Source organism: Stomoxys calcitrans, chromosome 2 (assembly GCF_963082655.1).
Source record: "Stomoxys calcitrans chromosome 2, idStoCalc2.1, whole genome shotgun sequence".
In the NCBI taxonomy this organism is placed as follows: Eukaryota; Metazoa; Arthropoda; class Insecta; order Diptera; family Muscidae; genus Stomoxys; species Stomoxys calcitrans.
The window spans coordinates 221,004,178-221,148,356 of NC_081553.1; the positions used below are offsets into that span (position 1 = coordinate 221,004,178).

The 144,179-nt window shown below is 36.3% G+C and overlaps 7 protein-coding genes and 2 long non-coding RNA genes across 15 annotated transcripts in view; 5 read left to right on the forward strand and 4 right to left on the reverse strand.

The window, feature by feature from the left end:
• Nucleotides 1–10,969: 10,969 nt before the first annotated feature.
• On the reverse strand, nt 10,970–29,784 carry LOC106088300 (E3 ubiquitin-protein ligase Godzilla). Of its 5 annotated transcripts, none has more exons than XM_013253744.2 (10): nt 29,476–29,784; nt 19,654–20,057; nt 19,407–19,571; nt 19,159–19,328; nt 15,745–15,842; nt 15,472–15,665; nt 15,208–15,400; nt 14,825–15,136; nt 12,844–12,967; nt 10,970–12,771 (listed from the first exon to the last, which is right to left on the reverse strand). In XM_013253744.2, exons 3-10 carry the CDS (start codon nt 19,536–19,538, stop codon nt 12,267–12,269), a joined length of 1,728 nt encoding a protein of 575 aa, XP_013109198.2. In that variant the 5' UTR covers nt 19,539–19,571; nt 19,654–20,057; nt 29,476–29,784; the 3' UTR covers nt 10,970–12,266. The 5 variants fall into 5 exon arrangements, with proteins under 5 accessions (XP_013109198.2, XP_013109201.2, XP_013109197.2 ...); XM_013253747.2 differs by having other exon boundaries at nt 19,413–19,571; nt 29,326–29,784; XM_013253743.2 differs by having other exon boundaries at nt 29,326–29,784.
• A 1,796-nt stretch (nt 29,785–31,580) lies between these two features.
• On the forward strand, nt 31,581–33,584 carry LOC106088285 (seipin). Its single transcript, XM_013253720.2, has 4 exons — nt 31,581–31,680; nt 31,822–32,497; nt 32,568–33,007; nt 33,076–33,584. The coding sequence occupies exons 2-4, from the start codon at nt 32,214–32,216 to the stop codon at nt 33,438–33,440; spliced, it is 1,089 nt and encodes a 362-aa protein (XP_013109174.1). The 5' UTR covers nt 31,581–31,680; nt 31,822–32,213; the 3' UTR covers nt 33,441–33,584.
• A 918-nt stretch (nt 33,585–34,502) lies between these two features.
• Nucleotides 34,503–36,097, reverse strand: LOC106088305 (alcohol dehydrogenase class-3). The gene is made up of 4 exons (XM_013253755.2): nt 35,953–36,097; nt 35,390–35,854; nt 35,245–35,331; nt 34,503–35,189 (listed from the first exon to the last, which is right to left on the reverse strand). Exons 1-4 carry the CDS (start codon nt 35,968–35,970, stop codon nt 34,623–34,625), a joined length of 1,137 nt encoding a protein of 378 aa, XP_013109209.1. The 5' UTR covers nt 35,971–36,097; the 3' UTR covers nt 34,503–34,622.
• A 1,442-nt stretch (nt 36,098–37,539) lies between these two features.
• On the reverse strand, nt 37,540–42,167 carry LOC106088302 (SWI/SNF complex subunit SMARCC2). 2 transcript variants are annotated; one of them, XM_013253748.2, is made up of 7 exons: nt 41,937–42,167; nt 41,672–41,797; nt 40,674–41,592; nt 39,275–40,609; nt 38,978–39,094; nt 38,239–38,901; nt 37,540–38,178 (listed from the first exon to the last, which is right to left on the reverse strand). In XM_013253748.2, exons 1-7 carry the CDS (start codon nt 42,051–42,053, stop codon nt 37,955–37,957), a joined length of 3,501 nt encoding a protein of 1,166 aa, XP_013109202.2. In that variant the 5' UTR covers nt 42,054–42,167; the 3' UTR covers nt 37,540–37,954. The 2 variants fall into 2 exon arrangements, with proteins under 2 accessions (XP_013109202.2, XP_013109203.2); XM_013253749.2 differs by lacking the exon at nt 38,978–39,094.
• Nucleotides 42,168–43,615: 1,448 nt separating this feature from the next.
• On the forward strand, nt 43,616–63,303 carry LOC106088296 (TATA-binding protein-associated factor 172). 2 transcript variants are annotated; one of them, XM_059361360.1, is made up of 12 exons: nt 43,616–44,204; nt 49,727–49,886; nt 53,940–54,076; nt 54,269–55,176; nt 55,244–55,437; nt 55,507–56,051; nt 56,130–57,074; nt 57,161–57,650; nt 57,721–58,314; nt 60,732–62,200; nt 62,273–62,513; nt 62,591–63,303. In XM_059361360.1, exons 3-12 carry the CDS (start codon nt 54,066–54,068, stop codon nt 63,041–63,043), a joined length of 5,850 nt encoding a protein of 1,949 aa, XP_059217343.1. In that variant the 5' UTR covers nt 43,616–44,204; nt 49,727–49,886; nt 53,940–54,065; the 3' UTR covers nt 63,044–63,303. The 2 variants fall into 2 exon arrangements, with proteins under 2 accessions (XP_059217343.1, XP_013109188.2); XM_013253734.2 differs by lacking the exon at nt 49,727–49,886.
• A 10,517-nt stretch (nt 63,304–73,820) lies between these two features.
• LOC106088287 (uncharacterized) lies at nt 73,821–75,331 on the forward strand. Its single transcript, XM_013253722.2, has 2 exons — nt 73,821–74,030; nt 74,445–75,331. Exons 1-2 carry the CDS (start codon nt 73,860–73,862, stop codon nt 74,973–74,975), a joined length of 702 nt encoding a protein of 233 aa, XP_013109176.2. The 5' UTR covers nt 73,821–73,859; the 3' UTR covers nt 74,976–75,331.
• Nucleotides 75,332–76,417: 1,086 nt separating this feature from the next.
• LOC131995217 (uncharacterized) lies at nt 76,418–77,451 on the forward strand. Its single transcript, XR_009397278.1, has 2 exons — nt 76,418–77,015; nt 77,084–77,451. It is a non-coding gene; the product is annotated as an uncharacterized LOC131995217 (long non-coding RNA).
• A 325-nt stretch (nt 77,452–77,776) lies between these two features.
• LOC131995216 (uncharacterized) lies at nt 77,777–81,724 on the forward strand. The gene is made up of 3 exons (XR_009397277.1): nt 77,777–78,107; nt 78,382–78,473; nt 78,536–81,724. It is a non-coding gene; the product is annotated as an uncharacterized LOC131995216 (long non-coding RNA).
• A 9,491-nt stretch (nt 81,725–91,215) lies between these two features.
• The window catches only part of LOC106088288 (putative transcription factor capicua), a 75,129-nt gene continuing 22,165 nt past the window's right edge, over nt 91,216–144,179 (reverse strand). The window contains exons 4-22 of the mRNA XM_013253723.2: nt 116,484–117,580; nt 114,815–115,475; nt 114,099–114,245; nt 112,647–113,881; nt 112,428–112,558; nt 109,264–111,026; nt 108,569–109,201; nt 108,285–108,500; nt 108,047–108,221; nt 106,918–107,301; nt 104,308–104,462; nt 100,690–100,810; nt 100,399–100,617; nt 99,962–100,334; nt 99,721–99,896; nt 99,552–99,647; nt 99,301–99,485; nt 99,012–99,222; nt 91,216–95,777 (exon numbers count right to left, since the gene is read on the reverse strand). Of these exons, the coding sequence (XP_013109177.2) occupies nt 95,731–95,777; nt 99,012–99,222; nt 99,301–99,485; nt 99,552–99,647; nt 99,721–99,896; nt 99,962–100,334; nt 100,399–100,617; nt 100,690–100,810; nt 104,308–104,462; nt 106,918–107,301; nt 108,047–108,221; nt 108,285–108,500; nt 108,569–109,201; nt 109,264–111,026; nt 112,428–112,558; nt 112,647–113,881; nt 114,099–114,245; nt 114,815–115,475; nt 116,484–117,193 (7,638 nt within the window). The 5' untranslated portion in view covers nt 117,194–117,580 and the 3' untranslated portion in view covers nt 91,216–95,730. The remainder of the gene's footprint in view (nt 95,778–99,011; nt 99,223–99,300; nt 99,486–99,551; nt 99,648–99,720; nt 99,897–99,961; nt 100,335–100,398; nt 100,618–100,689; nt 100,811–104,307; nt 104,463–106,917; nt 107,302–108,046; nt 108,222–108,284; nt 108,501–108,568; nt 109,202–109,263; nt 111,027–112,427; nt 112,559–112,646; nt 113,882–114,098; nt 114,246–114,814; nt 115,476–116,483; nt 117,581–144,179) is intronic.

Below are 144,179 nucleotides of genomic sequence, written 5' to 3' on the forward strand. Positions count from 1 at the left end.
AGTCGAACTTTTTATTTCGTACGAAATTTTTTGACAAAGGTATAGCCCATTGAAAATTTCGATTTTCGAAAAATTAAAAATTTTGTGGATTTGCATTCCAGTGTGTAGTTTATGCCTCAATTACCCGATTTAAAGCGAAAACTGCGTTGTTTTCGTTGAAAAACTGGCAAAAAATATTTTTACTAAAATTTTACTCCGAAAATGCTATAACTCTCCAAAAACCTTGAATTTCGAAAATGTAAAGGCAGTCCGCATATCAGGACATAACGAGGAATCATTTTCGTTTACAAATATCTGGGAAGTCGAACTTTTTATTTCGTACGAAATTTTTTGACAAGGGTATAGCCCATTGAAAATTTCGATTTTCGAAAAATTACAAATATTGCGGATTTGCATTCCAGTGTGTAGTTTATGCCTCAATTACCCGATTTAAAGCGAAAACTGCGTTGTTTTCGTTGAAAAACTGGCAAAAAATATTTTTACTAGAATTTTACTCCGAAAATGCCATAACTCGCCCAAAACTTCGAATTTGGAAAATGTAAAGGCAGTCCGCATATCAGGACATAACGAGGAATCATTTTCTATTAAAAATATCTGGGAAGTCGAACTTTTGATTTCGTACGAAAATTTTTGACAAGGGTATAGCCCATTGAATATTTCGATTTTCGAAAAATTAAAAATTTTGAGGATTTGCATTCCAGTGTGTAGTTTATGCCTCAATTACCCGATTTATACCGAAAACTGCGTTGTTTTAGTTGAAAAACTGGCAAAAAATATTTTTACTAAAATTTTACTCCGAAAATCCTATAACTCGCCAAAAACCTTGAATTTCGAAAATGTAAAGGCAGTCCGCACATCAGGAGATAACGAGGAATCATTTGCTTTTACAAATATCTGGGAAGTCGAACTTTTTATTTCGTACGAAATTTTTTGACAAGGGTATAGCCCATTGAAAATTTCGATTTTCGAAAATATAAAAATTTTGTGGATTTGCATTCCACTGTGTAGTTTATGCCTCAATTACCCGATTTAAAGCGAAAACTAAGTTGTTTTAGTTGAAAAACTGGCAAAAAAATATGTTGACTAAAATATTACTCCGAAAATGCTATAACTCGTCAAAAACCTTGAATTTCGAAAATGTAAAGGCAGTCCGCATATTAGGAGGTAACGAGGAATCATTTTCGTTTACAAATATCTGGGAAGTCGAACTTTTGATTTCGTACGAAAATTTTTGACAAGGGTTTAGCCCATTGAATATTTCGATTTTCGAAAAATTAAAAATTTTGAGGATTTGCATTCCAGTGTGTAGTTTATGCCTCAATTACCCGATTTATACCGAAAACTGCGTTGTTTTAGTTGAAAAACTGGCAAAAAATATTTTTACTAAAATTTTACTCCGAAAATCCTATAACTCGCCAAAAACCTTGAATTTCGAAAATGTAAAGGCAGTCCGCACATCAGGAGATAACGAGGAATCATTTTCTTTTACAAATATCTGGGAAGTCGAACTTTTTATTTCGTACGAAATTTTTTGACAAGGGTATAGCCCATTGAAAATTTCGATTTTCGAAAAATTAAAAATTTTGTGGATTTGCATTCCAGTGTGTAGTTTATGCCTCAATTACCCGATTTAAAGCGAAAACTGCGTTGTTTTCGTTGAAAAACTGGCAAAAAATATTTTTACTAAAATTTTACTCCGAAAATGCTATAACTCTCCAAAAACCTTGAATTTCGAAAATGTAAAGGCAGTCCGCATATCAGGACATAACGAGGAATCATTTTCTATTAAAAATATCTGGGAAGTCGAGCTTTTTATTTCTTACGAAATTTTTTGACAAGGGTATAGCCCATTGAAAATTTCAATTTTCGAAAAATTAAAAATTTTGTGGATTTGCATTCCACTGTGTAGTTTATACCTCAATTACCCGATTTAAAGCGAAAACTAAGTTGTTTTAGTTGAAAAACTGGCAAAAAAATATGTTGACTAAAATATTACTCGGAAAATGCTATAACTCGTCAAAAACCTTGAATTTCGAAAATGTAAAGGCAGTCCGCATATCAGGAGGTAACGAGGAATCATTTTCGTTTACAAATATCTGGGAAGTCGAACTTTTTATTTCGTACGAAATTTTTTGACAAGGGTATAGCCCATTGAAAAATTCGATTTTCGAAAAATTACAAATATTGCGGATTTGCATTCCAGTGTGTAGTTTATGCCTCAATTACCCGATTTAAAGCGAAAACTGCGTTGTTTTCGTTGAAAAACTGGCAAAAAATATTTTTACTAGAATTTTACTCCAAAATGCCATAACTCGCCCAAAACTTCGAATTTCGAAAATGTAAAGGCAGTCCGCATATCAGGAGATAGCGGGGAATCATTTTCTATTAAAAATATCTGGGAAGTCGAACTTTTGATTTCGTACGAAAATTTTTGACAAGGGTATAGCCCATTGAATATTTCGATTTTCGAAAAATTAAAAATTTTGAGGATTTGCATTCCAGTGTGTAGTTTATGCCTCAATTACCCGATTTATACCGAAAACTGCGTTGTTTTAGTTGAAAAACTGGCAAAAAATATTTTTACTAAAATTTTACTCCGAAAATCCTATAACTCGCCAAAAACCTTGAATTTCGAAAATGTAAAGGCAGTCCGCACATCAGGAGATAACGAGGAATCATTTTCTTTTACAAATATCTGGGAAGTCGAACTTTTTATTTCGTACGAAATTTTTTGACAAGGGTATAGCCCATTGAAAATTTCGATTTTCGAAAAATTAAAAATTTTGTGGATTTGCATTCCAGTGTGTAGTTTATGCCTCAATTACCCGATTTAAAGCGAAAACTGCGTTGTTTTCGTTGAAAAACTGGCAAAAAATATTTTTACTAAAATTTTACTCCGAAAATGCTATAACTCTCCAAAAACCTTGAATTTCGAAAATGTAAAGGCAGTCCGCATATCAAGACATAACGAGGAATCATTTTCTATTAAAAATATCTGGGAAGTCGAGCTTTTTATTTCTTACGAAATTTTTTGACAAGGGTATAGCCCATTGAAAATTTCAATTTTCGAAAAATTAAAAATTTTGTGGATTTGCATTCCACTGTGTAGTTTATGCCTCAATTACCCGATTTAAAGCGAAAACTAAGTTGTTTTAGTTGAAAAACTGGCAAAAAAATATGTTGACTAAAATATTACTCCGAAAATGCTATAACTCGTCAAAAACCTTGAATTTCGAAAATGTAAAGGCAGTCCGCATATCAGGAGGTAACGAGGAATCATTTTCGTTTACAAATATCTAGGAAGTCGAACTTTTTATTTCGTACGAAATCTTTTGACAAGGGTATAGCCCATTGAAAAATTCGATTTTCGAAAAATGACAAATATTGCGGATTTGCATTCCAGTGTGTAGTTTATGCCTCAATTACCCGATTTAAAGCGAAAACTGCGTTGTTTTCGTTGAAAAACTGGCAAAAAATATTTTTACTAGAATTTTACTCCAAAATGCCATAACTCGCCCAAAACTTCGAATTTCGAAAATGTAAAGGCAGTCCGCATATCAGGAGATAGCGAGGAATCATTTTCTATTAAAAATATCTGGGAAGTCGAACTTTTGATTTCGTACGAAAATTTTTGACAAGGGTATAGCCCATTGAATATTTCGATTTTCGAAAAATTAAAAATTTTGAGGATTTGCATTCCAGTGTGTAGTTTATGCCTCAATTACCCGATTTATACCGAAAACTGCGTTGTTTTAGTTGAAAAACTGGCAAAAAATATTTTTACTAAAATTTTACTCCGAAAATCCTATAACTCGCCAAAAACCTTGAATTTCGAAAATGTAAAGGCAGTCCGCACATCAGGAGATAACGAGGAATCATTTTCTTTTACAAATATCTGGGAAGTCGAACTTTTTATTTCGTACGAAATTTTTTGACAAGGGTAAAGCCCATTGAAAATTTTGATTTTCGAGAAATTTAAAATTTTGTGGATTTGCATTCCAGTGTGTAGTTTATGCCTCAATTACCCGATTTAAAGCGAAAACTGCGTTGTTTTCGTTGAAAAACTGGCAAAAAATATTTTTACTAAAATTTTACTCCGAAAATGCTATAACTCTCCAAAAACCTTGAATTTCGAAAATGTAAAGGCAGTCCGCATATCAGGACATAACGAGGAATCATTTTCTATTAAAAATATCTGGGAAGTCGAGCTTTTTATTTCTTACGAAATTTTTTGACAAGGGTATAGCCCATTGAAAATTTCGATTTTCGAAAAATTAAAAATTTTGTGGATTTGCATTCCACTGTGTAGTTTATGCCTCAATTACCCGATTTAAAGCGAAAACTAAGTTGTTTTAGTTGAAAAACTGGCAAAAAAATATGTTGACTAAAATATTACTCCGAAAATGCTATAACTCGTCAAAAACCTTGAATTTCGAAAATGTAAAGGCAGTCCGCATATCAGGAGGTAACGAGGAATCATTTTCGTTTACAAATATCTGGGAAGTCGAACTTTTTATTTCGTACGAAATTTTTTGACAAGGGTATAGCCCATTGAAAAATTCGATTTTCGAAAAATTACAAATATTGCGGATTTGCATTCCAGTGTGTAGTTTATGCCTCAATTACCCGATTTAAAGCGAAAACTGCGTTGTTTTCGTTGAAAAACTGGCAAAAAATATTTTTACTAGAATTTTACTCCAAAATGCCATAACTCGCCCAAAACTTCGAATTTCGAAAATGTAAAGGCAGTCCGCATATCAGGAGATAGCGAGGAATCATTTTCTATTAAAAATATCTGGGAAGTCGAACTTTTGATTTCGTACGAAAATTTTTGACAAGGGTATAGCCCATTGAATATTTCGATTTTCGAAAAATTAAAAATTTTGAGGATTTGCATTCCAGTGTGTAGTTTATGCCTCAATTACCCGATTTATACCGAAAACTGCGTTGTTTTAGTTGAAAAACTGGCAAAAAATATTTTTACTAAAATTTTACTCCGAAAATGCTATAACTCGCCAAAAACCTTGAATTTCGAAAATGTAAAGGCAGTCCGCACATCAGGAGATAACGAGGAATCATTTTCTTTTACAAATATCTGGGAAGTCGAACTTTTTATTTCGTACGAAATTTTTTGACAAGGGTATAGCCCATTGAAAATTTCGATTTTCGAAAAATTAAAAATTTTGTGGATTTGCATTCCAGTGTGTAGTTTATGCCTCAATTACCCGATTTAAAGCGAAAACTGCGTTGTTTTCGTTGAAAAACTGGCAAAAAATATTTTTACTAAAATTTTACTCCGAAAATGCTATAACTCTCCAAAAACCTTGAATTTCGAAAATGTAAAGGCAGTCCGCATATCAGGACATAACGAGGAATCATTTTCTATTAAAAATATCTGGGAAGTCGAGCTTTTTATTTCTTACGAAATTTTTTGACAAGGGTATAGCCCATTGAAAATTTCAATTTTCGAAAAATTAAAAATTTTGTGGATTTGCATTCCACTGTGTAGTTTATGCCTCAATTACCCGATTTAAAGCGAAAACTAAGTTGTTTTAGTTGAAAAACTGGCAAAAAAATATGTTGACTAAAATATTACTCCGAAAATGCTATAACTCGTCAAAAACCTTGAATTTCGAAAATGTAAAGGCAGTCCGCATATCAGGAGGTAACGAGGAATCATTTTCGTTTACAAATATCTGGGAAGTCGAACTTTTTATTTCGTACGAAATTTTTTGACAAGGGTATAGCCCATTGAAAAATTCGATTTTCGAAAAATTACAAATATTGCGGATTTGCATTCCAGTGTGTAGTTTATGCCTCAATTACCCGATTTAAAGCGAAAACTGCGTTGTTTTCGTTGAAAAACTGGCAAAAAATATTTTTACTAGAATTTTACTCCAAAATGCCATAACTCGCCCAAAACTTCGAATTTCGAAAATGTAAAGGCAGTCCGCATATCAGGAGATAGCGAGGAATCATTTTCTATTAAAAATATCTGGGAAGTCGAACTTTTGATTTCGTACGAAAATTTTTGACAAGGGTATAGCCCATTGAATATTTCGATTTTCGAAAAATTAAAAATTTTGAGGATTTGCATTCCAGTGTGTAGTTTATGCCTCAATTACCCGATTTATACCGAAAACTGCGTTGTTTTAGTTGAAAAACTGGCAAAAAATATTTTTACTAAAATTTTACTCCGAAAATCCTATAACTCGCCAAAAACCTTGAATTTCGAAAATGTAAAGGCAGTCCGCACATCAGGAGATAACGAGGAATCATTTGCTTTTACAAATATCTGGGAAGTCGAACTTTTTATTTCGTACGAAATTTTTTGACAAGGGTATAGCCCATTGAAAATTTCGATTTTCGAAAATATAAAAATTTTGTGGATTTGCATTCCAGTGTGTAGTTTATGCCTCAATTACCCGATTTAAAGCGAAAACTGCGTTGTTTTCGTTGAAAAACTGGCAAAAAATATTTTTACTAAAATTTTACTCCGAAAATGCTATAACTCTCCAAAAACCTTGAATTTCGAAAATGTAAAGGCAGTCCGCATATCAGGACATAACGAGGAATCATTTTCTATTAAAAATATCTGGGAAGTCGAGCTTTTTATTTCTTACGAAATTTTTTGACGAGGGTATAGCCCCAGGATTCACTAATAGAAGGTTAGGTCACATGCAAAAACACAAAGTGGATAGGCCCCATAAACATCATTAAGGATGTCAAATCTGACGATTGAAAATGTCATCATATAGGAGAAAACGTAAACAAAGAATGAATGTAAAAAGAGAACAAGTTGACATCCTCAATGCCAAGTACTGCCAAATATTAAAAAAAAAGTATATCGGCTGATCGCTTGGCTTAACCTTATTCAGTGAATCCTGGTATAGCCCATTGAAAATTTCAATTTTCGAAAAATTAAAAATTTTGTGGATTTGCATTCCACTGTGTAGTTTATGCCTCAATTACCCGATTTAAAGCGAAAACTAAGTTGTTTTAGTTGAAAAACTGGCAAAAAAATATGTTGACTAAAATATTACTCCGAAAATGCTATAACTCGTCAAAAACCTTGAATTTCGAAAATGTAAAGGCAGTCCGCATATCAGGAGGTAACGAGGAATCATTTTCGTTTACAAATATCTAGGAAGTCGAACTTTTTATTTCGTACGAAATTTTTTGACAAGGGTATAGCCCATTGAAAAATTCGATTTTCGAAAAATTACAAATATTGCGGATTTGCATTCCAGTGTGTAGTTTATGCCTCAATTACCCGATTTAAAGCGAAAACTGCGTTGTTTTCGTTGAAAAACTGGCAAAAAATATTTTTACTAGAATTTTACTCCAAAATGCCATAACTCGCCCAAAACTTCGAATTTCGAAAATGTAAAGGCAGTCCGCATATCAGGAGATAGCGAGGAATCATTTTCTATTAAAAATATCTGGGAAGTCGAACTTTTGATTTCGTACGAAAATTTTTGACAAGGGTATAGCCCATTGAATATTTCGATTTTCGAAAAATTACAAATATTGCGGATTTGCATTCCAGTGTGTAGTTTATGCCTTAATTACCCGATTTATACCGAAAACTGGGTTGTTTTAGTTGAAAAACTGGCAAAAAATATTTTTACTAAAATTTTACTCCGAAAATGCTATAACTCGCCAAAAACCTTGAATTTCGAAAATGTAAAGGCAGTCCGCATATCAGGAGATAACGAGGAATCATTTTCTTTTACAAATATCTGGGAAGTCGAACTTTTTATTTCGTACGAAATTTTTTGACAAGGGTATAGCCCATTGAAAATTTCGATTTTCGAAAAATTACAAATATTGCGGATTTGCATTCCAGTGTGTAGTTTATGCCTCAATTACCCGATTTAAAGCGAAAACTGCGTTGTTTTTGTTGAAAATCTGGCAAAAAATATTTTTACTAGAATTTTACTCCAAAATGCCATAACTCGCCCAAAACTTCGAATTTCGAAAATGTAAAGGCAGTCCGCATATCAGGACATAACGAGGAATCATTTTCTATTAAAAATATCTGGGAAGTCGAACTTTTGATTTCGTACGAAAATTTTTGACAAGGGTATACATTGAATATTTCGATTTTCGAAAAATTAAAAATTTTGAGGATTTGCATTCCAGTGTGTAGTTTATGCCTCAATTACCCGACTTAGATCGAAAACTGCGTTGTTTTCGTTGAAAAAATGGCATAAACTATTTTTACTAGAATTTTACTCCGAAAATTCCATAACTCGCCGAAAACTTCGAATTTCGAAAATATAAAGGCAGTCCGCATATCAGGACATAACGAGGAATCATTTTCTTTTACAAATATCTAGGAAGTCGAACTTTTGATTTTGTTCGAAAATTTTTGACAAGGGCATAGCCCATTAAAAATTTCGATTTTCGAAAAATTAAAAATTTTGTGGATTTGCATTCCAGTGTGTAGTTTATGCCTCAATTACCCGACTTAAAGCGAAAACTGCGTTGTTTTCGTTGAAAAACTGGCAAAAAATATTTTTACTAGAATTTTTCTCCGAAAATGCCATAACTCGCCCAAAACTTCGAATTTGGAAAATGTAAAGGCAGTCCGCATATCAGGTGATAACGAGGAATAATTTTCTATTAAAAATATCTGGGAAGTCGAACTTTTGATTTTGTTCGAAATTTTTTGAGAAGGGTATAGCCCATTGAATATTTCGATTTTCGAAAATTTCAAAATTTTGCTGATTTGCATTCCATTGTATAGTTTATACCTCAATTATCCAAATTAAAATGTAAACTGCTTTGTTATCGTTGAAAAACTGGCAAAAAATGTTTTTACTAGAATTTTACTCCGAAAATGTCATAACTCGCCAAAAACCTTGAATTTCGAAAATGTAAAGTCAGTCCGCATATCAGGAAATAACGAGGAATCATTTTCTGTTACAAATATCTGGGAAGTCGAACTTTTGATTTCGTACGAAAATTTTTGACAAGGGTACGGCCCATATAAAATTTCGATTTTCGAAAAATTAAAAATTTTGTGGATTTTCGTTGAAAAACTGGCAAAAAATATTTTTATTAGAATTTTACTCCGACAAAGGTATAACTCGCCAAAAACCTTGAATTTCGAAAATATAAAGGCAATCCGCATATCAGGACATAACGAGGAATCATTTTCTTTTACAAATATCTGGGAAGTCGAACTTTTGATTTCGTTCGAAAATTTTTGACAAGAGTATAGCTCATTGAAAATTTCGATTTTCGAAAAATTAAAAATTTTGTGGATTTGCATTCCACTGTGTAGTTTATGCCTCAATTACCCGACTTGAAGCGAAAACTCCGTTGTTTTCGTTGAAAAATTGGCAAAAAAATACTTTTACTAGCATTTTACTCCGAAAATGCTATAACTCACCAAAAACCTTGAATTTCGAATATATAAAGGCAGTCCGCATATCAGGACATAACGAGGAATCATTTTCTATTAAAAATATCTGGGAAGTCGAACTTTTGATTTTGTATGAAAATTTTTGACAAGGGTATAGCCCATTGAAAATTTCGATTTTCGAAAATTTTAAATTTTGAGGATTTGCATTCCAGTGTGTAGTTGATGCCTTAATTACCCGACTTAAAGCGAAAACTTAGTTGCGATTTTCCAAAATTTAAAAATTTGCATTCCAGTGTATAGGTTATACCTCAATTATGCAACTTAAAACGTAAACTGCTTTGTTTTCGCTAAAAAACTGGCAAAAAAATCAAAAAATATTTTTCCTAGAATTTTACTCCGAAAATCTCATAACTCGCCCAAAACTTCGAATTTCAAAAGTGTAAAGGTAGTCCCCATTTCGGAAGATGACAAGCAAATATTCTATGTTAAAAATTTCAGAGAAGTCGAACTTTTTATTTTTAATGACAATTTTTGACAAGGTTATAGCCCATTAAAAATTTAGATTTTCGAAAATTTCAAAATTTTGCTGATTTGCATTCTATTGTGTAGTTTATACCTCAATTATCCAAATTAAAATGTAAACTGCTTTGTTATCGTTGAAAAACTGTCAAAAAATTTTTGTACCAGAATTTTACTCCGAAAATGTCATAACTCGCCCAAAACTTCGAATTTAAAAAAAAAAATTTAGGGGCAGTCCGCATGACAGAAGATAACGAGGAATTATTTTCTGTTACAAAAAATCTGGGAATTGTAACTTTTTATTTCGTACGAAAAAGTTTGACAAGGGTATAGCCCATTGAAAATGAAGATTTTAATATTTTGGGGATTTCCATTCCAGTGTGTAGTTTATGCCTCAATTATCCAACTTTAAATGTAAACTGCTTTATGTATTTATTTTCGTTGAAAAACTGGCAAAAAAATCAAAAGAAATTTTCTTGGAATTTTACTCCGAAAATGCCATAATCGCCCAAGACTTTGAATTTCGAAAATGTAAAGACAGTCTGTATATTGGGATATCACGAAAATGTTCTAAATATTTCTGCATTGAGACAGTTCGAAACACTTGAGGTCTAGAACAAGAATTATTCGATAAGTTCAATCGTCAGATGAGTAGTGCCAAGATCGTGGGCTCACACAATCTTGTCACATCGAAAAAATCTTGCAAATAATTGTAGAACTTTTGAACGGATAGAGATATGTAGAGGAATCACAGCCAATTTTAGATGCCTTTATTTTAATTATTGTTCTATTTTACGTAATAAATACCTAATTTCTTGAAAATAGGTGAAAATTGGTTGTTTACGATAGGTGAATTGCTGCAAAAACATGCACATTTTTATTCGAAGTTTCGAATAGAAATAATCGATAAGGAATGCCATCATCAAAAACGCCAAACTCGATCGTCATAAGTCGATTACGGATGCGATAATCAGGACCAAGGGCTCTGGTGGCTATCGAACGGTTAATCCGAGCACGCTACCATTTCGGGAACGGGGCGTTACACACACACACACACAAAAATAACAACCATTGTAATTGTAATTTAATTTCGTTTCGTTTTTTTTTTCCTTTAATTCATATCATCATAATACATGTATATATTTATATATTGTAGATAGGGTTGCTTAACAATTAAAAATAATAAAATTATATATAAAGGTACTTAGTTAAAAACGCACACAAACACACACATGCCAATGAAATTGCAATTGAATGGATCTTAAAGAGCCATGGCTGAATTGTTGTCCTTCTGCTTTATGTTGTTTTATTATTTTCCATTTTTCTAATATTTTTGGTACAAAAATTTAAGGGCATATAACAAAGAGAGGGAGTGAGTAGGGGAGAGTATAGATCGATTTCATTTTTCATATGGTAAAAAAATGAGGTTAATAAACTAATCAAAAAAAGAAGTTGTTAACTGCTACAAGCAATACAAATAAAAATGAGTAAAAGTAAAATTTTAACAAAATAAAAAAAAATGGTAATAATTATAAGAAAACAAAAATTAAATTTTAACAATGAAAAACGATTGTACAGAGTTATAAAAATGTCTATACTAATATTAGTATTTGATTTCTTTTGTTTTGTTTACTTTCTTTTCTTTTTATAAATTATAATACGTTACATATACAGTTTTTGTTTTTGTTTGTTTTTTTTTATAAAAATTTTACTTTCATGTAACTGGTAGTGGTGGCCGGCCCTAAGGACTTTTCTCCATCATCATCATTATTCATTGATGTTCTGCATAATCCCTTTGGTTGAAGGGGAGACAGGCAGGACTTTTGCTCATTAGGTGTATAACAAAACCATTTCTAATAAAAAAAAAACTCCTAGCTGTATGTATGTATATGAGGAAATGTAAGACTTACACAAGCTTAAAATTTAATTTTGTTGTTTTCTTTTTAGTTATAGACTTATTAATTTTTGTTGTTGTTGTTATTTAAAGGTAAGCTATTATTTTATTTCGTTTTTTTTTTTTTAATTTAAATCCTTATATCGGTTTTAAATAAATCACAATTATTATTTTTGTTTTTCTGTTTTAATCAAGGAGGAGTAACAGGAAGGAAGAAGTTTTCCCTAACATTAAAACATAAAAAAAAGAAAAGTTAATATAAAATTTTCGTAAGAGTTGCTCTTCTGTTCGAAAACACCACACTCTAGGAAAGAGGAGTCTGAAAACGAGTCAAGCTGGCAAACTGACGGAGTGTCTGACTGGCTAGGTGATTGCACTTGACTAAAAATATGCCCAAATCCTTTTCCAAAATACAAGTGCAGTTCTCTCCCTTGAGTGGATAATCATCAGCATGATCATCAGTTAGTATCATTATTATCATTACCAAAACCTGTTTGGTTCGCTTGTTGTTGTCGGCTTAGCATTTGTTGTGTTCAGTGTGTCATTTGTATTGACGGGTAGAGCGGCCACCGCCAAACCCCCTTGTGTGGGAGTTTGTAGAAAAACTGGGTCCGATTCGGCGGCAACCGCAGCCACAACTTTGTTTTTGCTATCTATATTCATTTGCTGTGAGGGTTGTGTGTTAGATTGTTGGTCCGGTGTTGAATTTGATACCACAGCAGCTGCTACTGCTGCTGCCGGTTCATATATACATTGCAAGGGGGCATCATCATCTTCATCGTCATCTTTAAAGGAGCCGCTTAAATTCGGATTTAAAACATTATTCGAAGAATGCTGTGCTGTTGCTCTTAATATGGAAGTTGGTGTGGAACTTGCAATGGCCGCTGCATCAGCAGGATTTTCCGCAGCTATAACATCAGTTAAGATATCCTCTTGATAAGGTGGAGCAGCAATACTTATTGTGGTAGGTCGACGTGAAATCCATCTAAGTGGGAAGAGAAGAGAAGAAGAAAGTTTTTTCAAAATAGAAAAATAAAAACAAAATTGAAATGATTACCTGAAAACTGGCCAATACCACAAAGAACTTCTGCGTTCCCCATTATTGAGTTGCTCCTCCCAATGGGGTGGCAAATTAGGTGTGCGATCAAAGGGATTTATGCGTCGGGCAGGTGATGAGAGCACTAGAAGAAAATAAAAATGGGTGGATTAGTTAAAGAATGTACCAAATAACCAAGCATTCACATGGCCAGATACGGAATGACAATGAATGGGGGAAAGAAAGAGAAAGAGGTAGAGAGAGTGAAAGAAAGAGAGAGAGGGAGAGGACACCACGCGGCTTGAAACTCTGGGCTACAATTTGCTTATTTACAGTTATCGCCTCGTCTTCTCACAAATCGGATCTGCCCATAGGATTTTCGTCGCCCTGACGATCGTTTCGTTATTCCACTGGGTTACAATGCGGATCATGCCATTCTCAGAGAAGGCGTTAATCTTCTTCTTACACTCCAAGATTGTTCATGACTTTACCATCCTGGTTGTTATTGTCCTTATAATAACAACCCTGATCGACCGGATCTCCGACTGCAGGACCGTATTTTGGTCAGGTAGTCTTAAACAGATCTCAGTCCCTGGGTTCTCAATGTAGACCCCCAGGCCCACTCTGTTTTCTAGCTTGATCCATTCGTGTAATATGATCTTCCAGATGACAATACCAGGGTTCCGTCATTCGAAGACATTCTCCCATAGCCTCAAGGCTCATAGTCGCATTGACTATGTCAATGGGTCGGATATCTAGAATAGTCTCCAGTGCCCTAGTGGGCGTGGTCCTCATCGCTCCGCCTATGTCAAGACAACATGTTCTCTGAACCTATTGTATGATGCTTATGTTCCACTTTTTCTCCATAGCAGTGCACCAAACTACTGCTGCGTAAGTAAATATTGGTCTTATCACGCTTCTGTAGAGCCAGTGGACTATCCTCGAATTCAGGCGCCATTTTGAGCCCGTCTACAGAGTGCCGAACATTATTGAGCCGTCTCGGTAGGCTCCTGAATGTGTCATTTCCAATTATCCAATTTCTATCCAAGATCACTCCAAAGTATTTGACTTGTCAGATATCGAAATCGTTTTATTGAGGAAACGTGTGTCAAATTGGCCCACCTTTGTTGTTGTTATTGTCGCAGACACATTTTCATGTGATCCTCGTCAAGCTCCTGTAAGTAAGGAACATTGGTTATTTAATGACGCCAATAACTCGCCTTGTCATATCAAGCATCATATGCACTCAGTATTTGTGCAAGAGCCGGTACCGCCCGGCCTCTCACTGTGACTCTCCGTTCAATACCGCTGATTGTCCTCGACTGCCGTTGCAGCAACTCCGTTTGCAGCAGTCGTGTGTTAATAATTTTTTTTCTCGTGATCGTGAAGAAAAAATTACTCACGTTCACATTTCTAGTCGAGAATCTTAAAGCCTTCAAGATCGCGACGAACCTCAGCGTAAAGAGACTTCACCTGTCCATGAATCTGTGTTATCCCCGAATTCATAAAAACTCAAGAAAAACCTCTGCCCTTAAGTCCATCCCACATTTACACATCCATATACGCCTAAGTTCAAAAGAAGGATGAAAATAAACTCTCTCTCTCTCTCTCTTCCTTTCTCTCTATTCTTTTCACTTTATCCCTTTCTCTCTCTCTCTCTCTCCCTTTCTCTCTCTCTCACTCTCTCTTCCTTCTTGAGTCTCTTCCTCTCCCTCTCTCTCTTTCTTTCACTCTCCCTACCTTCCTCTTTCTCTTCCTTTCCCCCTTCCTCACTTCCCCTCTCTCCACCCCTCCCTATCCTTCCTTCCTCCCACTCCATTATGAGGGCGCAGACACCGCAAAAAGTTTTTCTGATTTTCTTCCCAATGTTCGAACTCAGGCCTTCAACGTCATAGACGGAAATGCTAACCTCTGTGACACGGTAGCTTCCGCAAACTCAAAATATTTATAAAAATGTCTCAGTTCAAGTATGACATTTTATATACCATAACCAGAAACTTACTATTTTCATCATCGGAAGTCACATCGCCACCAGCACTGGCACCGGTTTCAACACCACCACTACCACGTTGGAAGGTGCCATGTCTAGTGGTGGGGGCTGATGAACGAGTCGATGTTATTGTAGCACTTGAAGTATTTTGTGATGATTGCAACAATGGGGCTGTATCATCATCAGTATCTACCATACTATCCAATGAAGACTGTCGATTCCGTTGTGATCGGGCTTCGCCTTTCGTAAAAACCCGACGCTTGCAAATGGGACACTCGCGTTTATTTTCGGTTAGCCAAACATCAATGCAATCGCTGTGATAAGCTAGAACGAAACAAAGTATTGTTCAAAAAAATAAGACCAAATTACAAACAATGTTTATTGCAAACACTTACGATGTTTGCATGGTAAAACTCTTAGCTTGTCACCCTCGGCAAACGTTTCTATGCATATGACACAAGTATCATAGGCAATATTACTATTCTTGGTGTATTTGATGATGGGCAACTTTTTCAGCATTCTCTTCGGCAAACGATAACGCCTCAGGCGTCTTTCCTCTCTAATGCATTTATAAATCATATAAAATATCTTTAAATACAAAAAAATAAATACCATATAAATCAAATTATTCTCAAATACTTTTCCTCCCCCCTCATTACCATTATCAAAAAGCATATTCCAATTAATATAGAAAATGGTAAAATTAATTGGGTGTTGATATTGAAAGGCAGCTCATCGTTTATGACTAAAACAATTTCTGGTGTATAGAACGATTTCAGTGTCATGCCAGTAGTATGGCCCACAAACACAGATGGTATCATAATCCCACTGGAATTTTGCGCAGACATGTGTTCTATTTTGATAAAAGAAGAGGCAATTATTTATTATTAAATAATTCATTGATCAAGGCGGTTGCCGGTTGTCACTCCTACCCAAATCATCGCCCTCATTGTTGTAGATAATTGCAGCATCAAAATGGGCAGCTTGTGCATAGCGAACTTTAAGCTCAAAAGTGCAATCCTCGCCACCTCTGAAAAGAATATATAAAATTAAATACATGAGTGATCAAAAAAACAAATGATCGTTTAAAAAATATTTGGGAAAGTCTGGCAAAATAGAACACTACATATGTATCCAGTCATGTCTGTTTATTTTTCATGCGGTGGCAACGCCGTTTGCTAACCTATTAAAACAATTTGAGTAAAAAGTGAAAATGTTTATAAAGTGTGCACAAAAATATGTGGCGTTGCCATTTAATAAACTTAGTAAAGATTTGGACACGCTTGTTTCAAATTATTGGTTAAATGCTTTTGTATGTCATTCACAATAGATGTATGTGCTTGTATCTTCAGTTGGCCACACTTATCGTCAGGCAGTCAAAAACAGATCTCAATGTTGACCCCCAGACCCACTTTGTTCTTTAGCTTTGAGTTCCGTCAATCCCAAGCCTTGCCGTTGGCAGCAGTGCCTTGCACTCGTTTTCATTTTCTACATAATTTTGTTTGTTACAGTGCCATTAAATCACAGCAACTAGAAGTCCTTTCTACAACCCATTGGGTATGTTTTAAGGTCTAAGTCGATGTGCCTGTTGCTGCTGACGTCCAGCTTCCATGATGTGTAAGATCGAACTTTTGTCGCTATGGTTAGGCGGGTGCGAACCTTTATCGCAGGATTGATCATCGAATCAACACACAGATGAATGCGTTTTTTCTACACCGAAAGAAAATTTGATACGTATGTTATCAATGATATTGATAGTAAAGACTCGCAATACCTTATGGTATTTATAATGATTTACATAATGCATTGTGAAAAACACACGGTGGAGGCTATGGACAGGTAGCTGCCCTTGCCCTCAAAAACGAAGAAACAGTAAACGGTCTGCTCTCATGTTGACGACCACCGAAAACAAAATGAGACATATGAAATGGGAATTTGCACCTGGAATGTCCGAACACTATACAAAGAAGGTGTAGTATATGCTTTGACGAATGTATTGGATAAGAACAAGGTTAACGTTATCGCCTTGCCGGAAGTGCGATGAATTAGGAGAGGAGTCTCATCAGCAACGGAAGGTGACGCGTTTTAAAATAGCTGTCAACATACGGCTATGGATTTGTGGTTAGTTGGAGACTCACCTCATCTCCAGATTTACTCCGCTGTAAATCTGCTACGATAAATTCATGTCAGGATAGGAAATTTAACCTTCAGGAGGGAACATCCAATAAAAGTATGATGAAGCTAATTGATTGCACCGCGGTAAATAAGAGATGGTAGTTAGCAGCTACAGGCTACAAGGTTAACCCCCTGATTAAACAAGGGAAACCATGTTGAAATAGGAAATCTGTTGTTGTTGTACACTATATCTATTATAAATCTACATTAACCATTTGCAAAAATAATAATAGAGAAAACTTCCATACAGAAATACCAATGAATAATACCTTAAACTGTGATTGCAGAAAACAGGTTTTAAATAATTTAAAAAAATATGAATGGCTAAAAATAACCTAAAATTAAATTAGGATGTTAATTTTAAATACTGCAAACAAACAGAGATAACACTGATGTTAATTCCAGTTTACTGATAATGAGACCAGGCGCCGAATTACCGCATACATTTTCGAGTGCGCTTGCGTATTAAATAAAATTTTGTATTTAATATCAAATTGTTTATAAACTATGAGCGATTCTTAAATTTCAAAGAATCACGTTCAATAAAGAAATAGATAATTCACAATAGACAGATTTCGAACTATTTTACTCCTTCACGTATGCGGTAATTCGGCCCCTGCCATTCCCAGCTGCATGGTGTTGCCATATGGCAACGTAAAACATAAGCAGCTTCTAACTGTAAAATTTCAGCGGTTTGTCGTTACTGTGAATGGATGAAATGTTTTTGAAAAGTGAGTATAGGAGCTTCTCACAAGTGGTCGTTTGAATGGTTCTCATAAAAAATAGTTCGAAAAATTTAGTTGTAATTAAAATCAAGCAAAAATTGACAAATTAGCAAGTGGTAATTGGTTACTGTCCACATTATTTTGATTTGCATACACAAATAATGCAAAATTGTGTTTTATGAAAATATTTGAAGTTTTTTTTAAACTATAATTAATAAATTTGAGTTTTAAAGTCTTTTTCGAGCCGGTGAAACTGACATCTTCTTAAAAAAACTTTATTCCTAGCAGTCTCGGTGTTGTCATTCATGGCAACATGATTATTCTCACTTCCAAGAACACCTACGTTGAATGAAACTTTTTTAGAATTTTTTTACATCCAAATAATAAATATTGAATAACATGATTAAAATATTCAGTAGAAACATAGTTTTTTGGACCACCCGCCGCGATGATTTCTTTAGAGCATTAGAAATTTCGTTCCGGTATATAGGACCGATCGCCGCGGAAGCATCATAGGTACTCAGTATTTAAGCAGGAGCCGGTGCCGACCGGCCTCTCACTGTGACTCTCCACTCGATACCGCTGATTGTCCGCTACTGCAATTACAGCTACTCCGTATGGAGCAGTCCACTATCCGCATGAGTTTTTTTAACATATAATTATTGAAACACAATTACTGATGGTTATGTGTACATGTGTCGCATATACTGTTATTTTCACTTTCACAATGAGCATGCATTATGATTTGCGATTGTTTACATGGCGAAGGATGCGAACAATCCATTTCCCCATGGAATACAAACAAATTATGCTATTAGTTTCTTAATATGAGTTATATGTTGATCTGACCAAAACAGTTTCTAATTTTATCTCTGTTTAAACCAATAAAAATTTGTACTTTTATCTTTACAACAAAAGGCAATTAGAATAACTATGGACCCCACACAGACTGGAACTTTGAGCTCTGATTTGGTCATATGTAGTTATCACGAGAAACTCAGCTGAGCGTCCACAGGTTCAGATAGTGGGATGCTTCGTATACGTAGTATTTACTACTGCAGTCGCAGATACTCTGCGGTATCGAGTGGAGAGTCTCAATGAGAGGCCGGGCGGCACCAGTTCTTGCTTAAATACCAAGTGCCTATGATGCTCGATATGAGAAGCGAGTTTTTTGGCGCCTTTAGAGAACCAATGCTCATCATATTCCCGCAGCGATATGTCCTATGGACCGGAACGAGCATACTCATATTTAGAAGTTTGACGAGGATCGCCATCTCCACATGCAATGTGGCTATCACAACAACATTAGAATAGATCTTGAGCTCAAAATAACGAAGGTGCTGCTTGTGTATGTATATATGCAATAATCCAATTTAACTTTAATTTTTAAACAACTTTTCCTTCTTCTTTTCATTGCTAAGCTTTTTATTGACCTTTTAAACATACCTTTGTATAATTGCCGCAAATTTAGCTGTACCAGGGTAATTGGACCTGGGTGGCGGAGCGATTTTGTTACAAGCGTTTATTGGTTCTGCAGGTATAGCAAATACTTTTATACCTGTTGCCGATAGACTAGGACCAAATTGAGCCGGCATATCATTGTATTCCTCAATGAGCTAGCGAAATCACAAGAGAAAGAAAAAAAGGAGTTAGAACAAAAACTCTTTTATGGATGAGAATTGAGATAAATTTACAAAAACCTGATTCGTAATACGCCGATACACCAGAATGTGACCATCAACTTGAGGCAAAAGCCCCAAAATGTAAAGGCAGACAATAAGATGTGTCAATAGAAGCAAATTGAAGGAACATCTTTTTTGCTCCATTATAGAAACGGGATGGTTGTTGGGCAACAATCACTAAAAATAAATAAAACCAAATATTCACTACAATTGTAGGTTGTTGGATTACTAAAGAGTAATAAATTAAGAATCTACTTACAATGTGCACTACTGCACTTTTTGGGCCTAGGAGGGGGATATTGTTTAACAATACAACTTGTACTCCTACACTTATGTATGGTGCACCGCCTTGCTGCTGTCGTATGTCGTATCGGGGGTATGTCGATTTGTTTTCCTCTCTTATTGTTATTCTTTTGACATGAATATTTTCTGTTTATTCACTGTCGAACTTAGTCAGTCCCATACAAACGAAAGAAAGAACAAATTTTTAAAGTGGATCAAATATTTGCTGTCGCTCTCGAAGCTGATGTTGCTGATACTGCTGTTGCGGCTTCTGCTGGTGCTGCTGCTGATCTTCTTGCTGATGAGGTTTGATAACAGATTTCCTATTTACAAGTAGCATTTGTATGCCCATGAATTTTCAATGTTTGTAATGCTATAAAACTGTAAAGACAAAGAGAACAGGATTTTTTTATTATTTTGTTTTGCCATAACCAATATAAAGTGATATAAATTTAATAAATTAATTTGCAAAATTGATTTGTGCTCGAATACATTGTGTGGGTACGTGCGTGTATGTGTGTGTAAATAAGAGTGTGAAAACAAATTTTAATGGGACTCTTGAAAATTAAATCCAATTTTGATTGTATGAAGAAGGGGGACTCTTGAGTTTATGTTATTTATTTCTAGTCGCATACGGACTTCGTCGATAAAAGGTCTGATTTTATTTTTTCACATATGGTAGTTTACTTTTTTAAAGTTTTCTAAGTCCTATAAGGTACCTATCGACAATTTATTTTATTCTAACGGTTATCTTACCGTTATTACCTATGGTGTATCCTCCAAAGAGAATTGGAATAACAGAGAAATTTTTGTGCTGTCAAAATTTGGCAGCAAATGTCGAGTTTATAGGTGTCGGTAATTTTTTTATTTCAAAGCAGCAGCTCTGCCAAAAAAAATAAAAAATTCAAATTTACAGCAATAAGGATTGAAATAAAAGAAAGAAAGATACAACTATGCAAGCTATGACTGTCGAAATTCTATAAGCGTGCATTACGACATAGTTTCCATCGCGGGCAAGGAAATTATACATATTTAGAAAATACAAACGACGCAAACTGCATGACATAGAGAGCGGATTTCTGCTTGCGGCATGTTGTTAGCTTATCTATATTCACAAGCGCCACCAACCAGTCTGTGTGCGAAGTTCAAATTCTTTATCTATATATAATTTATTTATGTGAACAGGTGCATAGATCTGTAAATGAGAATTATCTAAGAACATGCCGCAAGCAGAATTCTGCTCTCAACGGCATGCAGAGTGCGTCGGTTGCATTTTCTAAATATGGCAAGGCGACGCGAATAGCGAACGCGAACAGCCGTTAACAGCAGGCCAGGTTTGACGGTATTAAGATGACATATTTTTGCATTCTCTTTGTTGTTATCTTGCACACGTATACGCACACGCACACAAATTTCTTTGCGTGTGTTGGACAAAATACGATCAGCTTGATGACAAGATGGCAGATTGCACCATACGATTTGTGGTTGTTGTACAAATGAGACCACCTTCAATTGTTTCCTTTCCCAAGAAGGAAACTATGGCGTTATAGACGTATATAGGGTTTCGGCAGTCGTAAATAAAATAATTACCGACACCTATAAGCTTGACATTTGCTGTTAAATTTTGAGAGCACAAAGTTTCTCTGTTATTTCAATCCCCTTTGTTTCGGATGTGTGTCAGTCCTACCTACGTTAAAGTTTTTTTTTCCCCTTATACTATGTTCATATTTTTCCTTTATAATCATCTGAAAACGACTCGTTTTTCCTTTACAATTTATAAGGACAAAACGACTCGTTTGCCACGAAACCGAGTCATTCAAAGCATGTGAGCCCAAACAAATGCCGCCTAAATTGTGCTAAATAAACACAGCCCTGAATAATGCCAAAAAGTAAAAATATATTTTTTCCAAAAAATTATAAAATCAACAACATTTTACAGATAAAGCAAGAAAAAATAAATGTTAACAATAGTGCCCCATTACATTTATGTTGTAGGGTGAAAAAGTTTAATTTCCAAAACAACTTAACTAGTGCGAACAGTTGGCATAAGCAAAACAAGTCAATGTAGACATGACATTAAAGTGAAGATGAATTTTTTATAATTTTTTGGTTTGGTTTTTTTTTTATTTTTGCTTAACCTTTTATTATTGTGCCATGTTGCTGAACTAATAACATATTGTAGGGACCTTTACATTTGTTAATACTTGACATTAAAGCTACCAGCTGCACTATTTTATAGTAACAACTTTACAAATGGCAACACCTAATGACATATTTATTAACAATTTCTATGTAATTAAAAACCAATGGAAAAGATAATCTAATACAATGTATATATGTATATGTAAATTTAATTAACTGAACAATATGATGCTTCATTTGTGGTGACAAATCAAACTGTACCATCATCATTATATCATGTATTACACTCATACTCATTCACAATTCCATATGGGATGTTTTCAATTATTATCATATGTGAGACGTAACAAGCCCATTTTCTTCAAAGAGTTCAATAACATTTCAAACATTCGAACGCAACGTTTTGTCAATAACGTTGCGTTCGAGGGGAAAAAAGGAAAAACAGAATGAATAAAAAAAAGACTTTTGTTTAAAACCAACTTTAATTCATTGTTTTGAATAAAGAAATAATGCGACTCAGTCAGAGAGACAAACTCAGAATTGTAAATTATAATAACGGAAGTTGATAAATTTGCACAAAAAGTAATTAAAATAAAACAAAAAAACACGTCATAGAAAAGCGGAGAGAGAGAGAGAACCAAAGTTGTAATGCTAATACAAAATGTTTAACTGCAAACAATAACGACACTAATTTGATTAATAAATTAGTACGCATTAAGCGAACTAGGTACTACAATGGGTGGACAGCAATGACTAATGACAGGCCAGACGACTCAAATTGAATGCATTTTTCTCCAAGTCCACATACATGCATGTCCAAATACAAATTTCGTATTTAAATCTATTTAATTTCGTGTTTTTTTTTCGAAAGCTAAGAGTAACAAAGGTTGGATTCAATCTGTACATACATACATATTAAATATTTTTAATAGTCAAAAATTTTGTTAATGAAAAAATTTCTAATACCGAAATGCAAAAATACCAACAAATTTATATTTCTTGCAATACGCTTACTTTTTTTTGTTATACCCATTACTATAGTTTGAGGGGTATATTCATTCTGTCGTCCCGTTTGCGAAATATCGAAATATCGATTTTTCATTCATTCATTCATTTTATTAATTAAACATCGCCCACACGGGCTTTACATTGATAGATTTGAAAATTTTCAAGTTTTCATAATACAAAAATCAATATTAAAATCTAATATAACACTATCACTAAAATAAATGACTAACAAATTTTCTGAGTGTAAAAAAAATTGTTATTTAAAATAATTGGTAACATAGTCTAACGCACAATTATTCGTTCAAACACCAAGAAAAAGCAGCAAATGTGCGATATCATTAGTGATGAAAACGAAACGAATTCAATTGAGTTGTCTATAAGAAATGTTGGATTAGCTTAGACTTAAAAGTTTGTTGACATACTGAGATCTTTTTAAGACTAATAGGACGAGTATTCCATAGCCTTAACAACTGTATTACAAATGATCATTCAAATGCAACATTGAATCTTTCAATACGAATTTGATAATTTCGGGTTGAATGCAAGAATTGAAAGTAAGGAAGAAGGTAACTGGGTTCACGGTACTTAAGGATATTGAAGAAAAAGCAGAGACATCTAATATTGAAAAAGTGCTCAAAAGTACATCCAAGTAATTGTTTCGCAAAGTATTCGTAGTTTCGTCTACAACGACGACCGTAAACAAACCGTAGTATGCTATGGGAACACTTTTGAAGCCTAAGCAGATTAGTCCTATTGATTTCGGATTATACCTCAGCACCATACAATATATGAGGCATCAGCAACGAATGAGCCAGCATATATTTTATTTGTGTGGGTAAAAAATAACATTCAAATTGTAGAGCTTTTTAGGTATAAAGTTTAGTTTGGAGCAGATATGTGCAATGTGCAAGGAAAATACAATATAAGAATCCATTACAAAGCCCAATGAGGTCATAGTATCAGTCGATGTGACAACATTGTTTTGAACAATAATATTTTGAGGAGAGTATTGATGACGTGAGCTATTGAATACCACGCATATTGTTTTACCAATGTTAATTGTTATGTTATTCGACCGAGCCCATTGACAAACTCGTCCTATATCTTCATCAAGGTTCGAGATGCAACTTTCTAACGTACCAGAGTCAGTTGTACTTAATAACTGAAAATCATCGGCATATATTGCTAAGTCTACATGTTGTATAGAGCATAAACCAAACAGGTCCCAAAACAGAACCTTGGGGTACACCAATAGAAATAGAATTAACATTAGAAACACGATCATGACAGGCTGCATACTGCGAGCGATTTGACAGTCTACAAGAGGTACGTGACAAATTAAAATTGTTAAAGGGTTTAAAAAACAATGTCATGGTCAACAGAACCGAAAACAGAGATTGCCTTTATCAAAAGTACGTCTGATCTCATCAGTAAGTTTGACCATAAGAGATGTGGTACTGTAGTGTTATCTAAAACCCGATTGACAATGGTCAATCAATGAAAAACGATTAAGATGATCCACAAGTTGATCCCTTATTATTATTTCAAATGTCTTCGATAATGCTGGATGACTGGAAATTGGACGATAATCAGAACAACTTTCACCGTTAGTGTCTTTTTTCCGTAAGGGAGTAACTCCAGCTAATTTCCTGTTGCATGGAAATTAGCTAGAGACATCATCATTAGGAAAGTATTAAAAATGTTTGTATATGCTGCTGAATATAAGATAAGATTAACTGAATAAATCGGTTCCCAAAGCATTCGACTTAATGCGTCCGGATATATATTTCTAAAGTTAAGGGTGCTGTTACGGCTATCAGAGTTATTACTAGTCAGGTACGTAGTTAGAAGCAGAAGAAGTAAAATAATTATTCAACAAACTAGAATCTATATCACAGTTGCTATCACATATAACCGAATCAAGACTTCCGGTAGAGCGTATTTTAGACCACAATTCTATCGAATCTGTGGAACCATATGAGCGTTAAACCTTCTTGCAGTACAACGAGCCATAGCCTTGTATCTCTTATACCGCGAATCATTACTGGCAGAGGGTTCTTCAATAGATGCGTGATATGCCAAATCTCTGTTAAGGGTAGCTAGCCGCACATCATTATTATTGTACCATTCTGGTTTGCCATATCTACTTATTTTCGTTTTCTCAGAAACATGACTGTTCCAATCCTACAAAGTATATATGTATATTTTGTCTGTTTTATTTGATAAGCGGACGGGTAAGTGCATTGCATTTATCGTTTACCTACACCAACAGACAGTAGATGCATATAGATAAATTATATAAAGATGAAGAATTTGAACTTCACACATGGACAGGTTGGTGGCGCTTGTGAATATAGATAAATGTAATTATCTAAGAATGTGCGAAGTTCAAATTCTTTATCTATATATAATTTATCTATGATGTAGAACATCTCTCTTCAGGATCGCCATGATAGATATATATGCAGTACAACGAAAATAGCGAGAAATGTTCTGGACTGGAACCGCAAGGGAGGGGACGCCCGAAAAACACATGGATCCGCTGTCCGCTGGAATCAAGTCAAGGCTTTGGCCAACAATAGAGCACGATGCAGAGGTGATGACCTTTGTTCACACTGAAAAGTTTACTATTGGCCATATTTTATTGCAATATATTTAATATACTCCAATTGAAAATAAAGGACATACATATATATGCAACGAAAATTGTATGGAAATGACATCTATCCATTTCTATTTATTTTATTTTTCTTCAAAGCAAGCAGTTCTGCCGAAAAAAATTAAAAAATCAAACTTACAGCAAAAAGAAAAGAAAGAAATGAATGAAAGATACACATGTTGGAAGCTAAGACTGCATAACGCCATAGTTTCCTTCACGGAAACGGTGATAATAAATACATATTTAGAAAATTCAAACGACGCACACTGCATGCCATTGAGAGCAGAAATCTGCTTGTGGCTTGTCTTTAGATAGTTATTATTTAACTATATTTACAAGCGCCACCAATCAAACTTTGGGCGAAGATCAATTTCTTTTTCTATATATAATTTATCTATGAGAACATCTGCCTTCAGGATTGCCATATGTCTTTCACAGTTAAGTATGGCCACTTCCAGAAATACCACTATTGTGAATGGCAAAATAAGATTAAAACTAATTATTTCTGAAATTGCGTGCACAAATCTTAATAAATATTATTTAACATCTATGCCCGCACGTGTTTTTCAAAATTTTATTTATAAATTTTACATGTTTGTTCACTTTTTCCCCCTATGGTTTGACAGATTGACAAATGGCGTTACCAGTTCATTATATACAAAAAGACTTCACATACTTATTATTGCCCTTTACGGCTTGTCTTTCCAATACTAAAATAAAACAAAGTTGTTATTTACCATCGGCAATAAATAGACAGGACTACGACGAAGCTACTTTGTTACCATTTTTCTCCATATAAAATAAGCAAGAAAATCAAACGATGTCGGTGTGTCTGTCCGTCCGTCTGGTGTAATTAGGGTGATCAATAAACCGGCTTTTTGATAAAAACAAATTTCGTACTCTTCGAAAAATGGTATTCGATTTAAATTTTTGAAAAGTTTAACCCTTTTAAAATTCTGCAAACTAACCTTTAGATAAAATAAAAAAAAATCGAACTGCTCATTTTTATTACAGTTTCTGGACAACAATAAAAGATACGTTTTTTTTTTTTGTTTCTTTCTCTTTCCAGACGAGCTAAATGATCCGAGTTTTTCTTTGCCAATGGAAAAGGAAAGCCAGAGATAGCAACACACACCAAACACTATGGGACGCGTTTCGTCTTTGGTTAGAAGACTTTTCAACCATGTTTGGTGTGATGGCTTCAAAGGCCGTGCGCTGGTATGTTGTATTTTAAACGTATTAATTGCTGAAACGCATCTACAATATGATACAACTACCACATTAACCACGCTCGACAACCCTGTCTATTATGTCTATGTGTAATGACAGACTTTTTTTCTGTGACAATTACACAACTTCCGTGGTACACGTGATTCTGTGCTTCGTTTGGAAGTTGTATTAATGGCTTCGAACGCCAGACAACGGCAACGGCTCTCGCTCTTGCTCCGTGTGCCCGTTTATTTGACCTACGTGTGAATATTTGTCGTTGCTATTTATAAAATCGAACTCGAGGTGTTTTTATGGTGTATATATTTGATTATTTATTCAATATATCGTCCTGCCCATTGAAGACATACCTTATCATTGATCCCACTCATTTATTTGTGAGAAGTTTGCCCATGCTCATATGGATGCTATATTCAATCCAGGACTGATGTTTAAGATCATAGTATTGGGTTGCCCAAAAAGTAATTGCGGATTTTTCATATAGTCGGCGTTTCCCAGCTTGTGACTTTGTAATCGATTCTTTCTTCTGTCAGTTATCAGCTGTTACTTTTAGCTTGCTTTTAAAAAAAAGTGTAAAAAAAGTATATTTGATTAAAGTTCATTCTAAGTTTTATTAAAAATGCATTTACTTTCTTTAAAAAATCCGCAATTGCTTTTTGGGCAACCCAAAAGAAGTAATTGTGCAAATTTCGAATAAGAATTGCGGTAAAAAACCATATCGAGGGCTATATACAAATCTGAAACCATATGGCCATTTCCAATCCTACGCCATACATCCAAAAAAGGAGGTGTACAAAATTTTAAGTTGGTAGTTTCACCCGTTCGGCCGCTATCTTTATTTCGACGGACGGACGGACAAGGATCGATCGATTCAAAATGTTAAGATGATAAAGAATATATGTAAATACGAATGTATATAGTTTATGAAGTCGCAGATCAATATTGCAAGGTTTTAACAAAAGAATGACTGGGTGAGTATACCCCCATCCTGTGGTGAAGGTCATAAATTCACCTGAACTTACAGGCAATGAATATCCAAAACTTGCATGCAGTATAGCTAAATAATGTTTACATCAGGGTACACTAAAAAATGTAATGTCAATTGCCCAATAACAAACATATATATCTATGCCCAACTTAAGGCGCTATTACACGGCATGTGTAATTGAAAAATTACATGTGCTATTTTGAAATGTGATTTCCATATGTTAGTTTCGTTTCTGTCACACGACATGTACGACTCTACATGTGTTCAAATTGGCAATGTCATAAACAAATGTTGAAATTGAAATTACTTTCTTCCAGTATGACACTTCTACTGTATATGGCAAATACTTTTGTGACTAAAAGTAAATGGCATGATTTAATTTAAATAAGTTGAAACCCAAGCTTAAACTACGCTTTCATTTCCATGTCTATACACCACGAGACCTCATAAGACCAAATTTTATTCAAAAACGTTTATCGATAGTATAGCTCTACTCAATATCTTGCACGACTCTTGTTTTGATATTTGATTAAGAAATGGGGTCTGGCAATTAATCGGACAGACAACTCAATTCCATAAAAAAAAAAAATTTCAGACTATTTGTGTGCTTCTTTAATTATCAAAAAAAAAAAAACAAATTTGTTAAATAAATTATCACAGCTTGGCAAAAAGATATACAAATAAACAATTGCAGTTTGGTAAAAAAAAAAAAAATAAAGAAATAAAAATATTTTCTAAGGGCCATGGCAATCTTATCACCACTGGGAGCAATTGAGATTTTGATTGATTTTTTTCGTACAATTTTTAATAAATATTTATAAACCTAAGGATTATATCTTCCACCGCTGTCTTGTATACTATATGCAAAAAGCACTATTTATAATGTCATCACGAAGATAATGATTGAATGTTTGTTTACTGTGCCCTCTCAACAACCACCAGCAAAATGGCATGACGCATGCATGCAGTTCTTAAAAAAACAAATGGGGTAATGAATAGCACCGCCAGCCAGCAGGGGCTGCAGTGAAGGAGACAATTGTTCTACGTCTTGAATGCATTCGGAGGCAACAGCCGTTAACTAAAAGGAATAAACAGGTGTTTGTTTCGATTAAATTTAAATTGCATTAATGAGGGACAATTAAAGGTCACGGTACAAAAGAAATTACAAATACATAATCTCTTCTCGCAAATGGGGTGGTAAGGTTGATGAGCGCATTCAACCCAGACCTTGAAATGAAGGTAGAAAAAAGCATAAGCAAGGTTGAATTTGAGCCAACCAACAGGAAAACTTTTGGTATAAAAAAAAACTTCATTTTTCGAGTTAGCTTGTTGACTTATAATAATAACAATGGTTCTCATATTACTTAAAAATCAGAAAATGTGCAAACCATCGTTGTCTATGTTTTTGTTGTTTTTGGTGAGTGTGTGTGTGTTTTTTTTTTGTGGGGCTCAGGGGGGTGGCGATTTTGTGTTTATCAAAACACAATACAATAACACCATAAGAATAGCAGGAGGTATAATAGGAAGTGGGTGGTGAAATTTTATTGATATTCTCATTTCGTATAGTACCTTCTTTCTTCTTCTTCTCCACCCACTGCTCCTATCAACTTAGGTAAGGTACTTACATGAAGAAATCCCTCCTAACTATAGTAATATGTGATGGTCTGTCCTTCTTTTTGCTGCTGGTATATTGAAAACAGCAACAATCATGAGGCTTTTTTCTACCAATTTATTCACAAAATACCGAAAAATGTAACAACAATTGTTTTCCTTACTTTTTGTTTCGTTTCGTTCTTTGCTTTTATTTTTGCTATGTTTTTGGTGTGTTTTTAGTTTTTTTTTCACAGGGGTCTTTTGTCTTCCATCACAACTATTGCGTTTAATTTGTGTGGTCCAACTTCGAGGGCATTTTGTGGTTGTTTCGGAGTACTTCTTTTAAACACACTTAGCTTTCGGGGCTAAATATTAGTTGCTATATCATTTTTACAACATAATTTCGTTTATTCTAGGCAAAAATTGTAAAATATCCGCACAGGAAAAAATTCAATTCAATTCAGTCGACTTTCGACTAATCGATTTTTATGTTCGATAAGTCGAAGTCGACTTTTAGAGGCAAGAGCAAGGTTAGCATGCTAACCTATTACCATGGCGAAACAATTAAAGGTGGTCTCATTTGTACAACAACCATAAACCATATGGTGCAATCCGCCATCTTGTCATCAAGCTGATGGACGTTTTGCCAACACACTCAAAGAAATTTGTGTGCGTGTGTGTCTGCGAGTGCGTACATGAGCAGAAAATATGCGATAAAGAAGAGAAAAACAAAGAGAATGCAAACCAATTTTTTTCATCTTAGTACGGCCAATCTGGCCGGCTGTTAACAGCTGTTCGCGTGAGACCACCTTTTTAAATCGGTCTTGACATATGACGATGAAGGCCTATACCGCAATAATGGTACAATGGAGAGGTAGTGTCATTAGCACAGCATGGCGAAATAATTAAAGATGGTGTCATTTGTACAACAACCACAAATTATATGGTGTAATCCGCCATCTTGCCATCAAACTGATCGACGTAATTTAATACAAACAAATTTGTGTGCTTGTGTGTTTACGTGCGAGAGAAGATAACAACAAAGATAATGCAAAAATCTTAATACCGTCAAACCGGCCAGTTATTAACAGCTGTTCGAATCTTCTAAATCAGCTTTGATATTTTAAGAAAATACTCTAAAACCATCGTAATTTCTTTATCTATTTTGTTAAAGTAAAAATCAAATAATTGTCAGTCGTTTAGTTAACGAATTTCTATTCGCTAGCGAAAACAGCTGATTTTAACAATATCGATTATCGTTAAAAGTGGCTACTGAATACCAAATTCGTTAACTTTTTTGTTATCGCTTTCTTACTATACGATTTTCGATAAAAAACACTTTTCTGAATTTCACTACTGACCTGACCTAAAGTTACCAACGATAACTCTCAAGATGGCAGTAATACAGGGTGACACTAACACAAAAAATTTAGCATGGACGGAAATGATCAACAGTTTATAGCTAACCGTAGTATATTTTTTGTGATGCTGATGACGCTACCTCTTCATCAGGGTTCACTAAAGAAGATTTGCTCATTTGCCTTGCTGATTGAATTGTCCAATTCCAGAGTTGTATCCAAATCCCACTCGAACGTCAAATGCTTATTTTGGATTTAAAATTTGTTCACATTTTTTTCCATTTTTCGCATTTTATGGCTAGTTTTTCGCAGCATTTTTTTCGTGATTATTTTTTTAGGATAATAGATTTTGAAGCAACAAAACGTGCTGATTACATTCAGTAGAGCATTCCCTCATTACTTATAAAAAAATTATCTTAAAAGTCAAGGCGGAATCAAAAATGTGGTCTCATGCGAACAGCTGACCAGGCTAGAGAGTATTAAGACGTCAGAGTTTTATTTGCATTCTCTTTGTTGTTATCTTCTCTCTCGCATATTCTATGCTCATGTACGAACACAAATTTCTTTGTGTGTGTTGGCTAAACTTCGATCTGTTTGATGACAAGGTGGTGGATTGCACCATATGATTTGTGGTTGTTGTACAAAATAGACCACCTTTAATTGTTTCGCAATTCTTAAAAGTATTATTGAGATTTTTGTAGTGTTTCGAAAAAGTAACCATGAAAATATGTGTTTTCAAGTGTGAAAAAACGAATATAGTACCAACCTTTAATTGTTCTAATTTATAATATACACGTTTATAACCATAACCACGGTTGTATCGCTGATTTCATTGATGTTGGGCAAGTGATCCAACCTTAATTCAAACATGCTCTTAATTGTACCATTCCTTATACGTTTTTTATATGGAATTTGACAGATTTCGCATAAAAAGAGGAACTGAATATCAATCCTGAGTGGTTGAGCCATGTGCATCTCTCACGTTCACTTTTATAAAATGTTACTGGGAATATTTTACCGAGAAATAGGGTAAGCGAATCTTTTTTATTATATAAACTTTTTTATTATATTTATGAAAATAAGGCAGATAACATCCTTATTTTCATATCCACTTAAATACCATTGTTGTTTATACCAAGTTTATGAGACGTTCCACCTTAATATGCACAGTTAGTCATTGGTTTGCAATATCAGAGAAAATAAAGATAAACACTGATAGTGCAATGAAAAGGTTTGGGATCAAGGTTCAAGCCTTTTACACATCTGGTCATCGCTCAACACAAGTCGGGACTTGTCTTTCCAATGTTCAACACAAAATAATGCTGCTACAAGTCATAATTGCTACCTTTATCACAAGAAAGCATCACAACTCACTTTATGCGATTATATAGAAGGCAAAAGCAATTTAATCGTGTTCACTGATAAGGCTAAAACCAACATTCACTGCGATTGAAATAATAAGACGGCTGTCCCGCCAACACCCAATGCAGTTAGCATTTCTGGATGAGTGAGTGAGTGACCTGTCCTATCCGGCCGGTGATTTAATTGTTGGCGAGTTCAAAATGAACCTTCTTCTGCGCTTTGTGGTATTTTGTTGTGATCCTTTGGGTCTTTGGAGACGATGGCTTATACGCCCCGTGCTTAATACGGGCAAGCAGGTCTATGATCGTTTCAAAGAGAAAGCTGATAAAAAGGTGGACTCAGCTCGAGAATTGGTGTTGCGTATTGGATTGGTGGCCTTTGTCGTTGCGCTGATAATATGGGCAGCTGTCTTTATGTACGCCACGTTCTACTATGTCTATATGCCGGCTATTTCACATACTAGACCAGTGCACATGCAATTCAAGTTGGTATTTTTGGTAACACTCAAGCTGTGATGATATCAATTGATTTTTTTTTATTTTATTGTTATACAGAACTTGCCTTGATACTAGTGCCCCTTGTACCTTTCCCCATGCTCATGTGTCATTGACGAAAAAACAGCAGTTGCTAATGGTGGGCCAGGCTTATCGTGTCATTGTACAAATCGATATGCCGGAGTCACCTCAAAATTTAGATCTTGGTATGTTTATGGTGTGTGGAGAAATGCGTGATATTGAGTCCATGTTGAGGGGACACTCTTGCCGTTCGGCCATGATGCGATATCGTTCACCTCTAATACGCACCTTAACCACATGGGCCCTAAGTCCCCTCTATGTGGTGGGGTTAAAGGAGGAATTTCAAAGGGTTTCTGTAGAGATATTTTCGCAATATTTGGAACAGAAGCATCATCCCATCACCGATGTCTATATAGAACTACAATCTCAAAAGATACAATTTTACACGGTCTCGTTGCATATAGTGGCCGATTTTACTGGTAAGTTTCAAATTTTAATTTTTTCAACTTCATTTTGTTTTTCATGTACAATTTTGTTTTTTGCCTAGGTCTACGCTATATAATGCACAACTGGCCCTTGATGTCGGCCATGATAGCCATTAGCACAAATCTTTTCTTTATTTTGGTGGTATTTTTACTTAGCTGGTATCATTGGTCCAATGCCACTTGGATAATTAATTTACAAAAGAAATATGATCGTTTCACCCAGAAGGTGCAGCAGTCCACCGGTCTAGCTGCACTGCGAACACGTAAATATTCAGGGCCAGGTCTACAGGATGATGAGGAATTGAGCTTTCTCAACGATGATAAGTCGAAAGATGATTCCGAAGAAATTGATGATATTGGTGGCGGTAAGCAACAACTGCAACTTCGCCAAAGAAAACGAACTGAAGAAAAAGCTTCAAATTTGTAAAATGCTTAATTTTTTGAGAACAAAACTATGAAGTGGCCATTTTTGTGTATATATTTTTTTAATAGATTATAAGCTAGCAAGTAAAGAGCACAATTTTTATTGTATTCAAAATACGAAATGAAATATAGCGAATTTATTATGCAATACTTATTTTTGTATGGGCCGTGTATCAAATGACTTTCACTGTGTGGTGTTCATTGCTGTCACAAGAAGCTTAGCTGCAAGCTACTGTGCGCATCCATAGGTTGCGGATAGTGGAAAGCTCCATGCGAAGTAGCTGTAGCGGCAGTCGCGGACAATCAGCGGTATCGAGCGGAAGGTCTTAGTGAGAGGTCGGGCGGCACCGATTCTTGCACAAATACTGAGTGCCTATAATACTCGATATGACAAGGCGGGTTATTGGCGGCTTTAAGTAACCAATGGCTACCCTGTTCCCGCGGCGATCGGTCCTTTGGACCGGAACGGGCTTGCTCACCTACAGGAGCATGACGAGGATCGCTACCTCCACATGAAAATGTGGTTACAACAACAACCGTAAGGTGCAAGCGGGAACGAGGGAAAATCAGAAACAAAGGCTCAAGAAAAAAACAAGTGGTACAAGAAGGTAACAAGGTGGACCGGGCTGAAAATTTTAACCTGTGATTGTACCGTCCAGCCAGCCAATTAAGGCATCTACTGAACTCCAGAATGACAAGAAGACGAAGTGTCTGGAGGGAATCCAGGCAATGAAGGTGTTTACCAGTCATTCTGGATCTTCTTGCAACTACGTGTGTCAGGGTCACAATAGGTGCTCTACCGTCTCCAACTGCATATAGTCATAGCACACTCTCTAGAAGTCTGTCTATCCCTGCGTCCATTACGACGCTAAAGACTCAACATTGACCAGCCAGAACTCCATCAATAGTACGAAGTTATGCTTCCTCAGCCACAGGTTTATAAAAAAACAGACCAACTTATCTTGGAACGTGTTCATCATCCGCTTATAGTTAAATAATTTAATGAACAATTAGACTGCGTTGTCACAACACAACAGATGAGGCATTAATGGCTAACATTTGCAAGTTAGTGTTTTATAACTTTTTATTGTATAAAATTGTACGCTTCCATGGAAAATCATACAAATGTATTTATGGGCATATATTTTGTTTCTTAGATGAGGCATCTACATTCCTGGGAGAAAAATTAAAAATTAACAACGCTACGCAAACTTTTACCTTCATGCATTAGATCAAAAGCATCGTTAATTTTTTCCAAACCCATTGTATGAGTAACAAATTCATCGATTAACAACTCCTTGCGCATATATTCATCCACTAGCTTGGGAACATCGGTACCGCTCTTCCAACCACCAAAAGCTGTGCCTTTCCAGGTGCGTCCCACTACCAATTGGAAGGGCCTAGTGGAGATTTCTTGGCCTGCTGCAGCCACACCTATAATAACAGAAGTTCCCCAACCCTTGTGGGTAGATTCTAAAGCTGCACGCATAGTATTGACGTTTCCAATGCACTCGAAGGTGTAGTCAAAACCACCATCCATTAAGTCGATAAGATAGTTTTGAATGGGGCCTTTGCTTTCGACATCTTTGGGATTAACGAAATCGGTGACGCCAAACTTTTTGGCCAATTCAAATTTGGAGGAATTAATGTCTATGCCATAAATCTTAGAGGCACCGGCTTTTTTGCAACCCAAAGCGGTGGCCAGTCCCACAGCACCTAAGCCCCAAATAGCACAAGTGCTGCCGGGTGTGACCTGTAGCACAAATATATTTTTATATAAATTTAACTAAACATCTATTGCTTAGTACCTTAGCTGTGTTGAGAGCAGCTCCATAGCCAGTGGGAATGCCGCAGCCTAGTAAACAAACCTTATCCAAGGGGGCATTCTCATCGACCTATAATGAAGAAAATTAGCCATAAAAAATCAAGATGGTAAGTAAGTTGGTTGTTAACCTTAGCCAGGGATATATCAGCTACTACTGTATATTCCGAAAATGTCGATGTTCCCATGAAATGGTATAACATTTTACCCTTACAACTGAAACGTGAAGTACCATCAGGCATCAAACCTTGACCTTGGGTAACACGTATCTTCTGGCACAGATTTGTCTTTCCCGATTTACAAAATTTGCACTCATCACATTGGGGAATGTATGTGGGTATGACATGATCTCCGGGCTTAAATTTCGTAACACCTTCGCCCACACTTTCAACAACGCCAGCGCCCTCATGACCTAGTATCACAGGAAATACTCCCTCTGGGTCGAAACCTCCGAGTGTATAGGCATCGGTGTGGCAAACTCCAGTGGCAGTGATCTTAACACGTACTTCATGAGCTTTGGGTGGAGCCACTTCGATTTCTTCAATTGCCAAAGGTTTTTTGGCTTCCCAAGCCACAGCTGCTTTGCATTTAATAACCTAGACATTTAAAAACACATAGTTACATACAAAGCAATTGTGTTGATACGAAAGCTAACATGGAGATAATCAAATAATTTGCTAATTTGCCAACTAACCTGTCCGGCAGTTGCCATTTTTTGTGCGATAGGTAATCTGTGTGCCGATGCCGAGAAAAGAAAGAAAACCGCAATAGTTGCTCTTATCGAGGAAAAAGCGACGATGACTTTGATCCCGCTTCCCGGTCCAAAACATGTGTTTTTGTTTGTGCTTGCCAGATGGTTCGTTTAAAACATGCATAAAAAAATAATCGGGAATTTAATATTTGGGGAAAAAAGCTTTCCGCAAAAAAAACTTGTAAAATTTGACAAAATTTTCTATACAAGTAAAACTGTAACAAAATTTTCTATGGAAATAAAATTTTGACAAAACCAAGATCTATAGAAATAAATTTTGGAAAATTTACTATAAAAATAAAATTTTGGCAATACGCGTAAAGAAAAAAATATTGAAAGAAAAAAAAATTCCATATAAAAAAATAAAATTAGCTGTACTTTTCTCAATGCATGTGTTTTTATGTAATGGCAGATTGTCTACACAATTACACTACTCCCATGGTATAAACATGATTCTGTTCATCTAATATGGCCGATGGGTAATTCTAACCAAATTACAAAACCCGTCCCCTAGTGATTGGTGTGTGTTGCGTTCGATCTCTGGCTTTCCTTTTTCATTTGCAAAAAAATCTGCGATCATTGAGCTCGCCTCGAAAAAGAAACAAACTAATTTTTTGCTGCAGCTGAACTTTAAAAATACTAATATTGAATGAAACTGACAAAAATTTCCAAGTTTATACTAAATTTTACTTCGTGGTTTTGTCTTCTGTAGTCGAGTTGCAATCCACAGTCGAACCATAAATGTAATAGTAACTCAAAGTTTTTTTAAGATATTTACCATTTGTTTGTGTAAATGGTACACAGAGTCTACCGAAATATTCGATAAAAATAAAAGAAAAAATATAAATTATTTGTCTTAATGGACCTATGGCCGAAACTGTACAACAAAAGTGCAGAATTTTAAAAAAAGGTCAACAATATCCAAACTTAATAAAATTTCGACAAAATTTTCTGCAGAAATAAAAATTTGACAAAATTTTCTATAAAAATAAAATTATTACAAAACTTTCTATAGATATAAGTTCATAACAAAATCTGCTCTCGTTTTAAAATTTTGTCAATTTTTTTCTATAGAAATAAAATTTTTGACACAAAGCTTTCTAAGAAAAAATTGTAGACAAAATTAAAAAAAAAATATATATATATAAACAAAATTTGTCGAAATTTATCTATGGAAAATATGTAGAGATAAAATTTGACAATGTTTTCTGCAGAAAAAGAATATATAGAAATAAAATTTTCTATTAAAATGTATACACATTATACATACACATTTTCTATCGAAAAATTTTGACACAACTTTTTTTTTTGGGAAAATTTCTGAAAAAAACTTTAAAGGGAAACATTTCGAAAAACTTTTCTGTAAAAAAAAAATTTACAACATTTTTACAAATGTTAAAAAAATATTTTTTCATACTGGAGTTAAAAAATCTTACATTTGATGGCAGTTTCCAACTCTTCCTTTATTGTCACCTTTTTTCTTTTTGTTTCATTTTACTTCTGAATTCTGAAATTAAAGATGTAAAAAAATAATTTTTAATTTTTTTTACTTACGTACAAGTAGCCGAATATGTTTATTTAAAAAGAATCTTACGAAAATGCTGTACGATATATGTGAATGTATCAGCGATAATGATTTCTTCCTATAATTGTCTCGTGATCGTGATAAATATAAATGTATGTATGTATTATTTTTCACCAAAGTCTAAATTGTTTGAACTTTGCTCAATCGCTGTCTGACACAGCTTATAATTCGTATTATGATAGAGTGGGAGGAAACATTTAGGAAAAGCATCATGAAAAAAAAGAAATTGAAAAAAAAACATTTTTTACAAATCTGAAAAGGAAAATCTAGGTCTTCTAAAAATTAAATACTAAAAATCTTATGGTAGGGTTTGGAGGTGCTAATAGAGAATATTGAAAATATCTGAGATTGGAGATATATTTAAGCAGGCGGTACTCCTCCTGCAGGTCCTGGCCCCACTGTTGCTGGGGGAATGTTTGCTGTGGCCGCAGGAGGACCTCCAGCTACGTTTGGAGGTATAGGTGCACCACTTGATGGATTCGTGGCAGCAAGAGTTTGGCCCGGGGCTGATGTGGCACTCGCGGCTTCCGAAACACCGGTTGCAGGGGGTACTGACGAGGGTGGAACGGTTGCCGGTGTTGTGTCTGGTAAATATAGAAATTTTGCTTGTGAAAAGTGTATGTAAAATGAATAAGGTAATTTACCCATGGGTGTAGTTGTAGGAGCAACAACTGGGGCTGATGTAGCGGCAGCGGTTGTTGCACTTGTCCCAACCGCACTTGGTGGAGCTGCGGCCGATTGTGCTCCAGTTAGGTTAGCAGCAGAACCAGCAGTCGCAGGGGTTCCGGGCAAGCTTGGAGTAACAGCACTAGATGCATTACCACCTGTCGCTGTTGTACCTGCGGTTGATGCCGCCGCTGCATTTGGTGGCGCAGTGCCACCTTGCCACTGTTGTTCCTGTTGCAGACGATGGTGTGCCTGTTGCCTAGCTCTAAATTCTGCAGCTTTCAATTGCTCCAGATGAAATTGTTGGCGCTCCGTGATTAACTGTTGTCGTTGGTATTCCAAACCCTCTCGTTCACGTTCCATAGTAGTTTCCAGTTCCTCAAAATGCCGCAATTTAATTTCGAGTTTCTTCATTTGGGTCTCCACCAAAAGCGCCACAAGAGACTTTATTTTGCGTTCTTCTAAAGCTGCCAAATGTTTGGCCTTGACGGCTGCCGAGGCCAGAGCAGCAGCTGCTGCTGTTTGAACGTTTGTTTCGTTAAAAACTTGTTTTGTTGTATCCAACTCTTTGGAGGCAGAGCTGTCGCCGGAGCCACGCTCCGCCGAAGGATCTTCAGGTTTAACATCGGCACCAGAGCCATCTATGTGATGTAAAAAAGAAAATAAAACGCTTTAGCATTCTCTCAATATCACAGTCATATAAAATTTGTATATTACTATCTTCTTTTTTATCGCTTTCATTCTCAGTTTTGTCTTTTTCTTTTTCATTTTCACTATCATCTTTTTTATCTTTGTCTTTACTAGTATCCTCAGTGGACTTGGTGGGATCTTTTTCTGCATGCAGGAGTAAAAAAATAGCGGCAATGGGGGATATGCAACAAAACATAAACAAAAGTATAATAAAAAAACCAAAAGAAAAGCGATTAGGGGTTGGCCAAACGGAAAAGGAAAGAAATCATTAATAATTAAATTATGACAAATTATAGATCTAGCAAAATATGGCATGGGACGTACCATCTTTCTTGGAAACATCTTTCATTTCTTCATCGCTAGAAGCAGCTGGGGCCGTTGCTTGCACAGCTCCAGGTGCGGTGGCCGTATTTGGATCCTCCTCTTCTTTATCTGTTCCCGTGCCTGCAATTCCACTATTCGCCAATCCATATGATGGATCAAACTTGCCGCCAGCTGAAGCCTTCTCTACATTTTTCATATGATTATCCATTATTGTAGCCGGAACCTCATCCTTTATTGCAGCAAATTCTTCCATAGCTGCTTTAGCTGCTGCTGCAGCCACCCGTGGGTCAACGACAGAGGCTAAGAATGCCACAGTAGACATAATTGGATTGCCTGATTTACTAAAGGGTATGGGTTGGCATCCGAGAGGACCCAAAAATCCTCCATCATCCTCCAAATACGGATCTTCAATGGGCAAGCGCAGAAAATGTAATATACATTCATCCTGTGTGCGGGTACCCACGTGTTCGCAAACCTTGTTCCAATCATCTTTGTGCAATTCCAAACCTTCGAGTAGCAAAAGAGTCTCTTGATCTGTCCATTCGCGTGACAAACTAGCTGCGGTACGATTTTTCATGGCAGCCGGTTTCTTGGCATACTGATCCAACTTCAGACCAAATTGACCTGAACCAGTTGAGGATCCATTCTCAATGGGCTCTGTTTTTATACCAACAGGCGGGGCCTTGTCCAAGGATTCTTCTTTTATTTCCTTGCTTACTGCTCCGCCGGATGGTTTTTTATCCAAATCCAAGAGGGTTTTGGCAGCCGATGGTTGTGGAGTTTTTTGAGGATTCAAAGACTGTATACCCGAGGGTGTGTCCGAAAGTATGTGGAAATGCGACGTAGGGGGAGGACCCATTGGTGTGGGGCGTAATTCTGCATCGATTTGATAATTAATCAAACCCCATTGCTCAAGAAACGCATGCACTCGCATAATAGCACAAACATCACCTGCCAAATTGCGACGGCAGGCAGTGCTGGTTAAATACTCTGTGGGGTTCAGACGATAGGTATCAATCATAAAATTTCTGTACGCCATATATATTTCAGGGGTTTTGGATTTGTTTTTCGAGTTGAAGAACTCGGGCATTGCACGTTTTTCGATGACATGTATAGAGTTGTAGTCAAACCATGCCGAATATGAAGGTACAATAATGTGATGGGTTTGCTCGGTGACATTGTCTTCCATGTCTTCTTTGGCAGAAGATGAAAACTCCTGTGTATTGCTGTTGTCACTTGTTTTGCCAGTTTGGGAATTTTCACCATCGCAGGCAGACATAGCCTGGGTACCACTTCCACCAGTCATTTCATCGTCCAAGTCGGTCAATGTACCGCCTTTAGAAAAAAAGGAATCAAAACACATTATCACACTCAATCTAATAACACATTTTTTTCTTACCTTTTATTGGAATCATGTCATTATCCCCTCTTGATTTATTTCCCGGCGCCGGACTGGCTGTGGACTGCAAAGATGATGTCTTAATCACCTCCTGTAGATTTGTTTCGGCTGGAGGATCATCCATGTCTCGTGTTAAATCTTCGTCCTCCTCGTCATTTCGTGATTTCTTATGCAACACAGCAGGTGAACGTTTTCTTTTTCCCGACTTTGATGAAGAGCCAGGAGAAGGGGAACGTCTGCGCTTTTGTTTGGCTGCAGCCGGTGTAGCACTAGCCGATTTCTTCTTCTCGTCCACTCCACCCGACATTATATCATCGATGGACAGACGCAGCTTGTGAGTTTTCTTTTTACCCATTTCATCAACTTCATAGTCCTCTTCGGCCATCCACTCATTGTATTGCTCCAAATCGTTAATCCATGATGCCGACACCCGCCATCGTTCAGCTGGCGATTCGGGATTCTCGAGCACGCTATCCGGTAGTTCTAAGGTATTTGGTGTCCATGTATCATAGGACTCGGGAAAATAGTACCAATGCATCATAACATGGTTGCCGCGTTTAAATATGGGGCGGGCATATTCGTCCGGATGTGGATCTACTTCAGGATATATTATATGAGTAGCTTCTTCTTCATCCGAGACAATTTCCACACGGCGAGTTGCCAAAATCTCCCTTAAACGTGTCGCCAACTGCTTATCGACTTCGGGGCGTATGTAGATGAAGGGGGTACGATAGAGTTCTGCCTCTACCAAAGCCTGTTCTATGTCAATCAGCAGTTGAATATTAGGATCCTTTCGTGTTGGATTCTTACCCACAGAAAAATCAAATTTCTTTCCCCTTTGTTCGGCACGAAAACGAAACATGGTGGAAAATATAACGCAGAGGCCACCATTGGGCTTGAAATCCAAAAAGAAACGCATCTGCAAGAAAGAAAATTCATGGATAAATATAATATTCAAAATTATTCTCGCTGCACACAAAACAAAACGCACTACTTACCGGTATACGAGTCGCTGGAGGTTCCGGCGAATTTTTGCCCAACTTTGCTTCCACATACTGCAAGAACTGCACCAGCAACTGCGACAATGATTCTTTGGTGATTGGCTCATTACTACCAGCTAAATACTAAAGAAATAAAATTATTTTTAGTTTGGCAAACTTATCTTCAGATTCGTAATAGCGCCATTTTTCAATGCCTATCCAATCACATCCTCTTTGTGTGGCGAATTCACTATTTTTTGTTTTTGTTGTCGGCTATACTTACTTTTTTACAATTTTTCTGCAGCCACTGTCTTATCGTTTCAAAGCCCTGTAGCGACTCGGCTGAATTGAAAAAGTCTATATTAGGACTTCCGTCCTTCTTGGGACCCAAAGTACACATATTTTCCTATTGAATACAATCTATTTTCTACACAAATTAACAAATTAATTCTTCACACACAAAATTACTTTTCTGTACCAGAAACGACGCACGGATAGAGAGCTGCCACATTACAGAGAATGTGTAAAGTAATCGATTGTAGTGAACTCGGTACTTGGTTGTCAATGCGAAAAAGAGAAATAAGAAAAAGACAAGCAAAAGAAAAAAACTGTAGATGTCGCTTTTTTGTTCGTCATTTATGTTTTATATATGAAAGCATTGTATTTATTTTTGGATCATGTTTTGGCAAGTTATTCTTTGTAGAATACATTTATTATAATTTACGTAAATATCGACCGATATTCACTAACATGTGTTCCCATTTTCTTCGTCACCAATTTTTCTAATGCTTTTTGACAGACATACGGGCGAAAAGTACACAAAAAAAAATTGGAAAAAAATTTTTGATAAATTTTTGTTTTGTGTCCACTCTTATTCATTTTCTATTTAAATGCATTGTCTAACCACATTGATAACGCAATTTGTTGCCCTGTTTTGTATAAGGATGACATACATCTAGTTTCCCGCAATCTTTCCTATCTCGATATGGAGAATGGTGGCAATCTTAAAACCCGTTTACACTGCTCTTTAAATCCAGATTCAATAGCTCGATTGTCTGTTTTCCCTTTATAAAAACAGCTGACGAGAGCCTTAGATCCGGATTTAATGAGCAGGGGTTTTACATTAGCAAGAGTTTTTTACATTAGCAAAAGTCAATTCATGGCTGAGCGACAAGGTTATGGTGTTTGGGTCTCTTAGTCGTACTAATGCGGAATTGGACATACATATCGATGGTACTAGAGTATTAATGGTCGATAACATGACATGTTTGGAAGTAGTACTTGATAGGAAATTAGATTTTTCATGCCACAATTTTGTGTCTCTTTTCCGCACAGTGGCTCGCTAAGGCAGTTTCTTGTGTCGCATAATTGTTTCTTGACCCTAAATCCGATTTGTGTCCAGATATTCTAGTTTTTAATTTATTTTTATTTGTCCGACGTAATATTGCTCACGGTTGTCCGTTTCATTTCCTGAGCAACTAATTTTATAAATAACATTCGATCTCTCCATTTTATCAATTTTGCTTTTCGTATTTGAAAGCACCGATTTTAACACGTTTGGCAGTTTTTGAGCTATTTTATATTTTTGTCTATTCTATATATTGCAGAGTTTTTTATTCTTTCCGATATGCCCGATATGTATATAATCGATTTATACGTTGTTGTTGATTCCCCGTTTAAATTAATTAAGACCCACCAATGCATTGCAATAATAATATGCGATCAAGTCACAATTCAACGTTCAACCATAAATCAACATTTCGAGTTTTAAACAAATTTAAGAAAATTACCCCATAATTGAATATTTTTTTGTTCCAATTAGATATCATTGGATTTCACGATGATTAATTTTTCGAAATAAAAGCCGTTAGTGTTTAGTTTGTCACATCAGCTGACATATTTGTCTGTTAACAATATGGCAAGTCCACAGAAACGCCATAAATTGACTGGCATTCTTGGATTGCTTGTCAGTATAAATTTGAGAGTATCGCGACGATGGCTTTCCCTGAGAAATTTGAAAATTCTAATCGAAGTGAATTGAAATTAAATCGGTGTGCTAAGCCTTATGTGAAATTAAAAAATATTCAATAATTTTGTGTGTACATCTCCAAAGTAGGCAGGAACAACACCACACTAGTGTCTAGCCTCTAATTTGCAACGCAACGCAAAGCAAAAATGTGATTGTGGAAAAATCAATTCGTTGGCAGAATTTGGAAATTGTGTGTGACATATACAAGAAAAAGAAATACTCCACAATTCCGCAGCGGCAAAATCGTGTGTTTTTCATAAATCTCCCTAAAAGAAATATATATGAAAAAGAAGAAAAGATGTATATATAACTTGCTTCTTATCAAATAGAAAAAAGTATTGAGTTCAAGTGGCTGAAAAAAAGTAAAAGTACACATAAAATCTAACAATTGCAAGCAATTGTACACCGAAGCAGCACACCAATACACACGCAACAAAGTGCTAGATTGTACCATTGCACCTACATACCATACAAAGAAAAGCTGAATCTACGAGAATTTTTAAGGATAGACCAGCACATAGAGTAAGTATTGCAAATAGTTTTTCCATCCGAAAAGGATTGCAGCAAGCACAGCCCATTATCGTTATCTCAGACATATCTATGAGGCGTTGGAAAAATGTTTTTGTAGTGGTGAAAAAGAAGACAAATAGTTGTGTACGTGTGTTTGTTATGCGAGTGTGTCAAGCATCGCCTTTGTGGTGAACAGTATTGCCAGATTCGCCAACTTCTGCAATGTTCTAAGAACATAGACAACATAACCGGGCAACCGGTTTATAGCAACTCGTTTGTGTACAACCTAATTTGAGGCGTAAATTGTATGTTAGCAACTATCTTATTAAGACTGGTACTATGTTTGTTTTTTACCGTTGAAACCCCATTTGATTATTTTTTGAAACATTACACAAACAACAATGATATAATAACAAATTTATTAAAATTGTATCATAAGTAATGAGGGAATGAATGAAATCAACAAGTTTTCTGCTTTAAAATCTGTTATCTAAAAAAAGTAAACGGCAAAAGAATCGCGAAAAGCGAATATAGTACCAGCCTTTACTTGTAATAGTTTGTTACACTCAGCTCGAATTTGCAATTTACCCACGAACATTAATCCATTAATAACAGGGTTACCATTAAGTAACAGGGTTACAAAAATGTAGCTAACTTTAAACTGAAGCTTCAGTTTTCTTCTAACCAGATGAATTCGGAGCCATTTAAAAATTATTAAAAAAAAAGTACGAGAGAATAAAAACAAAAATCCCTGATGATACTATTGGGTTGCCCAAAAAGTAAATGCTGATTTTTTAAAAGAAAGTAAATGCATTTTTAATAAATCTTAGAATGAACTTTAATCAAATATACTTTTTTACACTTTTTTTCTAAAGCAAGCTAAAAGTAACAGCTGATAACTGACAGAAGAAAGAATGCAATTACAGAGTCACAAGCTGTGAAAAAATTTGTCAACGCCGACTATATGAAAAATCCGCAATTACTTTTTGGGCAACCCAATATATTCGTTTTCCACAGTTGCAACACACACATTTTTCACGGTTACTTTTTTGAAAATCTACCAAAATCTCAAAACATACTGAAACTCAATCAAATCAGCAAGTTTTTTTCCTTCAAAATCGTAATCGTACGTAATTGCCTTTGATAATTTGATAGTAGAACAGTAGTGTCGTAAATAAAAAAATTATATAAATGTAGGTTTCAAGCTTGGCAGTCGAATTGGACTTATGAGATACCAAAAAATTGGGTTGCCCATTGCATTTTTAATAAAACTTAGAATGAACTTTAATCAAATATACTTTTTTTACACTTTTTTTCTAAAGCAACCTAAAAGTAACAGCTGATAACTGACAGAAGAAAGAATGCAATTACAGAGTCACAAGCTGTGAAAAAATTTGTCAACGCCGACTATATGAAAAATCCGCAATTACTTTTTGGGCAACCCAATATAAACGAATAAGGAATAATTTGTAGTGTTAAAAAAATGTAACCGTGAAAAATATGTGTTTTCACCTTTGAAAAACTAATATAGTAGCTGCATCAATTTCAAACTTTAAGCTAATTCAGAATGCAATGGTTGAAAAATGTACCACCCAAACTTACTTTGGCCTGTTATAGCAAGGTAACGATAATAGCCCGGTCCAGATTTGATAATCCTTAGAGTATAAATGATTTGCTCTAAATAGGGCTTTATTTAAATAAAAAGCAAGTTTATGTTGGCATTAAATGGCATGTAGTTTAAACAATGTATGTCCTTTATATGAAACAAATAATTGTTGTTATCATTCTTTTAAATCGAAACTTGTTTTTCTAAAATTCTACGAGTGGTGCTTTGGCAATAGGTTTATTTTTTATTATTAAAACCTAACAACAATATTTTTTCTTTATTACTTTCCCGCTTGCAATGCATTTGATATTGAGGGCACGCATTCTGCTGATAAGAGGATTAAAAACGTTTGTTTGGCGACAAGTCAATATGCACATATACATGTATATTTATATATGTGGGTTTCACGTTTATGGTAGTTCTACGAACATGAATAGTACCATGTTCTTTGGAAAATGCATACACTTAAGCAAACAAGACTGTTTATAGATTTCCCATCGAAGGAGGCGCAAAGCAAATCTAGAGGGTAGATATATTATCAATATTTGATATACCCTGGACGAAAATTTAAATGCTTTTAGCTTGGTATAACCCTCCAAACATTTTCGAGTTCATTTCTTACTCCTTCTCTGAATTGGCACTTTTTTGGTAATTTGTAGAAATTTCATGACTTAAAAGAACAAAATACATTTCTTTCGCCATTCTATCATTCATGTTTCGCTAAATTGTTTCACATCATCGATTTTTATGTTATTGCTTGTGACGTTAACTCAAAAATCCCTACACACATGTGAATGTATAACCCCGTTTACACTGTTTTTTAAATCCGGATTTATTGACTCGATCATCTGTTTTCCCTCTATAAAATCAGCTCACAAGAGCCTTAAATCCGATTTTAATGAGCAGTGTAAACGGGGTTTATGTTTGCTTAAGGTGCCATCACACGACATGTTCTTGTCTTATGACACGTAAAATTTTGCTATTGTCAAAATTGAATACAAGTGTGGTACGAATAAAATTAACACATTAAAATCACTTTTCAAAATAGCACTGTGATTTTTCGGTTAAAGGGTGCTTTATTCCTTCTGACAAAAACATAAAGAGATATGCTGTTTTTGTTGTAAGTTTAATGAAAGCAACCCCAAATTAAATTGTTTTTACATTTTAACAATTTGTAGCCATAAAATATCAGTGTTTGCTCGCATTTTTAGGTTATGTCATACAAAAATTATATACGAGTGTGATAACAAAAATTATGAATCGTATGTTAGGGTTGATATTCTATTCTGCTTTCGGAATAGTCGCGGAAATTTTAAAATTTTTTAATGTTTTTGTTTTCATACCAAAACACGTTTTTTATCTGCACTTTTCGTTTTCTCTATTTAATTTAGTTTTTTTTCGCATATAAATAAGAAAAATTAGCCATTGGGACCAATAAAACATTGGAGTTTGACAGCATTCCGCCTGAAAATCTTAACAGAATACTTAGCTTAAGTAGTCAATTTTGACACACAATGAAATACCAATGATACATAAAAAGTGGCATAAGACAAGAACATGTATTGGGTTGCCCAAAAAGTAATTGCGGATTTTTTAAAAGAAAGTAAATGCATTTTTAATGAAACTTATAATGAACTTTTATCAAATATAATTTTTTTACAATTTTTTTCTAAAGCAAGCTAAAAGTAACAGCTGATAACTGACAGAAGAAAGAATGCAATTACAGAGTCACAAGCTGTGAAAAAATTTGTCAACGCCGACTATATGAAAAATCCGCAATTACTTTTTGGGCAGCCCAATAGTTTTATAGAGCCTTTAGCCTTCTGTATTCAAGTAAGGCATGCAGCACAGAGCGAGTGCATACGCCTCGCAATCGGGAGGTTGGCTGTTCAAATCCCAGTCGGGTTGAACTCATTGCGAAAAAAAATTTGAACATTAAGACCGACAAGAAAAGAGAAGTAAATAAAGAAATAGAAATAAAAATATATAAAGATGATCGTCGTCCTAACATCCGAAAAAAACAGACGAATCAAATTTTCTCGTTGGTATATATCGCCAAATTGCATGTTTTCTCCAGTACCGAGACCCTAATTAGATTTATAAATGATATCGCCTGAGATCGTTTCCACTTTCTTGAGTGCAGATTAAGTGACTCGTACGATAGAAAATGTTTGCAGGGAATTGGTATCGGTTGTTTCAAGAAGAACGGTTTATGTGGAGCAGTGATGGACACAATAACACTGTTGAAACGACCAAGCTGTATTTGTGTGAGTATCATCAAACAGCAACTAAATGAAAAAGCTTTAAAATAGAGACAGTCGAACGAAGTCACACTAAGCTGTTTACACTGTCTGTGTGCTGCTTTTCGTTTTGTATTTCGGATGTGTACACTGCCCATACATGTTTTTGAGTATCACACTGCGACTTCTAGTGATTAAAGGCTAGTACTATGTGAACTTTTCACAGTTGAAAACATTTCTCTTGGCAACTAATGTTTCGATAATTAACAAAAATCTCAATGATAACACGATCTCCCTTATTGCCGTTGGCGATGGCGTAGTTTAATGGCGAAATTTTTACAAAATGGTATTTTCGTTGTCGAAGACGAAAATTTGGCATAACAAAATAGAATTCTACTGTCATTTTTGACGAAAACGAACGATATATAAGGTAGTTATCAAAAGAGTATGGAACCTACTTTTACATCATTTTTGTTTTATTTATCACATTATTTTTCTATTATCAAACTGTCGAAGGTGAATAAGCTACAGAATTTTAGGGGAATAATGGTTAATACTTTTATTAAATTTTTTTCATAAATCATGAGGGAATATCCTTCTGACTATAAACATATATTTTTTTTCTTTCAAAATCTTTCGTAATCGTGAAAATATTTGAAACTATAAAAACGAGTTAGGTTGGGCCGGCCCGATTTTTTTATAAAGTCTACCATGAATCGCAGTTCTTTGCATGGTTTTTCTTTATAGGTATACTCTCAAAAAGAATGATGGGAGTTCATAAAAAATCCCCATTGACTTGTAATATGCTAAGAAAAGAGTTGTAGCCACATTTGCATGTGGAGGTGGCGTTCCTCGTCAAGCTCTTATAGGCGAGCAAGTTTGTTCCGGTCTATTGGTTAATAAATGCGGCCATTGGTTAATAAATGCGTCAATATCTCTACTTTTCGTATCGAGCATCATAGGTACTCAGTATTTAAGAAAAAGCCGGTGCCACCCGTCCTCTGACTGAGACTCTCCACTCGATGACGCTAATTGTCCGCGACTGCAGTTGCAGCTACTCCATATGAAGCATAACAAGCGACTTTAATTTGGCGGCCTTCTCGGATATAGAAGGGCCTTTTAGTAACGTGGAGTTGGGGTCCTTACATCCGCGGGCCATGTGAGGTCGTGTCCTGTCGGGAGATACTGCCCTCAGATTGTGCTGGGTCCTGAGCCATCAAGTGGTGGCGGAAAAAAAGGCATCTGACGGGCCGGCCAGGATTGATTCGCGGAAGTATTTTGTCCGTGCCTCGTTTCTTCTCAATAAGATCTCTACAGTCTTTCGGCCTCTAATGATTCTGCACATTGGTCTCAGCACAAGATTTTCGTTTATCTCTCTTTCTTTGTCTTCAGACGCATGGGCATGTCTATGTGCCAGAGCAATCCCCCCCTACTTTCATCCTTCTCTCTGTAACGAACACAATGGACCAAAGATCTCAGAGTGAAGCGGTTGGCAACTGCGGCCTTATGGTAAATACATGTTGTGATAACGCCTTAAGCAATTTTTAAAATGACCCAGTTATTTACATTACCTTGTTAAATGCACCATGTGTCCGTTACCATCCTTTCAACCTGTCAAAGGTTAACAATCAAAAACGTAAAATAACTTTCCTTATAACGGTTAAATTGCGAATTTTTTTTCGTTTTAGATAATGGATTTTGAGCAAAAAACTTGCTGATTTAATTCAGTAGGACATTTCCCAACAACTTATGAAACATTGAAATTTTGCATTGTTGCAAAAAAGTTATAGCGTGCAAAAGTCAGCTGATTTTATAGAGGAAAAGCAGATGATTGAGTCATTAAAACAGGTAAACGTACCTTAATACTCGAGCCAACATAAAATAAACATTGCTGCGACTTAAAGTGAGCCACTGTAGATTAGTATGACCACATACAAATACATACATACATTTAAATGTATTTATATCTGTTGTTTAAGTGTTCATTTGACCACAACAAAAAAAAAATAATTATAATTTAAAAGTTCCATATTTTTCCATATTTACGAATACTTTCAAGATAATGAGATTTTAATGCATGTAAAAAAAAGGTCGACATTTTTTTGGAAAATTTGCTTTGATGTTTTTCCAAATTGTGAAACATTTACCAGAATTTTCTTTGCAACAAAAAAAATATTGGTAATTGAATCTAAAAAAAGAAGAAGAATTAAACATTTTTGCTTAGATTGTTAAAGGGGATGGACATTTTTTCTTAAGTAGAGGAGGGATTTTTATTTCTATTTGTTCTGGGCAAGTCACCGCTAGCAGTTATATAACTGAACAAAAGCCTAGAGCCACGGATATGTATATGTAACAATATCAAACACTCAAGGAAGTTAAATATAGTCGATCTATAGATCTAGTCGATCCATAGAGCTTATCGTCCATGACAATGCGAATAATACGATCCAGCACATGGTGCTGGCAACTGATGTTTTTTCAATCCCATGGCAGCCGGTTGTACGTAGCGGATTGACCCGATGAAGTCCTTTATCCCGTGCCGAGCTTACCAAGTACTGCTTCGCCCGACCAACTTCCTTGTATATAGCCTTGTGGCCTTGACTGACATGGGATAAGGATTTCAATGCCCACAGCGAAAAGCTGGCAGACCGTTGCTAATCCGTGGGACTATAGCTTTGAGCCCCAGTGTATAATACACTGCTACAACAACAACAATAGCTTTGAGCTTGTAACGAGGCGTTTTGCAATGCCTGTTGGGTTATGCTTCTTTTTCCTCCTTTTTCACCCTAATGTACATCTTATATATAGAAATCAATTTATGTTTGTTTGTTTGTACGTATTTTCCGTATAGACTCAAAAGCGGCTGAACCGATTTTCTTAAAATTTCCACAGATAGGTGCATAATGATTCCGTCGTGAAAATAGGGTACTAAATTTTTTGATATCTGAAGAAACGCTTATTTTCAGAAACGCCAGATCTCGGAGATGGGTGGTGCGATTTTGGCACGCCGTTAAGACTCGCCTATAAAAGGAAGGCCCCTTATAATTGAGCTTAAACTTGAATCGGACTGCACTCATTGATATGTCAGAAGTTTGCCCCTGTTCCTTAGTGGGATGTTCATGGGCAAAATTTGCATTTAATCACAACAGTATGGACTCAAATGAAAGGTATTTAAGATTAAAAAAAATGTATCAGATATCTTATTTTCGGACCAAGTGTTTGAGGGAAGTACTTGCCGATGAAGATCCGGGTCAATCCGGAGCGTACAACCGGCTGCCATATTATTGACTGCAGGCAAGTATTTTCAGGGCTTCGTTTCTACTTCTGGATTTGTCACGAAATTGCTAAGAATTTCCACTTGAAACCACTGATTATCCGCGACTGCGGTTGAAGCTACACCGTATAAATACGAAGCATTCCACTATCCGCAACCTGTAGCTCTCAGCTAAGCTTCCCATGATAACAACGAGCAATAAACAAATCGGAGCTGAAAGTTTTATCGTGTGTGGTGCTCAAAGTTATCCCTTGATTAAATACTGATGTTCGATATGACAAGGCGAGTTATTGGCGCCTTTAAAAACCAATGGCCGTTACATTTCCACGGCGATGGTGCTTTTTCACCTATAGCAGCTTGACGAGGATCGATACTTCCACATGTAAATATGTGGCCACTACAACAACTTAAGCGGCAGACTGAGGAGATAACTACCGCAAAATTTTTTTTTATGTTATGTCAACGCATTTGCTTAATAGGGGAATATACTATCATCACTGACCTAGTAAATTTCTTATGGTTATTAAACTTTAAGTACCTATGTTCATAAATATATTGGGTTGCCCAAAAAGTAATTGCGGATTTTTTAAAAGAAAGTAAATGCATTTTTAATAAAACTTAGAATGAACTTTAATCAAATATATTTTTTTTACACTTTTTTCTAAAGCAAGCTAAAAGTAACAGCTGATAACTGACAGAAGAAAGAATGCAATTACAAAGTCACAAGCTGTGAACAAATTTGTCAACGCCGACTATATGAAAAATCCGCAATTACTTTTTGGGCAACCCAATATTTTTGTGTATTACAGCTGGGGAGCCAATTTTCCTACTTGTAAATTTGTATACCCTCTACCATAGAATGGGGGTATACTAATTTCGTCGTTCTGTTTGTGACACCTAGAAATATGCCTCTTAGACTTCATAATGTATATATATTCTTGATCGGCATGATTTAGCCACGTCCGTCCGTCCGTCTGTCTGTCGTAAGCACGCTAGCTTTCGAAGGATTAAAGCTAGGCGATTGAAATTTCGCATAAATACTTTTTATTAGTGTAGGTCGGTTGGGATTGTAAACGGGCCAATTCGGTCCATGTTTTGATATTGTTGCCATATAAGCCGATCTTGGGTCTTGACTTTTTGAGCCTCTAGAGGGCGCAATTCTCGTTCGATTTGATTGAAATTTTGCACGTGGTGTTTTGGTAACGTTTGCAATAACGTTGCTCATTATGGTTCATAGCGGTTCATAACCTGATATAGCTGCCATATAAACCGATCTTGAGTCTTGACTTCTTCAGCTTTTAGAGGGCGCACTTCTTATCCGATTAGGCACTAATTTTGCACGTGGTGTTTTGATATCACTTCCAATGACTGTGCTAAGTATGGTTCAATTCGGTCTAAAACCTGGTATAGCTGCCACTTCTTGAACCGCTAGAGGGAGCAATTCTCATCCGATTTGGTTGAAATTTTGTATGAGGCGTTTTGTTATGACTTCTAACAACTGTATTAAGTATGTTGCAAATCAGTGCATAACCTGATATGGCAGCCATATAAACGGATCTGGGATCTTGACTTCTTGAGCCTCTAGAGGTCGCAATTCTCATCCGATTTGGCTGAAATTTTGTTCAACGGCTTCTCGCATGACCTTCAACATTCGTGTCTAATATTGTCTGAATCGATACTGCTCCCATATAAACCGTTCTCCCGATTTTGCTCCTTGAACCCCTACAAGGCGCAATTCTTATTCGTATGGACTGAAATACAAAAAATGACTTCTACAATGTTCAGCATTCAATAGTTTGCATAAAGCATTGTTTGCCTAAAAAGAGATTCCGCGCAATGAACTGGACAAACCCGACCGACTAATGGTGGAGGGTATATAAGATTCGGCCAGGCCGAACTAAGCACGCATGTTTGTTTTAATTAGATTTTATTTTTTACCGTTTTCCATATCGTATAGATAATTTTACTCAGATAGCTTGTCTTGTAATACAGTTATTTGGCCGTAAAAATTTTTGATTTATAATGGAAGAAATAATAAAATAATAAATACTAAGCTATACGCTAGTGGCCTCCTTAATTGGATGTGCCTGGAAAATTCGCATTATTTAGATAGTTTGCTTTAACACCCAATCTTCATTGCTCAAAATGTCAATCCTTTCAAAAGGCTTGTCAAAGAGCAATGAAGAGTTTTTTGGTGTCAAAGTCCTGTTAACCTTAGTCATCGTGATTACCAAGGCAACGACCTTAAGGCACCAACAATTGCAGTTGTACTTTACATGTATTCAAGCATTGTGGTGGCATCACCCTCGCACAGCTGTAGGCTCTAATAGTACAGACACAATTTTTGTTGTTGTTGTTGGTAGCTGATAAATTAAAGTGCATTTAGAGGAGCGAGAAAAAAGTACATCAACAAAAGAATAATAGATTTAATAATTCCCAATACTTAGCCTGAACCCATTAAATTGTTCGAGAGAGTTTAAAAGAAAATTTCCATGACAATTTTTAAAAGCATCTGTCTTCTGTCCCAATTTAGTTTTAATCAACCAAACACCAGTCAGCCTTCTTTTGCCTTGTAGTCGTCATTCACACAGTGCATTCATAAGCTTTTTCATTTCTATCTATTCCAGGCGCAATTATTCTGCCGGACGTCATCAAAAGCAACTATAACAAGATATAGGCGGCGACTGGTATAGGCTGCAGCTGCTGTTATTTGCTAGTGTACTTGGGTTAGGAGGGTGCAACGGATAACAGCAATGACATCAAGGTGAGTCTACGCCGTCACACTTTGCAGCGGCAGCAGCAGCAGTAGCTGGTAGCTGGTAGCAACAACAGCAAATACGCTTTAAATGTTTGCAACTGTTTAAATATAAATAATTATATTGGGTTTTCTCTTCTCTGTCATTGGAACTCCACCATGTTAATCATTATACACTGTGTTCTTGCTTTTGCATTGTAGACTTGATCGTCTGTTCATTTTATTGGAATCGGGTTCATCGGCCGTAACACGAAAGGCTGCTGCCAAACAAATTGGTGAAATTCAAAAGTTATATCCTCAAGAGTTGCACACTTTGCTTAATCGTCTCATTGGCTATTTGCATAGTTCGTCATGGGACACACGCATTGCAGCCGCTCAAGCTGTGGAAGCCATACTCAGCAATGTGCCCGAATGGCGGCCCGAATTGTATGCAGCGCCAATAAAGAAGGAAATCAAAAAGGAGGAGACGGCTGCAGATGAAGAGAGCAGTTGTCATTCTAATGCTTCTTCCACAACAACAGCAACCTCGGTTTCGGTCAATAGTGATTTGTACAAGGAGCGTTATCTATCATTTGCCGAATTCAATCTAGAGCAAGTGCTAAAGAAGGGAGCCAGGCTTATAGGCTCAGAGGGTTTGGAATTTGATTTTAATGAAGAAGCCCTAGTGGGGCGTGGGGAGGCCGCTGGCCTAGGCGGAGCGGATAATGCCGCCGAGCGTTTGAGTCGCCAAAGAGCTTTGCTAAACGAAAAGTTGGGCTTGACGCAAGCCTCTAAATTGGGAGTTAATTTAACAGATTTAATTTCCGATGAAGATATGATGCGTAGTGGCAGCAATTACAACATAAATGAGGAAAAAGTCCCAGTCGAGCATATACTCAATATCAAGCCCAATGTGAATTTGATGCCCACCAATGGCCAACAATTAAGTTGTCGCGAAATGAATCGGGCCAAAAGAAAGGCCAGGCAAAATGCGGCCTCTATGTCGTCGGCAAGCGGTGTTATGCCAGCCTCAGCATCCTGCTCAAATGGCTCTGCCGAAGAACCGGAAAAGAAGAAACTTAAAACAGCGGGTGAGGGTCAGAGGCAGGATATTTTCTACAGTTTGAATGGTAAGTTAGCAATAAAAAACAACAAAAGTAAGGGACCTAACAACAATTTTTCTTCTTAACCCCACAGATCCTGTGCCCGATGCCACAGGTTCTTGGATAGATGCCACACATTGGCCTCTGGAGAATTTTTGTGCCCGCCTTTATGTGGATTTGTTTAATGCCAAATGGGAGGTGCGTCATGGAGCCGCAACGGCATTGAGGGAACTCATTAACAAGCAGGCAATGGGAGCTGGGAAAAGTATGAATATGACCAGAGAAGAGGTTTGTGAAAAACTGTGCCCCTAACAATAATGAAAGCCATATTTAATGCCTCCTTTTTCTTTTAAGCAGATGCAGCACTATCATAACCTATGGCTAGAGGATGCTGCACTACGACTACTTTGTGTTCTCTGCCTAGATCGCTTTGGTGATTTCATTTCCGATCAAGTGGTGGCACCTGTGCGTGAGACTTGTGCCCAAGTTTTGGGAACAATTGTCAAAGAAATGGAAGCCAATAAAGTCCATGAAATTGTCTACATTCTACGCACCCTATTGAAACAAAGCGAATGGGAGGTACGCCATGGTGGTCTATTGGGCATGAAATATGTGTTTGTAGTACGCGAAGATTTGCTGCAGATCTATCTGCCGCAAACCATCAATGATATTTTATTGGGCCTATTCGATAGCGTCGATGATGTGGGTGCTGTTGCTGCCTCCACCCTTATACCGGTGGCCACATGGTTGCCCAAACTGTTAAATGCCACTCAGGTCTCATCGATTGTCAAGATGTTATGGGATTTGCTGCTGGACCAAGATGAATTGACTTCAGCCAGTAATAACTTTATGGGTCTTCTATCTGCCATACTATGTCTGCCGAATGCTTCTTCCTGGATTCAGTAGGTCAACTTTGGCGTAAACTATGATAAAATAGTGATCATTCTTTTCTTTCCTTTATTTCTTTTCTTTAAACATAGAATGGAACCCATGTCTACCTTGATACCTCGCCTATGGCCATTTCTCTCGCACAGCACCAGTTCGGTGCGCAAATCCACTTTAGTAACTCTACAAACATTGACCAAGAACACCTTAAACGAAAAGTCCGCTGTAATACAAGCCGAAACTACGGTCATAATGAAAACTCCCAACTCACCAGCGTCCGCTCCCAATACACAGCTGAGTTTTGATTCCAAGAGCCTTAGGCTTAATTTTGGAGTCATTGAATGGGATTGGAAGCTATTGCAGGAAGCCTTGCGGCATGTTTATCAACGTATTCTAGTCGAGCCTTTGGCTGAAATTCAAGAAATGGCCAAATTAGTGTGGCTTAATTTAATAGTAAATGCCGATTTGGGAGCTTTGCTGCATGCCGCCTGCCCATATGTATCCTCATGGATTTGTTTGGCCATGCAACCGCCGCGTTTGGCCTTTGATCCTTCCATACTTATTCAAGCTGCATCATCGCATGCGACAACAACATTGGATGGCAATACCCCAGCGCAACGTAGACGCCATCATCGGCTGGCCGATGATTTGGGGGGATCCAACGCTTTGGCAATACAAAAACTATATTTGGGTGGTTCGGAATCAACACCCATAGAGGTAAGGGAAAAAAACTATGTGCGAGCACGTGTGACAGCCTCTCGCGTTTTGGGTTCCCTTTCGCATTATCTGGTGCAACCGGCCCCAGGAGTAGTTTATTCACCAGAGACTGAAAGCAGTCCCATGGATTGCTATGCCAAAGTTTTATTGGGTCATTTGAAATCGCGTTCGGCCGTACAGCGTCTGGTCTGCAGTCTCATTATAGCCTTTTGGGCTAAAAGTGACCCTAAGGTATGCCCTGGTCCCCTGGAATTGCAAGAAAAATTGCGTAGTTGCGTCATGGAATATATTTACTATGAAGAAGTAGCTGTATCCCTTACAAGGTGGGTGGCTTTGAGTCTGAACTCTGCTATTGAAACGTGATAAAAAATTTTGTTGTTTTTTTTTTGTTTTTTTTTTCGCTTTGCAGACTGCATCAAGAGACCCAAGACTTTATAGCCACTCTAAAACAATACAAAATTCCCATACATGATTTTGATCACGCCAAAGTCTTGAATTTGGATCAAATAGAAGCTGTAGCCACCACACTAACAGCTGATCTACGCAACCACCCGTTAAAACCGAAGATTCTGGAAATGTTGGAGGATCGACGCAAGGGTCTGCAAAGTGCCTATCAGCAAACCTCCAGCGAACAAGCCAAATACAATATCAGTACACAAGCTGCCTTGGCGGGAGCCATAGTATGCCTGAAATGTTTGCCCGAAAAGCTGAACCCCGTGGTCAAACCTATGATGGAGTCCATAAAAAGGGAGGAGAGTGTGTTGCTGCAAGAACTGTCATGTGAATTTCTAGTGGAATTTATGGATCAAGTTTGTGATCGAGAACCTAGTCCGAATAGTAAACTGCTGAACAATCTGTGTGCCCTACTTAAAAGCGACAATGAATTTACACCAAAAATTGTATGACTAACAAAAACACGACGTTTCCAGTTGTCCCATTACAAACATAATTTTTTTTAATTATCTATAGGTCGGTGCTCCAGTGGCGCTGTATAAGACTCCCGCAATAAATTCTGCAAGTGACAGCGATTCCTCGGTTTATTATGGCATTTTAACGCTAAGTTTACAGCAAAATATGAATGCCAATGGCAGATCATCCAGCTCTTCCGGTAATTCTAGTGGTGCTGGAACACCTAGCACATCCAGAGGTCCTGGTAGACCTTCGTTAAGTGAAACATTGGCTGCTGCCGCCGCTGCTGCCCAGGCAGCTGAAGCTGGCACCAAGTCCATAGCCAATGAGTTGGAACTAAAAAGAAATCGCATACAACGCATTGGTTCATCGTGTGCCATTATAAAACTATGCCAACACTTTGGCAATCAACTAATGGAGAAAGTTCCCGTCTTCGAACAATTGATATATAAAAAGATCATGCAATTTATGGCGGCCTTTCCCAAAACGGAAATCCTAAGCAATATCATCATAGATGTGGGACAAACAAATGATTTGATGACTTCGTTGCAGCTACTGGAAACGGCCGCACCTTACATCCATGATGATCTGCATGAGAAATTGTTTGAACTATTGCCTGCATTGGGGAATCTAATAGCGCATCCTTTTAAAGCGGTGAGTAATGGGTGGAATTCTTTGTCGACATTTTTAGGTTAGTTGCAAAAAAAAAAACGCGCCTATTAATAGGTTTATAGGTGTGCCCTTCAAGGTGTATGATAAGCTTTGGGTACTTGTTGTTGTTCAGGGTAATCATGTATTATATGTATAGGATATACTGACATCATTAAAAATTAAATTGGATCAAGACTATTCTACTACACTTGTCAGTCTTGAGAAAGTTTTTCACCGAAGTCGCTGGTGGGGAAGATTTAAGTATATCTTAATGAGCAGTGGTGGGACGGGGCAGAATTTAACAACACTGATATAAAGTGTGTCCGTGTACTCAAAAATTTCTGCAAGTTGTTACTTGGAAGTCCTTCGCGTATTGTGCGTGAGAGCTAATGTTGAGAGTTTGGGTAATTGACAGCTTCCAAATTTCTACTGAAGTTTTTTCCCCAGCAGAAATTTCTGGGAAAAAATCATCAAGTTGGCATTTGCAATCTCAATTACCAAACTCTCAAAATTTAGCTTGCTCTCATACACTCCTCCCATCACTTCTGCTGGCAAATAAAGTACGCGAACAACTTCCAGTAACAATTTGTGCAAATTTGGAGAAATTTTTGAGTACACGAATAGACTTAAATATGTTCGTTCCGTTTTTTTAGTGGAGAAAACAGCTGACTCGAAAGAGTGAAGCAAAGAAAACCATTCGTTTAATCGATTCCGGATGAGGGGCAGTCTAGAGCCAGAAATGATCCTTGGTCGATCCCTGTACATAGTACAGGCTGCAGCTCGAATCGGTAGTCTGTCGGATGGCTTTTGTTATCCCTGAAAAGTTGGGACTATTTGCGATGTATTGCCAGAATCAGAATACAAAGGGACTGGTCCTTAAAATACACATGTACGAATTTTTTATGTCGACTCACGTTCGCGCAGGCTCACAAGACAAAGATTTTACTCACGAAAATATCAAGACTAACGAAAAACTTAGGAATCAAGGTTGAAAAAATATTTTTTCATGAAGCGAATAATAGTGTTTTTTTGCAAACTCCTGCGAAAAGAAGGCGAAGAAGTTGTACTCTGATAGTTGTGGGGAAAGTGGCAAACAAAATTATATTGGTAACCCTTAAAACCATTATGGCTACGATTGCCGGCTTCTTTTTTTGTTTTATTGGTTTAAATGTTCAGATTTTTTTTTAAATTCATATAGAATATATAGAAATAAAGAAAACAATAAGTGCAGATAAATAAAAACGTGTTTTGGTAAGGAAACAAAAATATTTGATTGCTGTCAAATTTCACTCGCGAAACAATTAAACATTTTTAGTGCCTTTTCTGAAAGCAGAATAGAATACCAACCCTAAAACCTAGTACTACTTCGACTTTTCACCCGAACAACTGTCAAAACTCACCTTAAAAAAATGGTGACGAAGTAATTCGAACACATTCCGTAGAAGTGGTATTGAATTCTTTTAGCAAAATACCAGCGACATGTCGCTGCGCCAACACAAATTTCGCTTCAATTTTGTTGTGTGGCATTGTTTGACTTTTGATTGTGTTATGTCGTCCAATAGAATGCGGCATATTTCGCCCAAAATCAATAGGCAATTTCGCAGGAATGGAGTTAGTACTAGACTTAAGTCGTGATATCTCGTGGTTCGTGATTTTTTCGTGATTCACGCTCATGCGCGGAGAATTTCAATTCAATCAAGCTCACCACGATCACATGATAAGATTTGGTTCTCACTCACGAATCAAGTGACTCACGCGTGACACGATTACTCACGTGCATACCGCTAGTGCAAACAATCCTCTAGGTGATAGACGGAGTCCGGAAGACTGCTCAAAGTGGTAGATCCTTAAGATGTCGGTATAACTTTAGGTCTCAAGAAAGACGGAATTCCCTGTAAAAGATAAGTTCAGAGCCAGAAGAAGAAAATTGTAGCGTCTGTAAGTGAGATAAAACCTCCAGAAGACGGAACCACTGCGACTGGGTGGCAATCTTCTTCAAGCTTCTTTAGGTGAGCAGTCTCGTTGCGGTCTATAGGACCGATCGCCGTGGGAACATGATTGCCATTGGTTATTTAACGGCGCCAATAACTCGCCTTGTCGTATCGAACACTCAGTGTTTAGGGAAAAGCCGATGGCGCTAGGCCTCTCACACTGATCCTTCACTCGATAACGTTGATTATCCGCGACTGCAGTTACAGCTATTCCGTATGGAGCATTCCACTATCCGCAACGTGTGGACGCGCCCGGTATTTCCCGGCTAAGCTTCTCGTGATAACGAAGAACACTACACAGTTATACCGTGCAGGGAAGTTCAGAATCTGGGTTAGGATTATCGGCAGCATAAAAAATCACAAAAGGGGCAAAAAATACAAGAATTCATACTCAACCTCTCATTGTATTTTTGTTTTCACCATTTTCAGGTTCGTCATATGGCTGCTCGTTGTGTGGCCACCCTAGCTTCCTTGGATCCTTGCCGCATTATGGATTTTGTGGTCAATCATATCATGATACTATTGCCGAAAGTCGAAAATGTCATTGAACGTCAGGGTGCCATTGAAACCATTGAACGTGTTGTGGAAAAGCTACAAATCAAAATCGTTCCCTATATAGTGTTGTTGGTGGTACCGCTTTTAGGCGCCATGAGTGATACCAATGAAAGTGTGCGTTTACTGTCCACCCATTGCTTTGCCACGCTCATTCAATTGATGCCATTGGACTCTGTAGCCCAAGGCAATGGGATAAAGCATGAAATTAAGTCGGCTGATTTACAAGCTCGCAAAACCAGAGATCGAGAATTTTTGGATTACCTTTTTCAACCAAAGACCATACCCGATTACAGGGTGCCAGTGCAGATAAATGTGGAATTAAGATCCTATCAGCAGGCGGGCATAAATTGGCTATGGTTTCTTAACAAATACAATCTGCATGGCATACTGTGCGATGACATGGGTTTGGGTAAAACCCTACAAACGATTTGCATATTGGCCGGTGATCATTATCAGCGTTATGTGGACAAAGCAACGCCATTGCCCAGTTTAGTCATATGTCCTCCCACCTTGACCGGCCATTGGGTCTATGAGGTTGAGAAGTTTCTAAAAGATCCAAAAATTCTCATACCGCTGCATTATGTGGGTTTGCCTGTTTGCAGGGAAAAGTTGCGTTCTTTGATTGGCACAAAATCGAATCTGGTGGTGGCCTCCTACGATACCATACGCAAAGACATAGACTTCTTTAGCAGCGTACACTGGAACTACTGTGTATTGGATGAGGGTCATATTATTAAGAATGGCAAAACAAAGAGTTCCAAAGCCATAAAAATGCTTAAGGCCAATCATCGCCTTATACTGTCAGGAACACCCATACAAAATAACGTCTTGGAGTTGTGGTCCCTATTCGATTTTCTCATGCCCGGCTTCCTGGGCACAGAAAAACAATTTGTGGCCCGCTATTCTCGTCCCATATTTGCTTCACGTGATGCCAAAAGCTCACCCAAAGAACAAGAGGCGGGAGTCTTGGCCATGGAGGCTTTACATCGTCAAGTTTTGCCATTCCTTTTGCGTCGTGTGAAAGAGGATGTGCTAAAGGATTTGCCACCAAAAATTACCCAAGATTTGCTGTGCGAATTGAGCCCGCTACAGGAGAGGCTGTATGAGGACTTCAGTCGGGCTCATCTTAATCCAGAAATAAAAGACTGTCTCGAGAATGGGGGAGATTTCAATACAAAAACCCACATATTCCACGCTTTGCGCTATTTACAAAATGTCTGTAATCATCCAAAACTAGTCTTGATACCAAAGCATCCTGAATATTTACGGATAACACAAGAATTGCAACTACAACAAAGTTCACTCAATGACATTGAACATTCGGCTAAATTACCAGCTTTAAAGTGAGTATGGCAAGGGGGCAACCTGGATGTATGCTTAAAATTATTTTGTTGTTATCATTCTGCTATTTTTAGACAACTTTTACTGGACTGCGGCATTGGTGTTCAGACCGAGTCTGTTTCCCAGCATCGCGCCTTAATCTTCTGCCAGTTGAAAGCCATGTTGGACATTGTGGAAAAGGATTTGTTGAAGAAACATTTGCCTACGGCCACATATTTGCGTTTGGATGGCAGTGTACCAGCCTCCATGCGTCAAGATATTGTAAACAATTTTAATACAGATCCCAGCATAGATGTTTTGCTGTTGACCACCCAGGTAGGCTTACAATATAACATATATCTATATGGCTGGGCATTCATCATTGTTGTTGTTGTCTTGTTTCCCAATTTCAGGTTGGTGGCTTGGGTCTGAACCTTACAGGCGCTGATACCGTCATCTTTGTGGAACACGATTGGAATCCCATGAAAGATCTGCAAGCCATGGATCGTGCCCACCGCATTGGCCAAAGGAAGGTGGTTAATGTCTATCGTCTTATAACTCGCAAGTCTCTCGAAGAGAAAATCATGTGTTTGCAAAAGTTTAAGATGCTCACCGCCAATACTGTGGTCAGCTCTGAAAATGCCAGCCTCGACACCATGGGCACTGGTCAAATTTTCGATTTGTTCAACTTGAATGAACGCAACAAAGCCAACGAAAGTAAAAAGACCACCGCTTCAACTTCGTCTTCTGCAACGGGGCAATTTAGCATGAATGCCATCATTGAAAATCTTCCCGAGCTATGGTCTGAACACCAATACGATGAGGAGTATGATATGTCGAATTTTGTACAAGCTCTCAAAAAATAACATCGCTTTGCTATTGCATCACAGCCCATCGTAGAGTTGTTTACATAGCGTTTTGTTTTATTATTATTTTTTCTATTGAAAAACTATTTTTTTTTTCGATTTTTACCAGTTTATTTTTGTAATATACAAACGTACGTATAATAAATAGTTTTTAAGCATCGAGTAGAATTCTTTTTGAAACTTGTTTAAGAATGGCTTTACCTTTTGCTGTATACCGTCACCCGCCAAATAATAAAGAAAACTTTCGTAAAGAAAAATAATTCAAAATTTTCTTGTAGCTGTGATGCGGTTTCTGGGAGAATTTTGAGTTAAGAACAAAATGTTTTTTCATAAAAAGTGCCGAGCTTTGAGAGTGACTTGACAGTGACTACCTATCTTTCAGAATGCGGTTCATTGATTCTAGTGTCACTAGAATTGGAGCGACAAATCGCATCATGCCCGTCTGCGAGTTCCGCTGCCTGTGCTGGGAAATAAGGCCTCGCATTTGACAGAAAACTGCATGAGACCACAAATTTGGCACTCAATAGCCACAAAGCTATTGTCTGTATCACATGACACATTAAAACAAAGTTAGCTAGAAACACGCGCAAATACAAAAGAGGAAGGGATGCGCAAACGTTTTTTGGATGAGATTTTCAATTTGGTCGACGGACATCGTGTGTTGTTTGCAAATGAATACCACTCAGATGAGTGCCATATGAAGCCAAAGCAAGCAGAGGAATGAGACATCAAGTTTTATTAACCGTTGTTTTTTTGCGCTTGCTTTTTTATTTTTGGATCAGAATTACTTTTATCAGTGACGTATGTACTGTCTGTCTCCGTTTTTTTCAAAAGTGATTGACTTTACTTCCATTTTTATACCCTCCACCATAGGATGGGGGTATACTAATTTCGTCATTCTATTTGTAACACCTCGAAATATGCGTCTAAGACCCCATAAAGTATATATGTTATTGATCGTCATGACATTTTAAGTCGATTTAGCCAAGTCCGTCCGTCCGTCTGTCTGTCCAAAGCACGCTAACTATAGAAGGAGTAAAGCTAGCCACTTGAAATTTTGCAAAAATAATTTTTATTAGTGTAAGTCCGTTGGGATTGTAGATGGGTCAAATCGGTGCATGTTTTAATATAGCTGCCATATAAACCGATCTTGGATCTTGACTTCTTGAACCCCTTGACGTCGTTTTTCTCGTCCCATTTGACTGAAATTTTGCACGTGGTGTTTTGGTGTCACTTTCAACAACTGTGCTAAGTATGGTTCAAATCGGTTCATAACCTGATATAGCTGCCTTTTAAACCGATCTTGGGTCTTGACTTCTTCAACTTTTAGAGGTCTTATCCGATTTGGCTGAAATTTTGCACGAGGTGTTTTGTTATGTCTTGCAACAACAGTGCTAAGTATGGTTCTAATCGGTTCATAAGCCGGTATAGCTGCCATATAAACCGATCTTGACTTCTTGAGCCGCTAGAGGGCACAATTTTCATCCGATTTGGCTGAAATTTTGCACGAGGTGTTTTGTTATGTCCTGATACAACTGTGCTTAGTCTGGCGCAAATCGGTACATAACCTGACAGCTGCCGTTTAAATCGATCTGATATCTTGACTTTCTGAGCCTCTAGAGGGCGCAATTCTCACCCGATTTGGCAGAAATTTTGTACAAAGACTTTTATGTTTTAATCGTTGAGAGTCGTAAGCGTCAACAACGATTGCTAGTATAAGGCCAAGGAGGATTAAAAAGGTGGTATCACGCGGCCAGCTTTGACGGCATTAGGATGACAGGATTTTGTTTGCATTCTCTTTGTTGTTATCTTCTTTCTCGCATATTCTTTGCTCATGTACGCACACGTATACACACACGCACACAAATGTATTTGTGTGTGTTGGCAAAACGTCGATCAGCTTGATGAAAAGATGGCGGATTGCACCATATGATTTGTGGTTGTTGACAAATAAGACCACCCTTAACTGTTTCGCCATGGTATAAGGAGGAGAATTTTTTTAATTTAAGAACGCTAATGTCTAAGTCGATCGTAATTTATTTATTTTTATTTATTTATTTATTTATTCGCATCTTTGCAACACTAAGCCTATTTGGCCAAAAATTCGCATTGCATATGTAACAATATGCCCAAGTACAAAAATAAAACTTAACTCTCACTAAAATCTAAATTATGAACTATTCTTATTTGATTACAAAAAAAAAAGAAATGGTTATTATAGGCTCCCCAGCCAATTAAAAACAAAACAGGAATAATGAAAAGCATCTAATCCTATGATGTTAGCAACAACATTCATGAAAGAGGAAAAAAAAAAAAAAAAATACTACAAGCGTAGAAAATGGCACATGTTCAGAAGCGGCAGCAAAAGCATATGGAAAAAGAAAAAAATAAGTCAATTAAAAAAGGGGCAAAAAGCAGAAATCAGGATTCCTCAAAGTTAAAGTAACCTGTAATTTTCAATCGAAAAGCATTGTTTGAATGAGAAAAAATTCTCAAATCAATAGGTAAAAAATTCCAGCACCGAGCAATACGTACAGCGAAAGACTTTTCGTATGAAGAACATGATATCCTAGCAATAACAATTTGAGTATTTCTAACCGAACGGGAGAAGGTAAATAAATCGCGTAAAGGAAAAGGTACACCATTTTTAATTATTTTATGAAACAACAGCAGGTTAGTACAATTGATATAGTTCTCGAAGGAAACACCAAGAAACTCTCTGACGAATTCTGTTACATGTTCACGCCTGCGGACACTAAATACAAATCGAACAATGATATTAATAATACGCCTTAACCTCTGAATGTTGCCTATGGTAGTACCAGACACAACCTCAAGACCATATCTAATAGAAGGCATTAACAATGCATGGGCCAATCGTTTTCTAACCCATAGAGGCAAATAAATGTTTGTAGAATATATCCTACGCAGGGTATAGTACACTCTACTATGTACATGGTCAATATGAGCCCCAAAATTTAGATTCTTATCAAGTACCAACCCAAGACACTTAAGCTCATCCACAAAGCTAACCTCATCATATCCCAACAAAAGATGAAAATCAAACACATTATTTCCAAACAACAAGGCTTTAGTCTTTAACGGGTTAATTGTGAAGGCATTAGTACTGGTCCATCGACAAACTTGACCCAAACAACGATTAATTCCAATCTCCAAAGCATCAGGACAATCACGTTGGCCATTAAAAAGAAGTAGAACATCATCTGCATATAAGAAAACTGTGCAAATAGATAGATCTAAGCATTCAGGTAAATCATTTATGTATAGAAGAAATAGCAAGGGCCCCAAGACCGAACCTTGGGGAACACCAGAGGCCAGAGGAAGAATAGAGGAAACATTGCCATTCAAGCTAACAAATTGAGACCTACCACCTAAGTAGGATAAAATAAGTCTGCATGCAGAATAAGAAAAATTGAATTTTGAACAAAGTTTCTCTACTAAAATCTTGTAAGATATGGAATTAAATGCCTTAGTCAAATCAAGGGAAACCAAAACACTAAATCTATCCAAATTGTTATTCATTCTTATAGAGTCCGTAAGCTGAAGGAGTAAAGTGGTTGTACTATGGCCTTTACGAAATCCATGCTGGTTTTGAAAAATTCTATTTGTAAATTGTAAAAGAATCTGATCTTTCATAATATGTTCGCAAACCTTCGACAAAACAGGCAGAATGGAAATAGGTCTCAGATCTTCCAGGCTATTGACCGAAGCTCTCTTCGGAATAGGAACTACACGAGCTGTTTTCCATGCAGTAGGAAAAACAGAGGAAGTCAGAATTGCATTTACCAAATCCAATATGACACCAGATAGATGAGGAAAAAGAATATTTAAGAACTGCACAGAAACTCCATCAACTCCAATTGCTTTCGACTTAATCTTAGATATAGCAACAGCAATATCATCAATACCAATGCAATCAAAAGAAAATCCATCTTCACTAAAAGAAAAAGTATTGATATCAATAATATCATGCAAATTAGATTGCGCGCCATGCGCAAAGAATTCATTGACGTCATCTATGTCGCCATTGTACACGAAAGCATCATCACCAATGCAACCAGAACCACGAAGCACTTTCCATAAACCATCCGCATTAAGCCCACCGAAACGTCTTACAAAATACTTCCGTCTCTCTCTCCGAATAAGAGATTTAGTTTTATTTCTATATCTGCAAAAAGTTCGCCAGTTTTCTGGTGTTCAGTTCAATTGGTACTCAGAGTAAGCCATATCCCTCAGAGACTTAGTGAAAACAATATCGTTGGAGTTCATCCACTCATCACCAAACAAAACGACTCTTTTCCTCAAAACAGGAACAAAAGAAAAAAGACTTTCAAATAGGTTTGTCAGAATAGTACACTTTTCATTTACATCTGAAGACATGTACATATCAGAGAAATTAAAACTGTCCAAAAAATTAAGAACTCCAGACATATCAATGTTATTGTAGTCATAAAATTCCACAAAGGGATCTGTCCTACTCATGCGAAAATCAAAAGCCGCAAATATCAATGCATGGCGAGAAATCGCAGGGCATTGAACCTGGTCCGATAAATGTTCACTTAAATTAGAACTCAGGAGCATAAAGTCTAACAAGGTTGTGGTGCCATGCACTGCATCAAAGTGTGTGGGCCTAGAATTGTGCAAAACGGATAAACATAATCTACAGCAGGTCGAACGAACTAAAGAAGAAGAAGAAATATTGAACAAGTTGCAATTGAAGTCACCAACAACTATTATATTGGAAAACTGTATGAAAAGATCACGATGAGTTTCCTCAAACGTGGCAAAATCACCTGGAGGAGGCAGGTATACAACCCCAAATAATATCTTAGCCGAACCAGAATAAAGTTCAATAAAGAGAGACTCACACATCCCCAAAATGGAACTTTTAAAAACCAACTTATGTTTAAGGTTCGATGAAATATATATGCCTACGCCACCGCCCCTAGAATTCTTGCGGTCATTTCTATGTAAAGTATATCCTGGAACATTAACAGAGCGTGAAGAAACAGGGGATTTAAGCCAGGTCTCAGAAATTCCTACAACATCAAGCTTAGATTCATATAAAATCGATTTAAGTTCATCAAATTTAGATGAGTAAGCTGAAGGTCTCATGCTCTGGCAATTTAAATGGGCTACATTTAATTTGTCATTACATTCTCTCAATATTGAGTTTATAAAATTGTTGTTGCTAACAACAGGACCAAGGTTTAAGTTAGAAGACATCAAAGGTATAAGAATCTTCTGTTGCGGGGAGCCAAAAATTGAGAAATATTAGTAAACTAGGTCTATTTGTAATCATAACGAAGAAAATCCTAAAACCCATATAATATATTAAATTTAAATTCATATAATATATTAAATTCAAATTACTGCTAAGCAGCTGATCATTATAAATTATGAGATCCATAAAAAAAACTAACAAATTATTTGTTATATACATACATAATCAATCGAAGTATTTACACATTTGTTCAGAAATAGAGAAAAAAAAAAATACAAAAATATTCAAATTATTCAAAAATTTTCGAAAATAGAAAAATTTACCAAAAAAATTGTTAATCAAATCTCTAAGAATTACAATAAACGTACGTGTAGAACGGATTATGATGTTTCGCCACCAGACGACTCAAGAAGCGCAACGCACTCATCAACACCACGAATAACTTCGCTTCCATCATGTAACGATAACTTGACCCTCAAATTGTCACCGTGCAAGATTCTGTATTTAACAGCCAGTTGTTTTCGAAGTAGTTGCTTGCAAATCATGTTGAAGTGGCTTGCTGCAGGAGAATAGTGATCGTTTAAATATACCCGGCGTTCAACATCATTGCCAGCACCATTAAAAAAGTCACACACCCTCAACGACCGTGTTTTCCAGTATTCGCTCATAATAGCATCTCGAATCATTACATTATTTAATTTAAGCAGAATAAACTTTCGGTTACTTATGTAGCAAACATGGTTTATGTCTTGCTTAGTAATGTCAACCTTGAAGAAAGCACCTAATGAGACAACAGTGCCAACTAAATCAGTAATTCCACCGGGTAGGCCACCAATGATTATGTCCCCACGATTAAGACGTCGATGTAACATGTTATTTTCCATTTCCAACTTGGAAATCCTAAGAGATGTTGAAGTTTCCACAGATATTATTTTTTTATTACATTCAACAATGTCTGCTCTAATGCCACTCATACATGTAGACATCTCTGTTTTTATATCATCCAAAGCATCTTTAATCGCCATTTGGTCACTATTATTCTTTGTGATGAAATCATCCAGCTTTCTTTCTAAACTGCATATGTCAGTAAAAAAACCATTTGTGCCAATATTATTTTCACACGAGTTACATATAAAGGCGCTTGATTTCACAGACCTCAGCGCAAGTAAATCTTTCTCCGATAGTTTGACGCAGTTGGCATGGAACCAGCGGGAGCACAGTCTGCACATCACACTCCCAGATTTATTTATTGGCTCCTCGCAGCAACCACATTTTAGAGATTTGTTTCCCGGCATAGCTCAGAAATAATAAAGCAGCAAACACAACAGCAACAACAACAGCACGCAAAGAGGAAAACAAAAATATCAAAATATCCAGTTAGGAATTCAGCAATAGCAATGCAATAACAACGGCAACGATGGTTATGCAACTCAACACCAGCTTGGGAGAATATGATTCTCTGTAGATTCGGCCAATTTACAGGAAAACTTGATAAAATTCCAAAAGCCTGCAGTTTGTTTAATGTAAAGCGCGAAAAAATACTTCAACTGAAGAACAGTATAATAGAGAATTTTAAAAAGAATGATCAGCTGTCAAACGCACACTTCTACTCAGGCATAGGGTTGCCAAACTTAATTTATAAAAAATTTTACACTAAAATGTTCATAAAAGGGGTACAACATCTAATAAATACGAGATGAAATTTGTTTCGATTCGAAAGCGCATTCGATCACGTATGCGGTAATTCGGCCCCTGATCTGGGCATCTTGAATAAACGCGCAAACCGCTTACTAACGTCAAGCGCTGACAATACAGGTCTATGCTGCACGGAAGAAAACCAGTTCTCAAACTTTACCTCGTCTGAGATTCTTTTACAACACATTGTACCCACGACATCCTGTATCGCGATGGCAAGCGTTGCCGTCTATTGATTTCTCGACTCATGAAATCCATCATTTCGCGATCTTGCCTCGCAGACCGTTGCAACTGGAACGCAATACTCGGGGTAATATGCTGCTGGTGCACGAAAGTTTACGAATTTGGTATTCAATAGCCACTTTTAACGATAATCGACATCGTTAAAATCAGCTGTTTTCGGTAACGAATAGAAATTCGTTAACTAAACGACGGACAATGTTTTGGTGTTTACTTTAACGAAATAAATAAAGATAAATATTTACGATGGCTTTAGAGTGTTTTTCTCTGGTTTTTTCTTAAAACATTTCGGATATTTGTAAGTTCAATCAATTAATAATCACGCTATCTCGTGTTTCTTTATATGAAACAAAATGTCAGCAAAAGTTTTATACAAATAAATTGGTATTAATAGCACTTTTTCTAAATAATTGTATACATTCTATTTAGATTTGTGACGTTTTTAATTTAATAAAAGAAGAATTTCAGGATATGAGAAGAATTATTTATTGTTTTTGTCGATTCCTCTTTGTGTTTTTCTTTTTTTCGGGTAGAGTTGCCAGAGAGCATAAATAGATAACGATTTCTGTTAACGAGGAATTCGAGAATTATATATTCGTTAGTGCAAACGATTTTCTTTGTCGACAAACTTAATTAAGATGTTCGTTATAAGTTACGGAATTGCGGCACAGAAGTACTTACTCACTTAAATTTGCTATGACAGAACATCTGTCCCAATAGCCGAACTTAGAATAGCGTTCCAAGCGAACCGAACTTCTGCGATCTTTCTAAAATCTCTGACACCAAGTTTCGAGGTGTCTCCCACTACTTGATCTTTCCATCATGATTGCCTTCAAAAACGTCTTCGCTGGAGCTTCTCCATTCATTCTGACAAACATGGCCTAGCCAACGCAGCCGTTGTATTTTGATACGTGTAACTATGCTGTCGTCGTCATACAGCTCGTGATTCATACGACGCATATATTCTCCAATAACGAAAACTGGAGCCTAATTTTCGCATCCGTTGTTGACCGATTTTTTGTTCGAAGATTAATTCCGTTCCGTAAGACCAAATTGGATCATGGGTATGGCGAAACATTTAAAGGTGGTCTCATTTGTGCAACAACCACAAATCATATGGTGCAATCCGCCATATTGTCATCAAGCTAACACACATAAAAAAAATTGTGTGCGTGTGTGTATACATGTGCGTACATGAGCAAAGAGTATGCGAGAAATACCACAACATCAAAGAGAATGGAAACAAAAATTTTGATCTTAATACAAACCTGACCGGCTGCTAATAGCTGTTCGCGTGAGATCACCTTTTTAAATCCGTCTTGAAACCTCCTCCGCGGGGAGGTGTGTGTCCACATTTGAAATGAAGGAGCATTCCAAAATTATGTGGCCTAATCTAAACTTGAAGAGGTCTACTGCTTTACTGTCGCTGGCAAGAACAGACGTCTCAGTGATTGTGTCCGTCATGACAGATCACTGTCTGATCGGAAAACATGCTGACAGACTGAAACCGAAGCCGTGAGGACGTCGAGGAAGAAGATACTATTGAACATCTGTTGTATGTGAGTGTCCCGCACCGGCAGTCAGAAGGAGTTCCACTTAAGGTTCTCATTTCTTTAAAAACTTGTATGATTTAGGGGATCTGAACAAGTTGTTGGTCTTTTCAAAGCGTTCTGGATGCTCATACGGTATCACAATAGACGAAAATGTCTAAGTGAGTCTGCCACATTAACTTAACCTAGCTTTTCCATTGAAACTTGTTATTCATGCCTTTGACCTATCATATTTCAATCCTTTTTTCTTTTACATAATACACCCAGAATCTGTTTTGTTGTCCAATTCAATTATGTGTAACGTTGGTAAGGTAAAGTATGATGATGAAGGTTACCATTTGATAACCATATAATCCGAATTCTATCTTTATTGAAGCTTTATTGCCCTAATGTTTGTATGGTGACAACATGAATCAGTTCTCACAAAAACAATAAAAAAATCTTATGTACGAAAACAAGAATAAGGCGTTATTATGGCGAATTTTCTTATTGCTGATAATTCCTTTATCACATGCAACGGGAGGGTGGGTCATCATTAAGGCAAGGCTTTGGTTTAGTGCCTTGATTTTTGTTTATGCAGAATAATATGTTGGATGTTAGGGTGTATCGGTCAGAGAACAGAATGAAAGCATTAATTGTTGTTGTTGTCGTAGCCACATACTTGTATGTAGCGATCCTTTTTCCTACATTTTGTAATACCGTTACATTTCAAGCAACCATATGAAAGGTGATGCAATAAAATGCAGAAAACATTTACACTATTCTCTCAATATTAAATGCATTTGGGAGTGTTAGGTGAGATTAACCGAAGGCATGCAATGCAATGCATGCTCTCTTTTTGAATTGTGTTATTTGTTGTTGTTTTGAAATTATATGTGTACACAGCCGAGTACAATTTTTTCTCGCGAAGTCCACTATCTGTCAACGAGTTTTGGTTGTGTGTGACTGTTATAGTTAAGAACCATGACACACACACAAACAACGAAAAAGGGCGCGAATTAGTGAGAGTTGCACTAATCACTGATTTTGACAGATAGTGCACTTAATATTTTGTTGTTGGGCAACAGCCACTACCTTTAAATAAATATATTTATCTTGCTTTTTCCTGCACTTTGTAATACCTTGTAATTTCAAGCAACCACATGAAAGGTGATGCAATAAAATACAGAAAACATTTACACAATTCGCTCAATATTAAATTCATTTGTGATTGTTAGGTGTGTTATTTGTTGTTGTTTTGATGTTTTTGTGGTGGCGACAATATGCAATATTTTTGTGAATGGACTTACTTGCAGGTAATCAGCAGCAGCATTAAAACCGTTCTCCGGTATCAATCGAAGAATTTGAACACATTTTCAAATAATCGGGTGTGTTATGAAACTCACTTTAGCTAGTGAAACGAAAACTGTCACTGAGTTGTTCCGCGGCCTTTTTCTCCCCTAGAAAATGAAAAACATATGTAAACCCAAATAAACACTTAATTGTTGGTATTTTTATTATTTGTTTTTTTATATTTCAGTCTGCAAATTTAATGGCTCTGCAGAAAAATCATGTGCCCCTTTTTCGAACGGGAATTCGAAAAATTGATTTTCTTCCGCTATCACAGAACAGGTAATTTTGGCAGCGAGAAAGTGAAAGTGAGATGAAACACAGAGCACACTCGAATATGTCGGCTCATTGAAACAAGCGAAAAGTATCTGGGAATGTGAAGTAAAAATCTGGCAAGCACATCGGGTTCATTTATGTATATAACGGAGGGATGCTCCACCGCCAAGCTTCAAGGAGCGGGCCTATAATCCGAATGGTAGAAAATGGATTTCGAACGAAGGCTATTTGTGTATAGTCTAAGAATTTCGCATATAAATGTAGGTGCAAGTAAATAGAAAAACACACTCGTCGATTAGACATTTTTACTTGCTATAAAATGTATATCTTAAGTTAACATCGAAACGCCCTAGTATTGCAATATAAATTTTTATGAAATTATGATTGAAGAAAACAACGCCTTGGAGTGGTATAAAAGTATGACAATATCCGCAATTTTCATCATTCGAAATTATATTCAAGAAAGTAGAAAGTTGAGACTATGAAGTTGCTTGCGATATCAATCATAGTTGCCGTTAGTCTAACTAATGTCGACTACACAACGGGTCATGGCATGATGTTGTCTCCTCCGGGAAGATCTTCGCGCTGGCGTTATGACTCTTCGGCTATACCAAATTATAACGACAATGCCAACTATTGTGGAGGATTTAGTGTAAGTAGAATGTAAAAAAAAGAAATCTTGTTCAAAGAAATATAAAATGGTGCAGAATTTGAAGGCTATTCAGAGATTTAGATATGAGATGTTCATTGCAAGGACATTCCATTTATGGGTTAACATGGCCTCCACACGCAGTTACCAATTCCCGCAAGAAATTTATAAGCGAATACTAATGAGTAAAATCGAATCGCCCAGCCCTTATCCACTATGGGGGATAATGGAAGGGAACATCATTAATAGCAAGGCCAAAATTGGTTCAAGCCGAAATAAAAATTTCCACTTATTTTTTTTTTTAATTTCAATTTACCCCTTTTTTCTCCACTTTATTTTTTTAATTTCAATTTATTCCCTTTCTCCACTTTAATTTTTTTTTAATTTCAATTTTTTCCCTTTTCTTCCTCCAAAAAGGTTCATCATGGCCAAAATGGCGGCAAGTGCGGTTTGTGTGGAGATAATTATGCCGATCCAACTCCACGTGAAAACGAACTGGGTGGCAAATATGGTGGCAGTGGTGTCATCGTCCAAACTTTTGAGAATACATACACAGCTGTGATTGGCTTCCAAATTACAGCCAATCATATGGGTCATCTTACATACAGCCTTTGCAATTTGGATGAATTCAAATCCGAGTCCGAGGAGTGTTTCGCCAAATATCCCTTAAAGTTTGCCGATGGCAGTGATAAGTTCTATGTGGGTAAAACCCTTGGCAGGGTCGAGGCCACTGTGGTATTGCCACCCGGTGTAAGCTGCAATCATTGTGTCCTACGTGGAACCTATACGGCTGGCAATAACTGGGGCATTTGTGAGGATGGTACTGGTGCCATGGGTTGTGGCATTCAGGAGACATTCAAATCATGTGCCGATGTTCGTGTTGTGGCTCCCGGTGCTAAGAGAGCCAATGTGGAAGATTCTTTAGACATGGCAGTTCCCGATGCTTAGTTCTCAAAATTGAGACAAATTCTAACTGACTTTTGATTAAATTATTCGAGAATAAAAAAAATAAAGCTTCATAATCGATGTTCATGGTAGTATTACGAGGTAGTGTCATTAGCACAACAACAAAAAACTACCACCAACGGAACTACCTTGAGTGGCAAATGCCGTAAATTGAAATGTCAAAGTGGTCTTAGAAATAAACATTGTTTTACAACTTCAAATGTGTTTATATTTGTATTTTCATCCTTATAACACTGTTTTGTTGCTAATGTGTCGAATATCGGATCAAATAGAAAAATTAGAAAAAATCACAGCTGTGCTATGAAGCATTTGATATTTAGATGTACAGGAAAATCAGAACAAAAATAAAAAAAATTGTACTCAGCTGTTCGCATGACTTCAACTTATAAGTGTATCCTTATACATGTTGAACAAAGTTCTTTGATTTGAACACTAACAAATTTCAATGGTAACAAAAAAAATTTATCATAATTGTTTCATAAGTTATGGGGAATGTCCTACAGAATGAAATTCGCAAGTTTTTTCACAGTAAAAATATCCCGATTGATACGGTGTTGGCAAACAAACTGTATGCGATTTAATAAAAACTAAAGAAACAGTTTTAAAACTAGAAGTGAATCTATAGATGGTTTGAAAAAAAGACATACACTAAAAAATTCTAAAAATCCAAATATTGATTTCGCAATATACGAATGGTTTTGTCAAGAAAGAGAACCCCCAATTTCAGGTTAGTTGACTAAAATTTAACAAATTTATTGCCTGACATAAAATTTCATTGTGAATTTAAGATGAAATAATAACTTAAAAGTCGAAATATTTTCATGAAAAACGACAACGTAAATTCGTGACAGGAAAAAGAATGCGCTGATTATGAATTAACCACTCTGTTTGTAGAAGATTTATGCGAATATATTGAAAGTTGTTGCATTCCGCCTTCAACGGCGCTATGGTGGAGTCCAGCTAGCTATCGGGTCTCAAGGAGGTTCCAACCCTTCCACCATTAGCCCAGGAGGATGAACCAATAAATAAGAAAAATTGTAGGAAATCTAATAAACACATAACAAAACAAAAAAAAACGCTAACACACCGTACACTGATAACAAGGGAACTTGATGTACCTGCTCCCACACATTGCCCGCCCAACCTTGACCCTTTAGTCCAAAAGAATATAATTTAAAAAGGGCCCCTGTTTCCACACACACTTACCTTATGACAACATACACCCTACTTCCCTCTCTAACGAAACAAAATTAGCACATCATGATTAGATTTTCACATAGACATAAAATTTTTACATTTGGTTTTATTTATAAAAGTCCTTAAATAGCCTAACATTAACACATTACAATAAACCTTTCCCCTTTTTTTTTTTTTTTTTTTTTTACAAAATAACACACACAAAAAAAAATATATATAACCTAGAAGCTTCTAACACCAGCAGATCTTTACTCTATCTTTTGTGAGCCATTTGGCACGAATTCACATTAAATAAAAATCATATAGACACTTGGAGCCTTTTGATTTTCACTCCAAAGCACACAAAAAAAAACTAACAAATTCCTAATTGAGAGAGCTCTCTAAATTGGTATCATAAAAATCATATCACATCAAACTTTCAATTTTGGCCTATATGGTTTCCTTGTAAACCCTGCGCTCACCAACAATTTAACATTTCTGGCATTAAACACTTTTACACGCATAAATACTTAAAACTAGTAACTACAAACATAAGACATTATAAAACACCACCAAACATCACAAACATACACTTAACCCAAGGTCTAAGGTTTTTTTTTTTTTTTTCAATTTAAGGCAATTTTTTTTCTTTTTAGTGGATTTAAAGAATATACTTTTTTTGTTTTTTTTTTTTCTTTTGGTTTATGACAATTATTCTTTTGCTGGCTTTAGTAAATATTTCATTGGTATTCTATCTCATTCCAGCGCTTTTCGCCCGGTGGGTTCTCTGCCTAGGCCGCTGGCGCATGTGTGCAGCAATTGCCCGAACACAATTTTTCCGCCACGGTAAGTTGATTACGTCTAATTTTACCTGAACTTCCACTCAAATGGGTTTTCGTCTATTCAACCTTTAGGATCCGAACTTGGACGTTTTGGTCATATATAGCCTGCCTTAATGATTGCCAGATGATGGACCGAACCCTGGAGCAGTCGCAACCACGACAGGGGACAGATGATTCCAATTTTCCTCCCTATCAAACTACGCTGGCCATTTACTCCCGACAAGACTTTACGTTGAACCTCACAGATGTGGTTTCTTCCTGAGGGCGCTTTAATTGATAACAAAGGGACATAGATAACATTGCTGAGTTGTACCCAATTAACCTCTTAAATGTATAAGAACACTCACTTTATAAGTTTTCGCCCACAATTTAATAAAAAAAAAACACACACACAGAGGCACAAAGTTCAGCTTCAATATATGTCATTCCAAACACCACAATTGATTGTAACCGTTTTTCTATGTTCCGGACAGCAAAAAAAAACACAATGCTACCACAGAGCTGCGAGGGCTGGATATGAAACAATGGCCGTCTTTTCTCCTACCGTTCCTTTTTATAGCCTCAGACGACTCTATTTTCCCGCGCATTTTCATAGCTTTCCATTATAGTCATTGTTATTAGGCATCTTCTTATTAGTTCCTAATTCTATTTTCCTAATGACATTCACTAATGCTCAGTGCTGCTCAATAACGTATAAACGCCTTTCATTTAGGCCAGCCCACCAATCTTCGCCTTGACAGGCGCCAATGCGCAAGCATTACATTTGAGATTACAACTCATCGTAGTATTTCCTGTCACATCATATCATTCTGACTCAAGCATCAACACATCCATCACCCTCCTTAACACAAGCCACGCCACTTTACAGCTCGTGGTCGCAAAACAAAAAAAACTTCGCACCTTTTCTCTCCCCGGGACTAGGAAAGCTTCAAGGGCTGGAGTGCAATCCTCGTGTCGTAGACATACCCAGCACAAAGAGTTCCCACATTCATCTGTGACATACATTGGTCAGAGGATGACGCAAAAAAAAAACAAAAATAGTACAGCAATAATTGCCCCGTAATAGCATTACAAATATAGTGCGGATTGTTATTGGGTAAGTCTTCAAACCTATGAATTAGTCATATGGTTATATTTTGTTCCCTTTCTCCAATGAATTTTGGATCATCATCAATATTATTCGAGCAAAACAACTCATAGAGAATCGAATAACTTCTACGCTAAAACCATATTCGGATACGTCACGTACTAATTGTACCTTAACTGATTCACTAGTAGTTTAAAAGTCACTATAAACAGCTGTCCCTCTTCTAGACCCCATCTCGTATTACACTTTGTTTACATTAATTTCTTCCTCTTCTCGTTAATAGCACCCGAGTTTGACTTGAGGTACATACATTATCCTGACCTTTTTCCCTATTGTCCCTGGTCATAGCGACATAAACGATCTTCCAATCGAGAGGTAAGTACGAGGGCGTTATGAAAGCTATGACGTCGCTGTCTTAATGCATCATACTATTCCAGGTCACCCTATCAATATTGACGAGGCATTTCGGAATCTACTTTGTCCGCCGCAACAAAGTAAAAATCTGTCAACTAAACAAATTTATAACTCTGACGAAAAATATCATTTTTGGAAGTGTTTGCCTCAGAATTCACTGGTCACTGGTAAAGAACTATCCATCGATGGGTACAAAGCATCCAAAGAGAAAATAACTTTGCTTTGCTTGGTAATGCTGCTGAGACACACAGCTGCAAACAGATGGTAATAGGAATAAGTGTCAATCCAAGTGTATTAAAACATGTTTATAAATCAAATAAGAGAGCCTGGGTAATACAAGAATTTTTCCTCGAGGGGTTCAACAACAATTTTGTGCCAGAAGTAAGAGAAAATCTACAAAACATTGGCTTTGATAGGAACTGCAAGGTGCTTTTGCTTGTAGATAATTGTCCAGCTCACCCAGATGTAACTGTTCTGAAATTTGAAAACGTTGCAGTAAAATTTTTGCTTAATTCAACCTATGTATCAAGGGGTAAACCGAAGCTTCAAATGCAATTACCGAAAATCAATTATCCAAAAATTTTTGACTGCAGACATGATTTCGCCAAGTCTTTGAATATTAATGGCTGGTACTATATTCGTTTTTCAAGGTTACTTTTTTGAAACACTACAAAACTCTCGATCATAACACAACACTTTTATGAATGAGCGAATGTCATACTGAATGAAATCAGCAAGTTGTTTTGCTTCAAAATCTGTTACCTAAAAAAAGTAATCGTGAAAAAATTTCACTTAAGCAAATATAGTACTACCCTTAAGACAGCTTTGTGGACAGCGGCTCTATCTTGGGACAAGGTAACAGCACAAGTGTTACACAATATTTGGAACAACCTGCTGTCCCAAGATGACGAAAATGCAAACCATGCCGCAGTTGTACAATCAGACATTGTAATACCGCCTGGATGTTCTATTGATGACCTCTCAACGTGGATCGGATGTGATGATGAGGTCACATCCTGTGCTATTTTATCTGATGCCGAAATAATACGTATGGCAAATCAAAGCGAAGATTACGCAACTGATGGGGATTCCGTAGTGTCAGACGAAGGAAATTCAAAAGACCCAGAAAAACCCACATTGGCACATGCAATAGAGGAATGCAGTGTTCTTTTGAAATTTCTTGAAAACAATAGAATTCCAGAATTTTCAGAGCCAGATGCTGCATTACATCGCATACAAACAAAAAATACACAATAAAAAATACAATACTTTAAATAATTATATAAAATCCCGTTTACACTGCTTATTAAATCCGATCATCTGATCATGGCTCGATCATCTGTTTTCCCTTTATAACATCAGCTGAGGAGAGCCTTAAATCCGGATTTAATGAGCAGTGTTAGCGGGGCTTAACTTAAAGTATTGTAAATTTTGTCCATAAACAAATTTTGCCCAAACTTCTCACATATCAATGAGTGCAGTCCGATTCAAGTTTAAGCTCAATGATAAAGGACTTCCTTTTTATAGCCGAGTCCGAACGGCGTGCCGCAGTGCGACACCTCTTAGGAGAGAAGATTTACATGCCATAGTACCTCACAAATGTTGCCAGCATTAGGAGGGGAAAACCACCGCTGATAATTTTTTCTGATGGTCTCGTCCGGAGTGGCTTCCACTTAAAGTATAAATTAACTTATGGTATATATTTTTTAAAACGCTATCTATATACCCTTGTATGTATATAACCTCATAGAACTATTAATTGTGTTTTTTGATTTTCCTGAGAGCCGGATAATTAAGGTTCAAATGTAGTTGTGTGTGCGTGTGTACACACAACAAAGAAAATTTTGTTGTTCGGCATGTTGCAACAATTAAAGGTGGTCTCATTTGTACAACCACAATCATTTGGTGCAATCCGTTATATTGTCATCATGCTGATCGCCGTTTTGCAAACACACGCATACAAATCTGTGTGCGTTTGACTATACGTGTGTGTACATGTTAAGTCCATAAAGTCTGCGTTCATGTGACAATTTCTTTTTTAATGATTAAAAAACAACATAAAAAAATAAATAAAGTTAAGTTTTTTTGTAGATGTTGTTTCTTTATATTTCTTAAATTAGAAAACAAAAACAAAAATACAAGTTTGCTTTTGCTTTTTTGTTCTAACGGTACTTTTGTCTTATAAGAAGAAATTATGACAACCAAAAAGTCTGCGTTCACTTTGTTTACTTCAAAAGTACCGTTACTTTTTATGATGCTTGTTCTTATTTTTGATCAGCTTCAGTTCATTATCTTAACAAGTAAAAGTTACACGTGTTTTTTTTAATTAATAAATTTGGAAACTAAAGGAAAGGAAATATGCATATCTGAAAGAAAAATAATTATTAAACTGTGGAAAGAAGGACAAAGCTTTAGAAATATTGGTGGAACAGATGGAAGACATATTCTTCTGTCCAGCGGGTAATTAATAATTACAAAGAAACCGGCATTATAACTTCAAAGCCTCGGCCTGGGCGTCCAAAAAAAATTATCCGTTAGAGAAGAGCGCAAAGTGATTAATATGGCAAGCAACAACCCTCGTATAACATCAACCAAAATTGGTGAAAATGTTTAAAAAAAGCACCTGTGCCGAAGTTGCCAGAAAAATATTACATAGAGCTGGATTTCATGGAAGAGTTTCTCAAAGAAAGCCGTATATTTCAGCCATTAACAGACCAAAGTGAATTGCATTCGCTAATACTTTCAACAATAAGCCTCCTGAATTCTGGAAACAAATTATTTTCTCCGACGAGAGCAAATTCTGTATTTTTGGCATTAAAGGTCGGGAAATAGTGTGGCGCAAGTGCGGGACTGAGCTGGAAAAACAAAATTTAGTTGGAATGGTGAAGCACGGTGGTGGTGGAGTTATGGTGTGGGGGTGTTAAATGTTGTCTCATGCAAACAGCTGCCAGCCAGATTTGACGTTATTAAAATGCCAGATTTTTGTTTGCATGATACATATGTACTGTTGCAACACCAACCCAATTTCCTTCTGTTTGAGTAAAACCAATTGTATATGCATAAAACATTATTTATATATTTATCTGTATATATATATATATATTTATTTAGATTTCTTATTTTTTCGGGTTTCACATATGTATGTCAATAATTTTATTATTCTTTATTTATGTATGAAAGTATGTATTCATGTTGTATATAAACGATTGTTTACATTTGTTGTCATTCTTTAGAAATAAATAATTAAATTTTTTTTATTGTTTTCCTTATGTATTGGGTTAATTGAAATCGGATATTTTCCTATTACGGGTTTAAGAATGTGATGATGGATTTGAGTTTATCGTTTGACTGTAACTTGATCGAGAGTGCATTTAAATTGTTTTAAATGAAATATTTTCTTTTGTAATATAATTTGTGGAGGTAACTAAAAGTTTAGAGATATACTCGTATGGTGAGGTGAAAATTTTTGCCATGAGAATGATATAAGCAAATGTATGTATTGGGTAGAACTTCCGAAAAAAGTGAAAATTTTGTCAAATATCGAAGTAACTTGAAAATGAACCTAGTGAGTCTAGTCGGCATTGTAAAAAAAACTTTAAAAAGATGGTGGAAAAGTAGATGTGCATATGTAACTTGCAGTTGTATTAATTCTGTGTCAATCAAAACAGTGGCTCTACTCACTGAAGCATCTGTTTTTCTATTATGAAATCAGCCATTTTTGACATAAAGCCTAGTACCATGATATAATTACCAGGTAGTGTAGCGTAAGCAGTTGAGTAAAATTTTTTCTCGCGAAGTGCACTATCTTTCAACGAGTTTTGGTTGTGTGTGTGTGCATTCTCGTTAAGAACCATAACACACACAAACAACTAAAAATGGCGCGAACTAGTAACATACTCAAAATCAGAGTTGCACTAATGACTGATTTTGACAGATAGTGCACTCATAATTTTTTTGTTGGGCAACTGCCACTACCTGTAAATGGACATATCTTGCCTAGTACTGACTTCATTCACAGCGAAAATGCTAATTAAATTATTGCAAAATTCAACGGATTCTTTTCTTTGTCAGAACACAGACAAAAGCCAAACAACAACACACAACAAAGACAACAGTTTAGAAGCAGTGTTGATTCGGCCCACTTCGTGATCACTTAATAACATTTGCAATTAAAATTGTGGGAAAATTATCCTGATGGAGCGACATGTCGCTACTATTTTGCTTGTACAACTCAGTACCATCATCACGCACCATTTTTTATAGTGCGTTTTGACGGGTTCGTATGAAAAGTCAAAGTCAGTATTAGGCTTTCCAAGCGAATGAAAGTGGCACAATATTAAACCCGGTTTACACTGCTCTTTAAATCCGGACTTAATGGCTCGATCATCTGTTTTCCCTTTATAAAATCATCTGACGCGAGCCTTAAATCCGAATTTAATGAGCAGTGTAAACGGGGTTTTAGTAGTAAAGCCTTTTATATGAAAATCAGATAATTTTTTGGAGGACTAACAACTTAAAACAGATGTATAGTAGGTTTATTTGACAGTTCTCTAAAGGAAATCTGTCAAATAGCCTACTTTAACGCTACTTCTAGTTTTGTGAAAATGGGTAATCATCTCTACAAAATGCGTATTTTTAGCAATCTTAAGATTGAATGAGTCCAAAAACATTGTATGCAAATAGCCAGCTGTAGTGCAATGTTGTGTGGCTTTTGTAAACATTCAATGGGATGAATGGAACACAGGTTCGATATTCGGCAGCACACAAAAACTTTTTCCAGTCTTTTAAAAAATTACACTAGACGTTGTCGGAATGTGAACGGGTGTAGACGTTCCATTCATAAAAACTATTGATGGTTGAACTGATAACATCTGAGTGTTGATTCACTTTTATAAACAAATGCGGCCACAAAACTCAGTGAGTTATCGTTATGTTTTACCAATTTTCAAGCTTTGGCCCAGCTCTGATTTGGAAAATGTTTTTATTCACTTCGATCTTTGACTAACGCTATTAACCTTGTATTTATAAATATTTGAAATGGCAAAATTCTCTTTCATAATTTTTTTTATTCAATATATTTTATTATAATTATAAATTCGCTACTTTTACATACCTTTTTTACTTTTGTATGTTTCATTTTGTATTTAGTATTTACATTTTGTTTATATGTCATATATATTTATTTTTTTTATTGGCCGATTTAAAAAAAAGAAGAATCTCAAATTTCATTCATCTAAAATAAAAAGGAGCCCGATGAATATTATGCGTGAAGAACCCATTATTGAATAATATCCTGTGGGTCGTTCACATAAGGGTTTTTTATGCCAACTTGCCAATTCTCACAATGATTGTCAACCACGCATGTAGTTCACAATCGACCACTTCGTTGAGTTTAGGAGATTAAACTTAAAAAGCTCATTTAAGAGGAAGGGGTGATAGAACATATCAAATGACTTTATTAGTTCCATAACTAAAAGGCACTGTCCATTTACAGTTACTTTTCTTATTCAAACAATTTGGATACATGCTGGGTCGTCTTGGTACAATCACTGGGAGCGAGGGACAGTAAAGAACATTCACAATGCCCATAACTAAAACACATGAAATGATAATAAGATAGTTTGATGAATGACAACTCGAATTATGTAGAGAAAACAAACTGCACAGCAAGGCATCGCTCCGATGTTATGGATATCGCAAATTTTGCCCATGAACATTTCACTAAGGAACAGGGGCAAACTTCTCACATATCAATGAGTGCTGTCCGATTCATGTTTAAGCTCAATGGTAAGGGGCCTCCTTTTTGTAGCCGACACAGTGCGACACCTCCTTGGAGAGAAGTTTTACATGGTATAGTACCTCACAAATGTTGCCAGCATTAGGAGGGGAAAACCACCGCTTAAATTTTTTTCTAATGGTCTCGCCAAGATTCGAACCCAGGCGTTCAGCGTCATAGGCGGACATGCTAACCTCTGCGCTATTGTATTCTACGTTACAAATATGCCTGAAAGGCCATCGACCCTGTGGTCGGTCGCGCATAGGACCATTTGTGGAGCTACTTAACATAGTAATGGGGATGGCCAAAAAGGAGTCGGTTGCGAAACGATAGTTTGTACATGTACATGTACTTTACTAAAGGATAACCGAGATGCTTCTTTTTGATAAGAGGTCAGTGAGCACTATTACAGAAGTTATAAACGGGCACAATGCGAAAGGTCATATGGCGGCGTACATGAAAATTTCGCAAAATTATTATTGCAGTTTGCCCCTATTCCTTTATTGAATGTTGAATGTGTTTTCAATTATTACAAAAATGCAATAGCTTGAAGGGAAACATTGTACATGTCCGTGTCTACAGAGGTACAAGCTCTTCATCTTGCTGCAGAGATCTCTTCAAATAGAATGAGAGATGGAAGTATATATCTCTCGGCCATGCAAATAAATATGGGCGTGTCGGATAGGCGCCTACATATACTCCCTACACTCTTTTGAAATATCTTCGTCTACCTATCTCTTTTTCGCTCACAAACTCTCGCTACAAGAAGTTTCTATAACAAAATTGTACATACCTCAGGATGGCTGACATGATAACATCAGCAGAGACACTAGTGATCACAATAGTGGTTATCAAAATGTCACTAAAATTATATTTCGGTGAACGACTTATAAGGCTGCTTAAGACATGACAGCTCAAAAGAGAAAGGGCAAACCCGAGAGTCTAAATGGTTTTCATAACAATACAGAATATTAGCACAAGGTGTCTCAGCAGACAACATAAGCCCATGCTAAACGATTTTGTTGAAATGCAATCGGCCTGTTACTCTGGTCTAAAGTGGGTTATATATTATAGTTGTTATATAACAATTGATTTTTTGTGTAATATTTTGGTTTTTTGTTTTATTTAACTATCAAAACCGTTTGGGTTTGTTTGTTTTTTTATTATACTACAATTTAGCATAGATTTTGTTGTTGTGGTTGTTGTTTTGAAAAAATATTTTTCATTTTCATTAACATTAATTTTTTATCTTCTGATTTTTGTTTTTCTTATTAAAAGCACTTAAAATTATATTTAAAATATTTTGTGTGTATCTGAGTGTGTTTGTGTTTTATAAACATTTCACATTTGTGTAAATGTCGGATTAATATTCAATTGTACATTCATCAATAAATTTAAATTCTTATAATTAAATCATTTATTTATCCATCAATCACAGTGTCCTATGACGACAACTGCCTTCTGTCGAGTCACATGTCACTTTACCATTGTCTAATTTTGTAAGGGATTCCTTTAAAATAGCGTTTTCTTTTTTTTTTTGAATAATTCCTTTTAATAAAGTTGATTTTGTTTGTAGTTTAGTACCTGAATTTTAGAATTTTGTTTTTGAGTCCGAAACACTTGATTTTTAATTGTTTTTTCTTCTTGTTTTTTTAGGGGGTTTCCTTATATGATTTGCCAAAAATTTTGTTTATAAATTTTCACTATTTCGTTCAAACAAAAAAAGTTGTGAATGTTGTATCTTAAAACTTATATTTGAATATATATGTATATATGAACTTACGTGCACACGTGTATGTGTATATGATTAGCAGTTTTATTTAACTTCTTCAATTATAAAATATATATTTTTAATATTTATTCATATTGTTGTTTCACTTACTTTTTTTTACTGTAAATTTGTGTTTGTCCGTGTGAAGGTGTTTTCTGTTTAAATGATTGGCACATAATATTTGATGAAAATTATGTAATATGTTTATGTGAGTTTGTGTATGTATTTATCATTTATTTGTTTTCTATAATTAAATGAGAGAAGTTGTATATTAAATAATAATTTTATGAAATCATTACACTTGAAGATTCTGTAAATTGTTTGACTGATTATTTCTTTGTGTGAGAAAAGTCCACTATATGTCATAAGGACCCTTCACACAATGATACCTTTTCAAACTATACATTGTAATGGTAGCATCACACTTGCAGATAAATCTATTAAAATTTTCTCAAACAAAAATTACATTTACATTCCTCGTTGCCCTCGAAGTTAAGCTGAGTATTATGTTCAGTTTTTTAGGCGGAATGCTGTCAAACTCCATTTAAAAAAACGAAACGCTGAAGAAAAATAGGTGAAAAAGTAGTACTCTGTTTATAGTGAGGAAAATGGCAAAAATAAATTTTAATGGCAACGCTTGACATCATTTTTGTTTTATTGGTTTCAATGGTTCGTATTTTCTTTTTGTTATTTTATTTATTTGCGAAAAAAAATAATAAAACCTTTAGAGTTGGTATTCTATTCTGCTTTCGGAATAGCCGTTGAAATTTTCAATTGTTTCGCGAGCAAAATTTGACTGCAATCCAATGTTTTTGCTTCCATAACAAAACACGTTTCTTTATCTGCACTTATTGTTTTCGCTATTTTATATACTTTTTCTCACACAAATAAAGAAAAACAAACTGCTAAAACCAATAAAAAACAAAAATGATGCCGGCAATAGTTTTGTGTTGCCACTATAGTAGTTTTTTGCCAGTTTCCTCGCTATAAGCAGAGTACTTTTCCGCCTATTTTCAGCCAACGTTTTTTTATATGGAGTTTGACAGCATTCCGTCTGAAAAGCTGAACAGAATACTCTGCTATGTACTTAATCTTGCATTTCAATTGTGGTTATTGTATTGGTAAAGAAGCCAGTCTCAGCGACTGGGGACTCCTCCCTATTTTGGAGTCATCAGTGAAGTAGGTCTTATCGTCCTCGAATACAGCATACTCTCCCAAATGTTGTTTCTTCGTATTGCCAGATTGCCAAAACAGCATTATCGACATCAATCAATCAAAATTAACACACGTAAAACGAACTTTAATGGTTCGATTAGGTATGAAAAGTGTTAAACAGCGTTTTACGTAGACAAATTTACTTAGCGAATGACAACTTTCAATTTTTCAGCAACCACTTTTTTGTATGTATATGCTCTTTTGTTTTTGTAGGTTCAAAATCATTGAAAAAAAAAGCAAACGGCCATATAAAATGAACTTCTACATGATATGAAATTCAAAAAATAACAACAGAAGAAAATAGTTCAACAGAGGTTTAAATTAAAAATAAATTTTTATTCTTAAAATTTCCTAACTTTAAGAAATTTTTGTGTTGATTTATTTATTCAGGCCTATTCTGAATAACAATTCCCTGTGAGTTTATTCCCTACTCCCTTTTCCCCTATTCTGAATAACAATTTACTGGGAGTTTTTTTCCCAAATCCCTTTTTTCCAAACAAACTTCGAAAAAGGGAAATATCTCCCAGGGAAAAAAGTAGCTATTCTGAATCGATATAAAAGGGAGAATGAGACGATTAAACTTGGGAAAAATTCCCCCAAACAAATGAAAGGGAGTTAGGATAAAAAATTATGAATTTTATTGTTTTGTTGTTGGTTTAACCAGCTTAGATCAATGTGTTTTTATTTCTTGTTTCTATTTTAAAACAAAACAAAACAACAAAAACACTTTAAAGAGTCTCAACGTTTGTGGTATGTTAAATGTATCAAGGGGCGGGCGCAATGATCGCGATTTCGGCCTTTGCCAGGGGACTGGTCAGACTGCTATGCCACCAAAAAATTACATGCCTCCACCTACACACAAATTAAAATATCAGTCAAAGGGAATTTCGAAAATTCGAAATTCCCTCTCTCAAAATTTTCCTCCCCCATTTTACAGAATAGTTCCCAGGGAGTTTTCAGAATTGGGTTGATTTTTTACATTAATATTTGTTCTGCACTTCCGAAACTCTGTTATCACCAACCAGGAATGCCAACTTAGTGCTTTAAGCAGATTTAGTGCTTTGTAAGTCACCAAATATACGAAAAGTTACCACCAATTGCCAAACGAAAAAATGCACTTAGTGCACGCTTTTTGCATTTCTAGTTAGGCTTTTTATACTTTTTGTAAATTTGAATTTTTTTGGTCGGTTTATGTCATGGGGAGCTTAATACTATCATATTTCATTTAACATAAATTTTGTCACAAACATTCCATTGAGGCATAGGAAATATCTATTTCTTCATATCAATGGGTGCAGTCCGATTAAAGTTTTAAACTAATGATCAGCGACCACATTTGGTTGAGTTTGAATCAAGGCAGATTTAAAAAAGTTGGTCTCACGCGAACAGCTGTTAACAACCGGCCAGTTTTGACGGTATTAAGATGACAGATTTTTGTTTGCATTCTGTTTTTTTATCTTCTTTCTCGCATATTCTGTGCTCATGTATACATATACGCCCACAAATTTGTGTGTGTGTGTTGGCAAAACGTCGATTAGCTTGATGACAAGATGGCGGATTGCACCAAATGATTTGTGGTTGTTGTAAAAATGAGGCCACCTTTAATTGTTTCGCCATGAGTCTGAACGGGCACTTCTCTGTAGAAGACTTAAATGGAGAACACATCACAAATGTCGCCAACATTATCGAGGGGAAAATTTCAACTAAATATGTTTTCTGAGGGTTCAGCCTAATGATCAGGGACCACTTTTTGTCTAGTCTGAACCGACACCTCTTCGTAGAAGACTTAAATGGAGAATACATCACAAATGTCGCCAACATTTTCGACGGGAACATTTCAACAGAACATGTATTCTGTGGGTTCAGCCTAATGATCAGCGACCACTTTTCGTCGAGTCTGACTTAAAGACTTAAATGGAGAATACATAACAAATGTCGCCAACATTAATTATCGAGGGGAAAATTTCAACTAAATATGTTTTCTGAGGGGCAACCTAGGCCTTCTGATGGGTTACCCAAATAAACAGCTACGATAGCAAAAATTTTTCGTTAAAATTATATACCTATACCAAAAATTTAAGTTAGTGCTAGAAGAAATGCTAGAAGTTGTGAAATACCATGAATAAACACCCTCTTTTCAACCTAACCTCACCTACCTTGTATTTTGGCATACTATATGCACTCTGAACGGCTACACACCATGATGACAACGTCATCCCAGTAGCCAATAAACTTGAACTGTTCTTTTTAAATGGTCTGAAAATCGGACAGATACCCAAGCGCCAAAAAGTAGTACACAACCCCTCCTTGTGGTGATTGAGCTCTAATCACAATCTTCCTATTTGGTCCATTTGTTAGCATTCCCTTGGTAGCTATCTACAGCTACAGTAGATTAGGTTAGGTAAGAGTGCCAGTCCTTTACAAACTCCCTTTGGACAATTTTAGTCCATTGTAATACCACAGTACCGACCGACCAAGGCTTCTGGCAGGAATCGAACCCACGACCCCTGCATTGGTAATCCAAGCACGCTACCAACTCGGCTAACGGGGCGCCCGGTACAGCTACAATAATCTTATGAAAACTATTGGAACTCAGCTCAGTTTCTCATGACGGCAATGAACACCACACAGATCGGACCTCAATGTTCCAGCCAGTTTTGTGGGTAAAGCCTCTGGAGTTAATTGGTATTTTGAACATTTTTAAATGGGTTTTCCTGAAACCCAAAAATTAATAAACTTCTTTCTTCTTGCTCTGATTGTTCGAAACAAATTTGCCGAAAATTTTTAATGACAGGGCTTTGTCCAAAAAAGATGCTTTGTTGTAGCGATTCGCTGAAGCGGCTAGCTTATTAAATACGCCTTGCAACAGAACAGCTTTAAAAAAAAGTATTTGCCGAAATATTCCATTTTTAGCAACTTCAGTTGAAAGTTGCCATCCGTAATGCAAATTTGCCAACTGACAACGCAATACTTTTTTAGGTGCGTATTCAGCCGAGAACTTCGACTCACTATATTACAACATTTTACTTTTTTCTGAATTGTTTCTTACTTTGCCAGATTGAAAAAAAACAATATTGCCGACAACTCTGAAAACTTGCCATAGATATTACTAATTTTTTTTTTTGCGTTGCCAGATGACCAATCCTTTTAGATGGCATCCATAATCGATCCATTAGTTATTTTAGAAGAGTTTGACTAAAACGTAACGCTTTGCTTACCTTGTTTCTGTTGTTTTTGATTTTATAAATACACCAATTACAAAGGACTGCTGAGTCAGGATTCACTAGATTGCGAAAAACGATCTGCTGACACACAATTTTTTGAAATGTTGGTTTTGTCTGCAGGTGCATATGCACCAGTGATACTGTCAACTTGTTCTTTGTTTACGTTCTATGTTTGTTTGCGTTTTTTTTCTAGTTGTGGAATTTTCGACCGATACATGTTGAGATCCTAATGAGTCTTTACACTTTTTGGTTTTGGCAACTGACGCTATCTTCTGCTAGTGAACCCCAGGGTGAAAGCCACAGGGTTTTTAGTTTCTGTTCTGTTTTTGGTTAATTGGTTCTAGCTTGTTCAAATCCAAGATTCACTGATAAAAGGTAGTGAGAAAAAGATATGCATTTTTGACAGTTAACGGCGTTGAAGTTGTCCATCTGTTCTTTGTACGCCGTCATAGTTTGTTTTATCTGGTTATGTATTCGATGTTGGTATATACATACCGTTGTTGATGTGTTCAAGCACAAGTTGAAATCAAAAGAAGATATTAAATAAAAACACATTTTACTTTTTCATTATTGAAAGTTACTAATAGTATGTATGTATGTATGTATATATATATATATTTAAAGTCTTCAGAACGTGCAAAACTTAAAAAAATATATAAGAATTGTAATTAAATTTAACAAAAATTTATAACAATTTTAAACCATGCTTTCTTTCGCTTGCTTTTTGTATATTTTGTGTGTATGTGTTTGTTGTTTTTTTTTGTTTTAGACTATAAATGAAGATCTAAGATTTTCCATTTAAAACTGTTAAAAACTATCAGCTATAAAATTAAATATATAATAGATCTAAAAATTCTTGCGTGATTTTTTTTTATGGGGAGGGGGGTAGGAGGAGTAGGTTGATAATAAAACTAATTTTTATAATTAATAATTATAATATAAAGAGAAAAATTAGATTTTCTGTTTTGTTTAAATATTGCAGCACAAGTGGAAGACATTTTACAAAAAATAAAATTATATTATTATTTTCAAGTTTAAAGCATTACAGCGTATTATCAATAACGAGTTACCGATCGATTATCAATCGTTTCCACTAAACTGCAACAGTTTAAAAATGGGACTTTGTGTTTATTAACAAAAGCTTAAATTTGTCCAATGCTTGTTTTGTTTTTTTTCTCTCATAGACGGTTTTTTTAGAGAAAAATGCTGTTACAAATTTTTAAAAATTAAATTAGATTGGATTTCTGAGTGAGGGGATTAGAGCTAAAATAATCTTTCTTTTTTTTTGTTGTTATTATGTAGCCAATAGTACAATTTTGCGGCTTAATAATAGGTAAAAGTAAAAAATTTAAAACATCGTTTTTTAAATAAAAGTAAACATATTAAAAATTTTGTGAGTGTGTGTGTGTTTTGTTAAAACGGAAGATAGATATTATCATCATGGATTCATCATTAAGATAAAATTGTAAAAACAAATTTTGCTAATTTTTTTAAAGATTTTAAAAACGTGCGTTTTTTAAAAACGCAAATTGTGAGCCTAGGACAAATAGTTAAAAAATTAAAAACTTTTGATAAAATAAAATAAAAAATAAAACAAATTAAAATCAACTTAAAATCTAAAGATATATAGCAGTAATATATGTAAGAAAATTCATAAAAAAAATTCATAAACAAATATTAAATAACTTCATATTAGCTTTCTAAAATATATAAATTAGGCGACCCAGTCTGCCACTACTCGAGGATTTGAGATCGTCTCGAAACAAAAACATTACTAAAAAAAAGTTTAGGAAATTTAAAATGATGTATGATGCATGAATGACGTTGTAAAGTGTAAGTTTGTTAAAGTCGGACATAACCCATAACATATACACAAAAGTAAAAAAGAGTAGCTTCGGGGCTGATAACACTGTGCTCTGGTTAAAAAAATCCTAAGCTATTAGTTGCTGTGTTAGTTAAGGAAAAAAAAAAACATTAAAAGCCACCAGAGAATTTAAAATTTTTTAAGAAAATATTAAAAAAAAAAATTTTCTCAATCTACAAAAATACTTCACAAGAAGTTTTACCATACAAATTATTTTTAAAAATATTTTCTTTCTTATAATTTTTTTTTCTACAATAAAATTTATTTCAAATAAAATCAATTTTAATTATGAAATATTTTTGAAAAAATGTAAAAAAATAATGGTTTTTTTCTAAATTTTTTATGGCAAATATTTTATAAAAATTAACATTGTCAGCAATTCTTTCAAAAAATAAAAAAATTTAACACCACAAAAAATTTAAGGTATCAATTATAGATGGCAACATTAGTAAAACTGCGTTATCAGTTGATAATTTTACTTGTAATGGCAACTCTACCAAGCGTAGTTGGCAATGTTGTTATTTTTGTACAAAAAAAAATTAAACAAAATATTTTTGTTTACAATTTATTCATTCAGGCGAAACAAAAGTGACTACAGATGCAGTATGTATGGAAAGGTGTCGCCGCTGTATACTCCAGGGGAAGACATTTTGAGTCTATACTTAAATTATGTTGGTGCCAACTATAATACCATGTTTCCACTTGGAACAAATCTAGATTTGCGTCGAGATTTCGGAAATCTCGTATTTTGCAACGAGGTTTCCCAAATCTAGATTTGCGTCGAGATTTCGGAAATCTCGTATTTTGCAACGAGGTTTCCCATTCATTTTCAATGTGAGCAAATCCACTGATTTGAGGGTATTTTCAGCCAATCTCCTTCCAAATTCAAATTTTCTTAATATCTGACAATTTCTTATTGAAATTACAAAATTTAGTAGTGTTTTAATAAAATCGTTTCACAAACTTAATTGTTGACCGCAAAGTATAGGCTGAACACAATTAAAATGTTAATCACAATAAAAACGCTGTCAAAAACGTAACTGTTGACAAATAAGAACCGTAGCGGAAACGGGTTTTAGAGATTATCTCAAATCAAGTGAATTTGGGTTATAGTGGAAACATGGTTTAAGATATCTTTACATCACATGTTGTGAGCCAACGCTAGCGTGTCTTTGTTCTTTGGAAAAAACGGTAGCAGACTTACTGCAACCAACGGAAGAGTTCTTCAGTATGAGCAAAAGTAGTCTTAAAATTAACTTTTAAAGGCGAGAAAATTATTAAAAAAAAGAGCATGCTGGATAAAAATTGTTCAACAGGTTTTGAAAAAAATTACTAGGTATTTTTGGCATTTCATACTTTATGCCTTTGAATGTTTTTTTGTTTACGTATTGCCATACGTAATACAATTTGTTTTATTTTGGTTGCCACTGCACGTAGTTGCGTTGCCATCCATAATGGACCCATAAGTTTAAAATTTTTTTCTAAAAACTAAAAATTCCTCAGGCCTATGAAACATTTTCCAGGTTTTGTTTTCATGCACTTTTTTGAACACAATATCCTTCATACATAAACACTAACTGGTTTTTTTTCTACACATACAGTACACATTCTAACCTGTTCTCTTCGAATTCGATAAACGCAAAGAATTGATTTGCCTTTGTTTTCCGAACCTTATACTTTTAAGGTTTTAAATCACTAGGTTCCTCTTGCTGGATAGAAATTTGATTAAGTGCACATGCAAACTTTTTACATGGCAAAGTTTTCAACAAATAGGACAAAGAAAGTCTTTCGTTTTGCATTTTCGAAAACCGGAACAGGTCTGATTATTTCCAAGCCCTTCGACTTGTGTGCTTGCGTACGAACACAATCCGATTCAGGTGTGTTGTAGGTTTTATTTTCACTTTTCCCCTAAAACCAATTGTTTAGGTCTCATAAACAAAAAGAAAACTTATTTGGTTGCATATATATAGAATTGAATATGTATGAAATGTTGCCACTTCATTTACTTGACAATAACAAGTTGTTTTAAGCGGTCAAAGGGGAAATGAAACCTAAAGCACACAAGAATGTGTAATAGTGTGAGTGTTCATATCTCAAAACCATAAGTGTTGCCAATATTTCACAAAATGCTTAAGAAATTGATTGAAGTTTTTAATGACCCATTACAGTTAGACACTTCTCTTAATTTCAAGTTCTTCGCTTACAAAATTAAATTTAATAAAAAAAAACTAACGGAAGAACGAAAAAAATAAATACTATCTAAGCTACCGATATGATATTCAAACAATAATTCCACACACTTGCTACGTGCATATATATGTAGGCGACTAACATGCTTCTCTTTATAAATCTGTTTGTATCTGTATGTGGAAAACTGGGTGTGCATGTGGGTATATTTAAACAAGAGAGTATCATGATAGATCTTCAGAGACAAGAATTGCAATAAAGTATATGGAAAAAAAAGAAATCAATATTTGAAGGAAAAAAATATTGTTACATATAAAATACGAGTACATTACATATATTCTTCTTGTGTTTTTGTTATGTTCTGTTTGTTTGTAGGTTGGTTTGCTTTTTACAATCTTATATGACTGTTATTGTGGGATAATTTTTGATGTATTATTTCCTAACCTTCATAATTTGTGGTATTTACGCGTGACATATTCTTCATTTATTTGTTTTTTTTTAACCAATTTTGCAATTGATTTGTGAACATGTTTTTTTCGGGTTCCATTTTGTCACTCAGCCAGTTTTGAAAAAGGACTTTATTTTCTTTTAAGATAATTTTGTATTTAATATTTAATATTTGTTCTTTTTCTTTCTTCCTCTTTGTGTTTTCATCATCTTCATCTTTGTTTTCTGCTTGCTTAATAAATTTGTTTTGTCGGTTTTTTGTTGTGTGTTTGGGGTAGGGGTTCTACTACTTAATTAAATTATTTACTTTGTGGTATTTGCTTGTTTAAAAACTATTCTTGTTTTGTTTTTCTCTGCTATTTGTTATCATAATAATAATTATTAATAATGATTTTGTGTTTGCGTATGGATGTGTTTTGTTGTTTCAAAAATTTTTATATATGTTTGTATGTGTATGTGTTTGAAAGATTCTTAATCCTTTTTTTTCCAAGATTTTTATATGCATTACATGCATTTTTGTTTGTTTGTTTCTTGTTGTTTTTCTCATTATATATTTATAATGTTTTTGTTGTTGTGTTTTCTATAAGAGTTGTGTATCTGTGCGATATTTTGTCAAATTTGAAATCTCTGTATCAATATACTGAATGTTCAATCAAAATGTTTAATACAGTTCAACCAAGTTGAGCGTTTAATTAACTTAAAGTTAACTCTGCTGTGTTTGTTGGTTATTGTTGTTACTGCTGTTGGTGGTGGTGATCGTTAATTTGTTGCAGCGCTATTCCTACAATAGAAAAAAGTGGTATAACTTATAGTAAATTATTAGGGTAGTTAATGAGAAGTTTTTTACGACATTGAAGCAACCAGTGTTGCAACTAGAAAAAAATTTCCAACCAAAAATGTCAACAACAAAAAATCGTCAGAGAAACCTAAAAGCCAAATTTTGTGAAAAATGTTTAAAGAGTATCCACATTTGGTAGTTTTATTAGCACTGGATACACCAGCCCTGAAGCACAAAAAAAAAAAACGCAAAAAATGTTTCCAGTGCAGGTCTCTTCGTTTGACATCAGATGTTCAAATCGTTTGTCAAGCTGTCAAAACAATATGAGAAAAAAAGTAAAAATAAATAAATAAATAAAATTTGCAAAACATTTGCGACCATAGAAGAAAAATAAAATTTATTAATATTGGTGCATTTTATAATTGGTTTTGTTCTGCCATTCACAATAGAAATATTTTTACAGATTGCCACACTTAAAAACATGCCATGACAACCCTGAAGATAGATGTTCTACATAATGGCTGGTACTATGTTTATGTTTTCCTATTGAAAACCTATGCTTTTTGCAAAAAAGCTTTTTTAAAACACTACATAAATATCAATGATAAAGTCCTACTGAATGAAATCAGCAAGTTGTTTTAATTGGCGAAAAATATCGCGAAAAGCGAACGTAGTACCAGCCTTAAGCCTGCACTGGTAATTTATCCAGTACTTCGTCGTGCTGGATAGATGTCTTTTCCATACAAATTTTCGTAGCAATGCACTGCATAGTATTGCTGTATTAATCCATCGTTGTTTTTATTTTGTGTATGAAATTGAAACAAATTGACGCTTGCTTTTCGAATATTCCAAATACAAGTTGGGCTTATCGTCCGAACAACTCCCTAAAATTTTATATCCGTTCGACCAAATTATATTGGAAAAAACACCCAAACGGTACAACACTAAAAATAACACAGAATAAGCAGATGAGAGAGTGAAATTGAAGCATCCTGGGTTGCCGTTTTGGGCTTTCTACCATATTTGGTCATATGGTCATCTTAGCCATTTAAGTCACCCGTGACTGATGGAATATTTCCGGCGTTACTACAGAAAGAGGCAGACAATCTGGTGCCTCATCTGGCCAAAATTTTCACAGCGTGCCTAGGACTTGCATATACTCCGAAAGCCTGGCAGCAGGCAAGGGTGGTGTTTATACCCAAGCCCGGCAAGGCAAGTTATGCGACACCAATAGCCTACAGACCCATAAGACTTACGTCCTTTCTACTCAAAACCATGGAACGAATTGTGGACACCATGACAAAGAGTATGACATCAAGGTTTTGCATAAAATAGAAGAATCCTTCGATGCCAAAACGTACACACTGGCGGTATGCATTGACATAGAGGGGGCTTTTAACAATATTCGGTGGACCCGGTCCTTAGAGACTGGATAAACCATATGCTAAGGAACAGATAGATAAATTGTGTGTCCTATGGCATAAATATACAGGAGAAAGTGGCACAGGGCATGCCACAGGGCATTTTATCGCCACTCCTATGGGTGACCACCATAAATGACCTATTACGGATGCTGACTGAGGAGGGATTTGATCCCGTCTGCTACGCAGACGATGTTATAATACTTCTAACGAACGAGGAAGGCGCACCACGTTACCTCAATAAGACGAATTCGATATCTGACAAGGTCAAATACTTAGGTGTGAACTTGGACAGGAAACTGAATTGGAAGTGTCACATTCAGGAGAGTACTGAGAAGGCTCACAGATGTTGGGCACTATGTAGACCGTAGGCTCGAAAGGGGGTCTGAATCCTAGAATAGTCCACTGGCTCTACAGGAGCGTGATTAGACCAATACTTACTTACGCTTCAGTAGTTTGGTGGACTGCTATGGAGAAAAAGAGCAACATAAGGACCATGCAACAGGTTCAGAGAACATGTTGTCTTAGCATAGGCGGAGGGAGGACCACGCGCACTAGGGCACTGGAGACTATTTTAGATATCCAACCCATTGACATGCAGATTAAGTGTGTGGCAGCCACTGCGGCTATGAGACTTAAGTCGATGGTAGAATGGATTGAGGATGGGAGCAGCTCATACCATCGCGGTATATAAGGGAAGAGGTTTCCGATCGGATACCTAAGATGAACCTTGAACCCGAGTGCGAGGCACTGCTGCCATCGGCACAGTCTTGGATTGACGGAACCCTAGTATTGCCATCTGGAACATCATGTTACACGGATGGATCAAAGCTAAAGGACAGAGTGGGCCTGGGATCTACATTGAGAACCCATTGACTGGGATCTGTTTTAATAGGGTCATACAGGCGGAGATCCGAGCGTTCACGGAATTCGTGAAGTGGTGTGGTGCTAACGCGAGGACGTCGAGTGTGAACATTTTTACCGACATTAAAATTGCCATAAGGGCAATAACAACCAGAACGGTAAGGTCGTGACAATCTTGCAGTGTTAGAAAGAGATTAACGCCTTCTCTGAGGATGGCAAAATCCGCATCGTTTGGGTGCCGGACCATAACGGAGTAAGAGGAAATGAAAGGGAAGACGATTTGGCGGTGAAGGACAGAGGACTGCCGTCAATAAACTTGGATAACGCGAAGCTTTTCGGGTCGACGCAGTCCGAGTTAAAGCAGTGGGCGACGAATGCGCATGCAACATTGTGGAACAAACGCACATTGCAAATTAGTAGGAAAAAAGCAAACAATAACTAGTTTGACAAGCCTAATGACGAAAATTAAATAAGTTGTGTGTTGGCTGACGCTTGGCGTAACCTTGGGCACAACTTTAATAACGACGAATTTGATCGTCTTCTCTAACTGCTGTTGCAGAGTCATTCACAGCCGTGTTCAGTAGTTACACTTAACTCTGCTGTCTAGGTTTGGTTTGCATGGCAAAATTTGGGGAAAGCCTCCCCGAAATGTTCAAGAGTAAAAAAAAAGTTTCAAAAAGGACGACAGCTTATCCTGTGATCTTGAAATTTCCTAAATAGTATGGACTAATAAATGAAACTTTGGATTAATAAAGCAGTTCGGGATCAAAGCAAAAAAGTTCACCATACAAAACACTGATAGTTCAAGTGTTGGTATATCATGCCGAAGCATAGGTATGTACTTATGAAAGTACACGAAGATATACTTGGCGTGTTTGAGACAGATACTTTTTCCATCAATTTATAGCAAATGATTTAATGGATTTTAATGATAAAGGACAATAGAGCTTACCGTGTTTATTTATCGAACTTACTGTATTACTGTTGTTGTTGGAATTTGGGGGTAATATTGATAATGACATCATTGATGGGTTACTATTTTCCGATGGTGTCATAGGACCAGCCGATTGTGGTGTATAAGATTGACTCATCTGTTTTTGGCGTACTTCACGTATTTTCAATTGCAAATCTTGGCGTCTTGGAAAAACATCAATGTGCTTGGTCTAGACAACAAAACAAAAAAAAAGAAGTAACATACAGTATAAGGCCATAGTTGAAAGGATCAATTAAGTTTTGCCCACCTGAAAAGCAATAGTAGCTTGAGATGTGGGGAATAGACCATTCTCGGCAAATAGTTGCAATACTAAATTACGACGTTGTTCCAAAAGTTTACGATGTCCCTTTTCACTGGCATCGGAACGGGCACTTTGCAATGGTGTTTGTGGAGTACGTGGTGAACGTCCAGTTTGATCCGATGATTCCAATTCTAAAACAAAAATCCATTGGAAATTCTATCTTTTCTACATACCAAAGATAATGACACGAAACTAACCTCTCAAAGTATCTATATTGAAATCTGGCCCAAAGAAACGTTGTGTGGGTGTTGGTGGTATTGAAGCAGTATCATCGGTAGCCTCGTCTTCGCTTTCTGTTGAATATAATGACAAGAGAAAACAATACCATTGTTGTTAGAATGTTAAGCAACAAACCAACCAACTTACGTATTCTTTGTACTGGTGGTGGGGCAGTAGCGTTCTTTTTACGATAATTGGTACCGTAAATGCGTGGAGATGATGGCACTGCTATGGCGCTGGGTGACTGACAATCTTTTGGTTTAAATTGAGGCAAAGCCTCATATTTCTTTTCAAAATCAGCCAGGACACTGGATGCAAGAGCACTGTATTGAATACAAAAATTGAATATTGTTAACTATTATTTGGCCATCTAACTCATGCTACATACTTGGATTTTTCATCCTGTTGCTGCAGTTGTTTCTTTTTTGGACCATGCATAGATTTAGGGGATTTGGGAACAATATTGCTGGCATTTATGGAGCTACAACCGCCACTGCTACCACTACCGGCACCGCCACTGCTAGAGGACGGTGTCAGCGGCAATTGTTCATCACTGTTTGGCGTTGTCGAGGATGAGGTAGGTGTTGGCAATGCCGATGTTATGGCCACCGTGGAAACATGACCTATTATGGGTGAGGATCCCTCCATTATAGGTGAATTAAGATTGTTGGCGCCATTACCTCCCCCAGAATTTGACAAAATGGTAGCCGTGTTAAAATTACCACCACCTTCTTGTTTAATGGAACCCATGCTACCTACAGCTGTAAAAAAATAAAAACAAAGAAAATGAAAGATCACTTAAATGATTACTTGTTAAATCCTTACACATGTTCTTCCGCCTCTGGAAAGGTGCCCGACCTAGTTGAGCTGGTGTTGGTGCCAATATAAATTGTTGTTGTGTCTCACTGCTCTCTTGCGATGGCTTTTGCGTGCCTTCGCCTTCTTCAATACTGTTCTCAGCATTGCGCTGAATACTAGACTCGCTTGCAGATTTTGGCGTGGTGGGTAAAGATGATCTTTGCGATGGTGACATTGGCAGCGTTTCTAAAACAAAGCGATAGATGGGGGTTGCTTTAGTCATATACTCGAATGGTAGCAATTTCTTTGCATGCTTACCTTGACTACTATAATTATGAAGAATCAAAGTGTTGGGATTAGAAGTGGGTACCAACTCGCTTTGGCCGTTATGTTTTTTGAATATATACTGCATTTGTTGTTGCATTGGCAGAATTGCATACTAAAAGAAAAAAAGATAGAAATATTACCAAAAAACGATAAGGAATAAAACAACAAAATAAGCAAAAACGAGCAAATTTCGGACAAGCTGAACCTTGGATGGAAACCATCATCGATTTTGAATGATTTCTAGAGGCTCTATAAGTCAAATGAGGAAATATCTTTATATGGGAGCCATATTGATTTAACAACCTAGGACTTGGTGTGGGTGTTAGGAATCATAAGCATATTTCACATAGCCAATTGAAAAAAAATTTAAACTATTAAGGGGGTTTTTTCGGGTTTTTTACATAGCCCCTATATAAAGCGATCCCTAAGATTTATATGGGGACTACATCAATTTGTGGACCTTTATATGTATATAAACCATATTCGGGAGCACAAGAAGTCAAAACTTTTAATTCGATTTGAATGGGAACGATCGAACCCTATCTGGATTTCGTCATATGGACAGTCAGATTGCGGACAAGACTTGGTCGATGTCGAATGCCAAAATAATCAAAAACACGTATACTTTATACGGTCGCATATTGATATTTTGAAGTGTTACCAACCGATTGACAAGATGATATGGACCACCCATCCATTTTTTTCCTTAACTGAAAAGCGTTTTTTCACTTTCATACCTGTTGAAGCGACATCTGTACTTTAACAACAAACTTTACACCACATCGGCTTTGTACATACTTAATCTATTTCGCAGAAGGTGGCAACGACACATATGTGGTCAACATCACTCATCTGGATCACGTCCATTTATCAACTTCAACAATAAAGTTTTAAATAAAATTAAAAAAAGTGTGTGTTTCTTTGTTTATTTTGGCAATCCTTCGAACCGGACAGCTGCTAGTGATGTGGGATATGAGAATATTTTTTATATATGGTGTGTTGTGTGCCTGAGAAAATCATTAAAAGCTTCACGGGCCAGCGGACATGGGTTCACGAGTCATTGAATACTTCATTATGTTTCATCATGTGAAACCAGGCTTCAAGAGCCAATGACGTAATATTCGATTTATAGCCCATCCTAAACGAAATGATATTTCTTCAGTCACAACATAATGAATAAACAACAACAAAACTGATTAACTACGAAGATGACATTGCAATCATGCAAGGTGGGGAGTATGTTGAAGCGACATCTGTACTTCAACAACCGACTTTACACCACGTGGACTTTGTACATACTTAATCTCTCTCGCAGAAGGTGCGAGACACAGATGTGGTCGACATCACTCATCTGGATCACGTCCATCTATCAACTTCAACAATAAAATTTTAAATAAAATTAAAAAAGTGTTATTTGTTTATTTTTTTTAAGTTCCCCCACACTGGGGCGAACTTAAACCATACCCTCCCTCTTAGAGAGAGTCTGTAAAGGACCACTTTTACCCAACCTAACCTAGCTCACTCCCAGAGTCCTTCCTACGCTTATGGGCTGACGTCACTTATCCTTGGCCCTGCGCCCGAGTTTGTCACGGTACAAAACAGGTGCTGAGAGAATAGAACCTCGCGCTACTGACATGAGTCTAGAGCTGGCAAACTATCGATAATTGCAACATTTGATATTTTGCATAGTTTTAATAATAAATATCGATACTATCGTTAATTTTCCATCACCTATATTTCAAACGAAAATGAGAAGTAAAAATCAGGAGATTGATTTATAAAGAAGCAATATGAACGCACAGACCAAATAAAACCAAGGTTAATAAAGTCAGTTGGAAGTCATTAGAGAAATCATTGTACAAAATGTTAGTCTAATCGAATGAAAATTGCGCCCTCTATGGGCGTTATGTATCTTAAAGGATACATTCAATGTCGGATTGCTTATTTTTGTTTAGTTTTGCAAAAAATTTAACTTTTGCGATAATATCCTTCGGAAAGATATCAATCGATATTCAGTAAAAAAAATTAAATATCGATAGTGCCACCGATATATTGCCAGCTCTATATGAGCCCCGTAGCTATTGCATTGTCAGGTCACTAACGTTGCATTGATCATTAAGACACAGCGGGGTTACTTCTCTCATATCAACGAGTGCAGTCCGATAAAAGTTTAAGCTTAACGATAAGGGACCGCCTTAACCCTTTAACACCTCAAGTGTCGCCAGCCTTAGGAGAGCATAACCACCACTGAAAATCATTTCTGATGTTCTCGCTTTTTCAAAAAATTTAACTATGAGAGCTTTTAAAAAAAAATCCTAAAAAATCCTAAGCAATTTCGCCACTTCATAATGTTTAATCAGTGAATAAATATGTTGCGTTCTTCCTCTGTTATTTTTGTTATTCAAATATCTTTTAATAAACGGCTATAAGATAGCCGCTTAGCTAAACGAGGATAGCATTTTTCTCCATACAAACTAAAGCTGAGTATTCTATTCAGTTTTTCAGGCGGATTGCTGTCAAACTCCATATAAAAAAAGTCGGCGAAACGCAAAAAACTATTATAGTGTGAACACTTGAAACTATTGCAGGCATCATTTTGGTTTGTTTCACTGGTTTCAATGGTTCGTATTTCTTTATTTATTTGAGAAAAATATATAAAATAGAGAAAACAATAAGTGCAGATAAAGAAACGTGTTTTGGCGTGGAAACAAAAACTTTTGATTGCCGTTAAATAATTACAAATTTCGGCGACTATTCCGAAAGCAGAATAGAATACCAACCCTAAGCGAGAAAATCCGCTTAAGAGCAGTATGCACCTCTGGCGAAATTTTCGTTACCATACGAAATGCATTGACATATCCTAAGCGAAATTTTCGTTACCAATACCGTTACTGAAAATTTCGGTTGCAGGTACGCAGCTCAAAGGAAATTTACTTTGCGTAACAGGGTGACATAATTGCCATTTGAGTTTTTCCTGCAACTACGAATTAAAATGCATGATTTTATAGATCAATTTAACAGAAATAAAGTTATTGGTTAATAAAAAATAGTTAATTTCAGCAAACAGGTACTTCATTAGCAAAAAATTTATAAAATCGGGCAAAATAATAAATCAATATTTGTCGCCATCTTGTAGTGTACACAGACATAAATGTCTTGACGGCAACCGAAAATTTCGCTAGAGGTGCTTTAATGGGTAAATAAAACACCCTTAATAAATGTGGCCACCTGCAGAAATACCTGTATTGAGAATGGCAGAATAAAATTTAACTCAATTATAAAATTGGTGTTCCCATCCCCGAGTGTTTTTTCAAAATTGGAGTACAATAATTTGTTCCGTTTTTGAACAAAAAATCCCTTTTTTGTCCCCTTTCTAAATTTGTCGAAGGTAACCCTGACCCGAATTAGCCCAATAGTCTGAAATAGCTTCCATTTTGCTAAAATGTTGCACGTAAGATTCTCTTGTAAACTCCAACCATCAAGGCCAAGCATCGGTCCATAAACTTAAGAGCTGTTGTTTAAGCCAATCTAACAATTTGAATACTTGAGCTTACATATCATACACCTGCGTTTTTACTTTTTTTAACTTCTAGATTAAGGAAAACTTACCTGATGGTGTGGCATTGCATTGTTGACAGCAAATAATATTTGCTTAGGTTGTCCTCCTCCCATCGAGGTTACACCAGCAGATGCTGCTGCTGCTGGCGAAGACGGCACCGAGGAAGATGAAACAACCGCCAATGAGGTCTGTTGCGATTGTGAACCTATAGGAGTTTTTATTGATGTGGAAGGAGTAGAAGAATGTGTTGAGGTCACTAAAGTGTTACCCAATACGGTAGTGGTGTTTTTTGTTAGGTAATTAGTTGTAGATGATGTAGAGCATCCACCGCCACCAATGACAGCACTAGTATTGTGGGCCGAGACCAAATTATTGCCACCAGCAACCGCTAGAGCATTGGGTGCTGCAGCATTATTGGCCGTAACAACAATGGTGTTAGTGGTTAGCTTGTTATTGTTATTATTATTACAATTAGTATTGGTGTTAGTAGAACTGCCGCCGGCAGGGATTATGGTTATGGTGCCACCACCGCCGGCACAACCTGAAGATAGATTTGAAGCTGCCAAAGTAGTACCTCCTCCTTTCTGTGCCGTATTAGTATGGTTAGATGTTGTAGCGGAAGAGGAGGTGGTTAATATGCGAGCATTGGCTGGAATTGTTATTTTGCTTATAAATGAAATGGAGGGTCGCACAGTGGCAGTTGTTGAGGAGCCACCACTGCCAATGCCAGCTATACTGGCTGATCCAACGCCGGGCAAATTGCCTTGCCGCATTTTATGCTGTAACAATTGTTGAGCAATACTTTGTTGCTGTTGTCGATTAAGACTATTGGCATCGGTTATGAGCAACATTGTTTGTGGTGGTGGTGGTGCTGCTGCTGCTGTTGCCGATGATGTGTGTTGCTGTTTTGCATGCATTTCTTCATTGTTGTGTCTGTCCATCACTGTTGGTTTGCATTCCTGCATGCTTGCATCTGTTTCTTGCTTTATTATTATGGGACTTTCATCGCCTATGTCGGCATCGTTAAGAGTGTCCAACACAAGGGCATCATATAGAATTGCAGCCCTGCCAGTGGCTTTGGTTAGTACTTGCTCTGATGGTTTATTAGTCGATGATGTGAGGTCAACATTTGCGTTATTGACATTTCGTAGCAGTATGGTTTTGGTTGGTGGATTGTTGGTAGTTGTAGTAGCAGTAGAAGAAGTAGTGGTGGTGGTGGTGGTTGTGGTAGTGGTGATGGTTATAGCATTACAAGGGGAAGCAGAGGTAGTAGTTTTTAACGAGGGGGAAGAGGAGCATATTGTGGGATATTGGTTTTTAGTATCATTCAATTTATTATTTGTGGAAGTTGTTGTTGCAGACAAAGCACAAGATGATGTTAATGGTTTTAGATTCAATGAGGAGGAGGATGATGAAAATGCTGATAATGATGATGAAGATGATGGTGAAATGACCAAGGCAGGTGGAGGCTGTTTACAAGTCAACGTTTCACCCATTGTTGTGACTGTTGCTGCTGCGGCTGCATTCGTTTGCATACACTTGTAGGCTTTGTTGCCATTCGTTGTGTTTGTTGTGCTTGTTGTCGAGGTCTTTTGTATGGTCCGAAAGAACAATGGAGGAGGTGTTGTTAGAGTCCTAATAATTGTAATTTGTTTTGTGGCATGACCACCGCCCACGCCCTGTCCTCCAACCTTTATGATGGGTGTTGGTGTCACCACAATACTCTGTCTGGCCTGTTCATGGCCATAGGGTGTGGGAACACGTGTTATGACCGTAGGAGGTGTTTCAACTCTACGAAAATGTAAATTCTTCAAGTGTCTATGCGGTGATGATGTATGCTGTTGAGGTGTTATGGAACGTCTCAAATGCATAAAACTATGCTGACGTGTTATGGGGGGTGTTATGGTGTGCAGACGTTTACTATGACTATTACTCAGTGCAACTCCTGTTTGTCCGGTGGGTGTGGGAGTTCTAGATATCAAAAGGGTTTTCGTCTTGGGTATGGTATAAAATTCAATATCATCAAAGTCAGTTTCTGTCTCATAGTCATCAAAGTCATCGTCTTCGTAGAGCACCGTATCGTCTTGGTCATCCTCGGAAGTATCCATTTTAATGGTGGCGGTCAGTTTTGCATCATTATGAGAAGACAGCATATCTTAAGAGTCCAAAAATGAGATGGGTGTTGTTGGTGGTGATAATGGGTTGGTTGATCGATTGTTTGGTTTGTGCCATGTTTTGATTTCGTTGTTTTTTTTGGGGGTAGGGATTCATGAATGGTTTGTTAGTTGTTAAGGCGCACACAAACGCACATACACATACACGCATTTATATGAATGAGGCGACACACACACAAACACATACACAAGTATTATTTAAAAGATATTAAAAGATGTTACACATATGTATACGCATATAAAACCGAAACCCAACAAACAAATGAAGCATGTGAGAGAGAGGTATGCAGATTATTGCAGAGAGAAGAAACAATATAATGATAATATTTAGTAGTTAGATGATGAATGGTGTACATACATTTTTATAGATATAAATAGGTATATAATATAAAAATAATAAATATATAAAGATAGAGTAGTGAATTTTCCCATGATGAATCTTGACAACGATCACTTCTATCTGTGATAAACATAGGGCATACATACCTCCGCCTCCTCCTGCAGCGCTGCGACACTCCGAGGCAGTGGGACTACGCAAAGGCGGCTGATGTTGATGCAACATTTGTGATGATTTTTGTTGCTGTTGCTGCTGTTGTGTTAAAGCTGAGCTGGCTGTAGGCACATTAAATGTGAATATATTACCACTCTGACTATTCGACGATGTTGATGTTGATGAGGTGGCTGTGGTGGAGCATATTGCACCGCCAGTTCCACTACCATTCAGTTTATAAGGTGATGGCGGTTCTTGCTTAATATAATTGGCATCCATGAGATCTTCTTGTTTAATAATAATTTGTTGTGTTTGCTGTTGTTGTTGTTCTTCGTGTTTTGTACTCTTGGGACTAATGGGCATAGTCTTAAAAGCACCACCTACACCAAAACAATAAAAATACAGTCGAGTTTTATTTCCCGTATATTTCGAAGATAAAAACAAAAGAAATTTTAATGAGAAAGGACGTCATTTGCAAGTCATATGAAAATTTTAAACTTTCGTAGAAATAATGTCCATAAATAGTGCTTAGGGACATTTGTTCGATTCAAGCCTTACTCATTGAGAAAAATGAGCTCCTTTTTAAAGGCGAGTGGGAAAAGTAGGGAATTTTTTTATAACTGATATCCTGTGAAATTTTGCCAGCCTTGATGAGGGGGGATAACCACTACTAAAAATTTGTTCTGACATTCGCCCCAAAAAATCGAACCCAGTTGTTCAGCATCATAGGTGACATGCTAACCTCTGCGTATAGTAAGTAAATATTAAGATAATATAGGGGGATAAGAAAAGGTCGAAGAAATATGTAAAGTTAAGCGGTCAAAAATAACCTACCCATATTAAATATTGCTCGATTTACATGGGTATTAGATCTATTTTTATACATAATCATTGTATGTTTTCGATATAAAATATTCTCTGTACACAAGTGAATGGAAGGCAAAGCTTAGAATAGATCCATATATAGGAGAGCACAATTTAAATACGGATTTTTTTTACGGTGGGCCTTTCCCATTTTATTGCATATGGCATATTAGCAAAACAGCAATAGACTTGCAACATAAATAACTTTTCTACCGTCCTTTCTCTTATAAAATGTTTGTCTTTTCTGATAAAATTTCTCGCCTGTTGGTTGGAAAGGTGTTACACCAATTGGGTTTTTGGGACTTGGATATGAAAGCATAGACATTTGCTTGAATTTCATCATGTTGTTCTCCAGATTGGGTGGCAATGCTTTCAGCGGTGTTGGTTTGCAAGTGGCCGGTGGTGTGGAGCCGACTTGTTGCTGCTGCTGGTCATCCTAAAGCAAACGATGTAGTTTTGGTTAAAATTCCGTTATAGTTTTATAATTTACCCAGCCTACCTTATCATTGACATGACTTATACCGGCTAGATTTTTGCGAAAATCATGTCCAGTATCTTCAATATCGGAATCAGTAACACGCTCACGACACTTGAGATCAACAGAGGTGGTGGAGTTTTGAGTTTCAACATTTTGTTGGTATAGACCAATACCACTGTTATTACCAGCAGTCGATTGTTGCTGCTGTTGTTCATCGGGCTCCTCATCGATAACCATCTAAAAACGTCAAGCATCAAAAAAATGAGGTAGGTAAATGATTTCACAAATAATGTTTATCAGCATACCTGTTCATCCTCCGATGTTACATCATGTTTCATTGGTTCTTCTTTAATAAATTTCTGGCCACCGAGATGATGGTTATTAATGGTAGTGGGATCCGATGATTCTGTACATGATGTATTGTATGTGGCAATGGTCAATGGTATAATATCAGTTTGCATGTCATGTATACCACCTCCATTTTGGCAATTATTCGATCCTCCTGCTGCCTGGCTTACGCCAGAACCATTGTTTGAATTGAAGGTTGTTGAAAAGCCCGGTGTTGTGGGACTATGTTCTTGATCTATAGAATCCGAGCCGTCAATTGAATCAAGACGATATTTGACATCATTCAAACCGCCTGTTGTAGTTAGGGCTGGGTTGTTGTTTACCCCTGCGCCGCCCTTGCTCGAGCTAGATGATTTACGTCTATCTTTTGAACACCACTTCCATTCAGGGTGAAGTTTAAAGTGGGCGTCTTTATAGGATGAAGCCAATTCATTGTATGGGGCTTTCTCCTCGGGTTTCAGAGCATACCACCATTCGCCCAGTATCTTACTCACAGTACGATTGTCTTGATTGGGATGCTTTTTGTGAACAAGTTTTCGATGTTTTTTCGAAAAAATCATAAAAGCATTCATAGGACGTCGTATTTTGTTCTAAGGTGAAATAAAAAAAGGAAATTTAGAAGAAAAGAGAAACACCACCTTCAACCACTTACCTTTGTCATGGGACTCATTGGTTCTTTACCACTGCTGGCATCAGCTGCGGAACCTACTGCTGGACCGCTCATGGCATTTTGTTGTTGCTGTTGCTGCTGCTGCTGCTGCAAAGCACTCAATGACTGCGAACGTCTTTTTGAAGCGCTCACATGAGCATTACTTGACGCAGCTTCATTTGTCTCACCGCTGCCACTCGGATCCGCTCCTCCTCTACACCCAGAAGAACTGGAACTTCCTGCTGGTTCAACAGCAGCGGAAGAACTGTAGATGTTGGAACGATAACTTCCACTGCGTATAATGTGTTCGTTGCCAAGACGCTGTTTGTTTTTAATACTCAAATTGCTGGCCGTCATTGGCGTCTCATTTTTTGGCAATGGCTCAAAAACATCATCATCCAGTTGATCATCAATATCATCTGCGGAATTGGTTAAATCTGATGCGGATGAAGCCAAAGCTGAGGCTTTGGCCGCATCGGTTAGAGAACAATTTAGGGGATTTCCAGGAGATGATAGCGATTGTTTTATTAGCAAATGGCCCTGACTATTCACTGGCTGCGGTGGTGGTGGTGGCGGTGGTGTGGACGCTGCTGCCTCAGTAGTGTTCGAGATGGTCGGTGATGGAGTTGGTGGTACTATACCGCTTAAGGAGTAATTTGTGGCTGTTTGTTGTTGTTGGCATTTCACGGGGGACTGATGGATGTGAGGCAGCAGCGTATGCCAGGGAAAAATCGACCCCGCATTAATGCCGTTTTTTGGAATAGTCTTATCGTTTATTAACTGTTGATGCTGTTGTTGTAATTGCTGTGAAGGTATACTCTGCGGCTGTTGTTTAATCTGTTGTATGGGAACCAATGTGGCACCACCACCACTACTACCCTGGCTATGTTGCTGATTATGCCTTATTTGATGTATGGAAGAAGTGTGCTGAATACCCTGCAGTGTAGGGATCCCTCCCATGTTTTGAGCCGCATGTGATTGAACAACCGGAGAAGGGGATGATAGTTGTCGTTGCTGTGATGCTGGTGGTGCTGCTGCTTGTTGATGCGGTAGCATAGGCATTAATTGTGTCGCATCAACAATAACGGGATGAAAAGATTGAGCGGCCTGTGATACCAGAGCAGCATTTGTCATATTTGTTGCCGTTGCGGAAGCTGTGGCAGCAGCAGCAGGAGAAATTCTTATAACACTTGTCGCATGGGCCATTGAAGTGATCGTGGCAGCTGTTGCCGCTGACGACGATATCACTATGGGTGGTGGTGGGGGTCCAGGAGACATAGATGTTTGCATGTGATGCTGCTGTTGTTGTTGTTGCATGGTCATCGAAGAGGAAGGCAAATGCGGGGACATGGCAGCATGTTGCGGCGGTGGTGCTGGAACGGCAGATACCACCGTCTGCGGTTGATGCATAACCATAGACACTGGCGACTTTTGAGGTGGTGGTGGCGGCGGCACTTGACCCGCGGCTATAGCTGTTCCGGCAACATTGGCACCGCCTTGCGCTCTTATCGATTCGGGACATATGACTTGGGTACCATAGCCTCCCATAACATTATACATAACCGGTGATGGTGTGGCCTTCCACTTGTTAGCGTGGGCGTCTTGCGATGGGGTAGCCGGACCTCCACCTATTGGCGTAAAGAAATTCTGCCTATTTGTTGCAACCACCGGCGGCACGGGAGAATTATTGGCATTCATTGGCGAGGTGCCATGATTGACGGGAGACGAATACGAAGGAGTGCCCGAGCGTGAACTACCCAATGACACTAAAAGAAACCCAGAAAGCAAAATCTTAAATCATTGTTGATTTTTGTTAATAAAATTTCTTTTTCAAATGACTCTCACATAAACACTGTAGGTAAAGCTTAGCGCCCAAATCGAAATCTTGAAAAGTATGCATATTTCCCCACTTTTACTAATATTCGTTACTTTTATTTTTACAATCCAATGTTTTTTTTTAAACTATTTTCAATTTAAGACTCAACGAATATTGATTTCAAATATTTTTACAATTGTTTCCCTGGAAATTGCGCGTTTTTATTTTGTTCACTTTACTTTAATTAACTCATATTTTTCAATTGTCATTTCTTCGTTTTTCTTGATCCCGATCATCCTCATTGGATGGATATTTGTATATTGTTGAATGTTGTTACATTTCAAAAAGAAAAACAACGGTTTTATTCTCTCAAACCGTAGACATGCAGGGAGCAGATGAGAGTGAGAGCAGAACAATAACAATTTTAAGTCATGGCGTTTTTAATTAGTAAAGAGTTGCCACATAAACACTTTATAACTAGGATTTTGGGAATGATGCTATAACGGAGTCGCAGTTAGGAAATTGTGTAAAGGGGCAACTCCTTAAAAAAGGGCCAAAAAATCGAAATTTTATTAAAAAATCATACACTATTTTTATAAAAAGAAAGCCTTTATAAAGTGGATTTCAATAAAATGTTCTTAACCCACAAACGCCAAAAGAGTAGAAATATGCAAAAGAATAGAGATGACTTAAAAAAAATGTAGATCCAATTGGCAAAAAGACATGCCAATGCAGTGGATTGGCGTAAAGTGGACGAATGAAACTATTGGGTTGCCCAAAAAGTAATTGCGGATTTTTCATATAGTCGGCGTTGATAAATTTTTTCACAGCTTGTGACTCTGTAATTGCATTTTTTCTTCTGTCAGTTATCAACTGTTACTTTTAGCTTGCTTTAGAAAAAAAGTGTAAAAAAAGTATATTTGATTAAAGTTCATTCTAAGTTTTATTAAAAATGCATTTACTTTCTTTTAAAAAATCCGCAATTACTTTTTGGGCAACCCAATAGTTGAATCATATTTTTCCCGTCAAACAAGGTCATGTTTTGGAAGTCAGCAATTTTTTTTTTTTTTTTTTTTTTATCAAAAATTCAAATTCACAAAATTCTTGGGAATGAGATTTGTGGAAACCGTTTTAGTGCCTTGTTGCTTTTGGTTTCTACATATATTAAAAAAAATACATTTATGGCAATAAGCCTACTTATTTTGACAGCAGGTGTCATTTCATGTTAGTCATTAAAATTCACCTTTCTTCGCTGAATGGTGACAAAATATTAAGGAATGTAAAAGTAGTTTTGACTTGATATTGATATTCTGAAAGGAAATTGTTCATATAATTATACATCTAAGCTTACCTAGCATGTTGGCCACATCAGTTTCTTCTTGATCGAAACGACCCGTTATACGGTAATTGGGAGAAGTTTCAGAATCACGCGATGTGTCTTCATCAATTTGAGTTTTACTACTTGAACGACTGCTAATATCACTAAATAACAAATAGAAAAAACGACATATTACGGATACCACCCTCTTCTTAACCAACGCTTTTCAGAAAATTAATTCCTTGTACACACCTTGGAAATCGACTTGGCCCTGTTGAGCGCAATGAATTGCCCTTTTGATTGAGATGGCGCGAGCAAAAACCACGGCGCTGAGATTCCTTCGAACAGAGTGAACATAATCGCCGCCATTGTTTGCCATTGAATTTTTTGCGAACGCCCGATTCGGACTCGACTATATCGCCCTTTTTGAAGCGATGTGGCGTATTCGCTTGAGATCGTGGTGTAGCTGGGTGAGATCGTGGTGTAAGCCTCTGATCGAGTAATGATGATGTACTGCCGCGACTTTGCATACTACTACGTTTGCTGCAACCCGACAACTTTTCGGGATCAGCGTCGGCCAACGATGCATAGCCACCAATATCAACACCTTTTAATTCTTCATCGGAATCGTAGGAGTCATCGTAGGCGGTGGCATTGGGACCAGCCGCTGAGGGACGCGTATGCTGTTGATGTTGACGTTGTCTGCGTTGTTGCATTAACAAATCATCTGAGTTGGATGTTTGCATTTTAGGATCGATAACAACATGATGGTGATCACTTTGTAGCTGTTGCGGTTGTTGCTGATGATGATGATGCGGCTGCTGATGATGTTGATGATGATGATGTTGTTGCTGCTGATGATGATGATGATGCAGTTGAGTCGTTTGTGTTGCTTCCACATTTAAATGATGTTCACCTACTGCCGCTGCCGCTACCGCCGACTGAGTACTATCCACAACTCCATTTTCACTACCATGCAGCAGATAGGAAGAGTTTTGATTTGCCAAAATATTCCCATTGCTGCCATTCACAATATTTCCACCATTGCCCGCTGCTGGAAATGGCGATGTTCCAATGGTTCTATAATAATCATCCTGTTTTTGTTGGACCGTTAACGAATGACTTGGGCGATGGAGAATGGCAACGCCGCCAGCAGTTAACATTTTGTTATTAACATATGTCATATGAGGCTGCGAAGCGGAGGCTTGTGTTGTTTGTGACTGTTGTTCTGGCAGATGATACATATGTTGTGGTGTGTGCATTTGTCCAGCAGATTTACCGCCCAAAACAGAGCGGCCAGAATGGTGGGATTGTTGATTCAATGAAAGTACAGTATTGCCACCGCCTAACGAACGTCTAGATTGTGGAGAGCTAAGCACTTTTTTGCCTGACACGCTTGTGGGTGCTGGTATGGGTGACACTTCATTCAATTCATCCCACCAGGGTGGCAGAAGCAAGCGTAAATCTGCACGTCTTACTGTATTCAGCTGAGATCAAATGAAAAAAGTCATAGTGAAATTTACGATTACATGGTTAAACAGGAAAAATGTAAGCTAAAAAATGGCCTGCCATGAAATTCTTTTTGAAGAGAGAATTTCTAGACATCTGTGATTTTATTTATTTTTTCCGATTTGTTTTGCAATTTCTTTCACCTCTTAGCTTATATATACAAATACATTATTTTTGAGCTTATAATAAACTTACAAGTGCAGCTCCAGATTCAGTTGTTCCAATTTGTACTGTAAATTGCTTTGTTGCTGGGTGTACTTCCACAACGGTGCCCTCAACAAATACACAACCATCTCGACCCTCAATCAGCGTTCGCACACAGACCCGGGTGTCTTCTATAATCTACGATTAAAAAAATAATGCTTGCGATACCAATCTTTTGGTCCAGTCAAAAAAGCACAACACATCACTTGAAAAAATTGCAAAATGTCCCTTAGGACAATTAAAAAAATTAAACAAAGTTAGTAAATTGCGTTCACGCAATAGAAATTTCAGTTAAGTTGGCAAATCGGAGGCGAATGACAGCAGAGCTTTTGATTTATATAGCAGTTATATCAGATTATGGGTCAATTCGGACCTTGTTGGAGGTCATAACAAGATTTCAGCTCAGTTCGTGAGTAATAAAGTAGATGAGTTTATATGGTATGCTAAATCGTAGGAGAATATCATGGCGATCGTTAACATATACAATTTACATTGTCTTTAAGCAATACTATGAGATGCTACGAAGGAAATAATGAAATAAATCCTAAATGGGGACTTCAAATTATTCCCCCATTCCCAACTCTTTCTCCCATCACAAAAGTTCAGTGAAAATTTCGATGGTCGTTTTTGTTACTTTTTGTTTGCGCAGATTAAGTGATATGTGTGCCAGATATGTATATGGATACCATATGTATGTAAATACTTACATCTGCCGCAGGTGGACTTGCGTCCAATATCACATTAAAACGCCCACTATTAAGTACATCTGTATACAAATGTGTACTATTTTCTGGCGGATCAAATTCGACTATAATTGAATTTGGTGGCACATCACCACTCAACGAAGATGATGAGGATGAATTTGGTTGACGTGTTATGCCCGGAGCATAGTAGTTTTTCAATTTGGCCAGTACTCGTGTATTAATCCAATCTCTTAGATTAAGTACAATCTCGTCATTTATCGTCGTAGACGAAGATGCCAATGCGGATGGCAGCACATCTGTCGATGTTGTTGTTGTTGATGATGATGATGGGGAGGAGGATGATGTTAAAGATTGCTGTTGCTGGTGAAGCTGATGGGATTGCTGTTGCTGCAGCACTATATGATGGTGCTGTTGTTGCGATGAGTTCACAACAGTTACAACATGCGCTGAGCTATGCGGTTTCTGTTGTTGCATGAAGTTATATCGTTGTTGTTGACCAGCAACACCACTTTGTTGTTGATTACTGCCATTTATGCTGTTGCTGTTGTTGTTGTTTCTGTTATCATTTGAAATAAATTGTTTGTCTGCCAATGACGCCAACGATGACGTTGGTGTTAATGTTGTTGTTATCGTACTCCCACTACTAATCCCAGCAGCGTGTGAACTAAAAAAAAATAAAAAAAATAAATTTAATTTGTACCAGCATCGGCAAGAATTGTAGGGGTTGAAGAAATCTACTCAGTAGCTGGGTTATTTTGGGACCTACAGTATAGGAATAGATTGTGGACTCATTTACGTTGGAGGTAGATTTTGCGTTTGTAATTTATGGCTTTAGAATTGATAATGAAATTCCATATGCAAAATTTGAGCCAAATTTCATAAGAATTGTGATCCCCACTTGCCCAAGATATTAAATCGAGTGATTGGTTAATATTACAGGTATTGGTGCAATTTCAATTTAGCATGGCTTTTGTCACAACAGAAGATCATGTACAAACCAGTGAAGTGGCCACTTAATAACTTCCAGAAAGCAAATCGAAAGAACGATTTGTAGGAATAAACCGATAACCGATATGGCCCAATTGCATTCCCCAAAAACCCAAAACGGCATAGCTAGATTAGTATGCCCGCCATGGATGGTGGCTATAAAAAGTACTTATACAAGGATTTAAAGTGTTGTTCAACAATAGCATATATAAATGGAAATTCTGCCCATGAACATTCCGCTAAGGAACAGGGGCAAACTTCTCAAATATCAATGAGTGCAGTCCGATTCAAGTTTTAAGATCAATAATAAAGGACCTCCTGTTTATAGCCGAGTCCGAACTGCGTTCCGCAAGGCGACACATTTTTGGAGAGAAGTTTTCACATGGCATAGTACCTCACAAATGTTACCAGTAGTAGGAGGGGAAAACCACCACTGAAAATTTTTTCTAATTTTTTTCCTGCTAGGATTCGAACCCAGGCATTCAGCATCATTGGCGGACATTTTGAAAAGAAAAGTCTCCAAGGCGACCTTTCTACCTTTACTTTGGCAAGTCCTATCGACTCCCTTTTTTGGGCATATACAACTTTTCTTATCTGTGAGCTTTTGAGTTGCATCTGCTCAAACGAAAGTACATTTATATTAAAAAGATGTCCTTCTTACACTATTCTTTCCAACGCTACTCACCTTGTTATAATTGTACGTTTTTCAGGTATCTCCATACATGTACTGGCCTTTGAGGCAACTGACACCAGAGACCCGCTACCGGTGTCATGGCTACTAAAGGCCAAGGAAGTCACAGCACCTGTAGGAGAACCAAATTGCGTTGATGTGGGTAATGTGTAAATACCATCGCTGCCACCAGCTCCTACGGCCGTGCCATTCGTCGAGCATGCATACGATGGCGTTCCATTTCCAATAGCAGCTGAGGTGGTGCTATTGCAAGTGGTGGTGGTGGTCGTCGTCGTTGGATTGACAACCGATGAATATGAAATGGATGTTGGCAATCCTTTGGTGGATACGCATTTAATCTCCGATGATGATGACGTGGTGTTTGTGGCACTATCTTGTTTAGGTTGTGTATGATGATGGTGGTTGTTGCCATCATTATTGGCCTCATCCAATTCTGAGGGATCAAATTTTCTTTTCTTTGGATGTTGGCGAGGTATAGCGACCGAATATGACGATGTGACGGCAACCGTCGTCGTTGCTCCAGACATTGAGGTGATTTGTGCAACATCTTGTTGTTGCTGATGCTGGTTAACATTTGATGCGTTTTGAAGGGACGATGACAATGACGAATTATTATCGTTTATCGTTGCCGTAGCTAGAGCTGTTGAAGATGAAGATGCTGATGATACTGCTGTTGTTGCCACCACCGTTGATGGTGTTACCATTTTGTAGGGCGTGAAGGCCTTCTTAACAGCTTAGATAGGTCTCCCAACCCCCTATTTTTGTTTGTTTTGGCAGCTCTGTGTTACTTTAGACCTTAATTATTTCTCTTGTTGCTCAAACTATTGCCCACTCCGGCACCAATGCTGCTTAAAAACAGAAAATAATACTGATTTCTGAAATCTTTTTCCATGTAGTGAGTCCAATTGAGTAGAATGTTATGAGAAGTCCATCATTTTAAGCAGCATTTGTTGCACGCAACGACATTGCAACATGTCAAATGCTGCATTCATCATGTCGTTGTATCTCTCGCTATGGCCAAAAAGAGTTTTGGGCATAATTTATAACATCATGGAAATTATTGCATCATAGAGTTAATAAAACTAGAAAACCTGCAAAGAGAAAAGAGAACAAAAATTGTTTAGCAAAATTTCATATTTCTAAAAAGACAAAATTAATACAAAAAATGATCGAGATTTTTATTTTTAACAACAAATAATAAATTACAAAAACCCAAATATGCAGTTTCCCATTGCTTCTCCGTTTTGAAATATAAAGGGTTCTCGTTGCCTCAATGCTCTTTAGAAACTCAGTGCACTCTTGGCTAGTACCTAGTATAATTTTTCTCAAATGCATATCGTTTTTTTCCATTTCTTTTCATCTAATAAGGCAACAACAACAACAATTCATACAAAAACATATCTTTATGTTACTCATTGTTTGTTATTGTTCAACGTTGACGTTGTCTTCTTCTTCTTGGTAATATTTGCAAAGTTGTTGGATGTTGTTGTTGTCGTTGTTTTTTGCACAGTAGAACACCAAAGGTTTTTGACCTTTACATTGACCATGTACCAGCAGCAAACAACAATTCTGTTGTAACCGCCGCCCAGAGTAGTATGATAATAATGAGTGACTCAAATAGTACGTTTAGCACAGCGTGACGACAAAATGATGTTTAGAAAATAAAGAAACGAAAAAAATGCAAAACAGCAATGTATGTACGTGTATTGAGACACATGTCACTAGCGTCGATGAAACAACAGACAAGCAGACGTTTGGTCACATTTGCTAACATTGAAGTTCTCAGAAATTAATCGAATATGTTATGTTATATACATATGTATGTAACTTAGAGTACGTAGTATGTAAAATATATACATATGTATGTGTTTATGCAGTCAAGCCACATCGATTTTCAACAGTGATCTTGTTTTAGCATACAAATTTACTGTTGTGGTGAAATTCGAGAAATGGGATAGTTACTTAAAATGGCAAAAAATAACATTACATATGTAGTTGTGGATAGGTTCTTTTTTTACGTTATGTGCAATAAGACATGATAGAAAAGGAACATAGCATTCTGTTTGTTCAGTTTTTTCTCTTCCATAAGAAAACAAACAATTAGTTGCCCAATAATTGAAACCTTGACTTTTTTTTCTCCAAGTAGGTACCTACGTAGATATATGAGCCATGGCTATAACTACAAAAAGAATAGTATTTATCAAGCATAGGTCCTTGGAATTATAACCACAACTTTATAATGTACAAATTAGCTTGCGCAACCTATGTATTGGGTTGCCCAAAAAGTAATTGCGGATTTTTCATATAGTCGGCGTTGACAAATTTTTTCACACTTGTGACTCTGTAATTGCATTCTTTCTTCTGTCAGTTATCAGCTGTTTCTTTTAGCTTGCTTTAGAAAAAAAGTGTAAAAAAAGTATATTTGATTAAAGTTCATTCTAAGTTTTATTAAAAATGCAATTACTTTCTTTTAAAAAATCCGCAATTACTTTTTGGGCAACCCAATATATTGTAAAAGCACTTGAAATACACCACTTAGCTTGCACGTGTGTGGAGGGTAATTTAGTACAAGCCAAAAAGTTGGAGAATGCTTTTTAAATCTATATAAGCAGTTAACAGTCTCAAGAGTAACGGTAAAATAATTTATTATTTTATTGCAATAACCGAGTTGTTTTGGTAATTGAATATGTACTGTAGTGTTATAAAGCAGTCATATATTCATATTTGTGTGTACCTATTTTTTATAAAGAATTTACATTTTCTATCGAAAAAGTTGATGCAGCAACAATATTCTAGGGATATATGCTTTACAAATCTGCAGAACTAAAAATTACATAACAAATTCCATGGAGATTGTGGAATCTGGAACTAGAACTGTAGCACATGCTACTTCCGCCAAATAGGGGCCAAGCAAAAAACGAGCAAATTGTTTCAGATTGGTTAGGTATTAGCGTCAATCCTTCATAACACATTTAGAAGAATTTTTGACCATTGTGAAACTACAATAGCTATCAAATCCTCTGATGGGAACCAATGCCATGGCCACCGTATTGGCCACGGCACCGAGCTTCGGTGCGCATATTGGGAATGTAACCGCCTTAAACAATGTGGTCCGTTTTTATCTGGAAACGGTCCACCGCTTTGTTGTTGCTTCCTGGACGGAAAACTTAACAGCGTTCTTTGTCCCATTTTTTTCTATTTTTAAATGTGTTTCTTGTATCTGAAAATAGGCGTTGCTGAGACTACAAGGAATTAGCAAGTGATATATACGATAAATATTCTTGTGTTTATTTTAATTTTACTAATAGTTTTTATGCCCAAATATTTTTTTCCCCAAGTTTTAAAAAAATTTAGCCTTTTTATTCTTAATGGAAACAAAAACTTTAATCGTTCAGTCAAAGAAATGAATTGGGCTTTTGTAAGTGTTGTTAATATCAGTAAGAAGGCAAGGTCTTGCACTGCAAATGGTAACCCTTTATACAGTAACATGAGTTGGCAACTTATCTACCATGTCATGTGTCTCTTAGATGAGGCCTCTTATAAGCTCTCCTTATTCCCGCCTTTTACCTCTGAGAAGTTAGCAACAAAATAAACTGGGGGCAAAATTGTAGTATGATGCATTCATGTGCATAACTCATTAGTTTGTGTGTGCGCTTGTGTTGGTTTGCTTAGTCATCGAATGCTTTGTGCATAAATGCAGGGTACTTAAAATGTTCGCCACAGTCCTTTCTTTCTTCAAACTCCATAGGACAAAAGTTAAAACAAATAAAGAGGAATAAAAAGAGTTTATGAAAAAATATGCATACAATAGAGCAGATATAAACGAAGAAGATGTAATAATTCTAGGGCAAATGGTTATAAATAATGAATTTTAAATTTTTTTCCGATTTTAATAAAAAAAAACATGAATACAGAACAAGACTAGGGATATGTCACAAAACTGTGTGTCAAATGCTTACAAAATGCTTTGAGATTTTATTTAAAAATAATACCTACTAAACATAAAATTGAGAAGAAATAGAAGCACGTTCGTACGTATGTTCAGCTGGACCAAAACTCGAGTTTTATGAATCGCATTTCTTTATTCAACTCATTAAAAAATATTAATTTCTCTCGTGGACCCCGAAAAATTACATCAATAGATGATAACCAAATCAAATTATTGTCAAGCCGGTACCCATTTAAATATACAATTCCGGATAGAACTCTAAGACGCCGTCTTTAGACAGATATATTGGGTTGCCCAAAAAGTAATTGCGGATTTTTTAAAAGAAAGTAAATGCATTTTTAATAAAACTTAGAATGAACTTTAATCAAATATACTTTTTTTAAACTTTTTTTCTAAAGCAAGCTAAAAGTAACAGCTGATAACTGACAGAAGAAAGAATGCAATTACAGAGTCACAAGCTGTGAAAAAATTTGTCAACGCCGACCATATGAAAATCCGCAATTACTTTTTGGGCAACCCAATATATCCATACGTGAGGCATTCTCTTCAAGATTTTTTTATTAAACAAGGAAACAAATTTAACCAGTAAAAACGTGCTAAGTTTGGCCGGGCCGAACTCACCACCATGGAGTGGTGAGTTTCTACTAAAACAGCCGCAGTGAAAGTCGTAGTGAAACACTCATATAAAATGTCAGCTCAATCGCACAAAATTTGCGGCTTCCAGGGGCTCAATAAGTCAAATCAGGATATCGGTTTATTCCCAACGACCTACATCAATAAGACGTATCTGTGCAAAATTTCAAGCCGCTTTACGCATTCGACCCCTACCGTGATTTCCACAGACGTACAGAGGTGTATGGCTAGATCGACTTAAAATGTCAAAACTTCCATAAATGTGTATTGTTTATAGGATCGCAGATCAATATTTCAAGGTGCTACAAACGGAATGACTAGATAAGTATACCCCCATTCCTATGGTGGTGGGTATAAAAATCGGCCCACAAATGTACCTTTCACAGCCCGAACAATATTTTGTAGGAGTCAATTGGCATTGAGGAATTTGTTCTAGTTACTAATGTTTTGTCCAAGTGTTTTTTCTGACTATGGACAGTATATATAGGGACTATATACAATGTATACCTCAAATTTTGCATTGCAATTGTATTCAGTACATCTGACTTACATTTAATAAAACCTTAATAAAATACGCCCACTATCGTCAGCAGTAGTTCTTAACAAAATTCCATGTAGAAGAAATCAAAAGCCTTTGACGGCAGCTATTCGCTGTAGAGTAATTTGAAGTAGTTGTACTGCATTTTTGTACATCTCATTTACTCCAACTACTCCACAGAAATTGTATGTATGTATTTATGGCTCTGCATTTATGTAGCATTCATTATTCCGTTTTGTACTGAGAGATGTTTTTGTTGCTGGTAAAAAAAGTGAAGCATAAGCAAAAAAAAAATCTACAAATCGTGGGAGTAAAAATTCAAGGGGAAGCTGTAAGGATTTTTACGATAAAATGTCCAAGTGTGGGGTTAGTGTACGGTTTTGTAAAAATCCGGAAGCTAAATGTACGTTGGAGTAGTCCTTCTAGTCTAGCAGGTGCTGTTGGTGTAGTAGTATATCTCATATGGCAAAGCGTAGGAGTTACAAAGAGTATTAGCAACAGCAAAGAACACTTTAGACAGGCACAAGGCAGATAGTAACAACGGTATGTTGTAAAAAAGAAATAATATAGAAAATAGAGAAGGCTTGGGCATGAGTTGGCAAAAAAGAAGGGAAACATTTTTAAGACTAGGTGCAGTTTGTATTTGTTTAGGTTAAAAGGGGTTGCTAATACAAGAATCACAAAAGCCCCCCAGCAAACCTCATGCCAGATTTTTGGTTTTCAATCAAAAAAAAAAAAATACTTTTTCGGTTAATGCACCGAGACAAAGGCAAGCCTTGTAAAATATATTAGATAATAGCGATAACACTGTGAATTTGGTTTGCTATTTTGATTTGTTTTAAAGTGACAGAACATAACACGGTCTTGTAACGCTACGTTTACATTGTCCGCTAAAACATGTTGTATGGCTGTTTTGTTATTTTTGTGCCAAAAATTTGTGTTGTTTAGCATGTTTGATCACAAAACAAAAGATTAAAGTACAAAATATGATTGTACAAGTAAACGCATATGTTTATAAAATTCAACTGACAGTCATTTAAGTTATCCTAAAATGTTGATTATTTTTAACTCTGACTTATTTATTCAATATTGTTGTTTTTAAGAACTCGAGCTTGAAATAAAAACAACAATATTTATCCTAAAATGTATTTTAGAAGATCCAAATTTATTTCTCTTTTATATAAAACAGGATAATTTATTTTGTCAGTGTAAACGTAGCTTTATATCTCAGCTAACGTTGCTCCCTGATTTAAATTGTGCAGTACTTGTTGTTATGAAAGAAAGGTTTCACTTGCTTCTTAATTATTTGTATAAATAAGTGGTTTGCACTTTACTATGTCATTCACAACTACTACTACTAAATTTCCGATTTACATTCCATTTCGAATAATGTTTAAGCGCAATGATAAAGGACCTTCTTCTTTATGCCGAGTCCGAACGGCGTGCCGCATAGTGACACCGCCTGATAGAGAAGTTTCAACATGTCAGGATAGCTCACAAATGTAGCCAGCATTAGTAAGGGGATAAACGCCGCTGAAAAATATATAAATGTACTAATTTGTTTATGACGAAAAACATGCTATGGATATCCCGAATACAGATGTAATACATAAGCCTGCACTGTACTCTGATCCCGAATTTCGTAGTGCTGGATACATGTCATTTCCATAAAATTTTCGTTGCTTTGTAAGTACATATGCAGTTAAAAAAAAAAACGGGCTTAAGTCCAAACATCTACGAATTGTCGTTGTAACTTCGATTGCTGCTGCTTGTGTGTGCGCGCCTTTTTAAATTGCGACTTGAAAATAATGTTGTAAAGCCGGAGAAGGATGCCTTTTCATCTTCAATTCCCAGTTGCAACAATTAGTCACCCTATCAAGATTATTAAAATTGAGGATTTTCATCACACACAGTAACCACTTGGGCTTTTCTGTTTCTAAGCGGCGAAGCGCCAGCATAAAACATCTCTTTTTTTGTGGAAAGAGAAGAAGTAGCAAAAACCTAAGCATTTACAAACAAACGTGCATAAATACAACCTTTTTGCTCTTCGCAAAAATATGAAAAACAGAACGAAGCAAACACACAATCAACGAACAGACGGGTTGGCACTCGCTCGGGGAGCACAATGGAAAATTGTATCCTACTATGCACTATACTACAGTACGTACGTACGAATGAGTACTTTATCGCCGCATGGCAACCAAGGGAAGCGTACGACGACTTCAATTGCTGTTGGCCTGCACTTTGTTTTGTTTCGTTGCAAAAAATAAAAATAAAGGAAACATGAATAGGTTTACACCACCCTAACCCCATCAGTGAATGACTGACTGACTGCATGTCTGAGTTTTAAACAGCGCACCGGCACTTAACACCAACAAGCCAGCAACAGCAAGTAGAAAAAAAGAAGGATCAGAATTTGAAAATGCAACAGCGAACGCAACGCTGCACAAAAAATATGAGAAGAAAAAAAGCGAAAAACTACAGCCACAAACGACCCCGCTATGAGATGAAACAAGAAGAAGAAGAATGAAAGGATGCACATATTCGTAGTTACTCACTCACTCACTAACACAACCAAAGTCGAGGCATTATTGTTCATATATTTCTTTGATAGGCAGGCAGTAATGACATTTGAGCGCTTTCAAACAGTTACAATTAAAACAAAAACAATCATTAAAACTCTGATAAATTATTTTACATCGTAAGCCCTGACGAACAGCCAGAGAACGTATGAACTCTGCCTTAAAAATCATGTTAGGATATTTTGCTGTCAAAATGGGAAGGGAGACTATCTTGGTCCAACGAACGAAAATTTTATGGTAGTAAGCAGTAGTAGATTTCAAAATCGTGATCGGGTTGCCAGATGAGTTATTAAAGATCGGATGTGGCACCCTGTATTAGATGCATACATCAGCAATTCTGGTTAGAGATACTGCCGATGAAGATGATTGAAACCTCAGCATACTATGTCTCGTACACAAAAATAGTACGTAAAATTTTTAAAAAACTTAAAAATTTTATTTTATTAATAAATTTGGACATTGGCAACACTGATGCTGCGGATACTATTACTTATACACAATAATAGTACGTGAAAGTGGGATTTTATGGGAAATTTTAAAAAACAAACATTTTATTTTTTTTAGTAAATTTAGACATTGGCAACACTGATGCTGAGGATACTATTACTTAGTTTTGCGCTGTGCAGGTCGTTCGTTTTACGCCTTTATTGTGCATTGACAAGAGTTTTCATTTTTTTACTTATTCTGCCGTTTTCCATTCCTCTTCTTAGTCGTCTCTTTTGCATCGGCCATACTCTTGCCTAAAAGTTTTCATCCAGCACAATATTTTTTTGCAGTACACTTTTCCATCTTATCAGCATAAAAAGTTCACTGTTGAAACATGAAAATTGCAGTTGTTGTTGCCAAGAAGAAATCGAGACAGTTTCTTCTTGTTTGAGAGATGTCAACCATTGCATCTCACTCTGTCCGTTATTTTGTGTAACTCACTCGCTCTGTTTAACGTGATGAAATGTGTATAGTTTTTTAATACATACATAAAACATTTACATATTTATGTACGTACGAACATACATTTATTTAAAAACACATAGGCGACTGTAACTGTTTACCATACAAAATAATTAAAAAATGTTGGCTTTAGGATGATTGATTAAAAAACTCCTACAATCCTTGGCAAACTTACAAATAAAGAGAAGTATAGTTAATTTAACAACACTATAGAATTAAGCACAAACCTATCTTAAAAGGAATGAAAAAAATATATACCTATGGTTAATACTGGCAAAATTCACACAAGTGGTATAAATTTTTGTCAAAGCCATTCAAAATTATAAAAAAATATATGGCAAAGTTCATGTTCATACAAAATGTTTTAAAATAAGATTTTTATAGAAAAATTTGAAATTAAAATTCTAGCGGGCCGATATATGTAAAACACCTCATTGTCCAGTAATTGGACATAAAGTTATGACCCAGTATGTACCTCAAACTATCTGGTCGAAATTTTTTCTATAAAGAATTTGGTCGAAATTTTTTCTATAAAAAATTTGGTCGAAATTTTTTCTATAAAAAATTTGGTCGAAATTTTTTCTATAAAAAATTTGGTCGAAATTTTTTCTATAAAAAATTTGGTCGAAATTTTTTCTATAAAAAATTTGGTCGAAATTTTTTCTATAAAAAATTTGGTCGAAATTTTTTCTATAAAAAATTTGGTCGAAATTTTTTCTATAAAAAATTGGTCGAAATTTTTTCTATAAAAAATTTGATCGAAATTTTTTCTCTAAAAAATTTGATAGAAAATTTTGTCTTTAAAAATTTTGATATTTAAGGATTAACAGCCCAATTCTGAAAACTTAATTTCTTAATTTCTCCCTCGAATAAAATCCTCCTGTTCTGATTGAATGGGGAGAGGACATTTTTGGGAGAGGGAATTTAGAATTTTCGAAAACAGCTGTTTTGTTTCAGCTGTTTGATTTTGGCCAAACATTTGATTTTTTGGAAAAAGAACATAAAATGAAAAAATAAGCAAAAAGAAGTTGTAAAGATTGATAAAAAAAAGTTTACAAACATGTTTAGTGTTGCTTTTGTAAAGTTTGTTTTAAGTTTTTCATTTTAATGGTGCACAATTATGGCCTACAGCTTGTCACCATATTTCTGTGTTGTGACAACAACTTTACGTCTTCATCCAACAATCGTTGGCTAAATTATTGGGTTGCCCAAAAAGTAATTACGGATTTTTCATATAGTCGGCGTTGACAAATTTTTTCACAGCTTGTGACTCTGTAATTGCATTCTTTCTTCTGTCAGTTATCAGCAGTTACTTTTAGCTTGCTTTAAAAAAAAATGTAAAAGAAGTATATTTGATTAAAGTTCATTCTAAGTTTTATTAAAAATTCATTTACTTTCTTTTAAAAAATCCGCAATTACTTTTTGGGCAACCCAATAGATGCTTCCAGAGTGTTCTGATAGACAGATTAATTGTGTTGTGTTGTCCCTGGTTGCATGCGCGCCACAAATCCTGCATGTTGGCGTTTTTCCTTGCCAAAAGGAGTTAAGGTGGCTGAATCGTAATATAGAGGTTTGCTTCTCCTTCGTCGTCATAAATGCTGTGTTGGGTCTGCCTGATACGCCGTTTTATCTAAAGGCCTACTTTTATGGAACTAAAACTTGATGATCTTATCGACATTTGCTGGCGGCGGACGCTTTTCTTGCTGGTTGGGACGGCTGCTGGACATAGTGCTGCCGAAAAGCGACTTATGGATTTATTCTTACTCCTGTGGAGTAAATGCTGCCAAAAGTGGCGCCAAGTGTCTTTGAATAATTGCCCACGAACATTCCATCAAGGAACAGGAAGAAGACTTCTTGCACATCATTGAGTGCTGCCCGATTGTACTTTAAGCTCAACGATAAAGGACCTCCTTTAAGTATCCTACTCGAAACGGAGTGCCAATAAAATTGAAAAACTTAAGCAAATCTTTTATGATGGCTACATGACATTTAAACCGGGAGAACCTAACAAAATTTGTACTTCTTTTTGATGAAAAGAGAAAAATAATTCCCATTTATTTTTTCTATAAAAGCATAAAATACACAATTTTTTATCCTAAATCCCTTTCATTTGTTTGGGGGAATTTTTCCCAAGTTATATCGCCTCATTCTCCCTTTTATATAGATTCAGAATATCTACTTTTTTCCCTGGTAGAGATTTTCCTTTTTCGAAGTTTGTTTAGAATAAGGGAAAGGGGATTAGGGAAAATACTCCCAGTAAATTGTTAATCAGAATAAGGGAAAAGGGAGTAGGGAACAAACTCCCAGGGAATTGTTATTCAGAGTAGGGCTGTAAGTAATAGTTTAAAAACAAAGCCACTTCTCAACAGACAAAGTTAGCACTATACAAGATACTGATTCTGCCCGTGTTGTTATATGGTTTTGAGGCATGGGTACTTGTAAAAGCAGATGGGCAATGCTTGGAGTGTTTGAGAAATGATTCTTCGTAAAATATATGGACCAGTTTGTATGATAGTTACACGTATCAAAATACAACGGCTGCGTTGGCTAGGTCATATTGTCAGAATGGATGAAAAATATCCACTTAAGAAATCTATTGAAGGCAAACAGGGTGGTACACGCAAACCGGGACGACCCAAAGCCCAATGGAAAGATCAAGTGGTGGGAGACAACTTGAAACTTGATGTCGGAGATTTTAGAATGAGCAGAAGATCGAAGCGCTTGGAACGCTATTCTACGTTTGGCTAGTTCTTTCACTTTTTCTTTACCTTTTGCTTACGTCTGTTTCTCTGTAGGATATTACAATGAACCAATACTGGAGCCTGGAAGGTGGTGGGCTACCCGTTCCACCTAAACCTATACCCTTACAAAAGCTAACAGCATTTTATTTCGTTCAGCCTCCTAAAAATTCTCTACTTTGCCGTGCGCAGTTCAAAGTTCTCTATCATTAAACTAAAAAATTAGACAAGATCCATTGATATGCAAGGAATTCTAGAGGCAAAGATGTTTGTCATTTACCCTTCCACAAAAATCTATTCGTATTGGCAAAACTAGGGCACCTTTTTAAAGTTTTAGAAAACAACAACGGTTGTTTTAGCAAACGCTTGCCATTTTAAGTTTTTGAGTAAGGGCAAAAAAAAAAATTTACTCAGCTGACTGCATGACACTACCTTCAATTGATGTTCCTTGATAATGGCCAAATTAAATGAATAGGATTCCCACGCTGTGTTTACATGAAAAAAATGTTGAAAGTTTCCTTTATTTTATATAATAGTCGAATTTTCATCGATCTTATCTGTTAATTTACGCTTGTACGTACATAATTGTATATTTTGTGTAGATATAAAAATCTACATACAGAGTCCATAGTCTAAGATTTAAAATTTGTCTGCCAGATTTGTATATAATGATTAATAAATAATCTATCCAGACAAAAACATATTCCGGTTCTTGAATCGATTAATTATATTATACTTGTAGTATACGAGATTGCGTGCATGTGTATAACACATCATTTAAATGATTGACACATTGGCGTATCCGCCTAAATCTCTTCAGCTGGTGGCGTTGTCTTTGGAAACACCCAAATGGTAGATTATGGCAATGTTTGCTTAGCTAGACGAGGAAGGAGGGCTTGAAAATGCATAATATATGTATAGGATGTTTTTCCCCTTCCCATTTCTGAAATATCAAATCCATTAATTAACCACAACTGTGTTATTGTAAAATGTAAGTTTATCTGTCATGATAGTTTGGGGGAGGGGGGAACTATGACCATTACAAAAACACTTTATGTGATTATGATCAATGCGCGATCCTCCTCTACGTCGGAATCTCCCCATTTCTGCCACCATAAAATTTATTTTATTAGTTTTAAGTCTTGCAAGATGTGGCAAACAATGGATTCATTGAAAGCTGTTAACACTGGTTAAACGTCTTATGACTGTGTAGGCTGGCTGGCTGGTCGGCTGACTGACTGGGGCCAGCCGTTAACATGGTTGGGGTTTTGCGTGGGTTGATGACTGTGGCAATGATTGTAAGTTTTAAATTATTTATTTATAAAGAAAAACTTAATTAAAATGTATAATTCTTTAAAATATGCACAAAATATGCATTTTGTTTTCGTAAAATAGGTAGCTTTTTTTTATTAACAGCATTAAGTCTATAAAACTTACAAAATAAAAAAAAACAGTAAGGCACACAATTCTCGGTATTTGAAGGGAGATTTTTGAGCGCTGTTGTCAATTGGTTAATCGTTATTAGTTAATCGATTGAACTTTTCTATATAAGAATGTTCGTTCGGAAGCACTTCAATGAAAAAATGTTGGCCAATTACCATTTAGCAAAATTTAAATAGACAGGCTCATTATTTCCCCATTTTCCCCAGCCCTACTAATAAAAGAAGAAGTTTACATATATACAAGGTAAATTTATCAATTCCTTGTTGCAGCAAAAGTTCACACACGTCTAAGTGTAGCGAAACGTAGGTTCTGCACGGAAGTTGAACATCGAAAAGCTGCAAACGCAACAAATGGCAATGGCATAGGTACTCCACTCGACTTACCTAATTGATTCATTAAAGCACTCCTTATTCCCTTGTATAGCGGTGCATTATAAAACCATTGCCCACTCCAAGGAAAATGCCGCGAAATTTGTACTTGTACCAAAAGCTTTACCCAAGAAATCCATGGTACGACCATAAGTGCTACAGAAGCCAAGAAGCCGCAATAGAGGTATCCGGAAAAAATGAGAAACTTTTATTCCCCAGAATGAAATGCAATGATGTGAGTGTGAAAGAATCAAGATATTGAGGAGCCAGGATAAAATCAAGAAATTTGGTACAGCCACATGCTCCTGCAGAGACAAAGAAGGGCAACTGGTAACAGATGTAGGTAGGCCGCAGGAGCTGTTGTGTACACCAAAGCACATAACGGTCCCGAACGTGAAATAAGATGTTCACTGAACTCGTCTCCCAATAAGTCCATTGTTACGCGTGTTGTGTGGCATGTGGCACCTTCTTCTTGAAACCACATGTCATACAAGTCGGGCTCTTGCCAAGATGTGAGTCATTTACCCTTCCACAAAAATATATTCGTATTGGCAAAACTAGGATACCTTTTTAAATATTTATTATACAATTAAGGTTGTTTCAGCAAACGCTTGCAATTATAAGTTTTTGAGTAATGACAAAAAAAAAAAACAAATTTACTTAGCTGACTGGATGACACTACCTTTTATTGATATACCATGATAATAGCCAACTTAAATGAATATATTTGCGTATGCCAATCAATTATGTCAAAATATTATTTGGCTATATAAAGGCGGCTACCAAACCAACATTTTCATCAAACATGAAAAAAATATGTTGAAAGTTTCCTCCAGCTTATGTAATAGGCAAATGTTCATCGATCTTATCTGTTAATATACGCTTGTATGTACATAAATGTATATTTTGTGTAGATAGAAAAATCTACATAAAGTGTCTATAGTCTAAGATTTAAAATTTGTCGTCCAGATTTGTATATAATGATTAATAAATAATGTATCCAGACAAAAAGCGCTCACCGCTTCATCACTCAAAAATCGACAATTCTGCTTATTTACGTACCCATTGAGCCAAAAATTAACTTCGCCCTAAAATGAAAGAATCGCGCGATGAACTTTCTTAACAGTGCACATTGTTAATAAAATTCAATATTTTGCGAGCCTTGTTTGTTTTTAAGACGATTCATGGTTTAATTATAGACCAAACTGAAGATGTTTGACAGTGAACCAAAACACGAAACGTGCGTGAGCTATTTAAACCAGGGTTGCCAAAATGATAATAGCTAAAAAATCATCCTTTACAACCGCCGTGAACGAAACCACCAGTTTTGAAATAAAACGAAGTATAATGGTGGTACAGATGCTACTTTAGATTAAGCCAGCAGTTCAAGAGCCAAACGCCTCTCGCCAGACGAAAATCACACCATACAAGACACTAATACTACCTGTGCTGTGTGTGTATGACTCCGAAGGAGAATTACTTGGAGTGCTAAAGAAATAAGACTTATTCCTTATGATTGTAGTATGATTGTAGATTCCAATCATCGGGTATGCGTTCTTCTTGCCCGATTGCGAAGATAAGCTGATACATACGCCTTATCAGCGTGTCGTCTCCGGTCTTTAATAGTTCTGCGGGTAACCCGTCGGTTCCTGCTGCCTTGTTGTTTTTTAGTCGGGTCACTGATACTTGGACCTCATTCTGACTAGGAAGTAAACATTCTATAAGGGATTGGTTCTGCGGTATCCTCTTCGCCGCCAACGTCGGACACTAGCAGTAGGGTAAAATGTTCTCTCCATATCTTCAGCAAGCTATCTGTGTCAGTTACCAGATTTTGTCTCTGCAGGAGGATGTGCCTGCACCAAAACCATCGGTTTGATGTTTAATTCTTTGTGGATTCAAGTGGAGAAAAACATCTCGAAAATGGGTGTCAGAGATTGGAAAAGGAGCACAGAAAATCAAGGAGCTTGAAAATCTCTTCTCCGTTCGATTAGTGAAGCAAATGTTCTGTAATGGCCACTTTATTAGTGGTTATTTTCTCATGACTCTTGAGTCTCTCGTAAGTCGTGACTTTCTCGTAAGTTGTGATTATATCGTGAGTCTTGAATAGGGACGTGAGTATGATTTCACTCACAGACGATCACACATGACTTCTCTGGACTTTGACAACTAGTGGGCAAAATTCTAATCCTAATTAGCAGTTTGAGTTCTGTTATCACTTCCAAATTTCATGTCATGTATGGTCCTAATTATTTTCGTCTATTTATTTGTGCCTATGGTGTGTACTAAGTTCGTTTTCCAATGGAATTTTTCACAAAAGTTGTTTCTCTAGTTGTGGAAGTTCAGTGAAGTCAACTCACATTTCTGATTTAGACGTCAAAAAAGCCATATTTTCAAGTAAAATATTATTGGCCAATCCCATCATACATGTGTTTTTTTTTCGCCAATCATATTGGTATTATGTTATAAAAAATAAAAATTATATTTTGAAAAATATTATAAAAAAATTAAAAGACAATGAACGAAAATGCGACTAACTCTTTTTACAATCGATTTGGCTCAAGTTGAAAAAATATTCCGTGCACACTCCTAATGAATCCCTGCGAAATCTGAATTTAATACCCACCTTATAAATGAAAATGCACAAAGTACTTAACAAATCCATAGTGAATGTTATAGAGGGCGCTGTTTAGTTTATTTTCTATACCCGTTACTTGTTACTAATAAATTGTTTCCTGCCAAAATGTTATATGTTATTCACATTTAGATATAAAAAGGAAACATTTCAATAAATTTGTTTTGTTATGAGAGTTACGACAATTTCAGTTAATTTTGGGTTAAGCATGAATTGCCAAATAGTTATCGAGCGAATAAAAAATTGACTAAGGATTATGTGGCTTTATTTATCCCCTTCCAGCAGTCACATCTGGTCGTTTATTGGATAAATAGTCTACAGCCATTCTAAAAAGGCCCATTTATTTCAAGTATTTTATATATTAATTCATCAAACAATATACAGGGTGGCTGATGAATATTGCTACAATGATGAATATTGCTACATTTTTTTTTCGGTGTATGGAATACATTTTTCTTTTATTCATGTTAAATTAAATTATTAAATTAATTATTAAATTATTATTAATTAAATTAATTAATTAATTAATTAAATTAATTATTAAATTATTATTATTAAATAGAAAAAAAGTTATTACATTTTTTTTTGGTAGCGGCTTTCATCAGCCACCCTGTATTTGATATTTTGTATGGGATAGGAGGCTGTCTGTAGTATACAAAAACTGGTTAAGTGATTTTGCAAAAAGTCAAATGAAACATATAAAGAAAATTTGTTCCCCATAACAATTAACATACTCGTAAACTTATCCCATTTGGGGACTATCAGAGCAATTTTTGATTCATAGCAATTGTTTAATTGCGATAATTAATCGTAACGTAGAGCAAAGGTTTCTCAAACACAAGACAGAGATTAATTCACACGTCACTAAGTTAAAATTACACAAAGCCTCTGACTGTGCTATTTTTGTGCAATCTCTAAAATATGCAAATTGATAGAAATGATGAGCTTTGACACATTTTATATAGTAACAACAAAAAATTTTGAATTAAGAAAGCATTTCTAATTTAAAAAAAAAAGTATCTCTAACTGCATTCCCCTACTATTCACAAAAACTAAATCCAATTCATTGCAAAGGGTACACACTACTACTAGTGCGATAGTGGTGTAGGATGGAGGTGATGGGGCATTGCACCAGTGTGTATTGGTGTGATGTTGAATGCACGAACGATTACGTTCCAGGTTCTCAACGGCACCGGTTGGTTTCGTTTTTTTGTTTGTTTGTTTGATTTTTGACGTTTAACTGATAACATGGGAATACTACACAGTAAATGTTTACATTTATATTAACATACCTACTAACATAGACACATGCATTCGTATAATAATATTAAACTTTTTTTTTATTATTTTTTGTTGTTTTAAATCAATGAAATCAATTGAATATATTATCTATTATAGTTAAATAGATTGTTACGTTTTGTATACCACTGCGGTTTATTGGATGCTACATAAAAAAGGGGAAGACGTCTAAGCCCATCTGAATAGAAAAAGAGTCTACGTAGTGTTTTTTTTTTAGCACTAGGTAGCCGAGTTTTGCTTGGGCTAAAAAGCGCCAAATCTAGTGTGAAAAGCACTAAGTTGGGATCTCTGCTGAATGGGCATGCCACATCGTTCACAAAACGAACAAATAATGCTTGTCTATGCCATCGAGCAGCATCGATGATAATCTATGAAAAGATCAAAGAAGAGAGTCAGTTAGTGTGGGTCTGGCAGTAAATGAAGATAAAACAAAATGTATAATATCGAAGTCTGCAAAACCCTGTAAACACGGACAAACAGAACATATTGGGAACTATCAAGCCTATTCCGATTTCCACGGAAGTCTGTAAATACAATTCATAAGAAATTCGTGCGATTTTAATTTACATTACATGTATGGTTCGATTATGGATAGCAACCAAAGTTTAGTTGTGTGGTTGTCTAACAACGCAACCAACATAAATGTGTGGCAACTTTTGTAAATTGATGCTGCCGGTTATAGTGATTTGGCAGTCCCGCAGTAGGAGAATGTGTACACAAATAATTAAGCCGCCACAAAAAATGCTAGAAGTGGTGAAATACCATAAAAAAACATTTAATTTTTTATTTAAAGCACTGTTCAACTATGTTTGCATTTATAAACGTATAAAATATCATTTTATGTCGCCGTTTGCTGCTCTTCTCAATGGTTTTCTTTAGCTGCTTCAAACGCTATATTTTTTTCAACATTCAAGAGTTCGCCTACTGGATTTATATCCAAGTTAATTTGCAAAACGTCTGTAGCCGTCCCTATAATGGAAATATGTTGATACTATTGGGTTGCCCAAAAAGTAATTGCGGATTTTTTAAAAGAAAGTGCATTTTTAATAAAACTTAGAATGAACTTTAATCAAATATACTTTTTTTACACTTTTTTTCTAAAGCAAGCTAAAAGTAACAGCTGATAACTGACAGAAGAAAGAATGCAATTACAGAATCACAAACTGTGAAAAAATTTGTCAACGCCGACTATATGAAAAATCCGCAATTACTTTTTGGGCAACCCAATATTATTCTTCTTTTATTAACCCCCTTTACTAACAAAATCTTTTCACTCTGTCAACTATTTTTCGGAAGTACGCGGCGACGTTTTTTTTTCAAGAATTATTGATTATGTGGGGATTTTAACTAAGGTGAAGCCTATAAACACCAAAACATTTGTAATAAACAATCATATGAACAATTTGAATACGACACAAGTAAAAGCGTGCTAAGTTCGGCCGGGCCGAATCTTATATACCCTTCACCACGGATCGTATTTGTCGAGTTCTTTGCGCGGTATTTCTTTTTAGGCAAACAAAGAATAATGGATAAGAATTGTTATGCTATTGGACATATATCAAGTTATAGTCTGATTCGGACCATAAGTATATGGAATGCTGAAGACCATAGAAGAAGTCATTGGGAAATATTTCAGTCCATTCGGATAAGAATTGTGCTTTGTAGGGGCTCAAGAAGCATATTAGGGAAATCAGTTTATATGGGTACGCGTGTTGAAGGCCGTTGTACAAAATTTCAGCCACATCGGATAAGAATTGCAGGTTATGTATCGATTTGAACCATATTTATCGCAGTTGTTGGAAGTCATAACAAAATACTTCATACTAAATTTCAGCCAAATCGGATAAGCATTGCACCCTCTAGTGGTCCGATAAGTCAAGATTGGTTTATATGGCAGCTATATCAGTTTATAGATCGATTTGATCCATATTTGGCACAGTTGTTGGAAACCATAACAAACAACTTCATGCTATATTTCAGCCAAATCGGATAATAACTGCACCCTCCAGTGGTTTATTATGACAGTTGTTTATATGGTAGATATATCAGGCTATAGACCGATTAAAACCATATTTAGCGCAGTTGTTGGAAGTCATAGCAAACAACTTCACGCAAATTTTCAGCCAAATCGGATGAGAATTGCGCTCAAGAAATCAAGGTCCAAGACTCGTAAATGTGGCAGCTATATCAAGTTATGGACCGATTTCAACCATACTTAGCACAATTACTGGAAGTCATAACAAAACACCTCAAGCAAAATTTCAGCAAAATTGGATGAGAATTGCGCCCTCTAGTGGCTTAAGAAGTCAAGACCCAAGATCGGTTTATATGGCACCTATATCAGGTTATGAACCAATTTGAACCATAATTAGCACAAATGTTGGAAAGGTTACCAAACACACCACGTGCAAAATCTCAGCTAAATCGGATAAGATTTGCGGCCTCTAGAAGCTCAAGAAGTCAAGACCCAAGATCGGTTTATATGGCAGCTATATCAAAACCTGGACCGATTTGGCCCATTTACAAACCCAAACCACCTACACTTATAAGAAACATATGTGCAAAATTTCAAGCGGCTAACTTTACTCCTTCGAAAGTTAGCGTGATTTCGACAGACAGGCGGACGGACAGGGCTAGATCGACAAAATGTCATGACGATCAAGAATATATATACTTTATGGGGTCTTAGATGCATCCTATGGCGGAGGGTATAAAAATTAATTTCCTTTTAATTTCACTGCTTATTTACTAATGAAAATAAGAGAGCAACTGCAACAAGTAAAAGGGCATTAAATTGGGCAGAACCAAACTTTTGATACCTACCACCTCGAGAACCACCTTTATTTATGCAACTATAGCAGCTATATCCAAATATGGTCCGATTTGGACCAATTTCGGCATGGACATTGATTGGTCTAATAAATACAAGTCACTGTTCAATTTTGTTTCAATATTGGTCTTTTTGGAAGCTATATCCAAATGTAGACCGATCTGAACCATATAGGACAAGGATGTCGAAAAGCCCAAAATAAGTCACTGTGCCAAATTTCAGCGAAATCGGATAACAATGCTACTTTTATAGGGCCAAGATCTTAAATCGAGAGATCGGACTATGTGGCAGCTATATCTAAATTTTGCCCGATCTGGGTCATCTTTAAGAAGGATATCGAAAGGCCTAACACAACGCACTGTCCAAAATTTCAGCAAAATCGGACAAAAAAGCGCTTTTATCGGTCCAAGACCTTACATCGGGAGAAAGGACTATATGGCAACCATTTGAAATCTGGTCTGAGCAAAATTGAAAAAATATGTCGAAGGACCTAATACAACTCACTGTCCCAAAATTCAGCGAAATCAGACAATAAATGGGCCTTTTTTGGGGCCTAAGGCCTAAAATCGGGAGACCTATATATATCTATATCCAAATCTGAAACGAACTGAGCCAAACTGAAAAAAGATGTTGAGAGGTCTAACAAAACTCAATGCCTTGAAATTCAGCAAAATCGCATAATGAATTTGACTTTTATGGGCCTTCTTTCCATTGCGGTTATCGGAGCAGGTCTGTATAACTTAAAGTATCTAACTCGGTGCTGCCATAAACGAACGATGACACCTTTGAAATAAAACGAAAAATAATATTGGCTAATAAATATGACTTTGGAGACCACAAGTAGGGAACAAGTCAAAGTGGCAAATTTAATGACGATGGCATTTTATCATAGAAAAAAACTTATTGACGTTTGTCGACATTCACCATTGGCATAATTTGAGTCTTAAAGATGTTAATGGGCCGATCCACTTTTTGTTTTCCCATATGACGTTACTTTATATAAGTGAACCCACCCCATCTAGGTGCGTCAGAATACCTATAAAAGTATGGGAAATTTTAGAAGGAAAGGCTTCCCTCAATATCAGGATTGACTAATAAAAGATTAAGTTGCTTGCGAAACCATAAAGTGGATAGGCCCCATAAACATCATTAAGAATGTCAAATCTGTCGATTGAAAATGTCATCATATAGGAGAAAAAAACATAAACAAATTAATGAATGTAAAAAGAGAACAAGTTGACTTCCTCAATGCCAAGTACTGCCAAAAATTGATCCGATCGCTAGGATTAACCTTATTCGGTGAATCCTGCCTCAATATTAACACTCGTTCATAATACAATATTGCCTATTATCTAGAAAAATGCAAAGGATTTTTCCAAGATGCACAGCATGTATTCCGTGTGTTTGGAAATCTATTTTTAAGAAACTTTACCGAACGGTGAAGTACGGAATTTTTGGTTTTGAATTTTGAAATCTGAGGGTGGGAAGGACTTTTAACAAAACCGTTAGATCTCCGAGATGGCTGTAGCAATTCGGATATTAAAATTGAAAATAATATTAGAAGCATCATAATACAATAAGTATTACTATATGTTAATGTCACTCACTGTGTTAACAGGTCGGTAATAAGAGAAGAATTACAACTTTTGTTTGTGGCGAAATCGAGTTTACAAAAAAATAAGTAGTGGCAGTAACAACAACAAGCTCACCAAATTCTCTTAAATGCCAAAATAAACAAAAACGGAAAATTTCTGTACATATGAATGTGCCACAATAATATATACAAACAAACGTATCTTCCTTCCTACGTTGTGTTCAAGTAAATAACGAACGAAAGCGTTTTGCGCGATTAGATAAAATATTTACGAATATAGTATACACTTAAGGCAGACGGCTTATACCCCAACATACAAACATATATATATGTACGCATGTAGATATATACATACGTACGTAAAAAAGGAAAACAAGTGAAAGACATGAATGAATTTTTGCCATATACATACATATATCTTCTATATGCATGTGTATGAACATTTCAGCCAGATAACCAAAGCAAAGGCAAATAAATACATACATCCAGACACATATTGTGGTAAAGTATTTTCGTAAGGAAACAAACATGTTAGGGTTGTGTGTTGGCCTCTAGTATTTTGGGTTGATATCACTTTTTTCCTACTGCAAACATCGCGCCACAATTAACTGTGAAGTTATTCGAAAGGAACGAAAAGAGAACCGTGAAGACTAACTGAAAATACATAGCACTCTCGTGCATCCGAACCAAGTTTTCTGAGTATTGCTGGTGCACACATACATACATATGTATATGCATCAATATTGGCTGCACGTGCTTAAAAATGCACAAGCACAAGAAGAGACAATAGAGAACTTGCCAAATCAAATAATTGACGTAAGTCTCAATAAACTAATATGTTATGTATAAAAGATACTATATAGGTACTACATATAAATAACGACGAAAGGGGCATACTGACCAAAGAACCCTCTTTTTTTACGCCAAATATGTTTAAACACGAAGATGAATGTCATATTGACGGGCTAGCACTGGAGCTTCCTAGAAAACAAAATCAATTATAATTATTAATACCCCTATGTCGGCTTTATCAGTCTCAAAGAACGAATTGAAGTCTCAATCTAATGTGGCAAAAATTTTATGAGCCCTTAAGATGAAGTGCTTTATTTATTTTTAATTATAGACAATTACAGAGTAGCTTACTGTTTATTGCCCGACATGGCGGAATAATAGAATGTACCATTACTTGCCGGTAACAAAAAGTGGAAAGGCGACACGAATATTGAGGATGTCAAAATATGCCGATTGAAAATGACATGTCTTAACATTGTATGTCGACTGAACGTTTTCCGCAAACTTATTAAATGAATCCTAACATTCATCCCTCGTCAAATCGGCGATGAGCGAAGGCTGTTATTATTGTAAACAAATAAGGACGACTTTTCAGTGTTAAGAAGCACATAAATGCAGATGATCTTATTATACTTCCAAGGGGTAGAGATCCTATGACTACGGGGGGCGAATGACTACGACTGGGCTAGACCTTGGGACCTGAATGTTAACCCAGAGAAGAATGAAATCTGTTTGGTCACGAGGAAGATCAAGGAGGGCCAATTTGATGCATCACGTTTCTTCAACAGAACGATTTCGATACTTGACAAGGTCAAATACTAAGGAGTGATCTTGGACTGGAAGTGTCACATTCGGGAGCGTACCGACAAAGCTCACAGATGTTGGGCACTATAGGATTTTGAATACGGCGATGGAGAAAAAGTTCGACGATAGTTCAGAGAACATGTTTTGGCACATGAAACATGTCTTGGCATAGGCGGAGCGATGAGGATAACGCCCACCAGGGCATTGGAGACTATTCTAGATATCACACTCATAGACATACAGATTATACATGAGGGCTTATGACTGAGGTGATGGGATAATCAAGCGGTATTATCAAGACGACTAAAGGAAATTTGGAAGGAATGGAAGAGGTTTCGGATCGGATACCTAAGACGACACTTGAGGTCGAGTGCTGCTGCCACCAGCAAAAGCTTTGATTGACGGAACTCTGGCATTGCCATCTGGAAATTCGTGCTACATGAATGGATCAAAGCTAGAGGACAAACTGGGCCTTGGCGTCTACATTTGAGAAGAGCCTGAGATCTGTTTCAGACTGCCTGACCATACTACGAAATCCGGAGCTATCTGCAGGCGGAAAACCGGGCGATCACGGAATGCTTGAGGTGGTGTGGTTTTAACGCAAGAACGTCGAGTGTGAACATTTTTACGGAAAGTGAACTGGCCATCAGGGCAATAAAAACCAGAACAATAAGTTCACGAACAGTCTTGGAGTGTAAGAAGGAGATTAGCGCCTACTCTGAGGATGGCACAATCTACATTGTTTGGGTGCCGGACCATAGCGGAGTAAGGGGGAATGACAGACGAAAAGGTCGGTAGGACGACTAAAATCCTATGGCAAGATCCGCATCGTGAGAAAACGAGGCTACTACTGAAAGAAAGTAAGAAGGAGGTCAGTATAACTTTCGGTATCAATATCATGATATTCGTAAGGCCACATGGCTGTCCACTTAGAAACCAAGTTGATCCCGTTGTGACAGAAAAAGGCATTCGTCCAGAGCGTTGGGCGTACGATCGATCCGAGGAGCGAATATTGATTCGGATCATTATATTGTTGCAGCCGATGGCTTTGATCTTCGTGCAGAAAGAAGTAAATCTGATTATGCATACAGATAATGCGCTAAGGATACGGAAAGAACAATTATCCAGGCTGCTGGTATCTGATAGTAGCGTCGACGAGGCTACCACAGAATGCCGATCCCTGATTCCCCCAAGTAAGAATAAGCATCAATATGGCTGTAGAATAACAAGGCAGCAGGAGGCGATAGATGGCCACCAGAAAATCTGTTCTTAGACCGAATAGAGCAAACGTTCTGTAATCGACAAAAATTTAAGTAAGCATTCAGGTTTTGACCAAAGCAATAATTCTAGACCAAAATCAAAAAATCAGTCTCTTCAGTGGTTGAGTTGTATTAAAGATAATGACAAAAAACAAACAGTTACTGAAAGTTACATTCTCGCCTGCAAATATGTAAACGATTTTGCACTGCTTAGCTCAGGATATCGAAAGTTGTGTCCTTATTTCTACTATTTTAACAAATTTTGGTCCACTGTGCAACTTTGGCACACTCAATCGAATGCATACCTCAAGTAGAGTTTAAATTGCCGATGCCATCCAATTTGCAATTGAAAAGAGGATCCGAACAACATTTATAGATTTCACATTTGCATCGTATTTCAATAGAGTAACGGATTCTCATTGTCATTGTGCTCTTTCTCTCTGTTAGTATCCACCACAAGGCTGCCAGATTTAATTATTTTCAGCATTTTTCCGATGTTTAGCTTAAAAGATAGCAAAGTGCCGAGTTTCCGATTTTTACTCTAAAACAGCCGATTCGTTAAAAATTTGTTTGTATTTAAATTTTTCTACCCACAACCGAAAGATGAAGTAATTTATTTTGTTATTTCCGCAAAGGCATATTCTCGTAGTAAAATACTAAGACAACTTAATATATTGAGCTGAAACTTGACACAAATAATTCTTTTTTTGTCATGGGAAAATCAAGTTCTAAGAAAGGCTATATTTGATATAGCCCTCATATCAACCGATCTTCCAATTTAACTTTTTGAGTTCACAAAAGGTACATTTTTACCCGATTCGACTAAAATCGGGAACAGAAAGTTACATGGGACCATATTTATACGTATAGCTACCCTAAATTTGGACATAGCTGCCATGAAGATCTATTGATTAGACTTTTTGCACTTATTTGACAAGTATTTCTGCTTTATTTTGCAAAAAAATTGGTATGTAAAGTGGTATTATAGACTTTTTTCTAGCATGTGTGACGCATTTTTATTTTAATTCGCCGAAGAATTTGGTATATAGAACAATTTTGAAAAGTGCAAATTTTCTAGCAAATTAGTATGACAACCCTGTCCAGGCGGCGGATTAACCAAATTGTTACCAGATTGACGTTGACATCAGTGATGCCAACAACTTAGCAGAAGAAAATCGTAAAAACATTGTAATAAGGGAAAATAGCACTAAGCTTACCTGATTTATTAAATTTAAATTAGAAACATGTGTGGAAAATCAATTAATACATCATCTTAATATAATTAACTTTAACAATTATGCTAAATAAAATTTTAATAAAAAAAATATTATTTATAGTAATCAGGGATAACAGATGAGATTTGGGAATGGTATAAATATGTGTATAATATATGCTGCAGAAAGACAATCGTAAATTATGCTTTTACCAATTGTTTAGTGCGTTAATTCGGTCATACAAATGTACACCTCCAAACCATATAAAAATTTTAGCTATCGAAAAATGTACCAAATAGGGAACCGTTGTACTTTTGAGGATTAAAAAGTATCAAAAAAAAAAAATACTGTAAAAAGCCTAAAAGTTATCATCCCTGATAGTATAATCATGAACATTGAAAAGGACATAGATATTTTTCTACAAACAATAGTTTATTGCATTTTTATCAAAAACTACGGCAATCTTTGTGAAGTCTATAACTTTATCTATTTCTACACGCTTAAGCTTTTTGTATACCATATAGCGATATTACAGAATAACACTTTCCTGACATGGTATAACTATGAACACCATACAGGATGGAACTTTGACCTCCGACCTTGGAATGCTTTGAATAAGTTACTCTATTATCACTCTCTTTAAAAAATCTTTATGGGGACCTTTTCACCATCTGTTTTGGGCAACTAAAATTACTACCGCTTTTTTGTTTTGTTATTAACTAAGTATCTGTATGTAGAGAAGTGATGGACGCACTAACACAGCTGAAAATACTATATAAACTGATCAATTAGCTAAGTGAAAAAGTTATCTAAAATAACAATAATGCGTCAGCCGAATTAAACCACGCGAAGTTGCTTACACTGTACGTGTGCTACTGTTCGTTTCTCCTATGACCGCTGACAAAGGAATTTATGTGCGGTTGTGTGTTGTTACTCATCTATGATGCCGAGTACGAGTATGTAGCAACACAAGCTATATGTTTATTTATAGCATTTTGAAAATTTTCCTTACCCAATTTCTCATGAATGGGCAGAGTGAAAAAAAAACTTAAACCCACAATTTTCTACCCTGCCCACCTATTGGGAAGTGCTCAAAGTACCCAAACCACAGCGAGGGCCTACAATGGGATTTTTCATATACTTGTATGTCGGTATGTATTTATGCAGGTTTAAGTTCTTTTTTCATTCTGCTTTTCTCTTTTCCATGGTGAAAAACAACAATAACATCATCATCACCCCAGTATTTATCCAAGACTACATACGTACGATCGAAACGAACAACAACATGAGCAGTTTTTACTTATCGTTGTAGATTTTTCTTAGTGTATTTAATGTGCGTCCCTGCTACTGTATGTGACGCGACAACGACAACACTATGAGAACGACGACAACCAACCACAATGATGATGACGATAAACGAAAATGAAACAACATTGAAAAAAAGCTGCAAACAAAAAATCCGCGTACGTGCTATTGTATATCTTTGAATAAAATTGTAGTTGTTGTTGTATTCCCACATTCATACATACTTTGGTTAAAAACGCGAAAAATATCTATAGACGATTTTACGTTAAAAATACGCGCATAAACAATTTTTTTTGCAAAAATAAATAAATAAATAAAATTGAATAAAGACAACGTTTGTTTGTTGTAAGTATGTATGCATGTGCGTCTGTCTACATACATAGAACAAAACTACAGACCAACGGCGGCAAAATTAGACACAACAATAGTCGATGGCACTGTGGAATTGTGAATACCGGTGTTAATATTAAATAATTTTCTAATGATATTGATTTTGAAGCCCGAAGAATTATACCAAAGAGACATAAACACCATACAGCAAGTAGACTTTGCAGTGACAAAGAAGAAAATCTGGCAACACATATACATATAGAGGATAACTGACACAAAGTGTCACCAAGTTCACAGTGGTGTAACTGACAGCTACATGATATTTGTTTTATTGACAGATCATTAAATTTTGAACAAACCACCAAAAGCATTTGCTTTTGATTTTATTTATAAAGAAATTCGTGATGGAGTTTATGCGTAATGGTTTAATGG

Bases quoted from the DNA above. Each gene is read 5' to 3' on its own strand.
- LOC106088287 (XM_013253722.2), top strand. From the start codon at position 73,860: ATGAAGTTGCTTGCGATATCAATCATAGTTGCCGTTAGTCTAACTAAT. The intron at 74,031-74,444 runs GTAAGTAGAATG...TCCTCCAAAAAG, and splicing joins ACTATTGTGGAGGATTTAGT to GTTCATCATGGCCAAAATGG.
- LOC106088305 (XM_013253755.2), bottom strand. The intron at 35,332-35,389 runs GTTAACAACCAA...TCTTCATTATAG, and splicing joins CTGATATATCCCTGGCTAAG to GTCGATGAGAATGCCCCCTT. The intron at 35,190-35,244 runs GTACTAAGCAAT...TTTGTGCTACAG, and splicing joins CTGCTCTCAACACAGCTAAG to GTCACACCCGGCAGCACTTG.
- LOC106088296 (XM_059361360.1), top strand. The intron at 57,075-57,160 runs GTGGGTGGCTTT...TTCGCTTTGCAG, and splicing joins GTAGCTGTATCCCTTACAAG to ACTGCATCAAGAGACCCAAG. The intron at 62,514-62,590 runs GTAGGCTTACAA...TCCCAATTTCAG, and splicing joins TTTTGCTGTTGACCACCCAG to GTTGGTGGCTTGGGTCTGAA.
- LOC106088302 (XM_013253748.2), bottom strand. From the start codon at position 42,053: ATGTGTACTTTGGGTCCCAAGAAGGACGGAAGTCCTAATATAGACTTT. The intron at 40,610-40,673 runs GTAAGAAAAAAA...TTTTTTCTAAAG, and splicing joins TGACATGATTCCAATAAAAG to GCGGTACATTGACCGACTTG. The intron at 39,095-39,274 runs GTACGTCCCATG...TCCTGCATGCAG, and splicing joins AGATGTTTCCAAGAAAGATG to AAAAAGATCCCACCAAGTCC.
- LOC106088300 (XM_013253744.2), bottom strand. From the start codon at position 19,538: ATGGAGCAAAAAAGATGTTCCTTCAATTTGCTTCTATTGACACATCTT. The intron at 15,401-15,471 runs GTAATGAGGGGG...TTGTATTTAAAG, and splicing joins GAATATGCTTTTTGATAATG to ATATTTTATATGATTTATAA. The intron at 15,137-15,207 runs GTAAGTGTTTGC...GTTTCGTTCTAG, and splicing joins AGTTTTACCATGCAAACATC to CTTATCACAGCGATTGCATT.
- LOC106088285 (XM_013253720.2), top strand. From the start codon at position 32,214: ATGAACCTTCTTCTGCGCTTTGTGGTATTTTGTTGTGATCCTTTGGGT. The intron at 32,498-32,567 runs GTTGGTATTTTT...ATTGTTATACAG, and splicing joins CCAGTGCACATGCAATTCAA to AACTTGCCTTGATACTAGTG. The intron at 33,008-33,075 runs GTAAGTTTCAAA...TTTTTTGCCTAG, and splicing joins TATAGTGGCCGATTTTACTG to GTCTACGCTATATAATGCAC.